This window comes from Mus musculus, chromosome 6 (genome assembly GCF_000001635.26).
Source record: "Mus musculus strain C57BL/6J chromosome 6, GRCm38.p6 C57BL/6J".
In the NCBI taxonomy this organism is placed as follows: Eukaryota; Metazoa; Chordata; class Mammalia; order Rodentia; family Muridae; genus Mus; species Mus musculus.
This window is the reverse complement of record NC_000072.6, coordinates 22,276,659-22,420,837: the sequence shown is the minus strand read 5'-3', so window position 1 is coordinate 22,420,837 and position 144,179 is coordinate 22,276,659. Positions and strand designations below refer to the sequence as shown.

Sequence of the window (144,179 nt, the reverse complement as noted above, 5' to 3'; positions counted from 1 at the left end):
GGTAGATTGGAGGAAGTTGCTTCTCAACCTCTGTGTCTGCTGCTCTCAGCAAATGATACACATCCATTTTCTGAGCCTGGGCATGGAGGAATACATAACTAAAAATTACAGCTATGAGTTAGTTTAGGTTGTAAAAGCTGATTACATGAGAAATCTCTGAGAGTACATAGTACAATCTCTGGAGTACACAGTAGGACAGCTGTTACAGTGTTCCCTTACAGGCAGAGTAAACAGTTGGAGTACACAATAGGACAGCAGTCTTAAGTCCTAAATGACCTCAAGGTATACTATTACCTGTGGCTCTGGGCTCCAGCACAAGTTGATACTCTTGGAATAAGATATTTTCAGAATATTGAATCCACACAATTTCCCACTATCTTCTTTTTTTTGTTTCATGGATTTAATTGTTCTCCACTTCTTGTCATTTTAGAAAATATTTAGTGAGGAGAAATGGTGGAGAAACACTAGCAGGCGAGAAGCTGACTGGAAACTATTTATCTGATACCTTTCCTTACTGGTTTGACTTCTACATTACTTAGAAATGTGTGCTAAGATGGGGGAGAGAAGGATGATGGAGAGGGAGAGAGACAGGGACAGAGAGACAGAGAGAGATTTCTTTTCTCACAGCTTGTGGCTGTGAGATCATTTTCCACTGCACAATAAAGCCACTCTAATATTTTTCTGACCTTTCAAGCATGAGCACGTGTGCCTGGGAGTAATAATTAAAGTGTGTCATACTGAAAACTAAGAGCATGTCAAAATTTCCTGGTCAAAGGATTTTGTATCTATAAAGGAAAAATAAAATTATAAATTCGACAAATGCCAATTTGGTAACTGCTTCCCAATTCAGCTTTTGGGAAAAATCCCTGAGAAAGGTTTTATGGTGTTACCATGTCTGCTTTTCTAGATGAGGGAACGCAAAAATCAGAGGATAAAAGACAGCCACAGCCAAAAACAAAATGATGAAGTCTAGATCCACAAAGGATTGGCTTCAAAGTTCCTATTTTCTTAGGTTTAATCCCCTCTCGTGATCCCCTGTCCCTGCCAATGCAAGAAAGAGTATGAACACTGTGCCAAACCCATTGGTTTTGTCAGCTTTAGGTGAGCGTCACCACTTTTACACTCTGAACACTGCCTTTTAACTGTGGCTTAGAATTATTTTCCACGCACACCTCTTTTTAGAACCATTTACTGACTCTGAAAAGTCAAAACCATATTCCAGAAGCACACTTGAGTGATAAATTAATTTTTCTTATGGAAATATTTTTACAAGATTTTTACAAGAAGCTTTGCCACGCAGCCCAGTCTGGCCTCCAGCTGGCTATGAGACTCAGACTTTTGCCTCAAACTTGAGATTTTGCTCTTTCAGTCTCAAATGTGCCACCACGCTGGCTTGAAGTGTCTACTTTCAAAGATCAGTCGAAAGGCAACGCCTTAAAAAAAAAAACTACAAACCTGAGACCATAGCTACTAAAAGTCCACTTTAATGTAGAACCTACAGCTATTTAAACGCAACAGTACTTATGATTTTAAGCAAAAGAAGGCTTAAAGGGAATTTTGGCTTATTACGTAACTTATTTTTAAAAATTAGGTGGTGTAGATGATATACTTTAAAACACACACACACACACACACACACACACATACACACACACACATACACACACACACACAAACACACACACACATACACACACACACACACACACACACACACACACCCAGAAGCCCAGTGTTTCAAAGGCTGAGGCAGGAGCCTCTTCAGCTCCCCCACCAGCTGAACAACATAAAATTGAAAATAAAAATGACAAGCTTTAGTTTTGTGGAGCCAGACAGCTCTGGATTTGACTCTTCACCCCCACCCCTATCCGCAGTAGCTGGGTGAATCTGAACAAATGTTTTTTTTTTTTTTTTTTATACTTTCCTTCTTTGGTAGAAATAACAAGGACCTTGAGATGTACCGTGGGTGTCAAGGTCCGAAAAGGCCTAGGGCTACCTCGAGGGATTCACCAGGCTGGGTCTATTCATGGCAGAGTCTCACTTGCTAGTTTAAGAACTGGAAGTTAATGTGAAAGTTTGTGGGGATGGAAAGTTGACTGAAAAGACACCTTGGTGTTGCTAGATGGCCTTTCCTCTGCAGAGCCTGGGCTCTGCTAACTTCTGATCTCTGCCAACCTGCTTCTTCTCTGTTCCTCAGAGCTACAACATGTGTTGTCAGGTCATCTGGTTTTTTTGTTTGTTTGTTTTGTTTTGTTTCGTTCTGTTTTTACCGAAATAGAAGCCCTTGCCTTGTTCAGTTTGTTTGCTTCTGCCTGAGACAATTTGCTGATTACTTCCTGTGTCATAGTTCAGATTCTTAGGGGACATCTTCTGATTAGTCCATCTATCCATTCGGTTATTGACCAACACTGTTAAGTCAGCAGTTGTTAGTTCACTATTAAGAAATGAGGGGACTTTAGAAAAAAGCCACTGGGGGGTGGGGATTTAGCTCAGTGGTAGAGCACTTGCCTAGCACGCACAAGGCCCTAGGTTAGGTCCTCAGCTCTGGGGGAAAAAAGAAAAAAAGAAAGAAAGAAAAAGAAAAAGAAAAAAAGCCACTGATCTGTTTGTCTGTCTGCCCTGTCTGTCAAAAGCTTCATGAGTTGAGCAGATACTTCGCCACCTGCCTCTCCCCTTTAGTTATTTGTTTGTTTGTTTGTTTGTTTGTTTGTTTGTTTGTTTTAGAGACAGGGTTTCTTTGTGTAGCCTTGGCTGGCCTAGAACTCACTCTGTTGGCCTCAAACTCAGAGATTCACCTACTTCTGCCTCCAGAGTGTTGGGTCTAAAGGCATACACCACCGCACCGGGTTTAGATAACCCCTTAAAATAGTGTTCCTTAAGGCCTAACCCCTCTCTGTTGGATTTCATATGCTCTAAATGGGTTATATAGGCGTCTCCTCTGTCCTCTATTTCTAATCTACTTTCTTTAGTTTTAGAAGACTGAATGATATTGTCAGGGATAAGACTCAGTAGGATCTATTGATCAGAGTTAGTACAAATCTAAAAATCAACTCACTTAACAGTAGCCAGTGTCCTGGACCTCAAAGTCAGACCTCAAGACCCAAGTTTCAGAATAAAGATTTATGTGCCCCAGAGGGACAGAGGGACAGAGGGTGGAGATATGGGACAGAGACAGAAGATAGATGAAGGAGAGGAGAGGGAACAAAGGAGAGAGAAGAAAAGGGGCAAGGGGGAGGGGGAGGGGTACTTGTCCCAGGTTAATAAAACACTGCCTCTGTATAGAGGAGACAGACATGGCCCATAAAATGACAGTTTATAAGGTACAAGGGGAACCCGTGTTAGGATGAGGTGTTCAATTTAATTTTAATTGGGCATGTTATTAGGTGAGTCAAAGGGGGCTTTTGACTGCTGGACTTCAAATACTTTGACAGCTCAGACCTTGGTAGTCAGCCTCAGGAGGAGGAAGTGGCCAAATAAGGGAATAGACCTTGGGGGCTAACTTCAGGAATGTGATCTAGCAGGTTTTAGCAGAGCACAGGGAATGGGAGAGAAGGGCAAGGCCAGACAGAGCCACCAGGCTTGAGCTGGCTAGAGTCCCTTTTCGGCCAAGATTCTTAGAAAATGTATTCTCTGTACCACCTCTGAAGTCCACTGGCTGGATGTCAGCCATTCTCTTTCATGGTTTAAATGGCATTATTGTGTATTTCAACTAGGTTCCTTCATCATGAAAAGCTTTTGTGATGGTAAATCAGGCATTCAAAGAAGTAATTTTCAGTAACTCTCCATAAAGAGTGAACTGTCTTGGAGGTGTGAGATTATACCTCACAGAAACCAAGTTACATTTTGGACTTTGGCAAAACGAGAGAAACTTTCTGTCATCTGTTTATTACATCAACTCGTGTACGGGTAGTTTATCTTTCACAGAATCCTGGGACTTAAAGGGAGAAATCAAGACATCCTAAAAACAGTTTCTTGTGTAATTTATAAGTAAAGAAGAGTTCTTTAGCGGTAAGCCCCGACTCTTACACACTTTATGAACTATACCTACTTTAAGTTGCAGTTTAGATTTGACACCATTTTTTTGTTGTTGTTGGGTTTCAGACCCAATATAAGGGGCTGAAGTACAAATTTTACATACCAAAGCAGACCTGGCCTCCAGGTTCTCCCAGCATCCCTCAGTCCCTACCTGGAATACCATGTCCCAAACTTTGAAATTTCCAGCCCAGGGCCTGGACTGCCCTCCCCCCCCCCCCCCCCAGGCTCCTCGCTGTATTATCTAGACATTTTTGTCTCCCTGCCTCTTTCTTCCTCTCTTCTTTCCCTTTCTCTCTGTGTGATTTTTCTTTCTCTTCTCCATCCCCTCTGTCTACCTTCCAAGGTGACTTCCCTGGCCTCAGCCCTTGGGACCAGTGAACTTGCCTGCCAGAAGGCAGTCTCCCAATGAACCTGCATTTATATATTTTTAATCTGTCTTGAATTGGCTCATTTCACAGGCAGAGAAATAATTTATCATTTTTGAACACCCTCCCCTCCCCACTTTCTCCCCATCTATACTTTTTAACTCATTTTCTTACCTGGATAACAACCCAAGGTCTTTTATCTCTCCCATGTTGATCATGGATATAAATCTAGAATTCTGGACTTGTTTGTCTCACTTCCTATCTTCCCTTTCTACTCATCAGCAAGTACTTCCATTTCCACCGCCCAACTGTATGTGGATGCCATGTGTTCCTCTTACAATCACCATCTGCTTGTCCATGGTTCTCCTTCATATCCTGCCTGGAAAGGGATGAGAGCCTCCTAAAAGGTCTATCTCCCCAATCCTAGACTCTGCCTCACTCTTCAGCATTGTGGTTTTCTTTCTGGTATACACCGATATGATCTTAATGATTGTAAGTTCATGGGACAGTTCCACACATCTGAGAAATTGTTTTCCAATAACTGAGGCAGGCATAGCAGACCACTGGATTCTGACTGTGTCTTTTCAACACTGTCTCTGTGACAATCACAGCATCTGACCTAATATGCCCATCCCTTGCATCTGTTGTTCTCTGCATCCTGGACTGTTTCTTCATTGTCTGCCTTGAAACAATGTAGATTTCAATGTTGTGATGGTTTGCATATGCTAGGTCCAGGGAATGGCACTGTTAGAAGGTGTAGCCCTGTTGGAGTAGGTGTGTCACTATGGGTGTGGGATTTAAGACACCTCATCCTAGCTGCCTGGAAGTCAGTATTCTGTTAGCAGCCTTCAGATAAAGATGTAGAACTCTAAGCTCCACCTGCACCATGCCTGCCTGGATGCTGCCATGTTCCTGCTTTGATGATAATGGACTGAACCTCTGAACCTGTGATCCATCCCCAGTTAAATGCTGTCCTTCTGAGAGTTGTCTTGGTCATGGTGTCTGTTCACAGCAGTAAAACCCTAACTAAGACAAAGGTAAATACTATACATTCCTACCCTTACTAACAAATTTTACTCCTGTGGTCCCACTTGTTTTTTGTTTTGTTTTTTGTTTGTTTGGTTGGTTTTTTTATAACCTCTATTTTTCTCATCTTCAATAGTATCATTGTATGTTTAGCATCAAGGTCACAGTGATGTGTTTATAAAAAGATAAAGAGATAGGAAATATGTTCTATGGGGGTGTGGTGAGGTGTGGGGGAAAGGGGGTGTCTAGGCATGCCCATGCCAAGGCATCCCTTCCCGCTGAGGGACCAGCCACACGAATAGTATAGAAAAGAGTTTATTCAGGGCAAGAGGAGGGGTGTTAAGAGGATAGTAGATACAGAGAAAGGCAGAGAGAGAGAGAGGTAGAGGAGAAGAATAGAGGCTGAAGAATAGAAGCCAGTCATGAGCACGTTGGGGGGTGGGGAGGAGGTAATGGGGAAGAAGAGCCCAAGAGGACAAGGGAGAAGGAAGAGTGCAAGAGAATGAGAGAGGGAGGATGGTGCAAACAGCCCTTTTTACAATGGGTCCGCCTACCTGGTTGTCTCCAGGTAACTGTGGGTAGGAGCATATCTGACTGTTGCCAGGAAACTGTGGGGTAGAGTTTAGACAGAATGCTAACACACAGAGTAGCATAGATTATGTGCCCAATTAATATCTGTTAAATTCATACTTTAAAAAATTTTTATTCTATGGGCCCTTTGGACAGAAAGCTAAATTTACTTTCTATGGCACAGGAAATACCTCAAAGAGAAGGTTCACGTTGTTGCAAATCAGTAGATCTGTCTTTAGTCTAGATCTGAGGTCTGAGGACAGAACCCCCATTCATATCCTAAAGAAGCAGTTTAACAGCCAAGCATACATTTAATGAGTATGCAACTACGTTACCCAAAGGTAGTCAATTATGACATCATAGGATCCACAGGCCTATGAGTTGCAATATAATTCTTATAGATTGATGTGGGTCTCCAAAGGAATATGTTGAAGTTTTATGTCTCAGGGCTTATGAATGACCTAATCAGAAATAGTTTTCACAGACACGATAAGAGCCCATCCCGAGGCAGGGTAGGAACTGATCCAATAAGAACTATACTCCCGAAAGAGATCACATACACAGGGAGAACGCCATCAATAAATGACAGGGACAAAGATGATGAGCTGCAAGACAAAGAGTGACATGGGGAACAGCAATAGCCACCAGGTAAGAAGTGAAGAAGGATTCTACCCAGAGTGTCCAGAGAGGACGCATGTCCCTGCTGATCACTTGATTTCAGTCTCCTGGATGTCAGACTAACCCTTGTAAATTTCTGTTGTTAAGTCACTGGGATTCTGGTGCTGGAGTCCAGGCAAGTAACATAACGACGACGGCCCCATCGGGTCCTCATCTGACACTGTGCTAAAATTACTGGTAAAGTCAGGGGAAACTTCCTGCTTCCAACGTGTGTGCTTTCTCTAACAGTAAAACAGGGTCCTGGAATGCCTCGAGATGGTTTCCAGCTTCTTAGACTTTTTGCTTATTATCTTCACACTGGAAACCATGATGTCATGCAAAATTCTGTTTTAGCAGCTTCTGATGGGCATTGCCATAAGTGTGTTGCTACATGAAATGGCTTGAGAGCTGAGGTGTGTAAAACCTGGAAGATGCTTTTCCTGCATGAAGTAGAGGCTCCAGTCTTACCTCAGTACCCCCTTGTATGTTACTGGCTGATGGGGACATTGTCATCGCATTTTTTCCGGGAAGCAGGGGAATTACTGAGCTGTCTTCCTTACACCCAAGTCTAATTATGTGAGATGTGTTACTTTTTCTGTTCTCCTCTTTGTTTGGACACCAAATCTAACTGAAGACACGAACAGGAGATTAAAAGAATTCAAAGTTAAACCCATTAGAATCCAGGGAATATTATTGGATTGTGGGAAAGACTAGGTTCCCTGTAAAGTGATTAAGTTTCCCCTGGCTTTAAAATAAAATAAGGTAACGTCACTCACACTTAGGGTTGCCATCCCTCAAGGACTTGTAACAAAAGAGCTGTGTTTTTACTTTCAAATGGCCCGTGAAGTTGAGGTAAGCTGTAATTGGAAGATCACTTTTTCAGTGAGCCCTGAGCATCAGGACAAACCAAAAGCCATTTCCAGGAAGGCAAATGAATACTTCAGACAGCTGCCAACAGACAAAAAATTAATGTAATTGCAAAATAAAGAATGAAAAGTGTTTACAAAAGCAGCCGGAGCATGTGGGGTGCTTGGGGCACCACATAAGGCGTTAATTAAAGAGAACCCCACAAATGTCCATGAGTAAAAAGGCTGCAGGAAGTTATTGCTTTCTTTTCTCCTCTGCATCTGCAGTGACAGTCATCTCTCCCACTTCCACCGAAAAACAAATGATGTCTTGTAATGTAATCCTGGGAGCTGAAGGAGGCAGAAGTGTAGCTACCACATATTACCACACTACACACTAGCTAAAGGAAAGTAGGAGAGCTTATTCGATTTGATAAGGTGTCTACCTAAAACACTATGCCTTTAAAAGTGGACAGACTGTATGCTCTGCCTTAGTAATTCTATTTCAGGACACAGTCATGGACTCTATGGAAGTGTTGGCTTATTTGTTTGTTTTGGGACCAGGGTATCTAGCTTACTCTGCAGCTGAGATGACCTTGAATTCCTGATCCTCTGGGTTCTGCCTCCAGAGAGCTGGGTTAGCACCACCATGCATGATTTTACATAGTGCTGATAAGGCCTTGCATACTCCCCGTTCCCTAGTCTCCCACCATGGGTGTTTTCACTGGACAGCACAGTTGTTCTCCCCTGGAAAGGGTGGCTGAGTATCTATCAAAGACCTGTGTGTTAAAGGCTTTGTGACTAGCAAGTGGTGTTTGGGAAGTGGTAAGTCCTTTAAGAGATAGGAGCTATTATGAGGCTGTCAAATTACTTGGAGACCCTCTTTTGTCTTACTTCTTGCCTGTCTTAATGCAAGCAGCTTGCTTTATTGCTCACTTCCCTCACCATATTCTGTGCGAGTCACTACAGTCACAAGCATAATACTGCCTGAAAAACACCAGAGCGAGATGTGAAAAGGAGCCTGTCTTCCGCATGAGTTGATTTTCTCTTGTATTTGTGACGCTGATGGAATGCTGACTGATGCACCTCTGAAAGAACTCCCAGTTACAGAAGTAAGATACCTCATCTCATCTGCTAGGTAGGCCTTCTGTATTGAAATCAATTTGGTGCCTTGAACAACATGCCTTCATCCTAATTTCCAATAAGCTCACCTGAATTAAAGTAGAAAAGACAACTTAGGAGTTCTTAGTTCAAAGAATGGGTACATCTCTAGAGTTACCCAAGGTCACACATCAAGGCCCAGGAAAGTACCTAGAGATGTGTCAAACATCACCAAGACTGGCTCAGAGCACAGGAAGCAGGATGTTGCAGGCTTTGACTCTGCATGCCGAGAGCTAAGAGAGAATGACCCATGCCAGCTCTATTGTGGGGAAAACAGGGACTTACGAAGAGGTTGGTATTTCCTTCTGTTCTTTCCTTGACCATGGCCTCTCTCACTGAGTCTTCCTGGTGTCTTTCTCTAGAGAGTCTCTCCCCCACCCCCATCTACCTACTTTCACTAGTCTTCCTACCAGAAATGACACTGGAGTTTACAAAGCTTGAGTGAAAGCACAAATTATTCAGCTTGGACCTCCACACAGATCCCTTCCAAGTCACCTTTGCTTTTTAGTTGACCTTTTCAGACATGAGCATTGGAGATGGCTCATCCTGCTCTTCCACAGTGACTCTAAGTACTCTGTAGGCATATGTAGCAAATGCAGTGGGGGTAGCCCTCTGCCTAGAGGTCAACTGTATCTAAGATATTTTAAAGAAGTGGAAAAAGGCATTATCAGCGTATGTCATACAGTGGCAGGGAAGGATGATGGGATGCCTCTGTAGCTCCTGCTTTCATAAGCATTCCCTTTGCATCCCTGTTCTGACACTATGTACTGATGCCTGAGAGAGGAACATCATCTCCTTCTGATCCCTATAAGCTACTTTTCTGGGTCCAGCTATGGCACTGACCTAACAGGCTCTCTGCTAATGTGTTTGGAGGTTTCTATGACTCTGGCTTTGGGGCTTTCTGCCTTATGGACAGGTACATTTTTCTCTGTCCTATTAATCTCCTTGAAAGCAGAGGTTCAAGTTGGCTCAACCCTTAGATGAATTTGGGTCTTGATCATCCATCAGCAATTCTCTTCATAAGTGCATTCTGGTGGAGGATGGTGAGATGCCCCTTTAAACTCAGTACTTGGGAAGCAGAGATAGGTGGATGGACCTCTGTGAGTCTGAGGACAGCCTGATCTACATAGTGAGTGCTAGGCTAGCTATGGATACTTAGTGAAAAGCTGTCTCAAGCAAACAAAAAAGACTCCAGGACTTTTCCTGCTTGGTTTGTTGCAAGTAGTCTAATGTCCTGTAGATTCAACCACATTGCAACTAACAGCCTTATTCAATTAAAATCTCTCACTAAAGTCCTATTTTTTTAAAAAAAAAAATCTATTAATCCTACTGGTAAGAATAAGACCTCTGTCATAATTTTTGAACCAAATTTGAAGCAAGCTTTATTAAACACTGGCCCAGGATTCCCAAGGTGATGTTAGTCGTTAGTCAGGGACTTATACAGGTAAAATCCACAAGGCTACATGCTTCCTGCCGTCATCCAAACACTGCTAAGCATACATCCTGACACACCCCCTGCCTATGTGAGCAAGCACATGCTGTGCGTTTGGAACAACCAAGCTTACAGAAGCAAAGAACACATGGCTTGTTGCTTGTATGAACAGGCCCCAGCTGTCCAAGAAGTTATCTTATCTGTCCTTGGGCAAGTGAGGCTTGCAAGTTTGAGGAATTTTTGTTTTATAGATCTCTTACCCATAGTAATTTAAACTTAAAACACAATGTTAGCCCTCATACTTCCTTATGAAAATCATCTTCCATTATCTAATACAACCATATGTCAACATTTTCAGACTAAATAATCTACATCCCACCTGCACAATTTATCTTTTTATCATTATAATTTAAATAATTATATATTTAATAACTGTCAAAATCATGACATATCCTATCAACAACACACATATGACAAGAAAAACTAACTTTCAAAATATAGTAGGACGAGACATCTTTCCACAAAGAAAGGTTTATCCTATACAGTACAACGTTATTTTGCATATGAGTTAGTCAGAGATCGGCCTGCTTCTACCTTCTGAGTACTGAAATTAAAGGTATGCACCACCATGCCCAGTTTCACTATGCTTTTGTTAATACATACTGTTCACACTCAGTAAAGCCTCAGCAACATTGATAGTGAGGTTGGGGAAGTAAGGAAATTATTAAAGAAAAGGAGACTGACATGTAACCATTCCTGATTCATGGACCTTTTGAGTTTTTCTCCCTTTCCTCTATGTAAACTTTCTAGGAAATTTAGACCTTTGAAAAGCCTAAATTATTAACCAAATTCTTTGCATGAAAAAATTTTTAGTGTACAGTGACACTTTGCTAGGATAGTTTGGGTTAAACTTCCAATATGATAAATACAAAGTTAAGTGGTACATGAGTGCTCTGTGGAAACCATGACAGACAGACGCCTCCTCACTGTCACATACACATCTGTGGATTTCACAAAACCTTCATGAGCTAAAAAAACTATGAATATTCCTCTATCACCGGCTTCCCTCTTTCCCTCTCTCGTTACTCCTTCCTTCCTTCCTTCCTTCCTTCCTCCCTCCCTCCCTCCCTCCCTTCCTTTCTTCCTTCTTTCCTTCCTCCCTCTCTTCCCCTCTCTTTTCTTGCTTTCTTTCTTTCCTTCTTTCTTTTAATGTGTAAACTTTGTGTCTCAAGAATAACATGAAGATGTCTTAGAAAGCAGGTGTTTCCCCACCACTATTGAAAACACTAGGCTATTGAGTTTCCAGGTGTTCAGTAGAGGAAGTGATGATCAAAGACTTAAATATTCCATTCTAGTTCTTTTGTTTTTCAAAGCCTAAAATATGTCTGTCAAAGACTCTGGGAAGCGGGGCAGCAAATGCATCAAACTGAGCAGAGTCCTCTGCCTGTGTTAGGCTCATCACTGTCCTCAGGAAAAGGGCAATGTGTGCCTGAACCTAAACTGAAGAGGGTGTGAGTGTTCCCAGCGTCTCTTCATATTGCTGGAAAGATAGCACACAGGAACCCCTGGGTTATCGTGGGCTTTGTGGACCACCACTGGACAGAGGCAAAGTTCACTCTCCCGATTGTTTGCTTGCTTGTGCCTTTGTTATCTCATTATAACAACTGGGAGGATCATTTGCAGCTACTGAGCAAAACTGTCACATGCTAAGCATTAAATCATAGACGTTAAAAACGAAAGTGGTGCTTTAAGAAGACAGAACTAAAAACAGAATCATGTGACCTTCAGTGAATTCTTGGTTCTAACAAAAGAAAATGTGCATCATCTGAGCATGAAATGCTTTAGTCCCGTTAGGTGAGCTGAAAATACTGCAATCAATGATGTGATGTATTTTGTTTTTGTATCCTGATAAGAATTTTAGAATTGTGATGTGATGCCAGCAGAAAGATCTGGAATGAAAAGGGCTTCAGGGATACAGTTTCTGAAGATTCAAAGCAGTATTCTAATAAAATAAAAGGCTTTACAGAAGGTGGGGGTGCAGAAATGGAAGGCATTCTCTGGTAGGATACTGTGTCCACATATCAGGGCTATAGAGAAACATTAGCCTCAGTGTGTTATCTGCTAATTCTAACTGTTTTATTTTATTTAGGCAATGGAATGATGGGAAGAAACTTTGTGAGCTGAGAAATCATTCCCTGGAGAGATAGATCTCAGTCAGTTTTCAGACTTGATTGGCAAAGGTACTCACAACACAAAACCCAGAGCACACGAGATCCCGTACATGCACAACTGATGGATTGGAAATGTAAAGTCTCCAAAAAATTTTAACAGGTGCTACAAAAGTTGGAGATGGACAGGCATGGTCGAACATTTAATTCCAGCACCTGAGGGTCAGAGGCAGATGAATTTCTGTGAGTTCGAGGCCAGGCTGGTCTATACAGTGAGTCCCAGAACAGCCAGAGCTACACAGAGAAACCCTGTTTCAAAACAAAACATCAAAGAAGAGAGGACTTTATAGAGAGGTAACAAATGAATAGGATATTTCTTGGCTATTATTACATATGTAACTATCACAGACTTAGCAACTTAGAGCACTTTCAACATCTCAAATTTTCTGCAAGTTATGAACCAGGGCTTTTCCTTTTTCTTTATCAGCTCACAGGGCTATAATGAGAGGTTTTCTTTGCAGAAAGTCAGTCCTCAAGCTCACACAGGTAGGACTAGGCAGTAACTGATTCTGAGGGCTGTGGACTGAGAGCCATGCTTCCTAGCAAACGGCTGCCTGGAATTCATTCTCTCTTTGCTCCTCCCAACATAGCTACATACTTCATCCAAGAAGTCAAGGGAAAGTCTTCCAGCAAGAAAAGACACTACTCTATGAAGCCTGGTCATGACAGTAACATTGGTCCACCTTTAGTCTGTAGACTAGAAGCAGATTAATAATTCAGTTCAAACAAAAAGAGGTTATTTGACCCAGAAAAATACACGTACATATACATACACATACACACACACACAAACGCATGCATGTGCACAGGCACACACACACACACACACAGAGGGGGGGAGGGGGAGAGACAAAGACAGAGAATTGTAAAACAAGCTTTGGTTTAGAACTGAAGATATTGCAATTAAGGTTTGCTGTAATTGCTGTGGTCTGAACGTGAGTGACACTAAGGCAAATATAAAATAGGAGAAAGTCATCTGACAAACGGACAATAGATGGATAATGAGAACAAGATAAATTGAGAAGGAAATCTTTCAACAGCTAAGGAGAGATGAACTCTTGTAAACATGGAAGGACTTGTAGAGCACAGGTGAAGGAGGCACTGCCATCGTTAGCTTCAGCTATCAATATGACACCAACTAGAATCACCTGGGAAGAGAGGAACTTCCTCCATCAGATTGGCCTGTGGCATGGCTTTAAGGTATTTTCTTGGTTTGTTATTGATATGGGAAGGCCCAGCTGCTGTGGCAGTGGCATTCCAGGTAGATTGCCTTGGGTTGTTTAAGGAAGAAGGCTGAGCATGAGCAAGAGTGAGTTAGCAGTATTCTTCCATGGTCTCTGTTTCGGTTCCTGCCTCTACATTGTAACATGGTCCCAGATCTTCATAGGCCCCCAGACCTTAGCACAACTGACTCCATGATAGAAGTACCATTCAGGCCATAAAACAACAATAGACAGCACCACCAGCCAAAAATGAAAACAAAGGCCATATCCATCAAAGTCTATAGTTCTGGGAAAGTCCCTAAATGTACTGACCTTGCTGTTTGGCTTCTGTGGTTGCACTTTTGGCTAACTGTTCTTGTTAACTGAAGTATATCAACCCAGAACATGGCTTTTGTGCTTGAAAGCTCACCCCAAGAAAGGCTCAGTGCTATACACTGAGATCCTAAACACCCATTTAGTCGCCAGCTGGCTAGTAAGGACTTTTTATTGGCTTATATCCATATCTGAGCAGTTGTCTCTGGTGGCTACCCAACAGCAAGGCTCCTGCCTGGAGTATTCCCCCCACGATGGACTGTAACCTGGAAGCCAAATGAACCTGATCCACATCCAAGTTGCTTTGGTCAGTGTTTTACCACAGTAACAGAAACCAAACTAGAAAAATCACTTATGCCAAAGGGAGAAAACGCAGAATATACCGGGTATAAACACAAGTAATTCAGTCAGTTTGAAGAGAAGCACTTTTTGAACAGCTTCTATTTTATCAGGGGGAAAAAAAAGCAGGCAAGGTCACTAGCTTGAAGCAGGTGTTGTAAGTTTAATGTCACATCAAAGAAAGAAATAAGAAATGTAAGAAAGAAAAGGTCAGAGCAAGAAAACAATAATGAAGTCAACAGCTATATATTTACAAAGAGCCATAAAACTGTATTGCTTTTAAGAAATATCTATATCTACATATTTCCCATAAGCCGGGAAGACTCATAAGGAAAAGACTCTTTATAGACTTATCTGGAGACTGTATACACATGAGAAAGCAAGGGTGCTTCTTGACTTCTCTCCTTGCCCATCTGTTCACTGTCCCTGGGGGTTTTGTTTGTTTGGTTGGTTGGTTTGGTTTGTTTTTTCCAGACAGGGTTTCTCTGTGTAGCCCTGGCTGTCCTGGAACTCACTTTGTAGACCAGGCTGGCCTCGAACTCAAAAATCCGCCTGCCTCTGCCTCTTGAGTGCTGGGATTAAAGCCGTGTGCCACCACGCCCAGCAGTTCCTGGGTTTGAAGATCCTTTAAAAACTCAACTAAGCAAAATATGTCCCAAATATACAGATACACAGAAGACTTTAAATTGAATCAGTTATAAATATATATGTATATACATACATATATATACACACACATACATACATGTATGTGTACATATGTATACATACATATTTGTATATATATAATGTATCTATGTACAAAAACATGCATATGTATTATATGTGTGTATATACATGTATATGTATATATGTATATGTGTGTATGTTTATATATTTGATTCAACTTAAAGTCTGCTGTATATCTGTGTTTTGGTGATATATTTTGCTTACATATATAGATAGATAGGTGTACAAATATATACATATATATATATTTGTTCATATATATGAACAAGATAAATTTATATTTATAAATTTTGTAATATTATATATGTATATCCTTTGATATAACCTCCTTATGCCAGTATGTGTTGTCATGCGTTAGTGAAAACTGCCCTGTTGTATGGCTTAGCAAGACTGGTCTGAGTCTAAGGTGAGCCTTTTCTTTACCAAACCATGTTTGCTCACCATCTCATCACCTGGTGTTTTTATTTTTGTGCTCATTTCCATGTACTTGAGAACCAATTTACTGTACTATGTGAAAAGCTGAGTATGTATTTCTGAAGAAAACCTCAAAGATTACTCACATAAAACCAACATTACTGAAAAAAAATGTTTACAGGGAGCCAACACTTGGATTCCATTAAGATGCTTCTCATCATATTTGCCCTAAAATACGGCTTATTGACGTGCCTTGTGATGGGCCCTACTGGTGCAGGCCTGTAATCTGCCACTTGGGACAGGATGAAGCAAGAGGGTTTCAAAATTCAAGACCGACTTTGGCAACTGTGATGATTTGTATATGCTTGGCCTAGGGAGTGGCACTATTAGAAGGTGTGGCCCTGTTGAAGTAGGTGGGTCACTGTAGGGGTGGGCTTTAAGACCCTCCTCCTGGCTGCCTGGAAGTCAATATTCTACTAACAGACTTCAGATGAAGATGTTGAACTCGCAGCTCCATCTGCACCATGCCTGTCTGGACGTTGCCATGCGCCCACCTCGACAATAATGGACTGAACATCTGAACCTGTAAGCCAGCCCCAATTAAATGGTGTCCTTATAAGAAGTGCCTTGATCATGGTGTCTGTTCACAGCAGTAAAACCCTAAGACAGCAACTTAGCACAATCTTGTCTCAAAAATACAAGAGTTGAAACTAAAAGAAGAGAGGAGGTGATGCTGAAGATCGAGCTTCCTAGTGCTTGCTCAGCATGCACGATGCCCTAGGTTCCATCCTTGGATCATCACCAGTTAATGAGAACGAAACAAAACAGCATGACTTCTGCTGCACTCTTCAGCTTAAGTGTCTGACCTAAGGATGGTTCAAAGATCATGCGGCTAGCTACATACAACTATTTATAGGTAACGTTAAGTCAAAGTTCTGGGCCAGCTGAGACAGGATTTCATGATGAAGACAATCTTTAGCACATTTTTAAGATAGCCTTTCAGAAATAAATTACAGAGGACCAGAATCACAGTTCAGTGGTAGAGCTGCTTCGCTCTCCAGTGCGACCAGAAGGTGGGAGTGGAGCTCGCCTCCAGTTCCTTGCCCTGCCCACATTTTCACAGGCCATGTACCCATGCACCGCAGCATACTGTCACACACCGATACAGAACATTTCAACGTCTCCTAAAGTCTGGACTATAGACGCCGCTATAATCTGTCCCATTCCTAGACTATTTCTGCTCCAAGGGAAACAAAGAACTATGAATTTCTGATACATCTTCAGGACCTGGTGGACTTTAAACAGATGCAAATGAGTGCTTGGCTACCTCTGTCTCAACCCTGCTTAATATAGACAGACCCACACAACAATCCGAGTTTGGAAGGAAGATGATACAGTGTGTACCTCAAGTGACAAAACAGGGCAAGGAAAGGTGCTTTAAAATCTACATAAAAATAAAATACACCTCAGCACTTGCCTTCTCTTTGCTGCAGGGATCTCTCAGGAGTGCTGCATTTTCAGTATTCTGCTCTATGGCTTGGCATGATAAATGCGGGAAATTTGGAAGCAGATCAGAGGGGACACACAAGGGTGATAAAGGGTTTGGAAAATAAATGGCTGTGCCGAAAGACATAGAAGTCATTCGTCTTGAGAGAACATTTTATAATTATCTTCAAGCATAAGCATGCGTGTTATGGAGAGAATTATGCCCCAGCTTCTTTGAAAGATAGTGTGTACAGGATGGAATAATTAAACTAGCTAATAGTATAAAGCAAATTTCCTGACAAGTGTAGTTATGCTGAAACAGGCCCTAAAGGAAGTTTAAGAAATCTGTGGAAGTATTTGAAAGCAGAAAAAAAAAAAAAAACTCCATTAAAACACTTGACAGTCTGGCCTCCTGCGGAGGGCACGCAGATAATAGTTGAGGGTGAATATACTTGTGCACGCATTTCGTACTGGTCCCCAGGGGCTCGACCCACTCACTTTAAACTGCCCTGGGCTTCTGTCGCCCTCCTGCACAAAGGAGCACTTTTGGCCTCCTAAACGATTCCCTCTGCCCCTTAATTCAGTTACCGTTCCATGCTTTCCCACTGACAAACACTGACTGGAAAATTTCACCCACTTGGGCCCTTTCTATTTGCCATTGTGTTCTTTATTACCATTCCAATGTGGTCTCGGGAGAGAGACAAGTGTGCTTTGTCAATCCACCATCTTTCAACAGCTTTTCATGGTAAGGATTCAAAATACTACGAAGATAGAACAATAAAGGATGAAGAGAAAGAATTAAAGCAAAGTGAATGTCTGCTAGCTGCAATCATGAAGAAATGACAAGGGCTCTAGAACCCCAGGATCCACCCATCTTAGTTACTGTTCTGTAGCTGTGGTAGAGCACCATGACCGTGACGTTTGGCTTATGGTGTCAAAGGCTACGAAAGCAAAGCACAGGCATTGTGGTAGAGATGGATGAGAGCCCTCAAGTTGATCTACAACCACCAGGCAGAAAGAGACACTGGGGATAGCAGAAGGCCTTTCAAACCCCAAGCAGTCCTCCAGAGACACGCCTCCTCCGACAAGGCCACGCCTCCTCCGACAAGGCCACGCCCCCTCCAACCAGGCCATGCCCCATAATTCTACCCTGGCAATTCTAGCAACTAGGGACCAAGTTGTCAAATATATGAGCCTATGAGGCCATTCTCCTTAAATCCACCATAACCCGCATGTCCCTAAGTACCAGAGCGACAGTGACCGCATCTTTGCAGACTAATCCTGCCTACTTCTGGCAGAGATCCAAGCTGTACAGATTTGCAACGGTGACTTTCTTGTAGCTGGAGAAAAAAAGAGAAATAAGTTCATTTGGGTTTTGTTTGTTTTGCTTTGTTTTCTGCTCTTGGATTGATTTCAGACCTTTGTCGTTTAATTAACAAATATTTAGTAATATACATTGATGAAAACCCAAATGTGGATTTAATTCACTTTTTTTCCTGTCTTGTAGAAAAGTAATCTATATGTTTAAAAATGTAACGGGAGCATGGTGGCAACGCCTTTAATCCCAGCCCTTAGGAGGCAGAGGAAGACACATCGCTAGGACAGCCAGGCCTATAAAGAAAGGCCCTGTCTCAAAATTTCAAAAAGAGGTTTAAAAAAAAATTCAAATGAAAACGCAAGTGGAGAAGTATTCACAGAGGAGAAAGGCGAGGCAGGAAGTGAAGGGAAGACTAGAGATGGTGGCTGTGGGTAAGGTAGTGGTCACAGGCAACAAGAGATAATGCCTGGGTGTGGCTAGCCATCTGGTGCCCAATTGGAATCTTGCCGTTTCCAGATGTCTCTTAAAACCCCATCTCAGGAGCAATCACAACCCTGGATGGATTTATCTAAATTGAAAAACAGAAGAATTGGCTTGGTAAACGGTATTGGTAAAACAGACAATTTAGCTCTATTCCTGAGCTGAAATCCATAATCTCTGGCCCCTAGTTTTTCATTTGGACTTCCTAGTGCTTCCTGGTCTAAAATTTTAGTACTTGAGCCTGAGATCTGGTTTCTGGGCCATCTCCTCAGGGTTTTCCTATTTGGACCACATCCTACCTTAAACCATTGAATCTGGTTTTTAGCCCTGATTCGGAATTTTGCATTCCTTATTGCAGACTCCACCCTAGACATATTTTCTTTTCTTCCCAATCCATGCTTAAGGTTGAAGTAAAGTTCATGTTAAACCTAGCAACACATAAATCTAGAAAGGAAAAAGAAAGCCACAGGTCAATGTTGGAAAGGAGAAGAAATTATCTGCAGTTAGAAAATATACCAATTCCTCTCTGACCCGTGGGGAAGACTAGTTAGAAATATACCAATTCCTCTCTGACCCGTGGGGAAGACTAGTTAGAAATATATCAATTCCTCTCTGACCCGTGGGGAAGACTAGTTAGGTTTTTCAAGGATTCCCCAAAGTGAAGTTAGTGTTTTGGTTTTTGTTGCTTTGAGGTTTTTTTTTTTTTTTTTTTTTAAAGATTTATTTATTTTTTTATTTATCTGAGTACACTGCAGCTGTCTTCAGACACGCACTAGAAGAGGGCATCGGATCCCATTACAGATGGCTGTGAGCCACCATGTGGTTGCTGGGAATTGAACTCAGAACCTCTCGCAGAGCAGTCAGTGCGCTTAACCACTGAGCCATCTCTCCAGCTCTTGTTTGTTTCTTGATTGAAGATAATCATCTAGCTGTCGTGGTAATCATAGCCTACCAAACTGGGAAAACCCAGGTTTTCTGATACTATAATATTTGGCAGAGTCATCTCTTTATCATAATTTTGATGACAAACTAATTTTGTTTTTCCTCATAATTGGAAAGAACATTTTAAAATTGTATGGCTTTTTTGAAATCATCAAGAGTTCTTAGATTTCTCTCTTTAAATATTAGAATTATCAAAATCTTTACCAAAGCAAAGATGATTGGGGTGATGTGAAGTAGGTACCTCCCATCCTTTCACATTTTTGACATACTTTCAAGCTGAGAATATATTGCCAGAAGTGGCATACCTTTAATCCCATACTCAGGAGACAGAGGCAGGATTTCTTGAGTTCAGGGGCACATTTGGTCTATAGAGAGAATTCCAGGAGATCTAAGGCTACATAGAGAAACCCTGTCTCAAAACAAAACTAACAAAACCAGAGTATTTACACAGCAGGCTTGAAAAATGTATGATGAGCCTGAAGCAGTATGTCTAGGAGTTAGAATACCCCACTGTTTGTGACTGTATCGCTTCAACAACCTAGGTACCCCAGTAGAATACTCTGGGGATACAAGAAGATGTATTATTAAAATTGCCAAAAAGTCCTTCCAGTCATCTTCCTCATCAACCCACCTAGCTCTTACTCCTACTTATCCTCCCACACACCCAAGAAAATACTTCCTTTCAGACTATGCTAAGCAGGTGTGTATTGAGATTTTATCTTTTAACCCAGTTATGTTATGGGATTATGTTTTTGGTTTTAATTCCAGGTGTGGAATATGGGGCTGCTCTAGATTGTCCACAGCTGCTAAGTATGATTTGTCTCAGGCTGTAGGAGGGGCATGATTTTTGCCAGCTGAAGATAGTTTACATTTGGAATTCTGGGGACTCTTAAGAGAGTATAAAAGTGAGAGCCTGGGAAAGCCTGGGATGGTTGTTTCCATGGTTGCCATGTTGGTGGTGAGTCCTGCTCCTGAATTTGCTGCTTTTACTACTGACCAATAGCGGATTGTTGGTTGGAGATATTCTAACAACTGCCCCAAGGAACCCTATAGGCCTAATCAACAAGAAGTAGTCTAAAGAGGTCTATGTCCCTTTCCTCTCTAACCTTCTTTCTCTCCTACCTGATGTTGGAGGTGGTGATGGAAGGGATTAAGATGGAATAAGGGTGGAGAAAGGTGGTAGATATACAAAACCAATGAAGCCAAAATTAATTAATTAATTAATAAAATACAGCTACACATGTGTACTTACATTTTTTACATTAAATTAATACATTTTAAAAGAAAAAGAAAAAATAATTTTTTTATTTTACATCATGATAACATTATACCTTATGACTTTAAATGCACCACCACTATGAGGTATTGGCAATAAAAATTGCTGACCACTGCATCTGTATTTACGTGACTTGGCAAACATAGGTTTCTCACAGTGTAAAGTAATATTTATTAAACTAATCCTCATTTAACTTTAAGTAAATGAGACTCAAACTATTATATGTATTTAATAGGCTCTGTGTAATTACTAGGGGATTACCCCTAATCAAAATCTCTTCATGCCAGTCTAGCTACTGGTTCATCTATGCTCCCCAAATACTTGCTGTTTGAAATTCCCCAAGTTACTTCTGCTCCAGCAATGTGGTGTCCTGGGGAGACTTGTCACTCTGGCGTGTGCTGTTAGTTCATCAACACTCATGGAGACCTACTGTTCTCCAGTCTTCTCCTCCTCTGTCCTCCTTCTCTCCCTCCTCCTTCATGGTGCCTACCTGTGACCCCTGGCCTGGAAACTCAAACTCCATCTGTCTCTATTCTCCCTAGTAATTGGCTGTCACCAGTTTTATTTAACCAACAGTTTTAAATTGGGGAGCAAGATCTGTTGGTATTTTGTCTGGACTCCACCCCCACAGTTATCTGGCAACAGCCAGGTATGCTCCTCCCCATAGTTACCTGGCAACAGCCAGGTAAGCCTGGCCCACTATAAAAGGGGATGCGTGGCCCTTCCTCCCTCTTATTCTTACTCTCTTACTCTTGTCTCTCTCTTGCCTTTTGCTCCCTTTTTCCCCCTCTCCCTCTCTCCATGTGGTCATGGCCGGCCTCTAGTTCTCTTCTCTCTCTCTCTCTCTCTCTCTCTCTCTCTCTCTCTCTCTCTCTCTCTCTCTCTCTCTCTGCCTCTACTACCCTCTTAACTCCCCTCCCCATGCATGCCCTGAATAAACTCTATTCTATTCTATTCTATATTATCATGTCATCATGTACCTGGTCCCTCAGGGGGAAGGTATGCCTTGACATGGACCTGCCAAGACCTCCCCTTGCCCCACACCTCACCACACCCCCTTAGAACATATCTTAATATTTCTTTATCTTTTTATAATCACAAAAAGGCATACATAGCATCACTTAGTTGTATGTAAGAAACTGCTTGTAGTGGGCAACCAGATCTTGGGAGCCAGTATTTAGCATTTAAGTACAAGCAGTGTCAAACCAACCCCCTATATCACAGCATTGTCCTTCATGTGGCTTGAGTAGCAGATCTGGTCAAAAGCCAACCAAGACGTTGCAAAGTTACAAAAAAATGTTCAGAATATTGTTTAGATATCATTAAGATTCCCTAGCTTTTCTATTCATGACTTCCTGCTGACTTGGGATTTCAAGAGGCGAAGAAAGTCACTAGTGTATGACTATGTTGAACAATGCTGTCGCAATCATTTCAGCTCATAGAACAAAAGAGGAAGAGGAAGAAGGGCAAATTGAGGACAAGTAGGAGAGCTGTAGATGCTTTTTCTTTTGTACAGAATTAATTTTATATTAAAAAAATATACAATCATGAGATCTCTAGAAAATAAATGCTGTAAATCCCATGGTAATTTAATTGTGTGGTTTATTGTAAAACTTTTTTTTCTTACAAACATGAAACATGGGTTTGAAATTCTAAGGAAGCATACACGGCAGGAATGTATTGAGTTCTGGGGACAGGGAGTCAGGTATGGGGCCAAGCACCTTCCCTAATCTTCCAAACTCCCCAAAGTTCAGAGAACAATCCTATGAAGGGAACAGGTTCCTCTTTATCACTCTGTAGGGTTGAGTGCTTGATATGAAAATACAAGGAAAGGGGCTGGTGAGATGGCTCAGTGGGTAAGAGCACCCGACTGCTCTTCCGAAGGTCCGGAGTTCAAATCCCAGCAACCACATGGTGGCTCACAACCATCTGTAACAAGATCTGACGCCCTCTTCTGGAGTGTCTGAAGACAGCTACAGTGTACTTACATATAATAAATAAATAAATCTAAAAAAAAAAAAAAAAAAAAGAAAATACAAGGAAAGATAAGAAGCTTGGCTATCTTGGCTATCCATTGCAAGCATCATACTCTTCATCCTGTTGCTTTTAAGCTCATCATGTACAAAAAGGCGGTGGGGGCAGACTCTAAGGTGTACATAAGAACACAAACAGATTTTGAGTGGCATTGAATGGTTCAGGGCAGGAACTAACAAGGAAGGGGCCTGGAGGCCATGATTGGGCCTCGGGGTGGGAAAACACTGCCAAGAAACTGCAGTGTAGCCAGGCAGTGGTGGCACACACCTTTCATCCCAGGACGTGGGAGGCAGAGGCAGGCGAATTTCTGAGTTCGAGGCCAGCCTGGTCTACAAAGTGAGTTTCAGGACAGCCGGGGCTATACAGAGAAACCTGTCTTGAAAAACCATGAAAGAAAGAAAGAAGGAAGGAAGGAAGGAGGGAGGGAGGGAGGGAGGGAGGGAGGGAGGGAGGGAGGAAGGAAGGAAGGAAGGAAGGAAGGAAGAAGAAAGAGCAGTGTATTTAAATCTGCAACAGAGCCTCAAAGGAAAGAGAGACTTCTGCTCAAAGCCCAGGGTAGAGCTCCAGGAGACGGACTGCTTAAAGTTAGAGTAACAAAAATAACGAGAAAGCTGCCCTGAGAGGAATGGCAGGCAAGACCCAGAGAATGGCACCTTCAGAGAAATTCCAGAAACAAAGGAAACCATCTGGGCTTTTATAAGTTTGTGAGCTGGTAGGAGTTTTTACACCTCAGAGTTTAGTTTGGGAGAACTTCTGTTGCAAAGGCATGGCAGATCCAGGTACTGGTTAGGACCATAAGTTAGGAGTCCACCCACATTCCAGAGAGCTGCAAGGGATTGTGGTCCAACTCCATAAGGCTGTGAGATCAGCCCTCTTAATGTCTTAAAGGAGCAGTTATAATTTCACCTTCAGTGTGGTGGGGCAAGGCAGTGCCAAGGTTCCCTCAGCTTGTATTCTTGCTGAGGCCATTTCCATGTTTATCTAGAATTGAATCTTCTTCACAGAGACTCCACTGGAAAACAACCCAACTCTATTCTGGGAACCGCAGGTCAGGTTGTCCTAGCTAATTGTTTTAGCCTTTGTTAAAACTGCCTGTTTGTGCAGAAGCCCCTCTGGCTAATCGCTTATCTTTTGATAGAACTGTTTGATTCAAGCTGTTTACTGTGCAGAACCCAGACTCTGCAAGCAGCAAGTAAGATTCCAAGATGTCATTCTGTCTTAAAATACCCCATATTCTGGACACTTGGGGCCACACCTAGGTCCTGGGACATGGTCCCAGAAGGACTGAAGACTTCAACTGGGTATATACTGTCTCTGGGTGGTTTTCCTTGGTGGGTTTTCCATTACACAGATCTTAAATAAACTCATGTTATCAGCTCAGCAGGATACCAACCAGACTCAAAGGGTTCCCAGCCGTTGTTCTACATCAGAGTCCCTGGGATGCTTGTAAGAGTTCTAGCCTCGTCATACTCCAATTAAACTATAATGTCTAGTGAAGGCAATAAGAACCAAGAATCTGTATGTGTGGTGTGTGTGTGTGAGTGTGAGTGTATGTGTGTGTTTGACAGAGACAGAGAAAGACAGAGAAACAGAGACTGAGATAGGGTCTCATGTAGCCCAGGCTAACTTCAAACTTGTTATGTGGCTGAGTATGACCTTGGACTTCTGACCTTGCCGTCTTTTCCTCCTAAGTGCTGATGCAAGTGTTTCTGCAAGTGCAAGCCACCAGTGTGGCAAATGTGGTGCTTGGGTGCTAGGGATGGAACTGAGAACCTCGGGCACAGCAAGCTAGGCAAGCACTCGACCAACACAACTACAACCCCCAGCCCAAGAGTTTGCATTTTAAAGGCTCTTTAGGTGTTTATAGTTGCAGCAAAGTTTGTGAGGCACTAGGGAATGCTGACTTGGGCTGCTGTCCTCAAATTTGCTCTGGGGTCAGAAATTTCCCCAGGACAGCTCACTGTAGTTCTGGGGCAGAATATTCACCTACAGACTCTGACTACTCCCAGTTTTAAAACATTTTCTCCTTCTACTGTGAGGGCTACTACAGTTTTGTTTTAGGTTTAAAATTACTGTGCTTAAAAGCTCTGTAAAACAAAAATGCCTCTAATCTATAAGCCACACTTGCCCAGGGACAGATCACATACGTTTACTTCTGTAAAAGAGGTTGTTTGCTCCAACTGCACAGGCTGTGCTTGATCACATGGAGACAGAAAATATGACAGGATGTATGGTTTCCCCCAATTGGACAAAGGTGGGAAGTATGCAGCCTTGTGGATTTTGTCTTTATAAGCACTTTACTAACAATTCTCTGCCATTCTCTGGGAATCTTGGGTATGGACCCGGCTGGTGTCCGTCATCCTGCCCAGTATTTAATAAAGCTTGCTTCAATTTGTCTCTGTGAAGTCTCTTGGTCAAATTTCAAATATTGTGGCAGTGATCTTATTCTTGCCCAATGAAATTAACATTTTCCTCCCCTATAAATACGACTACCCTCACTGCTAGTCATCAAGATAAGCACGTGTAAACAGAATGATGGAGCAATCCAAGCTAAGCAGAAGAAAGTGAGAGACGTGGCAGTTAGCAGATACTCTCATGCTGCTAGACAGTCAAATAGAAAATGTATGCAAAAAAAAAATCCATCAGCTTTGAATCCTAATTATCCCATTTGACTATCATGATTAAACCAGTCATACTCCTGTCTCTGCATTTTCTCTGACTTATTCCAGTGCATTGTAAGTAAAAGCCCCTTAGAAACCAACCCTTTTCTTTTTTAAAATCTATTTCTTACAAGGTAAGGTTTGAAAAGGACTTTATCAATTATCTGGGCCAAATCCTTCACTTTACAACTGAGAAGAGGAGGCCCTGTTTACCAACAAAACAACTGAAGTCCCTTAAGCCTCACACTGTTGTAGCCTAGTGGTTCAGCAAAGAAGGGTAAGCAGTGGTGTGGACTTGACCAAAGTAGTAGCTAAGCTAAGAGTTGACAGTTTTGCTGTGCCAAGGAATGAATTGTAGGCATGATTATTTGGATACAAATAATATTTCCTGCATATTTAACAATTTAATTAAATATATAATATTACTATTAATGTTAATATTAATATTCCCTGTGTATTTAATATTTAATAATTTTCCATAGCATATTTCCTACGATGGTCAAAGCTATTTGACTTGAGTGATTGTCATCATTCTCCGCCCACAGGGAACAGGTTACATTCATTTAAGAAATGGTGTGTGTATTAAGATGGTCTCTCCATGAAGTCATTCATCAACCGTTTCAATGAACAATGGTTCTGCTTGGAGGGTGGCACAAACTTTAGGTGCGGGTAAGATTTTGTTTCATTCGCTGTGATGATTTTAAAAAGCATTCATCTCAGAAAAAGAACAACTTATACGGTCCTCTTTTTCAAAATTGATACAATAATTATAGATATCAAACAAAACATTCAATCTCACTCTTTGTTGTTTTCTTACAAGCCACCTCCCAAATTAATTGTTAGCATTTCTTTTGGCTGTATAAATAATTTTGAAGTATGTAAGTTGTTATGAAAACCATAGATAGTATAGTGTAAAAACATCAAATAAACAAACCTACTAATAGAGAGGCTGAGATAGGAGAAGCATGATTTAAAGACCATTATGCGGTACACAACAAGGCACTGTCATGTACAAACAAGCAGAAAGTGTATATGGGTTGTACAATATTGGACCTATTTCTCGAATTACCAAATTAGAGAGACCACTGGATGACAGCCAACAAATGTCTAATTCCTCATATTTTTGAATTTCAATCGATTAGGATATGTTGGTAATATTAATTTTCATATTAAGAGATATTAAGGAAAAGTGATTGTTACTTTCTGTATATTTTTGTTGTTAGAGGTGGAATTATGTTTGTGTGGGTTTGTTGAAAGATTACTTTCTTGCTTTTTCTAGGGTGTAGTTTCACTCCTTGTGTTGGTGTTTTCCATCTATTATCCTTTGAAGGGCTGGATTTTTGGAAAGATATTGTGTAAATTTGGTTTTGTCATAGAATATCTTGTTTTCTCCATCTATGGTAATTGAGAGTTTTGCTGGGTATAGCAGCCTGGGCTGGCATTTGTGTTCTCTTACGGTCTGTATGACATCTACTCAGGACTTCTAGCTTTCATGGTCTCTGATGAGAAGTCTGGTGTAATTCTGATAGGCCTGCCTTTATATGTTACTTGACCATTTTCCCTTACTGCTTTTAATATTCTGTTTTTGTTTTGTGCATTTGGTGTTTTGATTATTATGTGTTGGGAGGAATTTCATTTCTGGTTCAATCTATTTGGAGTTCTGTATGCTTCTTGTATATTTATGGGCATATCTTTCTTTAGGCTAGGGAAGTTTTCTTCTATTATTTTTTTGAATATACTTACTGGCCCTTTAAGGTGGGAATCTTCACTCTCTTCTATACCTATTAACCTTACGTTTGGTCTTCTCATTGTGTCCTGGATTTCCTGGATGTTTTCAGTTAGGAGCTTTTTGATTTTTTATTTTCTTTGACTGTTGGGTCAATGTTTTCTATGGTATCTTCTGCACCTGAGATTCTCTCTTCTATCTCCTGTATTCTGTTGGTGATGCTTGCATCTATGACTTCTGATCTCTTTCCTAGGGTTTCTAACTCCAGGGTAGTCTCCCTTTGTGATTTCTTTATTGTTTCTATTTCCACTTTTAGGTTCTGGATGGTTTTGTTTGTTTCCTTCACCTGTTTGGTTGTGCTTTCCTGTAATTCTTTAAACGATGTTGATGTTTGTGTTTTCTCTTTAAGGGCCTCTAGCTGTTTACCTATGTTTTCCTGAATGTCTTTACGGGAGTTATTTATGTCCATTTTAAAGTCCTCTATCATCATCATGAGAAATGATTTTAGATCTGAATCTTGCTTTTCCAGTGTGATGGTGTATCCAAGACTTGCTATGTTGGGAGGATTGGGTTCTGATGATGCCAAGTAACCTTGGTTTCTGTTGCTTATGTTCTTATGCGTGCTTCCCACCATCTGGTTCTCGATAGTGCTACCTGTCCTGGCTATATCTGATTGGCTCCTGTCCTTCCTGTAATCCTGATTGTGTCAGAACTCCTCAGAGTCAAGCTGTTTCTGTGATCCTGTGATTCCGGGATCCTGTGATCCTGAGATCCTGGGTGTGTCAGAGCTCCTGGCAGTCAAGCTGCCTCTGGGACCCTGAGATCCTGGTGTGACTAAGCTTCTGGGATCCTGGGATCCTTGGCCTGGTTGAGTGCCTTAGAGTGGAGCTTCTTCTGGGTGTTGTGGGACTGGCTTCAGAATTTGTGTCTAAGGTCTGCTTAGGGAACTGGCCCAGACAGACTGGAAGGAACTTATGCCACTGGTCTGTTGGAGTTCCTATGTGCCTGGATCCTGGTGGTCCTGGTAACTCTCTTTTAGATACTTGATGGATTGTGCTTAGTATGACCTGGATATTTTAAAAAATCTAAAACACCAGTTGCTGTCTGCCTCAACCAGAAAAAAGCAATGTGGTTGTAGCCCTGAAGAAACTATATTGTGGTGGCTGCAGAAGAAAACAGAGATGGGCTCACGGACGAGCAAAGAAGGTGGGGCTTGGCAGAGCTGATCACTAAGAGCCTCCTCGAGCTCTGAGCAACTGCTGTGTACCCCAAGGAACAACACCCTACTCAGACCTCAGATCCTCAGTCCTAGAAATCTGTAATCCTATTATTGCTCAGGCAGGTTTAGGTGACAGGCACAAAGCATCAGAACAGAACTCAGAAATCATACTTAGTGAAGCCAATGGGGTGAGTTGCCGTAAAAACATAACCCTGTTTGTCCAACCATACACGAACTTTACAAGAACCAGGAAGTGTGATGTTAAGAGATGTGAGCACTGTGGAGCCAAGCATGATGCACCAGCCCTGCTTTTGTGTTGAAAGACAAGTTTCTCCTCTGACCAGGTTAGAAAACTCTTCTTAAGCAGCTGTCTCCGATACAGGTTGTCTGTCCATTCTGACTGAGGAGATTTGCCTGGGTGAGCCAGTCCTCTTCACAATCTGACCCCATGAGCCCAGCTCCCGATAGCAGAGATGCTTGGAGTTGTTCACCTAACCATTCTGCGGTAAAGATGCTGTAAATAGACAGTTGTGCTCCTCCCTTAGGCCAACAGATTCCTGAGATGACGGAAGTCCAAGAAATTGGAATTTCCCCAGCAGTCTTATGCTGGGAAAGAAGGGGCTGGCAGCCGTGTGCCTGCCAGAGTTTGTCTCCAGGAAAAAGATTCTGCACAGAGTTTGCCGACGAGTCAGACGGACCACCTTGAAGGAGAGACTGGAGCCAAGACAAGGATGACGGGTAGGAGCCGGTCTTGATCAGGATGGCTTACTAGGCACACTTCTTTTCCTTACCTAAACATAACACCCCCGTCCCAGGTTTGAATCCCTTAAACAGCTGGAAGCAGGAGACGGCCATTTGGCTGCTTTGCTCCTTTTGCCAATGTGTTTCCCAATGAATGTGATCTTTCATTCTTGTTTTCTTTATTCCTTTCTATTCATTATTACTTGCTTTGAAGTGGCCTACTGAGGACCAGGGTGACAAGCACAGTCTGTCAGGGCTGCCAGGTGCAGGTTCAGACGAGAACAACCTTAGGAACAAAAACTTTAAAAAAAAAAAAATGTCTAAATAAGAACCTGAATGGCGTTATGCTCTTGTTCTGAGGCTGTAATGCTTGGGGGGAAAGTGGCACCACAGGCCGCAGGCTGATATGGTGGAAACTTTCTTTTTTTTTTTCTAAAGCCAATGAACTGTTGAAAAAAAAAAAAAAAAAAAAGGCACAAGCCATGGGCTGGAAGGAGAAGTGCCTGCCCTGGGGAGTCAGTGGCTGTTGGCTCTTTCAGGAGGTGTGCGGTGGGTGTTTGTTGGTTATAAAATCATTAAATGTTTTTTTTTTTTCTTAAGTGTGCCAGCTGGCTGTCATGTGATTTTAACATAAGCTAGGTTCATCTGGAAAAAAAAATCTATCTTAATTGAGAAAATACCTCCTTAGCGCTGGCATTTTGGCTTCAAGGGCTTCTATGTCTGTTGTTGAGAAGTTCCGTCTGTCTGCCCTCCAGAAGGAAGTTCCGTCTGTCCGCCCTCCAGAAGGAAGTTCCGTCTGTCCGCCCCACCTCCAGAAAGAAAACTGAGGATGTTTTTATAAGTTCCTGAACATCTGTCCCAGAAACAGGGGATCTGCGCCTTGATTGTAGTAGGGACCTGGCGCGAGCCTTCTCTGGCTGCCAAGGGAAGCAGCTGGCTTTCTTCCTGTGCCTAAGGCTGGATCATCTATGGGACTTAAGGAAGGAGAGAGAAAGAAGGTTTTTTTTTGTTGTTGTTTTGTTGGTGATGGTAGAATATTTTTTTCTTTTGTTCACTTGTTTTCTAAATGTGGGGATGGGGGTGGGAGGATGCCTTATTCAATATGAGTGTTTACCATCGCTCTTGCAGAGCACCAGATTCTGTTTCCAGCACCCGCGCAGCAAGACGTTCACAACTGCCTACTAACTCCAGGACATTCAATACCCTCCAGTCTCTGAGGGGACCTGCATGCACAAGGTGCACACAAGCTTACACAAGCACATATATACATACACATCTAAATAAAAACAAACAAACAAATAAACAAACAAAAAAAAGAATCTTCAAATGAGGGTGGTGGTGTTCTTATAGGACCCTGCACATTTGGGTCTTTTATGACATCACGGATGGCTAAATGCTGCCTCTGTTGTTGGTGTTATGTTTTTCTGGGGCAGGGTATCTCACCCAAGGCTCTAGGCTGGTTTCTAGGCTTGTTTTGATTTTATTTAGAAGGTTGGTTTTGAGATAAGGCCTCAAGGTGTAGTCTAGGGGCTGGCTTCTAATTTAGCTTTTCTACCTCAGCCTCCCAAGGGCAGGGTAACAGATGTGCATGTTGTACCTTATACAGGTTATACTTTACCTGTGTGCCTGGCTCACAGGGTGCTGTTTTCACTGGGCTGAAATCACTTGGGATTATTTTCTCTTTCTCTGACACTGGAAAAAATGTTTGCTTTGATGAAATACTTATATAAATGTATAAAGTTTTGTTTGTTTTTCTCTGTACAGTCCCTGAAGTCCTGCTCTGTAGACATGGCTGGCCTCAAACTCAAGAGATCTGCCTGCCTCTTTCCCGAGGGCTGGGATTTTAAAAGTGTGTGTAATTCTTTCAAAAGAACTATGTGCTTCTCCGACATGGCTCTCTGTAGAGATGCTATTTTTGCTGTTGGCAGGGTCAAAGAATTAACATTGCATGACTTTGGTAATGAAAGAGTCTTTATTTCTTTTCGTGATAATAAAAAAAAATGTTTTTGAAGTTAAAAAAGAAAAACATTTTCTATGGGCACTTGCTATGAATTGGCTTTTCTACCACTATTGAGCGACCTTCCTATACTAGGGGTTTCTAATGGGAAACCTGTATTAATGAGAGCAGAGAGAAAGCTCATCTCCAGAAATTGCTAAAATAATTAAATAAATTATTTTAAAATAATTAAAGGAACAGACACATTAACCAAAAGTTTCAATCACCAGTTAGGAAGGAAGAATTTTACAGAAAAAGAGCTGTCATGGAACGAGATCAAACTATCCAACAAAGTGGAAGTCACATGGTAGCAAGTGCTTCCTATAGTCTGAGGAAAGGCTCCCTACCTACCCAGAGGGAAGTTCTAGCCAGTACTGAAGGTACTGAGGGTCCTGATAATGGAAACGTCATAGGTCAGACCACACCAATTTCGGGAAATTAAAAACCTGTGACAAAGTGACTTCAGAGCTTTGAGGTGTGTTGGGATGGGGGTTATTGTGTCTTAAAGCAATAAAGAGAAGGAATATGTTTTGGTGGATTGTAGTCAGATGTGGGGGAAGGGGACACCTCAGGGGCCCACACTGAGCCATCCCTTCCCCCTGAGGGACCAGCCACAGGACAGGACAGGATAGTATAGAATAGAGTTTATTCAGGGTATGGGCAGGGTAGTTGAGAGGGTAGAAGAGACAGAAGTGACAGAAGAGAGAGAGAGGAGAGGAGCAGAGGCCGGTCATGAGCACCTGGAATGGGAAGAGAAGGGGTAAGGACCCAGAAGTACAGAGCTACAGCAAGAAGGCAAGAGAGAAGGGGGCAGGCAGCACCTTTTATTGTGAGTCAGGCACACCTGGGTGTTGCCAGGTAACTGTGGGGCAGAGCCTAGACAAAATGCCAACAGGGGCGCTGTCATATTTAGCACGCTTGGAGTTATCCTGAACAATATCTCAATCATAAGACCTTTTTCTGAGAAACCAGGGGCAGGGTTGTGATAAAAGCAAGAATCCAAGGAAAGCCTATGCCCTGATACTTCTTGTTCTAGATTCTTCCCCCTCCCCTCCCCTCCCCTGAAATATATGGGATTAAACATCAGGCCCTGAATGACTGGGGTAACTGCCCTACCATTTTTCTACATGTTTAAGTACTGTCAGCACTTCTCTAACCCCGAATGTGAATTGCAACCTCAGTTTGACTTTTTAAAATTACATACAATCCGGGTCTCAAGTAAAATGTAGCAATGTGGGCTGGAGAGATGGCTCAGCGGTTAAGAGCACTGACTGCTCTTCCGGAGGTCCAGAGTTCAAATCCCAGTAACCACATGGTGGCTCACAACCATCTGTAATGAGATTGGGTGCTCTCTTCTGGTGTGTCTGAAGACAACTACAGTGTACTTAGATATAATAAATAAATCTTTAAAAAAAATGTAGCAATGTGAAATCGAGAATTTTGTTTTTGTTGTTCTACGTCTCATTCTCAGTCCCCCAAAGAAGCCATGGTGTTGGGACGGAAGGATGCCACGCAGCCCTGTTACTATTAGTCCCTGGGCAGATGTGACTAGAAGAGGACGGGAAGGGGCCATGTGTGCCATCATACAAGGCAAGGGTCGGAGCATCGTGAGGACTGGGAACTCAGAGCAGTATGGCTATGGAAGGTCACTTTGCTTCCCACAGCGCGCAGGGCTGGGGTAAAGATCAAAGGGAAAGGCAAGTGAAGCAGGAAGGGATTTTAAAGCTGACTGAATGAGTACATCATGAAACCATTTTCCTTTGTAGTCCATGTTCTTATCTCAACCTGAGACTTAGAAATGGAGGCCTAAACACTCATCCCTGCTCATCCATCAAAGGCTCCAAGCCAAACTTCATTGGGGTCTCATCGCGCATCCTGTCTTTCAATGTAACTTTTTTCTTTTATTTATGTGAGCATTCGGCCTGCATGCATGGTGCTCTCAGAAGCGCTGGACCCTCAAAATATGCTGCTGAGACAAGTTTCTTCTCTGGCTGGTACCAGGTGTCAGCCTATTTCTTCCCTAGTGTGATCGGGAAGAAAAGTACCATTTCCTTGGGGACTACTCTGATAGCAAAGGACGGATACAAGTGTCTCTTTATATATCTTCTCTTGCCAGGAAGGTAACATTATCACGAACCTGTTGGTTTGTTCTGACAATGTTATCCTCTCCTGTTTTTCCTGGGTCACAGAGAGCTATAGTGATTTTTCTATTTTCTCTCCCTATTCCACTAACTAGGGTTGCTTGTTGATTCTTTACCCCTGCCCCCCATGATACAGTTTCTACTGGCTCTCACTCTTTTAATTCTCCTATCTCTGTCTCTTGCCCTTCCTTCCTCTCTTTCTCTCTTCCCCTTTCTTCTTTCCCTCTTTCTGTATCCTAACCAGTCTTTCACTTATAAACACTCCCAAACACACACACATGCACCTATATGTGTGTGCACACATGCACACACCCATGGTGAAGCAATCTTCATCTGTGCAACTTCCAAACTCCCTCTTCAGGTTCCTCACAATTACACTGAACATTATAATCTGTTTCTCTCTTACAAGCAAGGCGTAACACTTGATCTCTGAGGATTCTTAGTGGAAGACACAGAGCACTTTAGACTTTTGTTATCTCTTTATCTCTCTCTCTCTCTCTCTTTTTTTTTTTTTTTTTTTTTGGTTTTTCGAGACAGGGTTTCTCTGTATAGCCCTGGCTGTCCTGGAACTCACTTTGTAGACCAGGCTGGCCTCAAACTCAGAAATCCACCTGCCTCTGCCTCCCGAGTTCTGGGATTAAAGGCGTGCACCACCATGCCCAGCTCTTTTGTTTTCTCTTAATGGAACTTAAATCTTTGTTGTAGTCACTGTTGTGTTGCTGTAAAGAGACACCATGACCACAACAACTCTTATAAAAGGAAAGCATTTAATTGGGGCTGTTTTACAGTTTCACGGTTTAGTCTATTGTCATTATGGCAGGAAGCATGGCATTATGTAACAGATAGAGTTCAGGAGAAGTAGCTCAAGAGTTCTGCGGGTAGCAGGAAAAGAGAGACACAGTACCTAGTTTGATTATTTGAAACCCAAAAGCCCACCCCCAGTGACACACTTCTCAACAAGGCCATACCAACTCCAGCATGGACACCCTCAAGTAGCTCCATTCCCTACTGACCAACCATTCAAATTTGGGAACTATTCCTATTCAAACCACCATAATGCTGCTGCTTGACCCTGTTCATATTTTCTCATTGACTCACATTAAGAGACTCCTTGGAGGCTCAGTGATTAAGAGCATTGACTGCTCTTCCAGAGGTCCTGGGTTCAATTCCCAGCAACCGCATGGTGGCTCACAACCATCTGTAGTGAGATCCCATGCCCTCTTCTAGTCTGTCTGAAGGCAGCAACAGTGTACTCACATACATGAAATAAATAAATAAATAAGTCAAAGAAAGAGAGAAAGAAAGAAAGAAAGAAAGAAAGAAAGAAAGAAAGAAAGAAAGAAAGAAAGAGAGAGAGGGAGGGAGGGAGGGAGGGAGGGAGGGAGAGAGAGAGAAAGAAAGAAAGAAAGAAAGAAAGAAAGAAAGAAAGAAAGAAAGAAAGAAAGAAAGGGAGAGAGAGAAAGAGAGGAGAAAGAAAGAAAGAAAGAAAGAAAGAAAGAAAGAAAGAAAGAAAGAAAGAAAGAAAGAAAGAAAGGAAGGAAGGAAGGAAGGAAGGAAGGAAGGAAGGAAGGAAGACTTCTTGGTAGACAGAGAGAGGTGATGAAGGCCATGAATTTCTGAGATGGCTGGCTTTTTCCTTACCTTCCAGACTTGAAACAAATTGTAAGCTTTTGTCTCCCACCATCAGGGACCCTGCTGGTGGATTGGCTCAACAAATTCAAGGCCTAATCAGAATATATTACACAACAGCTGTGGGCCAATCAAGAGAGATCTAGGCTTCAATGAGGAGACTGAAACAGGCTGACTCCATGACAGGCTTCAAATTGGCAGTTCAGGAGACTAGACCTAGATCTCTGTTCCCAAAAACTGGTCTAGTCCAGGCAAGTCAGTTACTGGAAAAACCCCAGGCCTTGAGCAGCCAATCAGAAACTGCCCCGCCATCAGAAGCTGCCCAGCCACCCAGCCTAAGGCAAAGGCAGTGGTTTAACAACAGTTTCCAGGCTTCACCAGCAACAGTTTCCAGTGCCCCGTCCCCCAGCAATGGTTCTAGTATGTCCGTAGATTGAGAGTCAAGCAATTAAGATAAAGGTCACCTACCCCTCCCTGGAATTCCCCTAAGGTGCTTTAAACCGGGCCTGTGAGCTCACTTGGGTATCTCCATCTTGGTAAGTGGAAGACCCCAGCTTGCTGGACTTGTGAAGAATAAACCGCTCTTTGGTTTTGTTTCCATTTGAGTCTAAGGTATCATTCTTTGGTGAATCATGGACCCTTGTACAACCGTGGAATTGATCTGATCCTATTTGTGGTGTTTGAGATTTCTCTGCTGCTACCTGCTGTGCTAGAGATTTTTACTGCCTTTCTAACTCTTTAACTAGCAAGGAAAGCAAGCCTGATTGAGACCCCTATGCTGTATCAGTGCGACAATTTCCTTACAGATCACATTCCAACTCCTGGTCAGAGATGCCAATGAGTGTTAGAAGCATTCGAGATCCCTTCACATCACGGTTGTGGAATATGAGACCCAATGGGTTTGCATGAGACTAGACCGATAAATTTAGATTTCCTGGCCTCAACCTATTATGGTGCAGACAGACTCCTTATTTTCCTCTTATGCTTATATTTTGATTTCCATCTGATCTTTTACTAGATATTTTTTATTTCTACCTTCTTTTGTTTGCTATCATACAAGATTTAACTGGTCTGCCACCTTCCTTATAATCTACTGTTACTGTAACCCCCAATTTGGAAGAAATGAAGACATTCTGAGGAGATACTTGTGTCTCTCGATCTATCAGACTATTGAAAAAAATGGGACTCCCCCCCCCCCAAAGAAACAAATCTCATATCCAGGGATCCATCCCATAATCAGCTTCCAAACGCTGACACCATTGCATACACTAGCAAGATTTTGCTGAAAGGACCCAGATATAGCTGTCTTTTGTGAGACTATGCAAACACAGAAGTGGATGCTCACAGTCAGCTAATGGATGGATCACAGGGCTCCCAATGGAGGAGCTAGAGAAAGTACCCAAGGAGCTAAAGGGATCTGCAACCCTATAGGTGGAACAACATTATGAACTAACCAGTACCCCGGAGCTCTTGACTCTAGCTGCATATGTATCAAAAGATGGCCTAGTCGGCCATCACTGGAAAGAGAGGCCCATTGGACACGCAAACTTTATATGCCCCAGTACAGGGGAATGCCAGGGCCAAAAAGTGGGAGTGGGTGGGTAGGGGAGTGGGTGGGAGGGTATGGGGGACTTTTGGGATAGCAGTGGAAATGCAAATGAAGAAAATACCTAATAAAAAATATTAAAAAAGAAAAAAAGAAAAGAAACGAATCTCAGAAATCTCCTGCTGGGAGAAGGAAAGTGTGGCAGCCTGAGTGGGAACGTGTGTCAAGTCAACTCAGACCACCTGATGGGACAATCAGAACCCAGACAACCTCTTGACCAGGATGGCTATTCCTGACAATCATAGGTCTCTTTTGTTTTAGGTTTGCTTTTTCCTTGCTGTGGCCTGTGTAAAAAGGATATGTCAGTTCTAAGAGGAAAGACTGTTCAAGAACAACACTGTCTTAAAGAGATAGGCTCATAATCTAACAATAATGTCACTTGTCAGCCAGGCCTTGTCAATTTGGAAGCGCTTTTGAACATATGTAAATTTTTGTTGAGCTATTTGGGGCATCCATCATGTGACAGGGAAGATCAGACGGCTCTCTCCTCAGCCGCTGAGATTCTGTGGACCCTCTTAGAATAGAGACAAGAGGGTCGACAAGTTCTGCCATGATTTATGTAATTATGAAGCTATTTGAGCCTTACTAGTTTGGGTCCCTTAAGGAGACTTGCAGATGACCCGTCTTTTATAAACTTAGAGTGATTTCTAAGACAATAATGGGCAGAAACCAGTCCCCCCTCCCACCAGGTTCCTGAAGGAAAAACTCTGACCACTCTAGTTCAGCATTTAAAAAAAAAAAAACTCAGGCCGGGCGTGGTGGCTTACGCCTTTAACCCCAGCACTCAGGAGGCAGAGGCAGGCGGATTTCTGAGTTCGAGGCCAGCCTGGTCTACAAAGTGAGTTCCAGGACAGCCAGGGCTATACAGAGGAACCCTGTCTCAAAAAACCAAAAAAAAAAAACCAAAAAAAAAACCCCAAAAACCCTTATTGCATACTAATAATCATTGGCATGCCTTAAAAAAAATGTTTAGTGTCTGTGTGTCTAAATGAGTTTTGGGTCATTTTGGGATACATAAGAAAAATTGCTTCTCTATCAGAAAATTTAAATTTAAGAAAAAATGTTGGTTTTAGACTTTATCTCTGGCAGGCTTTTCTAAAATTAATTAAAATGTTAATTTGAAGCTTCTTCCTTAAAATGATATGGGTCTCATGCTTTCAAAAGTTAATTATGGGAGGAGAGAAAAATCAGATCAGAAAATTAGGAGAGCTAACCTAAAGGTACCTAGAAGGGTATTTTTTTTAAGTAGTCAAAAAAAAAAAAAGTCTAAACTGCTTTTGCTAGACAAACTATAAAATCAAAGGATTAAATTAATTCCAGGACTCCAGAGGTAGAGGCAGGCTGATCTCTGTTGTTGAGTTTGAGTTATAAGCAAAGCTACTTGCCATCTGATGAGATGTCTCCTTTAAGAAGTTACTTTTGTCCTTTATAAATTTTAGTCTGCTATGTTATAATAAAAACAATACCATTCAGAAAGGGTAATGCTAGAGCTAGAGTCTATGTTCGCTGGATATGAAGCTTCATATCCAGATTCATATAGATAAGTTGTTCTCATGACATGATGTAATGAGAATTTTATTGTCAAGTTCTTTGAGAGCTTGGTTTTTATTTTTTGCCTTTTTTTTGATAAAAAGACATTGAGCACTCTCTCCACCTTCCCCTGAGCCTTTCTTCAATTTAAATACTCTATTACTTGCTAATACAATTCACTGTGCTTAATGCTAGTTATTTGAATATTTGAAACCATGATGCTGTCTGTGTCTTTTCCTTGCTTTTCTTACTCTGCTTTTAAAATGTTAGTTGTGATGAAATATAAATTGTGATATAAAGCAACAGGAGTACGGAGTTACTTGGCAGGCTCTGTCCAGTGCTGAGGTGTCCTCCTGAGGAATCACCCTGCCGTAGGCCTACTATTAAAGGAGGTTTATTTTGGGAAGGGAGGGGAGGGGGGCCTGTATAAGAGATAGAGGCAGGCAGAACCAAGAGAGCAGAGAAAGCAGGAATAGAGAAAGAGCGGAGGAGAAGAAGAGAGGCTAGCCAGGGTCAGAGAGAGAGAGTCAGACAGACAGACAAACAGAGACAGACAGAGATAGAGAGGGAGAAGAAGGAAAAGGAAGAAGAGGAAGAAGAAGAAGAAGAAGAAGAAGAAGAAGAAGAAGAAGAAGAAGAAGAAGAAGAAGAAGAAGAAGAAGAAGAAGAAGAAGAAGAAAAAGAAGGGGAGGGAGAAGGGGAGGGAGAGAGGGGGAGAGGGGGAGAGGGGGAGAGGGGGAGAGGGAGAGGGAAAGAGAAAAGGAGAAAGAGCGGAGGAGAAGAAGAGAGGCTAGCCAGGGTCAGAGAGAGAGAGTCAGACAGACAGACAAACAGAGACAGACAGAGATAGAGAGGGAGAAGAAGGAAAAGGAAGAAGAGGAAGAAGAAGAAGAAGAAGAAGAAGAAGAAGAAGAAGAAGAAGAAGAAGAAGAAGAAGAAGAAGAAGAAGAAGAAGAAGAAGAAAAAGAAGGGGAGGGAGAAGGGGAGGGGGAAGTGGAAGCAGAAGAGGAGGAAGGTTGGAGTAGCAAGAAATCCTCTTATATGCTGTTGCATCTGGTTCATACCTTGGCTGCATCACAGGTAGTAATGGTGGCAGGTGATGAGGAAAGCTATTGCTAGGTAGGTGTTGGGCAGAGCCTGGTGGAATTGTCCATAAAGCAATATATATATATATATATATATATATATATATTAAGATGAGGAGACTAAAGTTTAATCAATGTGTATCTATAATATCACATGTGCCCCTGATTTCTTAAGGTTTCTGGATGCTGCTTTTGGATAATAAAATTCAGAACCTCCCTGCCTGACTCTCAGTAGAATACCTGCTATTTTCTTTTACAAAACTTATGAGGGAGTGAGAGAGAAAGAAGCCCATAGGTGAGAAAAAGTGAATGTGAGGCCTACATGGCTGAGTTCTAATTAATCATAAGCTTGCTTGTAAAATCCACTTTCAGTAAATGCCTTGTCTGGGGGTCATACTACCTAGTTTTGAAGGCTCTTCCCTAAGACTAGCTAACATGTCTGTTCTGACAAGAGTCCTTTTTAAAACATGACTTTGCTGGTGTATCTTGACATTTCCTCCTCTCTCTCTCTCTCTCTCTCTCTCTCTCTCTCTCTCTCTCTCTCTCTCTCCCTCCTTCTCCCTCTCCCTCTCCCTCTCCCTCTCCCTCTCCCTCTCCCTCTCTCCTTCCCTCCCTCCCTCCCTCCCTGCCTCCCTCTCTCCTCTCCTTCCTTCTCTCCTACTTGTGGATCAATATATACACTCTCACTGTTCTTGCCTTTTCTCTGCCATCATGGACTCCAACCCTATTAAACAGTAAGTCCAAATTAAACGCCTTCATTTATAAATTGCTTTGGTCATAATATTTTATTACAATAACATAAAAGTAACTAAGACAAAGACCATGTATCAGCTGTCAGCCTGAGGCTCTGTTAGGAGATAATAGAACCCTGAAGAAGTAGGGCATAGTGGGAAGACATCAGGTCATGGGCGGTCTGACATTTAAGAGGATATTGGAATGCTGATGTCCCTCTGACAACCCTGGCCCCTTCACACTCTTCTCTTCTCCCCACCTCCTTCATCCTCTCCCTCTCTCCCTTCAAGTGTCCAAACAACAGTGACATATAACTATGGGCTGGAAGTCACAGAAACTCTGAGCCAAAAGAACTCTTTCCTCCTCATACACAGGGAGAGGGGAGCCCTGCGCGAGTGAAGTTCTGAGTATGCACGGGCAGTCTGTCAAGGACTGAAAGGCAAAGCCAGTACCCATACAGGTCAGGGACAGCAAAGCTTTCCTTGGAAGTCTGAGTGTTATGAATGATTGATCAATGTGTGCAATGGCTAGCAACTGCACCCTCCTCCCCCTCCTCCCAGATGTTACAGCAGGAGACTGCTTACTTGCAGAGGCATCTGGCTGAGACTACCCTACCCATCCCCCTGGGCTCTACCTGAGAAATGGGTTTGAGGATCCTGGTTGCGCCTCTGGAGGACCCCACCTGATCCCAGTTTCATTGTTTGTGTGTCTGCATATCTGTTCTCTCTTCATTTCCTTCAGGCTGCTAGCCAGAGTTGTGAGAGCTAAGCTGTGCCAGATGCAATAATTTCACTATTTTGGGTACTTTATTATGACCAAAAACTAACTCCCTAGCAATGTTTAGATTGTCTTAGAGCCAAATGACTTGGTAAGATTGCTCAAGGATACTATGTACATAAAGAAAATTGTTCAGACCAAAATTCCAAAGCAATTAAACCTTCAGATAGATAAGAAGCTTGGAGCAAGGCAGGGAAGAACTATATTAATCTGGTTCCTGTTGTGGTGATAAGAAAAAGCAAAAAAAAAAAAAAAAAAAAAAAAAAAAAAAAAAAATCCTTAAAAAAGCCGGGCGTGGTGGCACACGGGAGGCAGAGGCAGGTGGATTTCTGAGTTCGAGGCCAGCCTGGTCTACAAAGTGAGTTCCAGGACAGCCAGGGCTAAACAGAGAAACCCTGTCTCAAAAAAAAAAAAAAAAAGAAAGAAAGAAAGAAAAAGAAAAAGCAACTAGATCAATGCAACTAGAGGAAGAAGGCTTACCCATCTTAATTGCAGTCAATTATTGGGGGAAGCCAAAGCAGGAACTGAAGCAGAGCAGGGACCTGGAGGCAGGAACTAAAGCAGAGGCCAAGGTTGAGTGCTGCTGACTGCATTGCGTTCCATGGCTTGCTCAGGCTCCTTTCTCATCCAAACACAGTACCACCCACCTACCTAACCAGAGGTGGCATTGGCCACAGTGGGCTGGGCCACCCACATCAATCTAGGAAATTCCCCACAGTTTTGACTACAGGCCAAACTGATGAAGCTGTTTTCTATAGCTTGTGTCATGGTGAGAAAAAAACAAAAAACAAAAAAAACCAAAACTTCATCAGCACAAGGACCATCCATAAATTGAGAGAAAATGAAGTATCCTGGAAGCTCAAGCCCAAACTCTGAATTAAATATTTACAACTTGTAGAAAAAACAAAACAAAACAAAACAAAACAAAAAAATAAAAAACAAACAAACAAACCAAACCATCCTGGAAGCCAGAGAAGAGAATACAAAACAGAACACGATCAACTCAAGGCAAGCACAGGTCAACACAACAGAGGATAGACAGAGTGGCCAGCACTGAAGGACCACACTGAATAAAGTGTGGCCGCAGAAGCTAGCCTGGAAACCAAACCTCATGCATGGTGAGGAAAGGGAGAGAGGACCAGAGGGTAACGCTTTTGAAGGGAAAGATAGTTCTTAAATAGAGGATACTGGAGAAGATGTGTGTGCCGGTAAACATATCCAGAGGGAAAGAGATGAGTGAGCCAGCATGGCTGAGTAAGTGAATGACCAAGGTTCCTGAGAAGCAAAAACAGAAAGCCACATACAAACCCAGGGCTGAGAAAGACAGCCTTAACAGCAAGGCACAGGCCCTTGAGAAAACGTTAGCATCACTTCTCATTGCAAGACAGGGTTAGGTTCAGAGGTCTGATTCAGTTACTGGAGCGAGGTAGATTATGTGGTATGGAGACTAGAGGAATGACTCACTGCCGGTTTCTGTTTGTGTTGAGTAAAACAATGACCTCATCTCAAATAAAAGTGGAGGATCAGTGGAAAGATAGAGAGAGGAGAGATGGGGGCGGGGGGAGACAGAGACAGAGACAGAGAAAGAGGTTAAGTACAGCAAAGAAGGAAGACAGAAGTGTATACTTGCTGGGTGGCAGAGATAACCCACACAAGACGCAGTTAAGTATATATACTTAACATGATGCCAGCTTCTCCCCATGGTTTTCTGTAGCAAAATAGAGGGGGGATAGAGAAATAGCTCAGCAGTTAAGAGCACTTGCTGCTCCTGCAAAGCACCTTTAGTTTTCAATACTGACTCAGCAATTCACAACTGGCTCTAACCGTAACTCCAGGGGATCTGGTGCCTTCTTCTGGCTTCTGTGGGCACCAGGCATACATGTGATGCACATACATGCATATATATATATATATATATATACATATATATATATATATACATGTGATGCACATACATGCATATATATATATGTGTGTATATATATATATATATAGTATATGATGCATGTGTGTGTACTCATATACACACACAAACACATGCAGGCAAACACTCATATGCTTAAAACCAAAATAAATACATCTCTGAAAAAAAAATGAGATATTCAGACAGAAAGGGATGGAACAGGAACCAGTACACAGGAGTTTAGGGGAGGCGTTTTAGATGATTTGAACAGAAGTATAAGAAGTGAGGGTAGTTTCCCAGCATTCTACCTAAAGAAGACAGTAGAGCAAAGTTCTTAAGTGTGAGCCTAATTTCTCTGCTCAGTGTAGCTAGCGTGATTCTGAGAAACCAATAGAACCCATATTTATTGTCCTGAAGGTGAGGATAAATGAAAATAATGTTACATATACAGAAACTTGATTTAGAGCTAGAGTAGTGCTCAGAACCAATTCAGGAGCAACATACATTCTTATACACGAACAACAACTTAGAGGAGCCAGATGAGTCTGCAACATCATGAGATGGAGAGCAGAAGAGCCGACCCTTGAACTCCTGTCATGGAGTCCTCAGCTACACTATACTAGCTTTCTTTCTACTTTCCTTCCTTTTTTTTTTTCTTTTTGGTTTTTCAAGTCAGGGTTTCTCTCTGTAGTTTTGGCTGTCCTCTGTAGACCAGGTTGGCCTTGAACTCATAGAAATCTGCCTGCCAATGCCTCTCGAGTGCTGGGATTAAAGGGTGCACGCCATTGCTGCCAGCTTCTTTTATTTTCTTCTTCATCTTTCCTCTTCATTCTTCTCATTCTCTCCACCCCCCTACACTCCTCCTCCTTCTCTTCTTCCAGGCAGGGTTGCTGCCTGTATGTCCTATGTAGGCATAAACTTTTTGCAACCTACTTTTAATAACGGGTTAACCTCTCCTCTAGCCCACTACCCAGCAAAGGTGGTGGATGAGAAAAGTTATTAGGATATGGAAGAAGTGGACCTGTGGAGCAGAAATGGCGGGGCTGCCTCTATGTAAATGCTGGGGCCCACACGGCCACAAAAGCATCTCCTTCAGGAGGACCTAATGGAGGACTCACTGAGAGACCAAGGATTGCTGGTGCAAATGATGCTAGCCAATCAGGAACTGCTGTTTAAAAGAGATGCTTTCTTGGACCAATGGGAGCGTGGGTGGAGGGTATTAAAGACAGTTTCAGCAGTGCTCAGATGAGCTTGCTGCAGCGTTTCTCACCTGATCCTGAAGTCTGTGTCATTGACTCTGCACTAAATCACCTCCAATCCCCCAAAGGCAGGTAGGGTTTGTGTGTGTGTGGAAGCGGGTAGGGAGGACCTGTCCACGGTACAGGCAACAGACCTGCTCAGCCATAGTTCTTTGGGGTTGAGCTCCATCTTCTTTCTCAGCAGTTCAGTGCAGTAGCAAAACACCAAATAGGACTTAGCAGCTGCAGACCAGTTCTCTAGGCAGGCAGACAACAGGCACGAACCAGCAGCTACAGTCCAGTCCTTTCAGGCATAAATGGGCAAATGTAGTTCAATCTGAAGAAACAGCAGCCAACCAGCCTTAGGTAAGGCTGTAGAAATGGCAAGCTACCACAGGGACCTCAGAAGAAGTTCTTGGGTGAGTTTCTTTCTTTCTTCTTTCTTTCTTTCTTTCTTTCTTTCTTTCTTTCTTTCTTTTTTATTTCTTTTTTTATTTTTTGTGTAGCCCTGGCTGTCCTGGAACTCACTCTGTAGACCAGGCTGTCCTCGAACTCAGAAATCCACCTGCCTCTGCCTCCCAAGTGCTGGGATTAAAGGCATGCGCCACCACACCCCGCCTTGGGTGAGTTTCTTCTCTCAATGTCGCCATTATCAGAGTTATCACAAGTTAAGCGCAACAACACTATGTAAGGTGAACCAATAAATGCACGTCTTTAGCAAGGAATAGCAAATCGGAGCAAACCAAACTAAGGCTCAGTGCTCATCTCCCACTGTCTGTGCGGTCATATTTATACTCCTTCATCGAGTGTCCTTTCATGTGTTTGCTATATCCAAACATCCTTTCACCTGTGTCTGCCTCAGGAAAACAGTGTGTCATGTGTTTGTCTCACCTGTGTGGCCCAGCAAAACATGATTTGATATAACTAAATTTCCAAAGATCTAGAAGTTTCCACTACGGTCCTAGAACTCACTTTGTAGACCAGGCTGGCCTTAAACTCACAGAAATCAGCTTGTTTCTCTGCAGTCTGAGTGCTGACATTAACCAACCGTGTGTTCGGCCATGCCCAGGTACTATACTATTTTTCTCAGAGGAAAGTTCACAGCATCCCATAACAGAAGTGGGCAAGTTGCCATGTTAAGACAATATTCTGCAATTAAAATGACTCAGCTCATTAGTTTCCCCACACTGAACACCAAAAATATTCTGTTCTCATAATAAAGAGAATGTTAAGTGTTAACTATCTAACCGTTCTGCTGGTCAGTTGATTTTCTACACTGTGGGCTCATCAGTCAGAAGCAATGAACAGTGGACAAGAAGCTTGCCTAGGAAAGCTGTGTTAGTAACAGACTCTGAAGGGAAACTGAACAACCAAGTCTAAAAAAAAAAGGACATCAATCCAGATGGTTCCCTGGATCTCAATAACAGCAACTCTCAAAGGATGTACCCAGGTTGATGAGTTCCTGTTGGAGACTTGAATTTCTGGTAAGAAGCTTTGGTTATCTTAGCCTCTGTAAGTGTCCTACCATTGAGATCATATGGTAGGGTTCTATGATTGACACTCTTCTTACATCATCTGGAGTAATAGAAGAGTTGACCTTGACAGGAAGAGATCTTACATGACCAAAGTCCAAATAGCCCCACTGTAAGTACGTATTTTATTCAGTCCTTAGAACACAATGTGACAGTTTATATTATCTACATTTTACTTAAGGGCCAGAGAGGTTAATTACATTTCCAAGTTCACGGAACTAAAAATTGCCACTCATAGGTCTAGGTTCAGACCTGAGGCTATATATTTTTTTAAATGAATGTTTTCTCTATCCCCTCTTTGCTTCTCTTCTGACTGTTATTCTTGCCCCTGCTGCTAGGTTAGGGCAAGTCTTACAATAGGCTCACATGTGATGGAAGAGACCTAGATGAAGCGTGGGTTTGAAAATTGAATGCGCAACCACCACACTCCCTTTCTACAGCATTGCAAGCACCACACTGGCAGAGGATGTTTGATCTCACCACATCTGCTCCTTTGTACTTCTTGAAGCAATTTTCTACAAGTGTTTACACGTGTTTAATGCATTTTGAAGATTTATTCCATTGTTATTTATAGCTTTGTGTATATGTGTCAGAGTCTATATCAGAGTATGTGAGTGTGAATGCCAAGAGTCTCAATAGCAAGAGGCATCACATATAGAATTACAGGTGCTTGTGAACTATCTAATGTTGGTGAAGGAGTTGCATTTTGGCCCTCTGCAAGAGAAGAACACACCCTTAACTTCTGAACCATGGCTCCAGGCCAGTTTTTAATCTTCCTTAATCAATTTTTCTCTTGTGTTTTAGTTAGTTTTCTGCTACAATAAACACTCGACACAATCAACTAACAAAGAAAAATATCTACTTTGGTTCACAGCTGTAGAACTTTCAGGTCCGTGATGCGTTGCACTGCTTTGGGCTTGTAGCACATAATAACCCACCAGGGTATATTGTATTGCATTTGCTCACCTCTAACCAGAACAATGAGAACAGAGAGGAAGAAGTAAGGACTGAGTCCCATCAAGGACATGAATGCATTGCAATGACCTAAAGACCTACTAGGCTCTGAAATGTCCCATCATTCCCAAAAGCACAAGCCAGGACCATGTCTCTAACTCATGGATCTTTGTGGCCATAAGAAATATCACTGAGTGGGTGTGTTAAACTCGGGGGTTTATTTCTCATAGCTTGAGCATCCATGATTGAAATGTCAGAGAATTTGATTTCCTGGTGAGGGCTCCCTTCCTGGCTGGTAGGTAGTTGTTGCCGACACCAATTTCTCTCTCCTCTTCTTCCTTTTCCTTCGTTATGAAGGTTTATTTGGGGGGCTGGGTGGATGGCTCAGTGGTTAAGAACACTGGCTATTCTTCATTGACTCTCAGCACCCACCGCCAGCTTACAACTGTCTACAGTAGTAGCTCTAGACAATCTGGGCTCTCTTCTGGGCTCTGTGGGCACTAGGAAGGCATGTGGTACACAGACGTATATGCAAGCAAAACACCCATACACATAAATAAAATAGTAAAACACTTAAAGGAAAGATTTACTTATTTTTGTTTTATACGTATGAGCATTTGCCTGCGTGTATGTGTGTTTATATAGCACATGTGTGCCTGCTGATGGCAGAGGCCAGAAGAGAGCATCAGATATTGCCTGGATTTGGGGATACAGATAGCTTGTGAGTGCTAGAACCAAGCCTGCTTCCTCTGCAAGATCAGCAAATGCTCTTAACCACTGAGTCATCTCTCCAGCCCGAGAGCCAGCATCTATCTCCCTGTGTTCTCCAAAGGCAGAGAAAGTGTGAGTTCTCATTCTCTTACTGAGTCACCAATCCTTTGATGGAACTTCCCTCACCATCACCCCTTCCTGCATCAGGACCTCAACCAAATCTGGGCAAGTCTCAAAGCTCTACACTCAAATACATCAGAAGATAGAGCTTCCCCATATGAATGCTATGTTATGGGTAACAGGAACATTCCATCTATAACAATGCTTATCACTTCAACAGAAGGTGAACATTTGACAGATACAGAATTCCGTAGCTTTATAAATGCAGAGCGATTGTTAACAGCTCCTACAGGACAAAAATAAAAAGAGGTAGGCTGGGGAAAATATAGGTCTACCCACAGTTTGGCAAGAATTTTGCTTGCTGCTTTCTAAGTGGCGATAATTGCTGTTCAGAATTAATTTGATTTAATAGATAAAAGAATTTTGTCTAGCAAAAGTTCAGCTCTACGTTTTGAGGGCATAATATTTAGATTAAATAAAAAAACAATACCACCAACGACTGAAGAAGTCTTTAAGATCCTTAAAATGTAGAGTGAGTTCTTGGGTTTTTTTTAAGCTTCTAGTTTGTTTAATTAATCACTTTTACTTTATAACACCATGAATAATAAGTATGAGAAAATATCCCTTTCCTCCCACTTTCAAATTATTTATTCTGTAAATTAATACACAGAATTGAGTGACTCTGACATTTATGTATTTAAGCTGGTGTGTTATTTTTATTTTTTGCCTTGTGAAATGTCTTTTTCCCTGTTGAAACATTTTCCTGAGACATAAAAACACACTGAAAATTAAATCAAGTCTATTTATACAGTATTCATTGATTTCAAGATCCTAGATTCAACTATTAGTTAAGAGCTGCCAACACCCACTCCTTCTACTTTATGAGAGTTCAGTTTCGTTTGCACATCCCAACCCAACTTGAGACTATCAAATTCCTTAGCATGTCCAGGTGGCAAGGTTCTCCATCCATCCTGCGAACAGAAGCTATGTGTTCCACCTGCTTAAAGGGTGGTACCCTCCCTCCATGCCTTTTGTTTCCTTAACCTGTGATCTGGACTATGAAAACAGGAAATCCAGAGTCTATAAAGAGACCAAATCTCCAAGTGATGGATGCCATGGGTCCCTTCTCACTAAATTAACATTTTTCCCTCTAATCTGTACAGTCACTGTTGAAGAAATGAATGACTCAATTAATTTTTATGTCTAATTTTTGTGTGTGGCAGAGTTTTATACAACTCAGGCTAGCCTTGAATTTGCTAGGTAGCTGGATATACCCTGGACTCTTGAGCATCCTGCTTCTGCCTCCCAAGTGCTGGGCTTATAGGTTTGTACCACCAGACCCAGCTTTTGTCTAATTTCTTAGAGATTATGTAGGCATATATGATGTTACCTCTCTTTCCAAGTTATAATATAGCCAAAGGGGTAGGAATGTATACAGATAATGTGGATGGTTACATTTTTTATTTAGAAAGACTAAAACTTTCAGGAAAAGGACGACATACATAAAAGTACTAGGAATGTTAGTTTTAAAAAGTGCAAAGAAAAGTCAGTCAAAGTCAGCCAGCCTTCATAGTTTGTCAGAATGAATATTCCAGGCAAGAACGAACCTGTCCTGTGAAAGAAAGAACAAGGTGGCTTAGGATAATTAAAGTTGAGTTCAGGAATGAGGTAAGGACTAGGAGACATGAGCAGTGTATGCAGACATCTGAGTCCTCATCAATGTAATGACATAAATGTGGCATTAAGATGGACAAATAAGTATGAGAAGAGATTCTTCTGGAGGACCTATGACCCTTGAACAATGACAAACAAGCCAAAGCTTCCTCAACGCAAGCCCACGGTGTCAGGTGTTTCTTATGACAGCTGACTGACACAAGAGGTTTGGCCAAGTTACCCGAGACACCTGAGATCACAGGGCCTTGAACTCTGAGCTCTGCCTGCCTCTGCCTCCCGAGTGCTGGGATTAAAGGCGTGTGTCAATACACCCAAGTTTTAGATTATGTTTTACAATCATAATAAACTTGACTGCAAATGCAATACATGCTACATAGAAAGTGCACATACTTTTGCTGAAATCAAAACCTCACAGCATTTTTAAAGTTTTGAAATATTTTACACACACATACAGTCGAGGATGTGCCTCTATGAGATCCAGCTGTGGGGCATTTTCTCAATTAGTGATCAAGTGGGGAGGGCCCAGGGTGGTGCCATCCCTGGGCTGGTAATCTTGGGTTCTATAAGAAAGCAAGCTGAGCAAGCCAGGGGAAACAACCCAGGGGAAACAAGACAGGAAGTATCATCCTTCATGGCCTCTGCAGCAGCTCCTGCTTCCTGACCTGCTTGAGTTCCAGTCCTGACTTCCTTGGTGATGAACACAGTGTGGAAATGTAAGCTGAATAAACCCTTTCCTCCCCAACTTGCTTCTTGGTCATGATATTTATGCAGAAATAGAAACCCTGACTAAGGTGTATATATATTGTTATTTGATATATATATATGTGTGTGCTATGTATATGTATATATGTGTGTGTGTATATATATATGTATATATATATATTTTAAATGTTATATATATATTATATGTATATATTAATGATGCTGTGGGTTAAAAACAGAGATTCATGCATGCTAAGCAAGCAGTCTACCACAGAATTATACCTCACTCTAATATATTATATAATATATACAATATATTTTATATATTTATACATTATATACATTTTATAATATAATATTTTGATAGTAAAACACATATGGTATATATGGTAATGTAAATATCCCTTTATGTTAGAACAGTACTCTATTAAGAACTTAATTTCAGGCCAGATATGGTGGTGCCCACTTTTAATCTCAGCACTTGGGAGGCAAAGGCAGGTGGTTTTCTGTGTGTGTGAGGCCCCCCAAGTATTCAAAGTGAGTTCCAAGACAGCCAAGGCTGTTACTCAGAGAAACCCTGTCTTGAAAAAAAAAAACAAATAAACAACCCACACACAAAGCAAACAAACAAAAAAAACAAAACAACTTAATTTCTTAATTATAATTTCTTTGCTTCAGTGTCGTCCCCCCTCCTTCCCCCCCCTCTCCCCCCCCCCCCCCCGCTGCCACACACACACACAAGGACACACTGTGTTAATCACAGGAGTCTTTCCTTATTTATCCTTACAGGTGTTTGTCAGGTACTACACTAAAAGAGTCTGTGAAGCATGTGTCTAGGAATAGCAAGAAGGCCACCAACATGATTGGAGAAGAAATAACAGGAAAGAGAAAGGATGACGATAGGGAGGTAAAAGAGTGTTAGGCTATATATATCCTTGGCAGGAGTTTGGGTAGAGTAGAAATAAACTATATATACACAACAGGAAACAAAAATCTCTGCGGTTGATAATCACAATATAAGGCAATTCTAAGACATAAAGGGGTCCCATGAGATGCTAGAGCACTAAAACTGCTGTGCTTTACAGTGCAAGTTACAGTGCTGGTTACACAGCATCAGAGGAAACCCTTTGATAAAAAATTGGTGACCAAAGCAGGCATGCGTGAAAGAGAGGGGGCAATGATGTTAAAAAATAATAAATCTCTCCCTGATGTTATATCTTGGTGATAAAGTCCACTAGTAAAATTGTGCAGAAGCTGAAGGAGAAGGCTAGAGAGTTGGGTCTAACAGAGATTCCAGTGACAAACTGGGTCAACAAATCCAAAGACTAGCTATGAAAACAGTAAAATCAATAAACACCTAGCCAGCAAACTAAGAAAATAGAGAAAATACAAAGCACTAATATCATAACTGAAATGTAGGCCATCTCTGCAGACACTAGAGACACTCAAAGGATAACAGTTGGCCTCTATGAGCAACTCTGTAACCATAAGTTGGATGACCTAGATGAAATGGATTAGTTTCTCGAAAGCCAGAACCTGCCAGGTTATACATCTATAACTTGTCAGTTCAGGGGCTGACACTGGATGATTGCAGGTTTGAGGACAGTCTGGGTTACACTGTTGTGAACCTGTCCACAAAACAATGAATCATTAAAACTTACAACTAACATAAGATGCTTGAAAATTTCTTGGTAGATCAGGATCAAAGCAAGAGTGTCAAATCGAGACAGGGTTTCTCTGTGTAGTTCTGGCTGTCCTGGAACTCATTCTGTAGACCAGGCTGGCCTCGAACTCAGAAATCTGCCTGCCTCTGCCTCCCAAGTGCTGGGATTAAAGGCGTGTGCCACCACCGCCCGGCTCAAGAATGTCCCTTAATTCTACCATATCTACTGTGCAAGTTCTAGCTGATACAACAAAACAAAAAGAGAAAAGAAAGCATATAGAGATTCAAAAAGAAGAAATAAAATTGACTTTGTTTGAAGATGACATGATAATCAATACAAAAGCTCAAAACAAAACAAAGCAAAACAAACCCTACAACCTCTAGAACTACAAATGTTAGGATCTAAGACTGATCTACAAGATGCAATTGCTTTCCTATATACCAATAATGAACAAATAGAACTTGAAGCTAAAACCACATCACTCTAGTTGAACCTCCTAAGCTAAACCATTTGGTTACAAATGAGCAAATTTTAAGAGAGCTCTATGAGGGAAACCACAAATTGTTGAAAGAACCCAAAAGAAGAAATAAATGGAATTTCTTCAAGATTAGAAAAGCTTTTTACAACTTGACCTACAGATTCCACACACTCACAATTTTAGCAAAAGTCATTGTATGAATAATGACAACATGATTTTAACTTTAATATGGGGAGACAAAGACAAAGTAGGCAACACAGTATTAAAGGAGAAGAATTAGATAGGAGGCAACTACTGAACATCAAGACTTACTCAATTTCTGCACTAACCAAGGTGACGGGCTGGTTACAGAGGATTTAATGTGCCCACACCCCACTTATATGTTGATGGCTTGATGTGATGTTAGGAGACTGGGCCTACTGATCGTGTGAAGCCTTCGTGAATGGATTGATGTGATTGTTGTGGGGAAGAGTTAGGGTTATTGGGGGTAGTTTGAGTTAGAATGGCCTCTGTAGGCTTATATGTTACTTAGTCTACAGTTGGTGGAACTCTCTAAGGAGGATTAGTTGGAGAAGATACATCATGCGGGTAGACTTTGAAGTTTTAAATCCTCCCACTATCCCTTGTGTATTCTCTCTGTGTCCTGCTTGTGGGTTGCCATGTGACCTCTCAGTTGCAGCTACAAACATCTGCATCCCTTCCTCATGCCTTTACTCCACCATCCTAGAATCTAACCCTCTAGAAACATAAGCCCAATTAAAGTCTTCCTTTTATAAGTTGTTGTGGTCATGATTTTTTTTTTTAATAACAGCAATATAGAAGTACCTATTACAGTTATGGAGAGAGATAAATTAAAATTGGAGGGGTATATGAATATATTAAAATCATATCAAGACAACCAGGCCCTAGAACACCAGATCATGGAAAGGGTGCTACACTTGGACTCCATAAAGTGGTGGGTATTTTGAGAAGGCTAGGCTGACTCCAGGACAGGCTTCAAATTGGCAGTTAAAGGAGACTAGGCCTAAACTCTCTGTTTCCAAGAACTGAGCAATTCCAGGCAAGCCTAGGCCTCAAAAGCTGCCCTGTCACCTGGCCTGAGGCAAGGACAATGGGTCAGCAGCAGTTCCCAGACCTCCCTCAGCAAGTTTCCAGCTCCCACACCCTGGTAATGGAATGTCCTTAGAGATGGACCTAACAGATTAACATAGAGGTCTCCTACCCTGGAATTTCCTAATGTGCTTTAAATCAGATCTGCAAGCTCACTTGGGTATCTCTCTATCTTGGTAATGGGGAGACCACAGCATGCTGGACTTCTGCAGAATAAAAAAACCACTCTTACTTGGGAGGCAAAGGCAAGTGGATTTCTGAGTTCGAGGCCAGCCTGGTCTACAGAGTGAGTTCCAGGACAGCCAGGGCTACATAGAGAAACCCTGTCTCAAAAAACCAAAAACCAACCAAACAAACAAACAAACAAAAAACAACAAAACAAAACAACCAAAGACGACAACAACACTCTTTGTGTTCGCACACTATTTGAGACCAGGGCATCATTCCTCAATGAATCATGGGAAGGGTATTACTCTATCACCTGGACCCCATAAAGTAATGGGTACCTAACACTGTGATGGCTGATACTTGGTGTGTGTACTCAGGATCAATAATCATGGAACTCAGAACTGTCTGGCTCTTTGGCTTCCCGCTGCTGATGTAGTCAGTTGAATACTATCTGCTGGCCTGTCTATTTTCCCATCTGGACCCAAACCTAGCATTTCCTGCTCTTGGACCTACATCCTGCCTTTCCCCTCAGAGCTGGACTGTACTCTGCAGCTTTGCTCTTAAACCTGACTCTCCCAAATCTGACTTTCCCACAGCCTCAGCAGCAGCACCTTATGCCCTGCAGGTAGTTATAGGTTCCTTATCTTATCAATGCAAACTCTGCTTGCTTTTCCGTCAGTCCACTGCTGCAATCATTCAAACTCTGCCTGAGCCTCTCTATCTCATATTCATTCTGAAACCACACACATGTACAGACAGATAGACACAGGTGTTTACCTTGCGGTGTGTGGTATGAGAGTTAATATTAGCATTTAAGATTAGAATACAGGAACCTACATTTGTCAGACTAGCAAGGGAGGAAGGATTATTTGATAAACTGCTGCCATGGAAACCACCACACCTTGTGAATTCTTTGTTATTTGATAAATTCTGGCATTGTGGAAGGATGCAAACCTGTTCCAGGTTTCTGGCACAGTGCCTTATTAAAGACAATAGTCAACAGGGCTGTTTTTCTTTCTTTTTTTTCTCTGCAGTGAAAAAATATTGAGTCTTGATAGACTATCTTGCATTATGGCTTGAATCTGAAATGTCCCTATAGTCTCATGTTTTGAATCTCCATCTAATGATGTATTTTAAATTGCCATGGGTCTTTTAATGGGTATGGGCCTACCTTGTAGTAGAAAGTCCTGTGGAGTAAGTCTTTGAAGGTTACATCCAGGCTCCTAGTTCCAGTTGCTCTATGCCTCCTGGTCTAGTACTGGTGGACACACCTCTTCTAAGTGACCCCGTCCACCAGGGCTGAGTTTCTTTACCATCATGGGATGAAGTCTCTCTGAAACTATGAGCCTTAAATAAATCTTTCTATAAGATTTTCCCTCTGTTCCATCTTTGATCGCATTAACACAAATATAACCAACATACCACAGATTACGTAAGTAAAACCTACACAACGATGTGTATTTGAAAAATCAAAAGCAGAAGAAACAGAGCAAGAGATCATGGGATGCTAGGGGCGGCACCTAGAGTAAAATCACCACAAGCTGTAGTCCCCAGGGGCTGGAGAAGGTAAAGCAGGAGTTCTCTCTGAAGCTGCAAGGGAAGCTGCTCTGAGAGTGGAAAATTGGCCTGGCCAAGAGAATGGAATCGCTGGCCTCTGAGGAGACCTACCCTTCCAGTTGGGCTGGTCCAATCACTTTCACTGAGAAGACCTCTAAGAGATGTTAAAGAGATGGGATGATGATTAGTCTTTTAATGAGATAGTTTATTCTTTCTTGACAGAATCCAGACCTCTCCTGGACCTCAGCTGTGTAGAGCTGTGAGGCTACCTGCTTTTCTGAATTATTTAGAAACGTGTGACTTTACTTCTCTTCTATTGTTTTTCTTAGTGTTATTTCCTTAAGAGAGTTTTTCCCCTAACATTTTGAGCTTTCTTACTCGCTTTCTAAATCCTTCCCATCTACCACGTATCTTTTTGTCCACCAGATCTGATATCCAAGCTGGCTTAAATGGCATGGTTTTCCCCCTTTCTCCTCTGTTCTGAACCACAGAGCTCTGGAGGTTTGTTGTTGTTGTTGTTGTTTTTTAAGCTAATGAAATTCTTCTTGAGCTTCTTTTTGAGTCCAGGCTTAAGTTCTGTTATTGAACTGGCTAAGAACTTCAGAAGGAGATTCTAATTTTCCCTGTCTCACTGCTAAGATGTCATTTTCATTTCAGACTACCATCTCGAAGGTCTGTGAGAAAATACATTTCTGTCCTTTAAAACACAAGTCCAAGATTTGTCATGGCAGCCCAGTGGTAACCTCTGTCATTTTTGAAGATTGTTTGAAGACATTGTTTTCCATTAGTTCATTGTGTAATGGGAGACCTGCTCTTATACTAAAGGCTAACAGAATAGCCCCAGACTTCTTGAATAATTTGTAGATTGAATTCCTTTTGGAAGAATTCCACGTGTTGATTCCTGCGTCTGCCACAAGAGTGAAGCTACAAAATTACTTTATTGCCACAAACAAACTTCTCAAGTTCTTTTATAACAAAATGCACCTCCTTTTCCAACTCTTGTTTTTGGAATAAGAGTTTGGAATTATTTGCCGACATTTTGACAGATACCAAAATCCATTAAACAACATAAAATGATTCTTCAAGAATTCTCTTTTCTCTAGCTAGTCATAAATTCCTCTAGGATGTTCCTAATTTAGCCTTTTGTTTTGTAGTCAGTGTAGATTTATATGCAGTTCTTGGAAGCAATGGACAGATCTCATAAGTCTTCTACCCAGTTTTGTCAAAACCCCAGCAGGTTCAGGTCCAGGTGGGTGAGGAGGCAGACCTGCTGTCAGACAGTTGAATTGGCCACACCAGCCACAGGGGACTGGGAAGAGCTGAAGTTCCCTTCCTGTTGGTCCTAGATGCACACACTAGGTATCACCATCACAGAACAGTGCTAGTTAGATGTAAACATTGTTTACAGAACTAAAGCAGTTCTACAGCTAGTATTTTTTAACAAGGGCACAATGCCCTGATTTCCGGTTTTCCAGTAGCTATTTCTCTAGGTGATTTTGTTCTATGCAATTTGATCACATGTGGAGTCCTGAGTCCATCGTAAGAGTGAACCTACAGGATTACTTTATTGCCACAAACTTCTCAAGTCCTTTTACAACCACGGCCATCTCCTTTCCAACTCTCTTTCTCTTTAAAGATTTATTTATGTAATTATTTTATGTATATGGGTACACTGTGGCTGTACTGATGGTTGTGAGCCACCCTGTGTTGTGTGGTTGTTGGGAATAAGGGTTGATCACTCTGGTCGGCCCTGCTCGCTCAGGCCTAAAGATTTATTTATTTATTATTATATGTAAGTACATTGTAGCTGTCTTCAGACGAATCAGAAGAGGGTGTCAGATCTCATTATGGATGGTTGTGAGCCACCATGTAGTTGCTGGAAATTGAACTCAGGACTTTCGGAAGAGCAATCAGTGCTCTTACCCACTGAGCCATCTCACCAGCACCCCCTTTCTAACTCTTATTTTGGGGGATAACAAATTGACAAATGGTAAGGAAATTGCACTTCCAGCGCAGGAGGGGGGGTTCATTTCTAAGTTCCATTTGGGCAACAACAGAAGTGACAGAATTGCAGCAATATATAACAGGCTTCTATTTGCCACGGAGAGCAGATCCTGAAAATGAGAAATATTAAAACATCTTAGGGTCCATACACTGTTCAAAATAGTCCTGCACTGAGCTGATGAGCTCAATAGACACAGGGGTGGAGATGATGTTGTGTGCTTAACACTATTTTGATGCTGGAAATTCACAACTAGTGTTTCAGAATTCCTTAGGGGGAGCAGCTGGGCAGCTCTAAAATGAAATTACACCATAAATGCTTAGTGGAAAATGAGAGGCTCTGGTACAGTTGTCAAAGGGCATCTCCCTCTAGGAGCTATGAGGGGATTTGGGACAGGAGTTAAGGATGTGACAGGGCGAACCTCTTAGATGCTGTTACAGGCATGGATAGTAAATGTGTGACCTCCAGTGTCCTGCAGAGGGCCTGTGAATGAGCATGTGAATGAACAGCAGTGGGTGTGTCCTGGTGATGGAGAGGTGACCCTTATGCTGATTGCTGGAGGTAAGGAAATGAGGAAGTTCTTACCAATCACATACTGTGACGCAGGGCAAACTGGGTGAAGGGTACTGGAGACTATATGGATAAAAAAGGAAAGTGCTAGAATGAATCTCTGGAGTCCTGAAGACTTAGAAAGAAAGGTCATGCGAAAGAGTACAATGGCTGGCCAAACAGATAAGCAGTTACCTCAGCATTTGTATGCAAATCCCTCTCCTAGGCATCATTTGACAACATAGAGACTTAAGTTGAATTCCATCTCATATACTGAAAGCTATATTAAAAACAGTGAGAGAATTGTTATTGTTCTCATTTACAGTTACAAAACTGCCACGGATAGACTAAGCAATTTGCTTCAAGTCACTTACTAACTATTAATGGGTAGAACTACGATGCAAACTCTTCTACCTCCAAACGTAGCCCTGTTATCTCACATCTGTCAATATTACCACAGGATGGGGCAGGGCGGTGGCCTGGAGGAATGGGAGAGGAGAGGGATTTGAGATGACTTTGAAATACATAGAGCCTGATGAAGCAAGCAATCTCTTTGGATTTGGCTTCATGAATAGAGATGGAAAATTTGACTATCGGATGGAACGCTACCAAACACCAGATGCTGTATTTGAGCAAACCTTCTCTGGGTAAATAAATTACGCATTAAAATACAAACTAAGTCTCAAAGAGACCTCAGCAGTTTTAAAGAAAATATCTCAAAATAAATATATAGAGAAAATAACAAAGGATTCATAATTAAGCTTTCATGTTCAATCAGGATACCGTCAGAATAGCTCAGATGTGGTACCTGGTTGGTCTCCACGTAAATAAACCTCCACTTCACCACAATAAGCCACTCTACCATGGCTGCCCTGCCATAGAAGAATGAAATTCTTTTGAAATTGTGGGCCAATATGCATCTTTTCTTCCATTTTATTATTTTATTTTATTATATTTTTTTGCCTGTCAGGTATTTTGGTTACAGTAACACAAAGATAATTAACAGGCTCTGGCTTACAACATTGTGGAAGATGCAAATTTGGGGAGCATGGATATGACTTCTCTTGCCATGGAGTGGAAACAATGAAGATGCTGTAATCGGCATTAAGCTAGAATTTGTGAAGCAATTTAAAAAGCTACCAGAAAAGGATAATGAGGCGATTCCTGCTCCATATTTATGTCATAAGTATACATCAAGGAAAGAGATGCTGCACACAAAATAATGCCAGCATTTGAAAGTCAATCCATCCAGGATTTCTATCGAATTCCTTGGGGCAGGCTGTAATTGACCTGAGGATGATTAGAAAAAGGTTCTACAAACTTAAAAGAGCGTCCAATGGAAGCCTGGACCAGAGGAGCCCAACAATGTATCAGAAAGCTCTGTTTTGTTTTATCTCTTTTGTTACTTGTGCATTTCCTGGCCCAGTTGTGAACACTTGGGATTTTGGCCCCCACATTGTTGCTAACCTGTCTGCAATGGCCTGGTAGGTAATTTTAGAAGAGAACAATCTTAAGGGGATACTAACAATTGGGTGGTATTTTGTTACACATATTTCTGCCAGCTTGCCTTGCAAAGCAAACAGCGCATTGCAATGTAATGTAACTAGAGAAGTTAATGTTTAATAAAAAGAGCACAGTCAGCCGGAGACCTATTGTGCTCAAAGGGTTTCCACACTACCTTCTTCAGAAAGGAAGTGTTTTTTGTCTTAGGATAACACGACTTTATCCAGTATTTGTTCAGTTGCTTTTTCTGTGAAGCTTTTTCTAGCTGAATCTTTTTTTTTTTTTTTTAATGGAATGTGGACTGACTTGAGGCTTACTTAATTTTATTTACTGAGAGTTAGAGGAACGTCAAAGGTGTAGTCACATTTTTTCCATTTGCTTCATGGCTGTTAAAATTCTTAAGGTATATATCTTAAAAGTCTGACAAATAAAAAATATTTTTAGATGGATTTATTTTTATGTGGTTTGCATATATGTATGTGTACCACGTGCATGCCTTGTACTCTCAGAGGTTGAAAGCAAAGTCTTGGTCCCTGAATCTAGAATTATAGGTGGTTGTGAGCTGCCTCGTAGGCACTGGGAATTGAATCCAGGCCCTCCACAATAGCATCGAGCCTTCCTAACCATCTCTCCAGCCCCAGGCAAATATACGTTGTAAAATACCTTGTAGACCCCGAATAATATTATACATTTAAAAGTGCCTATTTTTCTGTGTATTGCATTTGTGTTTGCCTATATCTCAGAGTGTGCACATATGTATATCTGTGCGGGAGCAGTGGGCGTGGAGGAATAAAAGGAATGGGAGAAAACCCGCGTTCGGCCAGAGTTTCGGTGCTCTAGGAAGGCAGATGCGGAGGACTGCGGCACACTTTCTACTCAGCCCCTGGTTTGGTGTCTGGCTGTGCGAAGCTACTGGACCCCAGCTCAGCATGGGGCAGTCCAAGGTCTCTCGGCCTCACTGAGGCCAGAGATAACAGGTTCTCAGTCTCAGGCATCCCAGACACCGCTGGACACTGCGGAAGAGCTGAGAACAAAATGCCACCCCCCACGGCTTGGTCAGCCCCAGGACTGAAGGGCAGGGAGAGAGGGGTGCTGGGTGGTTCTCACTCAGGTGAGAGTCCTTGGTCGGTCCCTGGCTGGAGCGCAGGAAGGCCTTCGGTGGGAGGTTAGATGCAGCTCTTTAGGGCACGGAGGGCTTTAATGAGTAGAGACAGACTATGGTTTTAGAGCTCTATTGTAGAAAGGCAGGGAGAGAGAGAGAGAGAGAGAGAGAGAGAGAGAGAGAGAGAGAGAGAGAGAGAGAGAGAGAGAGAGAGAGAGAGAGAGAGAGAGAGAGAGAGAGGTCGGCCATGGCCATGTGGAAATGGGGGGGGGAGAGAGAAGGAGGGCTAGAGAATAGAGTAAGAAAGGTGAGAGCTTAAAGAGAGAGAGGAGGGGCCAAGCAGCTCCTTTCATAGTGGGCTGGGCTATCAGGTAACTGTGGGGAGGAGCATACCTGGCTATAGTCAGGTAACTGTGGGGGTGGAGTCTAGCCAGAATGCCAGAAGCTTGGGACATTGTGTGTATTATAGTCACAGAATTATGGAGTTGGGGGCTCTATGGTGTCAGGCACTTGTCTCTGGGAACATGGCCCACTGTTCCGTCCCTTGTAGAGTTTGCTACTGGGTCTCTACTGGGTCACTGGAGCAAGCCTCATTCAACCAAAACAGGCTGCCTTTCACTATCCCACATATCTGCATCTCTTTTTCTGTGTGTATAATCTGTTCCATGGTTTCTGCATCTTTTTTCATTACACACTTAACATTATCATATAATCCTTTTATAAGGCATTATAAAGCCATGACATTAAATGAGAAAATTCCTTAGGGGGTAATATTTTACAAATTACATTTACAGAATTACAAAATATCCTTTTGGGGGGATCTACTAATAACCTTAATAATTTTTGTAATATTCATTTGCAAATAATTTCAAGAGCAGGGAATTTACTCTGTAGTCACTATTTAAATACATTTTCAGATGTAGGTCACCATTATACACTGTACCACCTAATTTAATTTATAATGTGGACACAAATGCTGTTTTCACACACTGAAAGACACCCTAGAAGTAGAATGAAAATGGTATCATTGTATCATTTAAATAACCAAAGTTTTATAGTATTTAGAATTTCTTCTATGTTAATAATAATGGTAATAGATTGAAAACTTAAGTATGCTTTTTATGCAAAGATATATATAGTATTGGATATATACCAAAATATAGTGCTGTGAAACATTCTAACTTCTTTATAATTATTGTGTTCTTATGAACAAGGACAAAGCTAGAAATTCTGAATGTACCTTGTTATAAAAATTCTAAATCATAGTTCTAAACTACACTTGTGTTTTATGTTTTACCCAGTATATATGCCTACTTTTACTCTGTATTTCTCATTAAATGGTCATGTCTCTCCTTTTTCTGATGAGTTGAGATTCTGACTTCCCAAGAAAGTCAAGTTTGAGCTTATAATTCAATTATGTATATATAAAATTTTAGAGTAATTATACTCCTAGCATTGGCCAGCTTCTACTCCTTGTAAAACCTTTGGTTATATACATTATTGACTACTATCTTAAAAACTACCTCAGAAATTAACAAAACAAATGTGTGTTATGTCAGGATGTTGCGGATTGTTTCACCTGGGCAGGTCTATTGGCATGGTTTGGAGTCACTTTGGGGATTCATTAAGCTGTGTTAGCTCTCTGTCAATGGATGCATTTCCTGAGGTTATCAACACAAAGTAGGCATGATCTCTTTCAGCTCTGCATGTTGTAGGTTTGTGGCCATGTTGGTTAGATTGATGCTTTTTGTGCCTGTGGCAAGGCAGGACCTCATAGCAGGAGCTGGCTAGTAGGGTTATTTTAACATATAAAAATGTTTACATTGAATTATAAACTCAAATACTATGCAGGAGGCTACTCGTGTCACAGTGACAGAGAAGCAAAAGAGAGAGAGGAAGTGGTTGGGTTTCCAATGACCCTTAGTAACCTAACTTCCTCACAGGGTCCTTTCTTCTTACAGGGCCCAACATCCTCCAGCAACACCACAGGCTGGCAACCAAGACTTTAACACATGGTGTTAGGGACACTAGCCCAAGCCATAAGGGGTTGGCATGCACAGTGCAGCACACCTACACAGTGCCTTGTTGTGGGTTACTGGGTGATTTGGAGGTACTTATCCCCCTCCCCCTCTCACATGGTACTCTCTCACCAGTTAATATCCTGGTCTGAGTTACTTTCCATGGTGACTGGAATCATTGGTGTCCATGTTTATATATGATCTGCTCTTCTAAATACAGAACAATGATTTCAAATCGATTATTCCAGTTAACTAATATCCTGGGGCTTTTTAATAATTTTTACCTTTAACATGATGGGATGGACTCATTATAATTACAGATTGTAGTTTTATCTCAAACCCCACGTGCACTGAATAAAGGATAAATCTTCTTCTTTCCTCCTCCTCCTCCTTTGTATTTTTGAGACAGAGTCTCTCTTTGTAGTCCTGGGTGTCCTACACCTTACTATGTAAACCAGGCTGGCCTTGAATTCACAGAAATCCACCTCTCTCTGCCTCTCAAGTGCTAGGATTAAAGGTATGTGCCCCCAGGCCTGAACAATGAATATGCTTTTTAAGCAAGCAAAAGAGAGGGACTATGAAGTTACTCATATGGGGTGCAGCTTGTCTCTGTGAGGTCTTAGCACTTTGACTCTGGGCATAGCTTCCTTCTCCTCCTTCCCTTCCTCCTCTGTATTTATAGGATTACACGAATAAGCAGATGTAACAATCTTAGACATGTGCTGTCACATAGTAAGTATACAAGCAACGTTAGCTTTAGAATATAAGTGATCATTGCCTGTCATTATAAGACACAGTAATATCAGGTTGGTTAGTACCTCCCAAAGCTGTAACGTTCCCTACATTCTCCTTACCTGTGAAATCTTCCAAGAGCTTTCACTAATCCTGAGCACTTCCCCTGTCTACTTACCCTAGACAAATAAAACCCAGGAAGTTGGCCCAACTCTTCCACAAAACAGGCTAACTCACAACCATTCTAAACAAGTGACTCATTGACTGAAAACAAAAGCAAAACAAAACCACAACCCGTGTACTGAGTAGGAAATATATATAGTCTACATTATAACACAAAACATATACATAGACACAGATTCCCACACACCGTGCGGCACGTGTTTTAGGAATGGTTTAGCTCTAGTCTGTTCAATGAATCAAAGGGAAACAATGTTGGTTGTAACTCATTTATTAATTTTATTGTTGACCAAAAAATGGATTCTGAGCTTTCTCTTATTGTGTGTTGGAAATTGGAAATCAAACTGACTTTCGGAATAAGCATTGCTTATTTTATCAGAATAAAATAATTCAGGTTTTATCAGAAGGTAGCAAATATAGTTTCCTTCCTAGTCTGTTAAGTTACCGAGGAAACGCTCATTCCCAAACGGGAATTTATTTTCCCACTCGAGAGATTTCATCAATTCTTTTAGTGGGATACAGGAACTAGAGGGGAGGCGCATGTATATTAACTGTTATGGCTTTTTAATACTGTAAAATCCAAATACCCCTCTCCCCTATGGGTTTATATATTTGAATGCTTAGCTACCAGTTAGTGAAACTGTTTAAGAAGGATTAGGAGGTGTGGCCTTGGAGGAGGCGTGTCACTAGGGGCGGGCTTTGAGGTTTCAAAAGCCCAACAATGTCTATTCTGTCTGTTGTCTGTGGATCATGATCTGAAGCTTTCAGCTACTGCTTAGGTGCCATGCCTGTTGGCTTCCCACCTTGATGACCATGGACTAATCCTCAGAAACTGTAAGAAAGCCCTGAATTAACTTTTTTTGTTTGTTTGTTTGTTTTTTGTTTTGACAAGAGTTGCCTTGGTCATAATGTTTCTTCATAGCAACTAAGTAACAAGGCAAAGGACTAGACAAGTGTTTGAAATTTAGCTCAGATGTTTACTGTCTCTTTCCCTTTCCTGGGGCCTAAGCAACAGAATTCATAGTTTTTATTTTATTTATTTATTTAATAATTTTGCTATACATTAACTTTCTTTAAAAGATTTATTTATTTATTACATGTAAGTACACATTAGCTATCTTCAGACACTCCAGAAGAGTGCTCCAGATCTCGTTACAGATGGTTGTGAGCCAACGTATGGTTGCTGGGATTTGAACTCAGGACCTTCGGAAGAACAGTCAGTGCTCTTAACTGCTGAGCCATCTCTCCAGCCCCCATAGTTCTTTTTAGGTTGTGTGTTTTATGTTTTGGAGGGAATGTTGAAATTTGATGACATAATTGTTATGATTAAACCCTATTACTTCATTAAGTTTAATTTTTGCTACCATAAATTATCCTGATTTCCAAAAAAAGAAGTTAGCAGTTGCAAATTATACAGATATGGATTTGAAACTAAAAATATTGTATTCTTAGATTGTGCATAGTAAAATTTGTGTTAATTTCCCAGTTACTCATAAAATCTTGATAAAAGGTAAACTTCCTAACAGATGAGAAAAACATTCCTCATACTGCTAATAATTTGAAAGAAGAAATTGACATGCAGCATGCAAACAATATTCTTCCCCTTGGATAGATTATTCGGGGTTGCAGAATTCGTTCTGAATCCCCTGTCTAGAGGATTTTTATGATCAGTTTCCTAGCTTGCAGGAGTCAAGTGAAGATTCCCCATGGTCCTAGTCTGAATCAGCTCTAGACTAGGACTGGTCATTTCAAATTGCCTCCTGAAGTACGTTAGGGTCAGGATTGTGTGTGTGTGTGTGTGTGTGTGTGTGTGTGTGTGTGTGTGTGTGACTGAAGGGCGGAGGCGCTGACACATTTTCCTTCCTCCCCGGGTGCCTCTCAGGTCCTGGCTGCGGACGCGGCAGCTCCCACGTGGCAAGTTCACATTGAGTCGCAGACGCGACCCGGGATCTTGGCGGCTGTGGTCCTTCCTCCAGGGACCTCAGCGTCGGCTCGGTCCTCCACCGCCAGGGGGCGTGCGCGGCTCCGCGGTTGCCGGGCTCATTGGCCGCGTCGGGAAGCGTGGGAGGAGGCCTGGGGCGAGCTGGCTTCCTCCTCGGCGCGGGCGGGCGCGCGGCGAAGCCGGAGGAGCCGGGGAAAGCCGAGGCGCGATCGGCGCGCTCGGGAGGAGGCGGCGGCGGTGGCACCTCCCGTCGGCCTCCGACAGGACTGACGGCGGCGCGACCGCAGACGGGTGAGGCTCGGGCTGGCGGCTGGGCTGGGCGCGGCTGGGCGCGTGGAGGCAGGAGCGGACGGAGCACCTCGCCGGCTGCCGGTTGCCTCCTGCCTCGCAGCGCGATGCGGGTCTTGGCTGCAGCGGGGCCCGGCCGTCCGGAGCATCGCGGCCCGCTCAGCGGCGTCTGCCCCGGGCGTTGGGTCGCGAGTGCCACCGGGCTCCGGCTGCACCTGGAAGCGGGTGTTTGCCCCTCGTGGTCGGTATCCTGCAGGTTGAGCGTTCCCAGAGAACTGGATGGGATGGACGGGCGTGCTGGATTCGAACTCTGTGCTGGACCGCCTAGACCCACTCGTAAAGTTTGCATTTCTGCCCAACTGGAGCTGCTTTCTCCTTTTGCAAGTGAACACATAGGTGTTCTATGTCTTTGATGAGTGCTGTTCATTTTATTTTTAGTTTTATTTTCTGCTGCGTTCACAGATGTAGTATGCATGATGGTCAGCGCTCTTATACTTAGTAATGAGTCCCAGATGGACGATTTGAGATCGACACATCTAGCTGTAACTTGCGGGGAGTCATCAGCTTCAATTTACATAGTTAATTCCTATAATATAGAACTACTATCTGATAGAACTTTTGCTTCGTTTCTTCATAGGAAGAAATACATGTATACAAAGTCCCTAATTTGCATCTTTACCGTCTTAGATAGAGTTACCCAGTATTTCCTAGCGCATATTTAGTTTTCACAACTCCTCACACGGGTCCTATTATTACTGCTCAGATTTTACAGATTAGGACACCTATTTCCTGAGAAAGTTTTAAAGTTGGATGGTAATGGCGGATCCCATGGCCTGAGCTTTCCTGGAAGGACCAGTGATAGACTTAAAATTTCCAAGTCTTTGGAAACATTGTTTCTCATACAGTGCCTTAGGGAGCACAGAGAAACCTCCATTACTGAAGAAGTAAAGTTAATAACTTCCCAGATGCCACTCACTAAGAAAAGTAAGTTACTCTCCCTTGCCCTGCTGTCTTACATCCCTGCTGTCTTACATCCTGTTTCTTTCTGGAGGTTGCTCATCTGATGATTTCTCTCCGGCAGTTTGCTAGGTTTTTAGTTTTATGCTAGTGATTAGGTTTGTTTCATAGAATCTTAAGACATGTACTCATTAAAACAACCAGCTGATGACTTCCAGCACGTTACGGCTCGACGCATCAAATTCAAGTCGTTCATCTGTCGTTGCTCATTACTCAGGTATAAGAGCATCATGCAAACTACAGCTGTGAACACAGCAGGAAAAAAAAAAATAGAAAAAAAATATTTCTTCTTTGTAGGAAGAAATTGTAACATAAAAAGGGCGAGATAGAATTCCTCTAGTCGGTGACATTCTGCGACCCTATGGTTGTGGAGACGCGAAGCTACAGAATGATGGAATTATGTAGACCAGAGAGGCAGGCACAGACTCTCAATGGCACATTTCTCCCTTTTGGTCCCTCCCTCGGTAAGACTGTTGAGCGTCTTGTGTGATAGTTTGATTGCTGCGTGAGCATCCTCAGCAGTGAGTTTCTGGTGATTTTCATCACGGCTCCTCCAGGCTTGTTAAGGCAGTTCTGTGGGATCAGCTGTGTAAACTAATGGCACCCTGCATTACCTGCAATTAGTGGGCTTGGAGTGAGTTTTGAAGGGCATTGCATAGGATCAAAATAGGAGCTTGTAAAATTGTCTTAGCTGATACAACTTCTCCCTCAGTGCCTTCTTTTTATTCTGTGCCCCTGGCTGCTGAGCTGCCTGCCTTTCTGTGTGGGCAGATAGAAGCACCCTGTTCCAGCACTTTCCCTCAGGGGAGCTTTTGGCTGCTGCAATCTGTGAACCTTGATATACTTCAGTTCTACACTTGACCTAGGTATGAATGAAGTGCAGGGAAACCCGGAAACATGAGATCCTGTGAATCCATATCAAGTGGAATGTGAAGTAGTTACAGGAAATGAAGATCCCACCATGATGGGTGGAAATTTATTCCCTCCTGCTCTTGTTTTCTTTCTTAAAAATAAAACAAAACCCCAACACAGTGAAAGCTGAAATACTGATGTTCTATTTTGATCCTCCTATAGTGAACACTTATTTTTTCATTTTTCTCAAAGGAAATTTACTTATTTTTACCTTGCATTCTTTTCATATGTAAGGGGTGGGGCCAAGGCCCATGCTGTGGCGCATGTGTGGCGATCAGGGACCATTTGTAGGAGTTGGTTTTCTTTCTGGAACTCGAAGTCAGGATGTCAGACTTGTCAGCATACTTACCTTCTGAGCCCTTTGTCATTGTACTCGATAATATTTGTCTGTCTGCCCATCTTTCCCGTAGTAGGATAGGGTAGGATTAAGGTATTGAAACAGCTGTAGAATTCTAAAGGAGCAAGCAAAACTAAATGTTATTTTTAAGGTCTCTGCACTGGGTTCCAGAAATCCAATGACCATTTTAGTTTGTCAAGTGGCTATTGGATTTTAAAACAAAATGCTGCTTTGTGGAAGAGAAGATCTGTAAGAAAACATGGGGACAGTTTGAGCTAGAGTCTGTTTTGAGCATTTCAAACAGGAGTTCTTTCTTCTTTTCTTCATGTCAGTCTCCAGATTTCCTGCCTGCCTCTCCCTCTTCCACCTGGCAGACCTGGCCCTGGGACTGCCGGCTCTGTTTCCATTCAGAAAATAATGAAAAGTCCTATCATAGGAATTGGACTCGGGGATTTGATTCGGTGTTAGATCTGCCTTGGCTTTCATTTTGGTTTTTTTCCCCCTTCTTAACGTTTTCTGTGTGGGTTGGCGCCCTGTAATCCTGAAGCTCTCTTTCAGCCTGAGAGAATCACCCCAAAGAGCTTGTTAGTTCTTATACCTACTCTGGGAGTCTGGTCCTGTAGGTCTGCAGTAGCAGAGACATTGCTTGTTAAAAGGCACACCTCCCTGGTGTGGGTAACACTTTACTGAGGCCTTCGAAGAACTTGATAGGATGTATTTTACTAACAACAACAAAAACAAAACAAAAATAAAACAAAACAACCCCCCACCCCCAAGCCAAACATGTTTGGAAGCCTCTGTATTTAGACTGTTAAGTGTGTTTCTTAAAATTGATAATATACCTTTTTAGGTGTCTAAGGTTTTAGGGCTTCTCTTGTAGTGTTATTATGAGGGTTAGGATATAATGTAAAGGATATTATATTGAAGTCTGGGAGATCAGTCAGTATGCTTGCCAGGGGATCTCTGGGGCTCTCTGCTTGGTCAGTCTACCCTAATGAGTAGTCTCCAGTTTCAATGAGAGACCACCTAGGGAGTAACCAAAAAGACACCCGACAATGCTGTCTGGTTTCATACACACGCGCGCACGCGCACACACACACTCTCCTATACAACATATGCACATACCCACAGACATGTACACACACAAACACCACACTCACACACACACAAATTCTATTAATATTTCTTCAGATGTTCAACCATGCAAACTGTAAGAGTTTATGAAAGGTGGCCCTGCCTGACATCTGTTTGTAGTGAAGATTGTATTGGTGGCTGAGTTCTAAGGAGTGCCTCAGACATATCTTGAGGTGTCATGCAATCTAATCTGGCTACTCATTTCCATTTATTTATCCATTAGTGGCTTAATAGTCTTGTTCACTGAAATATTTACTTCATGCAGTGTTTGCGTAGGTGTGGCAGTTCCATTTGACCTACAGCTTTTTATTGGTCCTTTTTAGTAAGCAGCCCACATTTACTCCCACTTACTGACTCTCCACCTAAACACACCACTTACCCTCCTGGGTTGAATGGTTTTTAGATGTGATGGTAATAAGGTTAACAGCAATCTCTCAAAAGAGACCTGAACTCTGGCTGTGAGTTAAAAAATTTAAGAGCTAGTGGGACCCTGATGGAGTGTCTGCAGGTTAGAATCCATCTTTCTGTACTACTGAGAAGTCAGTGGAGACTAGCCCAGCCTGTGTACAAGCATCCTTTATAGATGGAAAAACTTGCTTATCTGTACTATTAGGCTGAAGGACGAACACAAGGCCATTTTCTTTTTAATCCCTTAAATGTTTTGTTGGAAAACATTGTCAAGTGCATGCGGATCAACTGGCACATTTCTGTAATGGGCTAGCTCAGGTTCCTGGAGAGGAAAGAAAGAACTCTAGGTGTCTCTGTGGTTTCTACAGTTTCCAGAGTTCTGCTAGGAAGCGGCCGACTCAAAAGTGAGCTGTCTGTTGCAACACTGCTCTCAGAATGTCTGTCAGGTTCCAGCACCTGTTGTTGCATTAAGTCTTTGGGGCAAAGTTGGCCTACGCCGCCGGGCACTTTTCGTAACCTGTGTTAGGTATTAGAGCTGCGTTTGCCAGTGTAGGAGAAGGGAGCTTTATTCAGGCTGCTGTAGATCAGATAACAGGTTTCTGAATTCTTCCTGGTTGCCAGCAAGGAAGAGCAATTTCGAAGTAAGGTAGAAGGACTTGGAGGACACTAAAGTCTCACCAGTGGGGTTCTGTTTTGCCTCATCTCCTTCCTGAATTTCCTTGGGTAACAGTCTGGGGGAACTAAGGAGCACCCTGGACTTGAGTGTTTCCACTTACCCACATTTAGATGTTAATCCTCTTTTAAATCAATTTGCATCTTGTGCTGCTGAAGGCAAAAGAAGAAAAGCCCTAAGATGTTGATTCAGATAGGAAAATTCAGAGATGGGGCATGGTAGCACATGCTAGTATTGCCAGCATTCTGGAGATGGGAAACTGAGGTGGCAGGAGCTAGCTGTGGAAATTCTGTATCAGACAAACCAACCAAAGCAGCCAGGAGTAGGCCATCAGTATGCACTCTTCCCAAGATTTTTCAGTAGAACAGTATTCTGAAAGAGTTGTTCTACTGACTCCTTATTTCAAGTTTTCAGTCTGTGGCTTTGTATTCTCCCATTTGGAAGAACTCTGTACCACTTTGTGGGAGTGAGTTTTTGTTGTTGTTGTTATTGTGCTTAATTTTTTTTTCCTCCAATCAAAATACGAGATTAGTTTGTTTCTTTAAAAACGAATTTTTTTCCTTTTTAATAACTTTCATATTCCTTTTGTAGGGTTTTGTCTTGGTGTTTTGGAAGAGTCTCATGTAGCCCCTTCTGTCATTGAACTCCCTGTCTGGGCAAGGATGACTTTAGACTCCTATGTCCCTTCCTTTTTACCTTTTTACCTTTTTACCTTTGAAGATTTAGAGGTGTGTGCATCGTACTTAATTTTTTTTTAACTAACTCTCTCCCTTTCCCCCTGTCTGTCTGTCTGTCTGTCTGCCTCTGCCTCTCTCCTTCCCACATTCGCTTGCTCCCTCTCACTTTGTGTAGATTATATTTTTTAAAAATCTGCGTCTTCTACTATTCAATACCAAAGTGTGTTGCCAATATTCAATCCTTTTTCAAGTTAGTATTTCTAGTAAGCATTTAGTGTTAAGGTCTTGAAAATCACTTGATGTTAAAGTCCATCTATCACATTCCACAGTGGCACAAGGGTAGCAGCTTCTGTTGCAGACTGAGTTATTGTTTGTTCTTGCTTTGCCGTGCTAGGGAGCCAACTCCAGGCTTCTGATAAACCACTGAGCTAAAGCCCCGTCCTTGTTCTGCTGTTTCCTGTTTTTGTTTTGGACAGGGTTTGACTTAGCGTAGGCTGGGCCCCTACTCATTTTCTAGTGAGGATAATCTTGATCTTCTCATCTGTCTTAGTCACTGTCTATAGCTGCGAAGAGACACCATGACCAAGACAACCCTTATATTATAAAGCATTTAGTTGGGGGCTTGCTTACAGTTTCAGAGGTCTGGTCTGCTATCTTCATGGCAGGGAGCGTACCGGCATCCCTGGCACTGGAACAGTAGCCAAGACTACATCCTGATGCATCGGCTGAGAAAGAGTCAGAGCCTAGCAGGCGGCCACTCTGCTGACGGTGCTGATGAGCCCCTGTCCTTGAACTGGGTTTTTAAATGTTAATATCTCTTTCCAATGGATACAGTCTTTTTACCTGTCTTTTTTTGTTTCTAAAGTTTGTCTGGCTTGTAGAACTCCATCTGCCTTTCCATCCAGATACATGTACATCAAGTGCTTTATCAATTGGTCTGTCTCCCCAGCCTAGGAAATGTGTTTAAGAGCTAGATGATAATAGTTGGCCAAGCATCAGATACACAGTTACCAGCTCCTTCTTAAAGCGAGTCACAACAATGATGCCAGCACCCACATAAAGAAGAGCGCTGTTACCTTGTTCCCACGGCCATGATCTTATCAGCAGTGAAGCAGAACTTAGTAACCATTTCTGTCTGTGTCTTTTTGTCTTTAGCTGTGGGTTTGGAAACAGTCCAGACTCACTCCGGTCTTTGCTGTTAGCAAGCAGCTCCAGCTATAGGAAGGTAAAGGTGTTTCCATTTGAATTAAGTTCTTTCTGCTTCTCATGCAATACAGGCTTCCTCCATGGAGGACACACGCTGGCGAAATGGCTGATTAAGCACAGAACTTGTGCCTTTGGTCAACACTCTTTACATAGAAGCCATCTGTGTTCTCCAAATAACCTAGCAAAAATGTTCAACTACTAAAGTACCTGCTATTAGGGAAGTTTTTTCAGTCTTCTATTTTATTTTTATTTTTCTAATTAAACAAATTACTCCTCCTTGAGGCTCAGCTAACCATACACGCAAGCCTGTGTAGTCTTTAAGGCAGAATCATTTTTCAGAGTAGGTTGAGAAATAAAATTTGAATTCATGAAACATGAAGATGGTATGAAACCCAGAGTTTGTTGTCCATATAAATAAAACCTTATGAAAACACAGTTGAGCCAGACCTGTTGGGAAACACTTGGAAGGCAGAGCTAGTCAGATCTCTTGAATTCCAGGCCAGCCTGGTCTACTTAGTGAGTTTCGAGCCAGCCAGGGCTACGTAATAAGACCCTATCTCAACAAGAACAACAACAAATCCAAAAGCTGCCATGTAGTTACCCTCCATCTTTGTTCCATCTAGCTGGGGATGTACAGCTGGAGTAGGGACTGTGGGACCTGATGTCAAAGCACTTTTTATACAGAAGTTTTCTGGACTTTTGCTGGCAGGAGTCACATGCATAGAGCTGTATGATATTGCAACTTTTTTTTTCTTTTGGAACATTATCTCTTTATTTAGCTTGAACAGTTCTAGCTGTCCTGGAACTCACTGTGTAGACCAGGCTAGCCTTCAACTCACAGCGATCTGCTTTCCCAGTGTTGGACCCACTGTACCTGCTGTTTGAATCTTGTTTCCAGTAGTGCACTTTTGTATGTAGATTTAGCAGAGTAGCTTACCCCAGTGACTCTTTCAGTACCAACCATTTTCCTCTTGGACATTAAATGCTCAGAGGATGAAAATTTACTTTACCTTCTAGTCTTGACAGTGCCTTAAACAGTCCAAGTTTGCTTGAAAAAAATAAATGATGTATAGGTGATAGATATGTATATATGCATATATATGTATATATTTGTGTGTGTTTGTGTGCATATGTATACAGCTAGATAAAGGTACTATGTAATAAGCTGTATACATTTCTGTAGCCATTTATTACATATATTGCAATTTATTTGGGGAAAAAAAATGGGCTCATACAGTTCCAGAGGCCGAGAGCTTCAGGCTTTGCAGTTGGCATGTTGCCACTTAGCAGACCTGATGGTACTGTGTGCCTGTGCAGCTTAGCCCTTATGCAGCCTCAATGCAGGCAGAGAGCAGAGCCTCCCTATTAGAAAAGCCAGTGTTTCCTCCTCTACTCCAACACCGTAAATGCAAAAGATGTGTCCTCCAAGGCGGATGGGAATTCTCCCAACCAGAACAGAGGACCTTTGCGGCAGATCCCAGGTGGGTGTCCTCTGATCTATTTGGAGACAGTGTCCATGGGTTAAAGCTCTGTCTCTCCACTGCCTCTCCCTGTTTAGATGCCAATTACAAGTCCTGGCTGCTTTTTTTACATATGGATCTGCTGGACCCGGACCAGCTATGAGCTGGGGGCCCCACAACCACTTCTTGAGGCTCAAGTAATTTGAGAGGTTTATACTTACCGTTCACCGCATTCAGGCTATTAGAAATGACACTGGCGAGCACATGCAGAGGTTGTGGTATGGGAAGGGGAACAGAGTTCCCTTGCCCTCTCTAGGTGTACCATTCCCCAGGAACTGTAGCGTTCTCTGTGGAAGCCTTCCAGGCTCTGGGCTCTGTCCTGTGGCGTTTTGTGAGACTTCATTCCGTAGGCATGACTGCAGCATGGGCAGCTGTGTTGAAATGTGGTTGGACAGAAAGGAAATGAACTAATGCTAGCGGATTGAATGGGGAACCCCAGCAATCCATCTGGCCTCTTCAGCAGGCCTCTGGGCTGAGGAGAGGCTTGTGACCTGTCAGACAGAGCTGCACGGAAGGTTATTTGTGGCTAGCATTAACACAGGTTAGGTTAGGTTTCTATCTCTTGCAAGGGGAAAGAAAAATTAGAGTCTAGAATAACAGACAATTAGGTAATTCTTACATCCTGCCTTGTGGGAAGGAGTTTAGAGCCAGGAGCTATGGATGGAAACTCCTACTATGTCTGAGGAACTACACTTGGGTGAACAACCTACTTGGTGCCCCGCTGGAGGAAGGCACTTCACCTGCCCAGTCTAGATTCTGATGCTAATCATCCAGGAAGGTCCTTTCCTGCACCCCCGGAATGGTGTTGACTTACAGGCAGCATCTGGCCCTATCTGGGTGGCCCCAGAATCCACCTTCCTAGACTGGGCTTAAGTATAGTCTATGGGCTATTGTTTTGTAGTTTTACCTGTTTTTGTGTAGTCTCTTGAAAAGCTCCAGCTCTCTTTGGGCTGGAAAGGTAGCTGGGGGGCGTTGGGGTTGGGGGTTCAGGTGTTAAGAGCACTTGTTCTTGCAGAGGAATTGGGTTCAAACCCAGTCACTCCAGTTCCAGGGCATCTGATACCTAGCCTCTTCTGAACTCGGTGGGCCACAAAATGGTCAGACATACCCATAGAACATTCATACACATAAAATAAAAATTAAATTAACAAAAGAAAAGCTCTAGCCCACTTGACTATTAGAATCATCTGAATTTAATTGGTTCGGTTAAGATTGTTCTTTGGCCAGGACTGAATTAAAGTTGGATTAACGTGAATGGTGGCAATTTTGTGAAATATAATCCATAATATTTTCTTTTTGTCTGAATTCATTTTGTTTTTAGCATTATGCTATGGTATATATGTGTGTGCATATTTTTCTTTCATCATAGTTGTCTTGAGGTGGTAGTAAGGATTTCTCACACTCAAACTTAAGTCAGTCTGACAAACTGTCAAATCTCTGGAGTGGCTAGTGGGATCAGCAATTCCCAGAGCAATTTGCAAGAGCCAAATTGATTGACGTGGTATTTTGTCAACAAGGTCTTGAGTACATCAGTGTGCATCGGGAGAAATGGAACAGGGTTTGTGAGTGTCCTTCCTCTCTGGGACCCCCTTGTAAGGCCTAGGGCAGCTAGACTAGCCAACTGGTGGTGGTGGGGGGACTGCCTGGCCAGACGGTAATTGTTTTTATGGTAATTGTTTTTATGGCTTGTTTCTTTGATACAGAACCATGCTGTATTGAAGGAGTGGGAAGTGCGGTTGGACCTGTGACCTGTTGGTCCTTATCTTAATGAGTTCTAGACAGGTCTTTCTTATATAACAGCCCAATTTTGAGTTAGAAAATTGTATTAAATTGGACCAATCTAGGGAGTTGGGCTAAAAGAATTGTTTAAATGAAAACATCCAGAAAATTGGGCCTGGTTCCCAGGAGTCTTACCTTGAGAATCTCTTCTTTACTCTCAGACCCTGATTGTGCACACACTTTGGGGCAGTGTGGCCTTCCCTGCTTTTATTTTCAGGCGACCTTTGCACCTCTCAGTTAGCATTCTTATCTATCTAAAACCACCAAAAGCGGTTTTGGACTATCCCTTCACTTTTGGAGCCATGAATTCCTTAAGTATCCTGTCTTGAATATTTTAATATTTACACTTTTGTTTGTTTGTTTGTTTGTTTTGAGAGACAGTGTTTCTCTGCATAGTCTTGGCTATCCTGGAACTCGCTTTGTAGACCAGGCTGGCCTCAAATTCAGAGATCTGCCTGCCTCCACTTCTCAGGCACGTGCTGCAGAATATTTGCATTTTTATCTATATTCTAAGACTACTCTCTTCATTACTAATATTCTGGTTTTGGAAACTAGCTCAAATTCTTGTATCTCTTTCACTGAGTACACAGCTCATTTATGTTCCTTTGACTTGTAGCCTGGAGACTAGCCTTCTGAACTATTAGCCGAGGCCTTCTTATTCCCTCACCATTGTGTTTATTATCTCTGGGCCTATCTCTTCTTGATTGCCTGAAGGCTTCTTGAGCTGTTTCACCCACCACCTCAGATTGTTGTGTCTTCAAATGCTCTTTAAAGAGCCAGGCATGGTTTGAAATTAGCGCATCATAAATGCTTGCCGTGCTTTGCCCTTAAATATATTTCGGTACTTCGATTCTTCGGATTTACACTTTTGCATCATTAAAGATGCAAAAAAAGTTAATTAAGGAAATTAATTAAAATGTGTGAATGACGAGGCATTAATTCCCTAAAGATTTTTTTTTTAAGATTTATTTTATGTATATGAGTACACTGTAGCTGTCTTCAGGCACACCAGAAGAGGGCGTCAGACCTCATTACAGATTGTGGTGAGCCACCATGTGGTTGCTGGGAATTGAACTCAGGACCTTTGGAAGAGCAGTCTGTGCTCTTAACTGCTGAGCCATCTCTTCAGCCCTCCCTAAGATATTTGAAGGGAAAACAATTGTATTCACAAATGTAGTTGCTTACAGAGTTAGGAGTTTAGAAACAGAATTGATGGGAAGAGCAAGCCGGAGGCTGGTGGCTAATTATGCAGGTGTGGTCTCCCCTGGCAGTGGAAGCTGAAATAGAACATCAGGTGTCTGGTACCCAGATGTTTAATCTCTTGTTCAAAGACATTTTCCTAGGCTACCCTTAGATAGGAGCGAAATTATTTGGCATATGAGAGGGGAGGAAAGGCCAAGTGTGTGTTGTGAATACAGAGTTCAGTTTTACTGGAAACCAAAAGAGGGTTTATGGAGTTTTCTTTTGAGGGGATGAGTTGTGTCAACCCCCCCCCTTTGCCCCCCATCCCTTTATGTGAAGTTTTGTGAATTACTTCAGTATCTCTTGTTTCCTTTTAGAATTCTGGCTGGTGCCTAAGGACTTTAACTAGATAGTATTGACTTTGGCGATTATATAGACATTGTTCACAAAGATAACAAAGCAGGGAAATGCCAGTAGTGAACAGCTCAGTTAAAGTGTTGATGTGTTTTGCTTCAGCTTAGCTTTTGCAGAAGAATGGGAGCCAGCTGAAGACATGGGCTGAGGGGCACGCAGGCACGCAGGCACGCAGGCACGCAGGCTTTCCTCTCTATTGCTTTCTCCAGTGAATAGGAAAACTGATATTCTTTTCCGTGCCCTTCAGGCAAAGGTCATTTGGAGGAAGAGGGACTATCTGTGAATTATTAAATCAGTATGTGTGGGTACTAGTGTGTGTACATGCCTGTTTGTGAACTTGTGTGCCACAGTGTGTGCGCAAGAGATCAGAGAAATAAGAATTCTGTTCCTTTACAAAATGTTGACTGAAGTAGTTGTCTGGCTGAATGTGGGTGTGGCTTTGTTTATGGTTCCGGTTCCATTTTAGGTAAACGTTTTCATGTATTTTGAATTTGGTAGGAAGCAAAAGCACACACACACATGGCTTTTCTTTATTGTTTTTCCTAGCATATGTTGCCAGTTGGTGAAATAATATCAAAGAATAGTATCTATCTAGAGTTTGCTGTGAATGCTTACAACAGTGATATCCAAATTACATTATAAAAAGTGACATACATAATTTGTTAATCTTACCAGCAAGAGTAAGACCACTACTACAGTTGTGAGCCAAATTTGAAGCTTAAAAAAGGCAAAACTTGAAGTCCATCATATTTCCTATTCGGTCCAATCAGGGACAAGCATCCATCCTGACATATTTCCTTCCGGTGTACCTCCCACTCACCTCCAGTCAAACAGATAGTGCAAACAAACTTGTTTACGGGCACAGAAACTTGTGGCTTGTTATTTCCCAAGAACCGTAGCCCCCATCATTCTAAGTATTGTCTGTCCTTGGGCAAGTGGGGCTTACAGGTTAACTTTGGCTCTTATGTATCTTGTACCGGCATCGACTGGTCTATCTAAACTCCATGTCTACAGATGGTTTCTGTCACTTGGTAAAGAGCTTACTGATCTGATGTACTAGCCAGTGTTTGAATGTAAGTGTTTTGACTTCCTAATGGATGTATGATCGCTGAGGGTCATAGTCCCTCTGTAGACACAGGTGCGATGTATCCAAGGGAGCAAAGGATAGCCAGCAGCAGACACAAGCAAGGCAAGTTCCTTTGCCTTTTTTTAATGGCCCAGGGGGAGTGGCCAGTGATAAGAGGGTTTTGTCTTTTTTTTTTTTTTTTTTTTTTTTTTAATTAACCATTGCTATTCATAGAATACTTAGAAATGACATGGTATTTACTTAACTTGTTTCACATACCCTAAGTTAACCTCAATCTAAGGAGGAATATGCATTGCATAATTCATGGTGTTTGCCTTCCCTTTTGATTTTAGGACCTTCTTTTGGAGACGTGCTAGAGAGTGAGAAGGCAAAAATGAGGGTAGCAGGTAAGAGATTTATTTAATCTGGTGAAAATAATTTTTTATTTCATGATCTATTTTATACCCTGTTTGCTCAATTAATGGCTAAAGGAGAGGATGCATGATTCATTAATTCTTTTGCATCTTTCATCTTTCTCCTTTAACTTCCTTCCCTGGTGTGTGTGTGTGGGGGGGGGGGGGGGTGGTGGGGGGGGTAGGTTCTTGCTTTCTAATCCAATCTGGTTTTAAGAAATCTTCTGGCCTCAGGTCCCATCATAGCTGTAATTTTGGAAAGTTAAGTGCCTGGCTGAAATAAACTAAATCATATTTAGCCTTTTCATTTTAAGTAGTCAACAAGTCACTACTTGCACATTTAGTAGGTATAATATACATTTTTGTAGATTTGGCATATTGAAATCATGCCAAATATTAATACTTATTTTTAATGAGATAAGCGTATTTCCCTACTAGTCCATATAAAATACTCAAAGAATAGCTTTGAAAATTTGAGAATGACTTTTTCTTGCTAAGTTAAAAAAAAAAAAGAAGAAAAGAAAAGGAATTCTAAAATAGAACTTTCTCCTGTGTGAGGTTAAGTATAATATACAGGAAGAATTTAATTTACTAAAATGTGGTTTTGCTTTGTTTGTTTGTTTTTTTGTTTTTGTTTTGTTTTGTTTTTTGTCGAGTGTGAAGCCAGGGCATTAAAGCAATATGAAGTAGTGTGTTGTTTACATTGACAGTCATTGGTAGATGTCCATAGTATTAATGTAGGTATTGGTAAGCATCTTTAAAGGGTAGACCCCTAAATTCTCAGTTGACCTTTCCCTACCTACAAGGGAAAACCTGTTTCTCCTATGCTGCCTCCAGCCACAGCCCCCTATCAAAGCACCTTGCTCTGAGGAATTCTGCACAGCTACAGGAGAAAACAGGTTGTTTTTCCAACCTCAAGATAGTCTTATCCTTAATTGTCATTTTCTTACAAGCAAACCCAGTATTCGCCTAGAGTTGTTTATCAAAGGTGCCCAAAGTTGAGGCGGGTGGACAAACAGCAATTTTTAATTTCTTAGAGTTGTAGAGAATCAAGCAGGCAGAGTTGGTCAAATACCATGATTACTTAACCAAGTTAACTGAAGGTCGCTGCACATGATTTTGCACAACTTTGCTGTGAAGTTACGGAGTATCAATTCTAAGTAGTTATCCACTTGTGGGGTAGGGAGACTCCAGAAACAAGAGCTTGTTTGTGTTCTAAAAAACAATGCCACACTCTTGCTGTGTTTGCTCCGCATTTTGTTTCTGTTTGTTTTTAGGTTCCTTTTAAATACCCTGTTCAAGTGTGATGTCCAGAGCCACTTCTTGTTTTGCACATAGTTCTAAATGCACTCAGTTAAGCTAACTTCATCAGCTAGTTCTTGTGTTTGTACTTTTTTTGGCCTAGGTCTGGGGGCCTTTGATAGGCTATCAGGACAGTTAGTTAGGAGTTCACTGCTGTGAACTAATTAATATCTTCTAAGTGAAAATTCTTTCTGGTTGCGTTGAGATGCTCATATAGCCTGAGATGTAATGATCTTTGGTTTATAAATGTGGGGACAGACTCAAAGCAGTGCTATCAGTGGCTGGAAGGAAGACAGAACGACACACTGAGTCAGGAATGGGAGTTATGGTTGTGATATCTTAAGCCCAATCTAAGGCCAGCATTGAATGTTGGGACCAACCCTAGAGACTATTTTGTAGCATGCTCCTGGAGTCTACCACTGTAGAAACTGTGGGTGTCTCTGCTTACTTTTCTATGTCTTGAAGCATCTCTTTCTTGTTCCAGACCAGTGTGAGGGAACCGGTCCTGCCCTACTCAGTGCTGGGGCTGGAGAGATGGCTAGGAGCATTTGATGCTCTTGCTGCAGAGGAACAAGGTTCCGTTCCCAGCACCCACACAGTGACTCTGAACCGTCTGTAACTAGTTCAGGGAATCTGACGCCTTCTTCTGACTTCCACTGGCACCAGGAATACACATTCACATGTGTACATGCAGGCAGAAACACTGATGTGTAAAGTAAGATAGGGAAATCTTAAAAATGAAACCACCCCCATTAATGTGACCCTGAGCAAGTTCGTCCTTGAACAGTGCAAGTTTCACCCATCTGCTGAAGAGAGACAGTGAGGGCTTCTCCTCTGTTATAAATGCCCGTGACTGCTAGAAAATAAGGTACAAGCCTAGCATGCTCTATTCATAGCTAGACGGGAGGGGATGCTAGAAAACTCTCTGTACCTTCCTCCCAGTTTGGTTGTGAATCTAAAACTGCTCTAAAAGAACACGTGACCTAGCATGTGCTCACCTTCACCTAGCATCTGTCAACTCCACGCCCGCCTTACTTGGCAAAAACTGTGTGTGCCGCCTGCCGTAGTCATTCGTCTGCCGTAGTCATTCGTCTGCCGTAGTCATTCGTCTGCCGTAGTCATTCGTCTGTTGAGCATATATGTGTTGAGAGCATGCTTTTGATGAGAAGGCAGGCCAAACCAAATGGAGTTTTGCTTGCTCATATATGAAACTATAGGCAGCTAGTAGGTGCTCTAAAAGGCAGGAAGCAGACTTTGGAGGGAGAATTGAGGTGGAGGAGAGAAGGATTAAGCAGGTGGTGAACCTACTCAGTGCCTCGTTATTCCTGAATTCATAGATTTTTTTTAAGGCCTTGGGTTTTTTTTTTTCTAATTTATTTATTTATTTATTTATTTATTTATTTATTTATTTAGAGCAGTTTTAGATTCACAACCAAATTAGGAGGCAGGTACTGAGATTTTTTTTCTAGTATCGCCTCACGTAGCTATGAATAGAGCATCTCTAAATAGTCCTGAGGAGGCTCTGGATGGGTGGCCTTTCCAAACGTCTTCGGTTCCTTCCTGCTCCTCCCCTCCTAGAATACAGACCATTCTTTTGGGTAGTCTTAGGGGATTTCTTCATCTCTGGGATTTTTTTTTTTCTCTTTAAGGTTAGATAACTGCAGACTTCATCTACCTCTTTCGCATCAATAGAGGTTAAACCTGAAAGATCAATATGAGCAACCGATTGGGATTGGTTAAGACACGAATAAATTGAAACTGTTTCTGAATAAACAGGCCCTGTCTCTGAAGTCCAGAGGTTGAGAGGGAAGCCCCACCCTTTTTACTTTGCACTTTGTGATTTGCTCCATCGTGGTTCCTAGGAGTAAGAGATGATTCATAGTAAGCAGACGTGGCAGGGGTGGTTATTATAAGGTAGTCTGACGCCCTAAAGATACAAAGTCAAAAGCTAGGAGCAGGCGCTCCTAGAGCTTATCACACAGCCAATGACTGTGATATCCAAGCCTGTCCTCCAGGCCACAAGTCCTGTGTTGACCTAAGTATTAAGCAAGAGGGGGAAGGTAGTGTTTGCGGTTTCTCGTGGGGTTAGGTAGCTCTCTGGTTGGTGATAGGACAGTAAGCTTGCTACATGTCACGTCCAACTCTTTACTTCCTGTGTGTCCTGGCCGTGGTATCTCCAGAAAGGTTTTGTATCATCCCTGGAGAGCATTGCTCTTTAGGGATTGGAAGGGATTAGTAGTCCTGTAGACTTGGCAGTGTTCTATTCACCAGGACTCCTGTAGTAAGCCAGCTGCTGCTGATGGTAGATAACTCCCTATCCCCCACGCCCCTCGCGCACCGCCCCAAATCCCCCTAGACAGGCGTCTCAGGTCTTCCATCTGGGAGTTGATTGGGAAAAAATCCCTTGACTTGGTGGGTATCAGTAGAGTCGTTGTAACCCCAGTATCATTAAGATCTAGGGGATGACAATATAGAAGTGTATTCGCCTTCATGCTTTTGCCAGAATGGAGTATCTGTGTAGCAGAAGTGATGTTCGTTGGCTTATAAAACCATGCTGAGTTGCTTCTGCCTTTTTTCCAGGAGCTGCAAAGTTGGTAGTGGCCGTGGCAGTATTCTTACTGACCTTCTATGTTATTTCTCAAGTATTTGAAATTAAAATGGATGCAAGTTTAGGAAATCTATTTGGTAAGTTTCACACCCTTCAGTACTTTATTCCTTTTATTGTTTGCTATTTTATTTTAGTACAGACTTTATGCTTTTTGTAAAAATAAAAGTTCTTTGACAATTTCATACATGTGTAAAATGTTTGGATTGTGAATGCCCGCATTGCGTTGTTATTCCCTTCCTACGCCTGGTCCCCATCCAGTCCACACCCTCCTAGTTTCATGTCCTAGTTTTTTGCAGCCTCTTCTGTTTAGCGTTGCTCATGCGAGCATGACTTTGGCTTGTTTACTGGAGCACGGGCACCTAGCCCATGGCTACACCACTGAAGACAATGGTTCTCCCTCCTACGATAGCAGTGATGATGTTCCAGTGACTTCTCAGGGACGAGTAGGGTAGTATCTCACAGTTTCCGCCCCACCCGTGACTGAATGTTGTATGTCTGGTCTTCTGTAGGCAAACACGGCTGATGTGATTTCCTGAGTGCTGCAGCCATGCTATGTCTCGGACACAGCACTTTTCAGCTTCCCACCCCTTTAAATTCTCTCTGCCTTCTCTTCTCCAAGGTTGCCTGAGCTTTCAGGGAGGACGGTACAGGTGTCCTGTATAGGGTTGGGTCTCAACAGTCATAATCTTGTAGCATGTTGACTAGTTATGAGTTTCTTAAGTTAGCTGTCACCTACTGTAGAACAACTTCATTCTTTAAAAACAATTTATTTTATTATTTTATGTGTGTGGGCAAGTTTTTTTTTTTTTTTGGCCTGCATGCATGTCTGTGCACCATATACATGCCTGGTGCCATAAGAGGCCAGAAGACGGCATCAAATCCCCTAGAACTTGAGTTAGAGGCAGTTGTGAGCTGATGTGTGGGTGCTGGGAATAGAACTTGGGTAATCTGGAATTGCAGTTAGTTCTTTTAAGTGCTGACCTACCTTCCAGCCCCAGAATCTTATTTTTTAAATTACTTAACTAACTAACTACTTTATATCTTGATCAACTTTCTCTTCTCTCAGTTCTTTCCCTCCCTCCCCCATCCACTCCTCCACTTTTTCTTTTCAAAAAAGAAGGGGAGACCTTCCACAGACATCAAACAGCCTTTGCAGATCAAGTCTCAGTGAGACCAGGAGCAACTTCTTCTATTGAGGCTAGATGAGGCAGCCCAATACGGGGAAAGGGTCCCAAAGGCAGGGTACAGCCCCTGCTTCAGCTGTCAGGGGTCCCAGATGAAGACTAAGTTACCCAACAATTACATAGGTGTAGAGGGCCTAGGTCAGTCCTGTGCATGCTCGTTGGTTGGCTGTTCAGTCCCTGTGAGCCTCTACAAGCTGAGGTTAATTGATTCTGTAAGTTTTCATGTGGCATCTGATCCCTCTGGCTCCTCCATGCCTTCCTCCCCCTCTTCTGCAGGATTCCTAAGCTCTACCTAATGTTTGGCAGTGGCTCTGCATCTGTTTCTATCAGCTGCTAGGAGAAGCCTCTCTGCTGATGGTTCTGCTGGGCTCCTGTCTGAAAGTCTAGCAGAGTATCATTAGCAGTGTCGGGGTGTGCTTTCTCTCAAGGCTCAAGGCTCAAGGCTCAAGGTGGACTAGTCATTGGTTGGCCATTCGGTCAATTTCAGCTCCGTCTTTACCCCAGCATATCTTGTAGGCAGGACAAATTGTAGGGGTAGAAGGCTTTATGCTTGGGTTGATGTCCAGATTCCTCCATTAGAAATCTTACCTGGCCGGGCGTGGTAACGCACACCTTTAATCCCAGCACTCAGGAGGCAGAGGCAGGCGGATTTCTGAGTTCGAGGCCAGCCTGGTCTACAAAGTGAGTTCCAGGACAGCCAGGGCTATACAGAGAAACCCTGTCTCGAAAAACCAAAAAAAAAAAAAAAAAAAAAAAAAAATCTTACCTGGTTACTGTAGTTGGCTGGTTAAGGCTCCAAATCCCCCATTGCTAGGAGTCTTAGCTAGGGTCACCCTCATAGATTCCTGAGAGTTTCCATTGATAGGTTTTTAGCTCATCCTAGAGATGCCCCACCCCCACCCCGAATTGTCTCTCCCTCCATCCTCCTTTACCCAACTTGATCCCTCCTGTTCCCATCCCCACCCCTCACCCACCCCCGGTGTCTTTTCTATTTCTCACACTCAATGGTATTAATGCGTTTTACTGTGTCCAAGTCCATACTCCCTCCCCCACCTTGTTGCTGAACTTCTTTGGGTCTGTGAATTGTAGCATGCTTATCCTTTACGTTATAGCTAATACCCACTTATAAGTGAGTACATGCTATGCATATCTTTCTGGGTCTGGGTTAACTCTCTCAGGATGATCTTTTCTAGTGTCATCCATTTGCCTGCAAATTTCACAATGTCTTGTTTTTAATAGCTGAGTAATACTCCATTGTGTAAATGCATCACATTTTTCTTTATCCATTCTTCAGTTGAGGGACGTCTGGGTTGTTTGCAGCTTCTGGCTATTGTGAATAAAGCTGCTGTGAACGTAGTTGAACACATGTCCTTGTGGGATGGTGGGGCATCCCCGAGTGGTATAGCTGGGTCTTGAGGTAGAACTATTCTCAATTTTCTAAGAAACTGTCAAATTGATTTCCACAGTGACTGTACAAGTTTGCACTTCCACCAGCAATGGAGGAATATTCCCTTTGCTCCACATCCTCGCCAGCGGGTGAGGCCACTTGAGTTTTTGATCTATTAACCATTCTGACCAGGCTGTGATGGAATTTCAAAGTCATTTTGAGTTGTATTCCCTCATGGCTAAGGATGTTGACAATTTCTTTAAGGCTTCTCAGTCATTAGAGATTCCTGTCAAGAATTCTCTGTTTAGATTTGTACTCCATTTTTTATTTGGTTTGTTGATAATCTAGCTTCTTGAGTTCTTTATATATTTAGGATATCAGTCCTCTGTCAAGTGTGAGGTTAGTAAAGATCTGTTTCCATTCTGTAGGTTGTCATTTTGTCCTATGATGGTATCCTTTGTCTTATAGAAGCTTTTCAGCTTCTATATAGGTCCCATATATTAATTGTTGATCTTAGTACCTAAGCTATTGCTGTTCTGTTCAGGAAGTTGTCTGCTGTGCCCGTGCATTCCAGGCTATTCCCCACTTTCCCTTCTATCAGGTTTAGCATATCTGGTTTTATTATGTTAAGGACTTTGATCCACTTGAACTTGAGTTTTGTGCAGGGTAGTAAATATGGGTCTGTTTTCATTCTTCCACATGCACACATCCCGCAGCATTTGCTGAAGGTGCTTTCTCTGTTTTGACTGTATGATTTTGGCTTCTTCCTCAAAAATCAAGTGTGCATAGGTGTGTGGATTTACTTTTAGGTCTTCAGTTAGATTCCATTGATGAACTTGTCTGTTTTTATGTCAGTGCTATCTAGATTGTATTATTATTTCTTGGAATGACTGATTGTAATCAGGGATGGTGATAGCTCCAGAAGTTCTTTTATTGTACAGCATTGTTTTTAGCCATCCTGGATGTTTTTGTTTTTCCAGATGAAGTTGAGTATTTTTCTTTTAGTGTTTAAAGAATTGTCTTGGAATTTTGATGGAGGTTGCATTGAATTGGAAGATTTTGGAATATGGCTATTTTCACTATGTTAATCCTACCTATCTATGAGCATGGGAGGGCTTTCTATCTTGTGATATCTTCTTCAGTTTCTTTCTTCAAAGACTTGAATTGAAGTTCTGGTCATATAGGTCTTTCACTTGCTTGGTTAGAGTTAACAGCAAAGTCTTTTATATTACTTATGGCTATTGTGAAGGGTGCTGTTTTGCTAATTTCTTTCACAACTGTTGATCACTTGTATTGAGTGGGGCTACTGATCTTTTTGAATTAATTTCCTATCCAGTCACTTCACTGAGTGTTTTTATCAGTTGTTGGAGTTTCCTCATAGAATTTTTGGGGTCACTTATGTATACTGTCATATCATTTGCAACTAGCAATACTTTGACTTCTTTCTTCCTTTTCCGATCTGTATTCCCTGATCTCCTTTAGCTGTCTTACTGCTCTAGCTCACACTTCAGCTACTGTACTGAAGAGACACGGAGAGAATGGACAGCCTCGTCTTGTCCCTGTTTGTAGTGGAATTGCTTCAAGTTTGTCTCCATTTAATTTGATGTTGGCTAGGTATGTGCCTTGTGTCCCTGTTTTATTCTTACCATGACTGCCCAAAGTGTAAGTTCCCAGCATGGGTTTACTAATGCTTTGTCTGTCTAGAAAAGAATTATTATCTGGGCGAATGTCATTCAGTCCAGTAGTCTAAAAACCAAAAACTATCTAAGAATAAAAACATAAATGTCTAAGCAATCGATTTTTGTTTTTGTTTGATATTTTAAACATATTTAAAGACTATTTTCTACATGATGAGAAACTTTAATCATGGCTCTGGAGTGTTCACTGTAGAAAAGACAACGCTGCTATGTTGAAATTCTTTCTTCATTTGAGTTAACTGCTTGAAAATGAACCCAAATCTAGTTGGTATAAGGGTTAGAGAAATGGATCGTAAGGGTTGGTCCTTAATATTATTCTTTCTTTTCTCCAGTGATTTTCATTTCTTGCCCACATATTTAGTGTTTTTATGTTGCAAATGTACCCATACGAGGTCCTTTAACTCAGATTACAGTTTCAGTGCTAAGGGTCCATCCCAGGGCCTTGCACATGCTAGGCAAGTTTTCTGCTAGTGGTGTACATCCTTAACTCAGGAGTTTACAAATCCTCAACAACATGGAAACCAGGTGTATTTAGTGCTATTTTATACAGTTCTATATATTCTTGGTTTTCAGATTTTCCTATTCTAGAAGTGTACTCTGGTTTTCCTATGGCACTGCAGGCCGTTTCAGAATTTACTGTGTAGCCTTGCCCACTGTACAGTTCTCTCTTCTGAGTCATTGCAAGTCCAATCCAGGGCTTTGTATATACCAGACAAGTGCTGTGTTACAGACCCACATCCACTCTTAACACTTAATTCACTTCCTCTTGCATCTAAAGATTCTGCTACACACCAGCACTTAGCCTCTTGTGTCAATACTCTTCAGAGCATCATGGTATCTGGGATGTGGCTTCCAGTTAGAATGAGCCCATGTCTAGTACTTTAACTAGAACACTTGTCTCCCCTAATTTCCATTCTGGTGTTTCATATTGCTAGGGACCTTCTTATCGTGTTGTTTTACCTGTTTGATTTTGGCACTGTATAGAGCAGGCATTTGCTTTACTCTTGTAACTGTAGTGCCTTTTATCTATATTGGATGTCAGTCTACATTGAACTGGTGCAAATATTAATTGTGGGGTTTGCTTTACTTCTTGTTTAGAATATATTAGCGCTCATAACCATTTATTTAGCATCCAACTTAATTTAGCAAATGTCATTGGGTTGAATCTGTGTTGGTTGGTTTCTGGAACCTGGTGTCTAGTTACCCATAGTGGTCACTACAGTTTACTCATCGGTGAGTTCCCTTTCTGCTGTCCTTTGTGATAACTTAATAGCTTGAACAGGTCACCTTTTTCTTTTTATTGGAAGTAGAGTATTTTCTCGTACAATATACATCCTGATTACAGTTTCCCCTCCCTCTACTCCTTCCACTTCCTTCTTTCCACTCTTCCCATCTGGATCCACCCACCCCATTTCTGTCTTGCATTTGAAAAGAACAGGCTTCTAAAAGGTAGCAACCAAACCTGACAAAATAAAATATAGTAAGATAAAACAAAAGTCATCATATTGAAGTTGAACAAGACAAATGAAGAAAAGGAAAAGAACCCAAACTTTATTTGTTTGTTCCTTTTCTTGAGACAGGATTTCCTCTATGTAGCCTGGGCTGTCCTGGAACTCACTCTGTAGACCAGGCTGGCCCTGAACTCAGATCTGCCTCCCTCTGCCTCCCAAGTGCTGGGCTTAAAGACATGCACTCACTAAACCTAGCTCGTTGTCTCAAGCTCTTTATATCATAGTGTTTCAGAAAAATAAAACAGACATTTCCAGACAGGAAGAATGAAAAATGTGCCCACAGTTAATAATTGAAACTACCAAGGTAGATTGTGATGTAAAAGAATAAAATAAAAATTAAAAGGCAAAGAACCACAACAACTAAAAACTATAATCTCCTAAATGAAGTGTTTTGGCATGGGGGTGTAGCTCAGTGGTAAGTGAGGACTACCTTGCTTAGCATATCTAGATTTAGTCCCCAGCATGTCCCACTCCCAAATACACAAACACTAGTTTTTTTAAATAAGACTTAATCTTGAAGGAATTATCAAGTCACGCTCCATTTGTAAAAATAATACGCAGAGACCCTGGATACCCTTGCTTTAGAATTCCACCCATTCACAGGCTGGACAGGGACTTGTACAGTCTGTTAGTCATGTTCCTGGCCCTGATTTAATGCGGGGTTAGTTTTCAGCATGGGCCTTTAACTAGTACAGAGCTGAACAAAGTCCAGGTTACCACTGCAGATATTGCTGCAGTGAATTTGTGGATGTAATTATTTTTAGACTTCTATGTCTAAGCCATTGGTAAGTACAACATATATGGGGTAGTTAAGACAGTATTAAAAGCTTAGGTACAACTTAGTTCTAATCCTATAGTCTGACTTAATTGAAGGACATTCATGGAAGTCTGATGAAATCAGGCAGGGTGTGTCCATCTCTTGATGTATTATCTAAAAGAAATGAAAGATCGGGGTTATCACCTAGAGTCAGAAGTAAACCATGCAGGTGAAGAGAGGCTCTTGTCTTCCAGGCTGGGCTTGCACCTGACACTTTAGCAATCACCCGTATTCATGAAAATTAGGTCATCTGCTACCTGCAGGTTTACATTCTCCTAATTGCAGCCCTGGGGACAAATCTTTCGGTTTTGATGGGTTTTGGATACAAGTAAACTAACCGTGTCTAGAAGTGCTTCTTGAGAATGGCTTTCCCTTCAAGCCTCTCATCAGCTAACACATGTTCCACGGAGGGCGATTTACCCTGAAGCCCGATGACTCACAAACAGATTTCCAGGCCGTTGTCTTTAACTAAGTAGCAATTACAGATCTGGCATCTGAAATGTAACCAGCAAAATGATCTGATTGTTTTCAAATTTTTAGACATTTATTTCTACTGTTTCATGTATGTGGGTGTTTGGCCCACATGTTACGTCTTTGCAGTACTCTTATACATGGTGCCTGAGGGTGTGGTGAGCCTCCAGGTGGGTGCTGGGAGTGGAACCCAGGTCCTTTGCAACAAAAGTGCTCATAACCACGAAGCCAGCTCCCCGGTCCTAGAGTTACTCTGCCCTTCCTTCTCTGAGACTACTTAAAAAAAAAAAAGTCACCACATCTCATTTTCTGGAAGAGTTAACTGTAAAGGTCCCTACCCTGCCACTGTGCTCTGGGACTGACTGGTGATCTGTCTGCTCATAGTCACCCTTTAGAAGTGAGTGGTGCAGCCAGCCTGAGTGCTATATGAGATGATTCTGTTTGGGACCAGCAGGATTGCTCAGCAGGGAAACAATGCTTGTCGTCAAGCCTGACTTCTTGAGTTCAATTCCTAGGACCCACATGGTAGAAGGAGAGAACTGGCTCTTGTAAGTTGTCCTCTGGGATTTCCACGTGTGTCCCTTGGCACGCCCGTATCCATACATATACAACATATGCATACACATTACATTGTATGCATACACCTCAATAAGTAAATGTAATGAGAAATTAAACATACACTAAAAAATAGAAGCTAGCTCCACCAATCACAATTATGACCTAAAACACACACGAGTTAACTGCTCTGTCTTCCGTTTCCTTATATCTGAAACGCGATGACCATGTCAGTAATCACCAAGAAGTACTTGACAGAGCTAACACATAGGAAAGAGTGGAATTATTTAGTTCTGTTCTGATCTTCCTCTCCCATTCCCTATTACCATAATAGATCAGATGACCTGCCGTCTAATTAGCCCAGCACGGGTCAGGGAGAGTGGAATTCCTGATTTTAACAGTACTCCTTTCTAGAAATTTAAACACCTGAGTCTGGTGATATATTCTTTTCTTTAACTAATTAATTAGTTAATTAATAATGTTTGGTTTGTGCTTTTTTGAGACAAGGTTTCTCTGTGTAGCTCTGGCTATCCAGTCTGTAGACCCGGCTGGCCTCAAACTCAGGTCTACCTGTCTCTTCCTCCTGAGGGCTGAGATTAAAGGCGTGTGCCACCTTCAGCCAGCTAATTGCTTTTTTTGTTAACTGTGCTTATTAGTGTGGTGTGTGTGTGTAAACATATTTGTATATGTGTGTTGGTACATGTGTTCATGGCGCATGAGTGGAGGTCAGAGGACCACCTGGGAGAGTCAGGTCTCTCCTTCCAGCGTCTGGATGCTGGGAACACCCGGCTTGGTGTCAAGCCTGCCGCTACCCATTGCACCTTCACATCGTTTTTCTTCTTAAAGACAGACTGAGGTTGAGCGTGTCTAGCCTGCACATTGCTGACTTAGTTCTGGGGGTTAGTTTTCTCATTCGAAAGAGCGAAAGCATCGGATCTGATCTCTGTAATTATACCAGGAAATGGAAAGAGTGAGCTAGGGAAACCGCAGCACCTGCGTGTGTGCTTGCTCCACTCCTTTTACCCCTCCCCCTTTCTGCTTGTTATTTGCTTGTTCGTGGCTGTCTTTCCTTGGGAATCATTTCTGTGCCTGGGTTATGGAGTTGGGGAGGCTGTTGTGCTGTGTCCAGGGCATTACTCTTTCCCTGCATTCCAGCTGTGTGACTTTAGTGGTGTATAATATTCTCCTAAGTGTTCTGAGAGTTGAAGCCTCTGACTTGGTTTCTTCTCTTAAAATACCTCGCCACTCCCTTTCAGCTTTAACTTTCTGTTCTATCATTTGAATAGTAGACTTGCAGGAAACTCACAGTTATCAAAAATAGTACAGAAGTAAAAACTTAAGTGTCTATTTATAGTCAGACAGCTGGCCAGCTTCTTTCACTGTGTACTAATTTGCCAAAGCAGGAGCCAGCTGCCCACAGTACTTTGATGGTCCCTGTCCACATTTCTTGGACTGGGATCAGACACTGGAGTGTTACAGAGCGCCAAGCGTAACTGTGAAGGAGGACAGTTGAGACCCACTGTGGGGGCTAAGAGCTGACCTTTGCCCTTCCTTGAACTGATGAAGTAAACTCTTAGTAACAGCATTAATATCATTATGCCAACCAGTACACTTTTGTTCTGAGAAATTCAGGTTCCCCAACTTTTACCTCTTTGGACTTCCAAAGCCTTGCAACCCTCCCCGCCCCCCAAGATGGGTTTATGAACGTTCTCCAGGGCTGTGTGGGTACCCAGCACTGGCCAGCAGCAGCAGCCGTGGCAGCAGAAGCAGCATCATTTAAATATTATCATGTTCATCAACACACACTGTAGTCTTTTAAAGATATATTTTCAGGCTGACTTTTTGAGTAGGATCCAAATTTGCAGTAAATAATCAAATAGAATGTTTAAAATGACATTTCACTAATAAAACACAGCTTCTCCAGGATTTCAGCACACACTTGCCCATAATGAATTACATAGTGGGCAGGTAACTGCTTCTCTGAAGTGATATTGTGATGTAGATGCGCAGTCATTCACACACACATTGCTTAGGCTTATTAGAAGCTTTAATATGTTGAAAGTAGGTCATTGCCAATGGGCCTGTGCTTTCTAATAGTCTTAACTGTTTCTCTCCTTAGCTCGATCCGCGCTGGACTCAGCCATTCGTTGTAAGTCTCTCATCTTGGTGTTTTATAAGTACTTTATCCTGTGTGTTCATTGGAAAGCTTTTATCCAACGAGTGTGGGCAGGTTGTGAACAAACCCTGAAGGAGACAAGTTGTGTTGGATGTCCTACTGTCATAGGCTCTTCATTCCCACTGGGCGTTTGCTCTTCACTTGGGTTCTGACCCATGGCGTAAGCACAGACGATGTTTATCGAATAGAGGAGTCTGCTGCCGCTGATACCTGGATGGATGGAAGGACTGAGCTTTCACTGATCCTGGCTTTGGACTAGACAATGCAAAGGAGCCAATTAAAAAGCCTCAGGCACCCTGAAATTTAACTTCCAGAATGATTAAGTAAAATCTGCCTTGCTGAGCAAGATCATATGGCACGATCCATTTCTGTCAGGTTAGCTCATTCCTCACGAGGGTCTGAATAAGGGAGCCTTTTTATATTGGAAGCTTTGCCTTTCTTCTTGTTCTTTTGATACTCTTAGAGAAAAACATTCTGACAGATTTTGAAAGTTTTTATTTATTTATAGTTTATTAAAGAATGTGTGTCTCGCCTTTTTAATTAATTTTTAAAGTATGTGTGGTGTACAGCCTGCATGGATGTATGCTCACCACGTGTGTTCCTGATATTCAACGATGCTGGGAGGGCATCTGATTCTTTGGAACTAGAGTTATAGATGGTTGATTATGTGGCTGCTGGGAGTTTAACCTGTGTCCTCTGGAAAAGCAGCCAGTACTCCTAATCGCTGAACCCCCACCTCTAGCCCCTAACTAGGTATACCTTAATGTCTTATATATGTGATTTCGTGTATATAGTTTGAGATCTAAAATTATCTGAAATCTTAATTAATTTGTTTTCTAAAGAATCTCAAACGTATTTCTCTTCTCCCCAAAGCTACGAAACCTCCGAGGTACAAGTGTGGGATCTCAAAGGCGTGCCCAGAGAAGCATTTTGCTTTTAAGATGGCTAGTGGAGCAGCCAATGTCGTGGGACCCAAGATCTGCCTGGAGGACAATGTGTGAGTATCGGATGGCTCAGAGCTCGAAGGTCGTGGATTGAGTGACAGACCGTGGACTGTCATGGCGTTCTGAAATGCTTTTGCTAACAGCCAGTAATTCTGGTTATCACTGTATGATTTTTTTTCTCCCCTGTGACAAAGAGACCTGCATTTATCTGACTTTGTGTAGGATGCAGGTGGCTGTTTCATTTGATTCTTAAGTATGAGAAAAAAAATTAACTCATTTAAAATCATTAAAATAAAAACATTTCTCTAGTTGGTATAGTTCAACTGTTCAGTGTCTCCACCACACGGCTGTTGACCACACATCTCATACAGAAAACATTTGTGCCAGAGCAAAGTCCCATTGACAGCTCTACCCAGAGCAATGCATGCCTTACATCCTAGGCCAGATGCTTGGGTGGCGCTGCTTGCTGAGGTGTGACATGACCTGGAGGTCAAGCCCCTTGCGCTCACACGGCTCTGGGATGAGCTGAGTGACTCCCGAGTTGCAGTGCTCTCTACACCAATGCTCGTTGGCTTGTCATCATGCCTTGTCAGCTGTCACAAGTTCCTGCCTCTGACATTGCAAAGCCTGCTTTTAGCTGCTCTTCATCCGATCGCCCAGAAAACTTAGGGACCTGACCTCACTTGACATTAGTGTAAAATAATAGATAGATATGACATCAGGCTAGGTAGGCTAAAGATGGCGTACAGTTAAACAGGACAGTGCGGCATTTTTCTCCCAGCTCTTTATGAATTTTAGGTAGAGCTTTTAAATTAAAATTTCAGTGAACTATGAAAGGATTGGCCTCATGCAAAACACTTTCTTGGAAAATTGATGCTTGTAAGCTCTGCTCATTTTCCCCGAGTGCTAATGGGCAGCAACTGTCAGTTACACTCTGACTTTTCAGTACCCCAGATCTGTTTAATGACACAGCAGAGTGTGCAAGTTTTGGACGTTTCTGGGTCTTTAGACACACTCCCCTTTGTCGCACTAAAGAGTCCAAGTTTGAATCTAAATAAGAGGAGGAAAGTTCTCTTGGAATACCTCGCCCACAGTCACCTCTTTGAAGCCCAGAGTTTAGTGCAAGGAGAACATTAAACCCTTTCCCAAAGCCAGTTTTCCAACCGCAGTTACATAGGTCAGAAGATAAATGTTTATTGACAGTAGGGCTTAGTATAAGTGTACCGGGCTGGCAGCCAGATCTTTTGGTTCTAGCCTGGTGGGCATGTCATGTAGGGTTTGTACTCTGTTGTAGTTTGCCCAACCAAAAAATTGAGGCTGCCCACTAATCAGCTGCATTTCAAGAATCATTCTGCCATTCCCACGAGAGATTAATAATTGATGGAATTTTATAGCTAGAGCTCAGGTCATGAAGGGCTTTGTAATTGGCCAAGGATCTCTAGTGCGGAGACTGCAGGGACCAGTTCTTAGCCTAGTCCTTTTTCTTGTAGAATTATTTCTATATTGAAAACTTACAAGGTTTTTAAACAATGCTAACGTAAAGAGGCTGCTTGCCTAGACGGCCATTCATTCACCAGGTGTTGATTGAGTGTGTTTTCCCCTGTCGTGGAATGTACAGTCTAGCAGTGGTGACAGATACCTAAAAAGTAATTGCAACTAAGTGGTTGTCAGCCAGGACCCCAGCTGTGTAGGCAGTGAGACCCTTACTTGTGAGAGTGAGTAAGGTAGAGTCTAATTTGAGATCGTCATTGAGGGGAAAGGGCCCAACTTTAGATCAACCGGTGAGCATAGATTCTAAGACACTGAGTGTGGTCGGAGAAACTTGGGATCAGGAGACAACCAGAGGGAGGACAGACATTTCTGAACACCCCAGACGGGAGGCACATGTTCACAGGCCATAAGGAAGGAAAGTTCTAGAAGTGAGTGGGTCAGGCCACACACAAATGAACCTCTGATGGGTACAGGTCAAGGGTTGAGATAATTTTATAAGAGTGTTACATTAAAAAAAAATGAATTTTATAGCTATATAAGATGAGTCAGCTGGTGGAACAAAGAGCAATGGAAAGCCACGGTTAGTGGAGCCAGCTGTTTGACAGGGCATCCCTAATCATAACAGGTGTTTTTTTTTTTTTTTTTTTTTTTTGCCTGTTTCTCTACAAATACATAATATAATATGTATGTCCCTGCAGCTGTTCTGAGTACAGGAATTCACTGTAGAGACGAGTACTCCAGATTGCTGTCTGGACAGAGGTAATCACTATGTTTGTTATTTATCATAGCTATGGAGGTGCGAACGAACTGCAGACCCTGCCTGGGCTCTGCTCATTTCTAGTGCTCAGGGAAGCTGCCCCCCAAGATGCTTAAAGTAGCCATAGCTGGTGGCAGGTATATGAGGTAAAACTGTTCAAACTATGATTTGAAAGTGTATAGTGTTTATGCCTTTCCCTTAAGGGTCATTCTTTCTTTCTTTTTGTTTTTTTGTTTTTTGTTTTGTTTGTTTGTTTGTTTTAAGGCATTTATTGTAGAAAAGCAGAGAGAGGGAGAGAGTAGAGAAGTAGAGGTGTGGAGGGGGGAAGGGAATGCAGAGAGGGGAGCAAGGGGCAAGAGAGAAGCAAGGGGCAAGCAGGTTCTCTTTCTAAAGGTGTGTGTAGTGGTCCAGAGGGCCCTTCACAGTCATCAAGAATAAAGTAAATGTATTAATTGCTGTGACTACTCCTAACGTGTTGGTTTCTTGGGTGGTTTTTCCTTGACTGCAGGTTTTCCCTGCTTTAATCTGTTTAACTTGATAGTGCTGCCCCCTCGTGGGAAGCCTGCGGCACTGCGTCTTGCTGCCTGCCTTCGTTCTGTGTTGGACTTGTTTGATGGAATATAGAGCATGTTCTGAGACGATGGAGACAGTCCATTTGGGAAGTTGCTGGGGTTTGATTATTAGCCAACACATCAGTTGTAACCAGCACCTTTTGGAACCATCCAGTGTCCTTCTCCAGGGTCTGGAGCACGTGTTTTGAGGAGCTCCCCTTCTGATGCAGCCCAGCCAGTTTTCCAGTGGTGAAGCTTATGGCCGTCCTATGAGTGTGCTCAGCACACATATTCTTTTGTTTAAAAAGCTTGGAGATGTAGCTTATATATGTCCACACTTTACTCATTCGTAGTGTGATTCATTATCGAGTTTGTCGTATAATTCATCGTGTACAAACTCTGTGTGGTGGTCCGGGGAATGACACTGTTAGGAGGGGGTCACTGATGGAGTAGGTGTGGTCTTGTTGGAGGAAGTGTGTCACTGTTGGGGTGGGCTTTAAGAGTTTCCTTATCTTCCTGGGGATGTCAGTCTTCTCCTAGTGGCCTTCAGATGAAGATGTCGTATCTCAGCTCCTTCTCCAGCACCATGTCTGCCTGGATGCTGTCATGCTTCCTGCCATGATGAGAATGGACTGAACCTCAGAACCTGTAAGCTAGCTTCAATTAAATGCTGGCCTTATAAGAGTTGCCTTGGTCATGGTGTCTCTTCACAGCAGCAAAACCCTAACTAAGACCTCTGCCATAGTCATGTTAGGCTTATTCTTCCTTTTTATCTTGTTCATTTTTCTTCCCTCCCGACCTCCCTCCAGACCTCTCTCCTTCCTCCCCTCCCTCCCTCCCTTCAGCCTCTGCCTCTAGAATGCTGGGATTGCTGCCCCAGCTTAGAACATTTTCATACCACCAAAAGGAACCGCACTTGTAACTCTGGCCCTTCCCCATTTTCATTCATTCCGCACCTTACACCCGTGTCCTAAATAACCTTGTTTGCTTCTGTCCCTGTAGATAAGCTTGGTTTTGATGTTTTCCATAGCCGTGTCATCTTCGGTAACTGGCTTCTTCACTTGCTATAATGCTTTCAAGGTTCATCCACCTTGTAGCTCGAACTAGTTAATTCTTTTCACAGCTGAATGTTTTTCCATTATAGATATGGCTCATTTGTATAGCCGTTTATCAGGTTGATAGGCGTATGAATTGTTTCCCCGTTCTGACTAGTAAGAACCGTGTTCCTGAACCATTTTCTACGCAGGTTTTCTGTGGCTGTGTTTCCACTCTCTGTGCTTGTATGGCAGTGACTTTCAGATAGCTGTCGGGCTTATAAAGGAACTGTCAGATTGTTTTCCAAAGTGACCCCATTTGACCTTTGTACCAGCCGAGTGTGAAGTCCTGGGTCCTCCATAAGCCCAGACACTACAGCATCTAGTAGGAGTGAAGTTGTATCTCATGGAGGCCTTGATGTGCATCGCTCTAATTGTTGATAATGTCTTGCATTTGTAAAATTCACCACAGGGAAATGTCCATTTTGTTCGCTTTGAAAATTGATGGATGGTTATTTTTCCTTGCTTGGTTGTTTGTGTGTGTCCTTCTCACCCCTTTATGTTCCGTTACCTGTATCTTTGTTTCAGATGAACTTACTGTCGGCGTCATTGCTGTTAAATAGAGTGGTTCTGTAATAGCTGATGGTTCGCATTCCGTCTTCATTTGGTGTGTTTGAACTACTCACATTCACTGTACTTGCTATCACTTTAGCATTTTTTTTTTCTGTTTTCAGATAGCTTTACTTTGAGTTTCATGATCATTTTTTTTAAAGTTCTATTTGAGGGGATTAGTTGGGAAGAGGAAGTGAGGTCAGCAGGTGTGGCTGGGGGAGGCATGACATGGCGACACGGGATGAGGGAGGGTTATGGGCTATATGATTTAAAAAAATACTTTCTAAACACACGCAGAATTGTTTAAATTAGTGAAACCCATGGATATTGTATATGATAATAAAAACATTTTAAGAAGTTTCTTTAGATTTACTCACTGTTTTTGAGTGTATCTTTTTTGGAGAGACTTATAGTGATACTGTCTGTCCCTTAGCAGGAAGGTTTTGGAATTAAGGTCTAGTGTTTCTTCGGTAAATGACACCTAGATGTATATCACGGCACTATGCCTGCATGTTTGCAGTTTGCAACTAGCAGAAAGAGGAAGGCACTGGCTGGCACGGAGCCCTTCTCAGCATCAGATGCACGAAGCTTAACATTAGTTTTCTTTTTCCATACTTTGTCGTACTCATTTACATAAACGAACATGCCACTCACGTATTAGAATTAATTCCCTGCAACTGTAGTTCAGTTCCAGATATGAGTTCTGTGGAAGGCACTGACACCTTCTGTGGAAACCAGTTGACTATATGGAATGCATAATAAAGCATTAGAGACTTCATTTGCAAAATTATGTGCTACACATTCTATCTAATATTCACATACGTGAGTGTATGCATGCTCACATGCCTGCACAGCGCCTCCTCTTGCAATACACTGCTGAGGAAATCGCTAATACCTGGAATTCTTTTAACATGACCTACAAACTTTGGTTTTGTATTCCATAAAATAAACTGTTAGCAAGCCAATATGCCACTGTGCCGTGCGTCTCACGGGGTCACCTGCCATTGTTGACAGCCCGTAAGCTGCAGAGCATTACGCTGGTTATCTCAGGCAGCCCACGTGTAGCCGTGGCGAGGTATAATTCGTAGGTACAGCATTCCTTCTGAGTGCAGAGAAGGTTTGCGTTGATAATGACTAGGAAAATGTTCACGGTGGGGTGGCCTGGGTACAACAGTGCTTCACTACTCCTTGCTTTGGCTTTTAAAGAGCTTGTATAGCATAGGACTCCATTTCATGTCACCGTGTCACAGTCACAGTGAGCCTACAGAAGGTACACAAGAAAGGGTCTGTCCTTTGGCGTTTTGAGAATGGTTGAGAGATCGTGTCCTGTGGCGGGCTTGAAGAATGCCTCAGATGGCACTGCACGGTATTACACAGAGCGGCAACAGTGTGGCATTTCAATCATAATTATTTTAAAATTACTTTGTTTTCCTTTGTGTGTGTCTGGGTGTGTGCACAAAAGCACAGGTGTCAGCAGAGGCCAGAGGCCTACAATCCCCCTGGAGGTGGAGTTACTGGAGGTTGTGGGCCTCCTGACTGTATAAGTCATACATGTTTGCAACCACTGAACCAACTCTGGCACCATTGTACCTTTATGCGTAGTTTTAATTTTATGAAGTATTAATTGAGTTGACACTACAGTCGACTCAGCAGGCTGTCTTTGATGTTAAATGTTTGTTTGTTTTTTTTTTTTGTCCATTTGTCGAGTTGAGTATGCGGTATGTGTATAATAATACCTTTTTGCGTTTTATTTCTCTGACATGTTTACATATGCTGTCTGACCCTAATGTTTGTTTTGTCTTCTCTCCCTTTAGTTTGATGAGTGGTGTGAAGAATAATGTCGGAAGAGGAATCAATATTGCCTTGGTAAATGGTAAGAATAATTATTGTACTTTGTCAGTATAATGAAGGGATATATATATATATATATCCCACACTAAAATTTATCCTTGGGATCAGAATAATAGGCACCACTCAACCCTGAAACCTCACCGACAAGGGTGCCCTCTTGTGCAAACCATTGCAGATAGACACTTGGAATCTACTGATCGGTAGCGTGCCTTTTTGGGCACGTTGCAGCGGTTTGCATTGTGAGCAAGCTTCTTATGAAATCGCAAACTACTAATCTAGTACTAAATTGGTGCCACGTGGCTGTGCCTTTCAGAACGCTTATTTAGTATGAAAATCATAAGGGCTTGTAAAATGACAAAGGATGGTGGATTGAATAAGTATCGGGAGCAATAAAGGCGTAATGATTTGTAAGTTTTCATCCTGTCCGTGTTCTCCTCAGAGGTTCATTGGTGTAGACAGGTCCGCTGAATCCTGAACATAGCGAATGTTACCAACAGCAGTTCATCCAACCCACCGCAGAGAAAAGCTGTTTGCTTTATTCATAAAGGCAACTATAGGACTTTGTACTAAGCTAACACCTTAATGTCTCTTCATCCGTTTCATTGATCTTAAATGTAAAATAAGTGTAAATTTTGTTTTAAAATAACTTTAATATAGATTGTTGGTTTTGGTAGCTAACTTCTTTGCTGTAGATCGAGCTTGTATGTTGGAGGTGATTAGCACAGGATGATGGCCCCACATGAAACTGAAGTGTAGCATAGAATTGATCTGAAACCAATGATACACATCTACGTGTATAGTTCAGATTATAATTTCTATGAGCAGTTCCTTCTGTCAGTGAGTTCATGCCATTTGTTGGGTAACACTACTTTTTAAAATTTCTACACTTATATTTGAGTTGTGTGCTTTAATATGTGTTCTGTCTCTTTCAGGGAAAACAGGGGAAGTAATAGACACCAAATTTTTTGACATGTGGGGAGGAGGTACGTGTGCAGCTTACACTGTGTTCCTGCGGCTCACACTGAGCCATCTGAGAGAGAACTGTTTGCATTTCCCTCCCTCGGGCCTCACTGTGTGTCTACTCATATTTAATACATTGCATGCAGATTGGTTATTGCAGGAACGTTGTATGTGAATGAGATTTGGAGGACATCAGCCCTTGTTGGACAGGACACCTGACTCAAAGCTCTGAGTTTGTTTAGATTGCTCCCTGAAGTTAGACATATCGGAAGACCAGTATAACCAGTTCACACAGTTTGGCTTGTGTATGGTTTTTGAATCTCAAAAATTAGTCAAAAGTGGGAGCCTTCAGTAGATAAGGTAAACTCAGGTTCTAGAAAAGCAATGCTCCCATTAATTCATCCTATTAACTATTATTTATACACAACACACACACAGACACACACACACACACACACATACATATTCAGGTTCTAGAAAAGCAATACTCCCATTAATTCATCCTGTTAACTATTATTTATACACATACACACACACACACGCGCGCACACACACACACACTCACACACACACACACACACACACATATAACTGGACTCTGCGATTACATAGTAAATATTTGAGAGAGGGCATGAACTTTTCTTTGCAGTTTACAGGACTCAGAACAAACCACAGATATTTACTCCTTCAGTGTTTGGGAGTCCTAGGGACAGAGCAAGGTCACTGTCATGCATAGCAAGCACTGACTCCCCAAAGCATGTTACCACAAAGGGAAGGATTTCTTTAGAAAATGCATTATTTTTATTATTGTAGTTATGTGTAGGTGTGCGTCTGCATGTAGATATATACGTATAAGGATGCAGGTACATGAGGAGGCTCTTACAGCATGAGTTACAGGCGTTGTGAGCTGCCTGATGTAGGAGCTGAGGACCAAATTCAAGTCCTCTGGAAGAGCAGCGAGCACTCCTAAGCTTTGAGCCATCATTCAAGCCCACAGGGCTCCTTTATCTTTAAGGAAGGCGGGCTTACCTTTTGGTTCCCTGGCCCCATAAGCCGGTAGCTCTCAGGCTGTCGCTGTTGATGCTCAGTTTCAAGGCCAGCTGATGTGTCTGATATTTCTTCAGCTCTTAATAAGCTGCTGTGTGTTATTTATTTAAGCTTTAGAGAATGTTTCATAGCTGTCAGAGCTATATTAAATTACACTGTTCCCATCAGTTTTAAGTTCTGAGGGCATAGTTGCTCTTAGTATAATTTATAACACAGAAACTCTTCCGTGAAGCTGTTGAAACCAGGCATGTAAACAGAGATCCGGTACTGCTCTCTCAGCCCATCACTGAAGCCCATTTGCTGCCAAAAACTCTTCCTGGTTCAGAAATAATAGCAGTTTAGTGTCATCTTTTCATGTCAATGGGAATGACTCGTTGGCATTTATGTTTCTGCATTAAAAATGCTCTTATTATAAAATGCAATCAATTAGAGAAAAATGTTTGGAATCCTTGCTGTTGGAAAAGAGAGAGAGAGAGAGAAGGCTTGAAGTAATAGAGCTCTGGAGTCCTTTTAGACTTGTGGCCTATAAGGAAAGCTAACACTGCAAAGAGCTCACAAGAGAAAATGCTTTAGTACCTGACCAGTCTGTCTGGCAACACCAGTTTGCCCTCACCAAGCTGGATTACTGTGAAGTTCCTGTGGCCTTGATACATAAGAGACCAACGTTGGCCATAATTAGTGGGGCTTTTAGTTACTGTCTACATTCCTTCCCTCAGTTTGTTACAGAATGGTAGACCTAGAAACTTTTAAAATATGCCTTTTTCCATATTACAAAAAAGTTTTACAGATGTCTCTGAGTAAGCAGGGCTTACTTTTCCTAGACAAGCACCTATGTTAACATGACCCCCTGTGGTCCCCAAAACCTCACATGGACCTCAGAGTCAGGCTTCCTATGGACGGTGGACCCTGTTACACTTCTGAGAGGCCTCTGAGGGCCTCACTATACGAATGATGCTCTTACATGCATTCACCGTGGATTTTTAGTGGCCCCTGTTTTATGAATGGGAAAAACGCAAGATGATTCAGGGCTGGAAAATAAACCTCACAGCAAAGAGGCTTAAGGAATTATTTGGTAGTGGATTATTTTGTTTAGTGTTTTTTTTTTTCCTTGAAAATTTTGAATTTTTAGGCCTTTCCTAAGATTCTTACTTGACATCACTTTTCATTAGAAACAATTAGTCATTTTATGGATACTTCATATAACGCTAATTCTTAGAGATTATTGTGATAGTAATTCCATTATTTACAAATAAAATCCCCAACCACTCTCCATTCTTTTTCTTCAGATGTGGCACCATTCATTGAGTTTTTGAAGACCATACAAGACGGAACAGTAGTGCTAATGGCTACATACGATGATGGAGCAACCAAGTACGTAAACTCAGAGCCTAACACAACTTTTGGACTCATAATTCATACTTTAAAAAGCAATATATTTTCACTGAAAAACAAATCTATTAAGTAGATAAGGTAATTGTAGAAAGTACTATCAGCTCTCAAAAGTCTGTTGTCCTGTCTTTACATAAAGTCCATCGTTCATATGTTACGATGAACTTTGAATCCCATTGCACATACGTATTTTATACATTCTTTTGTGTTATAGCAGGATTAGATGGTTTTCTCTAACATTCTCCTTTTGGTTTTTGGATTGACATTCTTCAGTAGCATTTTTAGGGCTCAGAGAAGTTCGTCCTCTGGGCCCACATTTGTTAAAGCTCCTCCTTACCTGCCAAGTTTTTCTTCTAATTCATAACATGGTGATAACTTTCTTTTGCATATTTTTTTTCCTCTTTTGGACCTTTGTTTATAACATAAGGGTTAATTTCTGAAAATGGAATTAACGGTCAAGGGTGCAGATGTGAGGAGTGTGTGTGTGTGTGTGTGTGTGTGTGTGTGTGTGTGTGTGTGTGCATGCGCACACGCGTGTGCACACTTGTGTGCTTTTACACCTGTACATGTGAGTGCTGGTGTCTGTGAGGGTTCTGAAGCTGGAGTCACAGGTAATCGTGAGTCACCTGACATGCAGGAATGCTGTGAATCTAGGTTGGGTCCCTTGTAAAAAGAGTTAACTGTCTTACCCACTGAGCCGTCATCTTCTGCAGCCCAGGAAATGATATATTTCTTACAGAGTTTAGCAGCTGATGACGGTTTTGTAGCTTGTTTTCTTGTATTGTGCGTCCTGGGAAATTTGGAAAGCGTAGAAAAGCACAAAGAGGAAACAAGTTCCCACATCCCATCGCCCAGGGAAAGCGAGTGTAAACACTGTAGTTTCTTGATGACTTAATGCACATTTTCCTCATTTTGGTATATATTTTCCCATGTTAAGTATTCCTTTTGGTTGTTCATATGCGTTTTAAAATGTACGTTATGATTTTATAATCTTAAAAGCTCAATAACCTGTTTTTCCTTAAAAATTGAGATTATTGAGTTAAAGAATGTGTGCATCTTTTTAGAGTTTCAAATTCTAGATGGATTTTTTGTTTTTGTTTTTTTTTAATGACTTATTTCATTATTTGTGAGACTAGACTTATGTGTGTGCTCACTAGATAGATTTTTTTCTTTTTGTTTTTGCATTTTCTTTTATAAAATATGACCATTTAAGCTGACCCATATTAATTAGTAAAAGTTCTTTATATATTAAGGTATTAACCAGTTCTCTTGTTAAAAATACAATTTTTGTAGACAATCAGCTTTTAATTTTGTCAACTTAAGGTGCCTTTGACAGAGTAGGAGCTTGTACCTAGTGGTGCCTGTAGGCTTTTCCTTTTAGTTTCTCTGACTCTTAAACTGAAGAAGTATGTTTCCATTCCCAAATTAGATAATTTAGTATATTCTGTCTTGCAGAGATTTTATTCTTTTCCTGTATTTTCAAAACCCATTTGTAATTTCCAGAGCTTTACAGAGCTCTGTGTGTTCTAAGATGGTGTAGGCTCGTTTCTGGTTCTCTTCAGTTAGCCTCTTTCTTTCTGTTTGTCTCAAAGACACCGTTTCAGCTGCTTTATGACTGTTTTGTAAAAATGAATGTGCTTTATTCCTCTCTGATATAATCTTTTAAAACACTCTATGGACAACACTGACATTGTATATTTTTAAACTGGTTCAACTGATGATTAATGTTAAATCTATGAAGTGAGGCTTGATGCAACCGGCAGGTTCAGCTGACTTTACACAGTAAAGCCTCATTAAGCCTTCTTCATTAGAAAAAGTGACTTGTGTGTTGGTTTGGCTAGAGTCTAGACTATTATGTGTATAGTGTCATTTTTTTTTTTAGCATAAAGGCTCCCTTTTTTGTCTAGACACACACAGTCTTCCTTTTTTCATGCTTTTATTATTAAGCCTAATGAGAATCAGAGCTCTGATGAGATACTGATGTAGTCTTGAGATGGTTGCATTGTGGGTGTCCTGAAGTCCTCCAGAAGCAGTTAGCCAGCCTGAGCAAGTCCTATCAGCCCTGGTCCTCCCCACCTGCTGGAGGCCAGCACTCATGTCCCTAAGAAGCTGTGGAGACTGTAAAGAGATGCTGTCTTCTCAGGGTGGGCTCTATATTCTGTTCAGCATTCCTTATTTTGGATAAGTAGAACGGCAAGACAATAGACGTGTTCCCTTGCGACCCAATACCGAAGCATTTGAAACTAATTGATGTTTCCTTTTAGGTTTCTAAGCTCAGTACACATAGCTCTTTTAACCTCTTATCATATTGTGTTTCTCCTTCATTTCCTTTCCTGGCTGTGTTTCCTGGGCATCCTTTGGTTCATTATTGTCTCTCTTCAAATGAGTGTCTCAAATTAAGCACAGTGTTCCAGATGTGGTCTGGCCAGAACTGGCTATAACGGAGACGCTAACTTGCCCTGTTTCAGGAGATTACATTTCTTTGCATATTCATGCAGACTAGAATTATATTAGTTTTCTCTAAGCAATCAAATCACATTTTTGGCTCATGAATTTTTGGTCAAGTTAGATTGTTAAGTCGTCAGATCTTTTCCTTTGATGTCAGATTTTTCCCTCCATTCAGAACTTGATTTTGTTTTATGTAAATGAAGAACTTTATATTCATTTATTCCTGTTCAATTTGATTGTACTGATTGGGCCTGCTTGGTCTTGGGTCTGACGTGTATCCTAAGAGGGTTCCACGATCCAGGCTTTGTACTGGCTCCAAAGTCATTCGTGTGTCTAAATTTAAGCCCTTGATAAAAATGTTTACCAAGGGCAGTATGCCGCCAAACTAGAGACCTGGTTCCTCACAGAATTCTTCGGTTAATCCATTTCAGGGATGACTTTGCAGACCGCTGCTAGTGTCCCCCAGTAGGCGTGCTGTCCCGCTGCACCTTAGTTATTTTACTCTCAGCAGCTATTTTCTGGGGCTATCAGATGCTAACTTGAAATTCATAGAGGAAACTCATTTCAGTACCCTGATCTGCTGCCATGTAGCTCAAGTTTCAGAGATGTCATTTAACTTGGCTTGACTCATGCCTGCGCCCTTCCAGCTGCTCCCCCTTGCTTGTCTCCCTTCATTGTTATTCTTACAGGGGCTGTTGTGGTCTTCCAGTCTAGATTTTTGTTAGGAACTGGAATTTGTTCTATTGGAAGCAGAGTTATAGGTGAACACTGTCACGTCTGGCTTTTAAGTGTGCTGTTAGAATCAAACTCGAGTCCTCTTGTTTGCCCAGCAAGCATGCTACTACTGAGCCTTCCTCTCCTTGGCCCTGTTTGCCTTAAAACCAAAGCAAAACCTAGGTAATCAATTGGTGTACCCTTCCCTAGGGAAGACTTTCTCAGCATTTCCTAGTTACCTGTAGTGGTTGGTCATGGTGGAGGCCTCCTGACAGCCCCCTCCCCGCCACGTTAGCATGCTCATTGGTATGACCCTTGTTTAGGACATGTTTAGGCATGCTTGGAGAGACTTTCTGCCTGCAGCTACTGACATTTCTGGAGATAAAGAAAAAGATCTCATGGCAAACTTCTTTTTCCTCTGGCACTTGTAATCTTTCTGCCTTATCTTCTGCAATAAACCTGAGCCATAGACGCCATGTTATATTTATTTAGGAACACATACATACACACACACACACACACACACACACACAAACACACACACCACCACCAGCAGCAACAATTAAAGAATAACAAAAGTTATTTTTTAAAAATAAAATACATTATCTATAGAAAAAGAAACCCCTAGAGTACTAAACTTGTAAGAGCTTAGCATATCCATTTTTAGTTTCTAAAACAATTGACTCTTCCTTAAGAGTGTATCAGTGGTTTGTAACAATTGGCTACAACAATGGTTATAACAATGTAACAAGTTGTGTTTGGGATGCGTCTGTATCCAGAAGCTGTAACAAATTGCGTTTGGGGTGTGTCTATATCCAGAAGCTTACATTGACTTTAAATTACATACCAGGACTTTGTTGAGTTACTGCTTCCTTTCTGTGCTTGCCTCCTCGGAGGATGCCTTGATCACACTTGATCCTGGTACTCATTTTGTAAATCAGGGTTCCTTCATTATACTTTATTACTCTTTCTGTCTTTATAGCAGAAATTCTTTAGTGGTTTTGAGTTCTGTTTCATTCTGACATGGAAGGTTTTCATATAATATTGCTAAAAGCTTTGTCCTCAGTAATGTGGTTTGCCTTATACTTCAAAAGCTTTCCTGTTTTCAGTTAAGTACCTTGCTATGACAGCAGTAATTTAGAAACCAATCCTCTCCCTGATTATTATAGAGTGAAAATTATTAGTTTTAGTTGTTTGCTTGCTTGTTTTTCCATTTATTTGTTTATTTATTTTATTTGTTTGTTTGTGGGGGTGTGGTGGTATATGTCACATGTGTGGAGGTCAGAAGTCAGCTTTTAGGACCTGTTCTCCACCACCATGTGTACCCAGGGATCAAAGCCAAGTCACTAAGTTTGCTGGCAAGTGTCTTGACCAACTGAGCCATCTCCTAGGCCCACATTTGCTTGCTTTTAAAGAACTACAGTCTCAGAAGAATTTCTGGGGAGCAACTGTCTTTTATCTCTGGTTTTGATGCTCCCCTCTCCCCATCTTCTATTTTTTGGCCTTCAGACTCTACAGGAATGTGACTGTTTTCTTCCATAATTCCTGATATTTATATTTCTTAGTTTATTCTTCCCTACGAATCAGAATTGATTCCAGAAAATGAGCTCTCTCTTTTCTTTTCGTGTTTTGGAGGCATGATTTAGCTGGATGGTGTAGGCCTGCTGGATGTACCTCCTCTCCCAGTCAGAGTGGGTCCTGATGCAGACTCTCATCTCTGGTCTGGGCTCTCAGTGTTCAGGATCCCAGTGTAGCTTTGAGCCTTACTCAGGGTGAGTTTCTTGCCCCCCTGGCCCCGCTCACTCTGCCCCAGCTTGCTCTGGCCATATTTATTTCATATATGTGGGTACACTGTCACTGTCTTTAGACGTATCAGGAGACGACATCAGATGCCCATTACAGATGGTTGTGAGCCACCATGTGGTTGCTGGGAATTGAATTCAGGACCTCTGGAAGAGCAGTCAGTGCTCTTAACTGCTGTGCCATCTCTCTAATCCAAGGAACACACACACACACACACACACACACACACACACACACACACACACACACACACAGACAAAATGCATTTTAGGTTAACATACTTCAGTTAATAAGAACAATCATCCAGAAGGGGGGCTACAGAAACCAGAAAGCAAGGTTTATACATTTAGAGGCTTTCTCAGAACTATGGGCTTTGACAAATTAGGTTTCTGTTTTATTTTTGGCAAGTAGCACTGTCTGTGTGCTGAGTGTTGCAACTTGGATGGTGCTTCCATTATGGAGTCAGTTGAGCCTATTCAGATCTGGGGCCCTGCTACATCAGTTCCCATTCCAAGTAGACCCTATGGGTGATCAAAGGAGACCCTGTGGATGCTCCAAGGAGACCCTATGCAACATTAGGATGTCTTTAGGCCCCCTTGCTTTGTTTGCTTCAGTCCTGCTGTAGCATTGGAAAGTTTTCTATTTATCTTAAAAGAAGTCTTCTCTAAAATAATTGATTCAGGATAAACCTTTGAAAATGGATTATACTTTAGTTATGGTGGATGTGTGAATAAGCACACACATTCTATGGTGTGCATATGGAGGTCAGAGAACAGCTTGCTAGAGTTGGTTTCTTTACTTCCACCATGTCTGTTCTGGGGACCGAACTCAGATCTTCATGTTGGTGTCAAGAGCTTTTATCTTCTTGAGAAATCCTGCTGACCCCCAAAATAAAATTTTAAAAGTGTGTGTGTGTGTGTGTGTGTGTGTGTGTGTGTGTTTGTGTGTATTACACAGGTTGTATAGGTGTGTGTGCTCCTGAGGGCATCAGGTGTCTTTGCCTTGTTCTCTGCTTATTCCCTGCTTATTGCCGTGCGTCTGGAACTCATCGTTCTCTGCTGGGCTACCAAGCAGCAAGCTTCAGCAGAATCTTGCAGCCTCTGCTCTCCCGATCACCAGGGATACAGATGTCTGTGGCCTCACTGGCTTTTCTGACACCTGTATATATTAGTGTTCTCACTCGGGCTGTTTTGCATTGATTTAAACTTCCTCCTGAAATAGGAAATTACCCTTTGCTTAAAATAGAATAGAACACAAAAGGAACATGGAAACAGCTCACAGACTTTACATAGGAAGATCAGAAAGCATTACAAGTCACTGGGAAGTGATTCTTAGAGTTGGACATAGACACGGGTACTAGGGTTTTGAGGCTCATGGCCATTTGTTTCAGGAAAAGCGAGACCACAGTTACCAGCAAGGGTGTGAATCCAGGATGAAAGGTTGGAGGGAACCAGGGCCAGGTTTCCTATAGTCCTTTTAGATTTAATTTTTAAAATCTCTATGTGCGTGCATGCCTGGATTTGTGTGGTGTCTGCACAGAAGTACCTGCCTTCATGTGGAGATTAGAGCAGTATTTTGGGTCTTTTTGTACTGTTTTCTGACTTGCTGCCTTGAGACAGGGTTTCCTACTGCGCTGAAAGTTAACTAGTTGAGCTAGGTTGGCTGCCTGATGAGCTCTTGGCATCAGTCTGTCTGCCATCTTAGTGCTGGTTTTACAGGGACATGCATGCCCTTTCAGGAGGGAGGCGTGCTGGTATCACAGGGCCATGCAGCCGTGCATGCCCTTTCAGGAGGGAGGCATGCTGGTATTACAGGGCCATGCAGCCGTGCATGCCCTTTCAGGAGGTTGCTGGGGATTTCAAATGAGGTCCTGTGCTGGCAGAGCAGGTTCAGAGAGAGACCCACTCAGCCATCTCTCCACACCATAAGAATCTCTCCCAGCAGGGTCACACTAGGCATGCTCAAATGATCCAGCCGTAAATGAAGACAACCCATTTAAGTGCTGTCACCTGACCACCCTCTATGTTACCTATCGCCAAGTTGCAGACACCCACACAATAGGTGTTCAGTGTAAATGATGTCATCTGTGCACCACAGGCACAGTTCTGCAAAGGGTAGGTGCTCGCCTCAGATCCAGGTGTCTGGGTGCCAACAATGTCAGCCTTACTGACAGGCCTTTCTAAGGGGGCTGGGGTCTTTTATGCTAATTGCTTTCTGCACAAGAATTGTAATGTTCCATGGAATATGCAGGAGTTAGTGGATGCAAGTTGATTCTAGCTCTCTGGCGAAGTTGGCTTGGTTTCTCCATATGGATCATAATGTTCAGTAGTAAAATTCAAATGGCAGAAAGATGATTGAGTGTCTCTTCAATGTTTGTGTGTGTGTATGCATGCCCTTGTATAAACTCTTTGGTAGAAGAGATTTTACTTTTTTAGTGTTTTGAATAGGGGAACATACTTGCATTTGGATCATCAATCGTTTGGGGAGCCAATGTTACTGTTGTTTGTGAATTCAACATTCATTATTTTAATTTGTCAAGATTGCAAACTGAACTTTTCCCGAGGAAGAAATACAAATGGAGCCCCGTGGCCCTCTGCGGAGGTAGCCATGCTGGCGCACTGTGAGCCTATGGCCTGCCCTCCCCTCCACATTGCAATACATTTTATCCTTCCAGCATCACAGCTCATCTGGTTGTGCTGACAGAGGCAAAGGAGTCTTTAAATGTAGCCAGAAAATAGCTAACCTGAAGGGCTTCACAGAGGCTCAGGTGGCAAGCTGCAGACACCCACACAATAGGTGTTGTGTGGGCTTTTTTTCTTAAAGTAATGTGTGCATGTATGCATGTGTGTACATGTATGCATGTGTGCGTGTCAATGTGTGTGCATGTGTATATGCATGCAGGTGCCCTCAGAGTAACCCCTAGTTACTTGTAAGTGCTTCAGAATTCTCTAGAGCTGAGGTTATAGGTAGTTGTGAGCCCCCATTGTGGGAGCTGGGAACTGAGGTTGAGTCCTTTGCAAGAGCTGCACAAGCTCTTAACCACTGCTCTGTTTTTTCAGCCCCTTTAAACATGTATGTATGTATGTATGTATGTATGTATGTATGTATGTATGTATGAATGTATTTATTTATTATTTTCATGGGCTCTTTTTGAACACAGACATTACACTCCATTTCTGTTCATTTGTTCACACTGCATCGTTCAGAAGTGGCTCTGACAGGCTGCAGATTTCCTGGGTTTTTGTTTATTTTCACACCGATTCTAGTGAACTTGCTCCAGGCTAGGAACAACCATACTCAAGCTGCCCTACCATCCCCATCCCGTGGATGTGATTTTTTTGTATCATTTGTGACACTGAGTGATCCATGTATGTTTCATATTTCATAAAGCTCCTCTTTAAATGCAGAGTACCTCATTTAAAGTTAGTTTAAGACTGTGGGGGTTTTGTTTTTTGGAGTTTTTTTGTTTTTGATTTTTCCACTAAGGCAGAATGAGCCCCTTCCTCTCCAATAGTCCTGTTTTCAGATGGAACACTTTGCCTTGGTGTTAGCAGGGCAGATCTATCTAATCTATAGAAGTTGGGTTGGGTGGTGGTAGCGATTTTGTTTGCATGCTATAGGACTTCACATCAAATAACCAAGGTACTTGACCCTAGTTTTCTGTTTCTAGCTATGCAGCTAGTGTTCATCTGTTTCCGTTCTGCTCTCTGTGAGACAGGAGAGGGAATCACTGATCCACATGGATGTTTCTTTTTTAAAAATTATTTATCGTATATATGTGAGTACACTGTCTTCAGAAACACCAGTAGAGGGCATCAGATCCCATTACAGATGGTTGTGAGCCACCATGTGGTTGCTGGGAATTGAACTCAGGACAGCTGATAGAATAGTCAGTGCTCTTAACCACTGAGCCATCATTACCACTGCCCCACATGGATGTTCCTAATGGCGTCTATCAGTTGAGGGCTTCACTAGGGGCTAACGTGTCACTGCCTTCCGGGCAAATGTTTAGCTTTCCCGTGGGTTCTAATGGCCATTCTGACTAAATAACCAAAGTGCAGCTTATAGACCTCTTCTCAAGATTTGTTTTAGATAAAAGATAGTGACGAACAACCTTTAGCATCTGTCAGCGTTCACTTTTGCTCCGTTTGCGTGGACACTGGTTGCTTAAGACCTGGATGTAGTTTGGGTAGGCGTCCATTAGCAGAGCCGGGCTCTCTCTTTCTGATGAATGCACTTAGAAATAACGAAGGGAAGAGCAGTCGTTAGGCAATGCTGATGTTCAACTGATGCTCTCTCATTAACTTCTGACTTTGCCTTTCATCACTAAAGAGCTCAAGTAGGAATGTTGTAGAAATTTTTTCTGTATCCATTTTTTTTTAAATATTCTTTGATGTAGTTTGAAATGTTTTCACCATCATATTCAGTGGCTCTATTGCTTGGTAAGTGTTTAGAAAGTGCAATACCCCACATCTTTTGCTCCGTCTTCTCTTGCAGACTCACGGATGAGGCACGGCGGCTCATTGCTGAACTGGGCAGCACTTCGATCACCAGTCTTGGTTTCCGAGATAACTGGGTCTTCTGTGGTGGGAAGGGCATTAAGACAAAGAGTCCCTTTGAACAGGTTAGTGTCTGGGGCGTTCATAACTGTGGGACTAGAGTAGGTAGTGAGACTTTCTCATACAGTATTCTCATGCTAGTTATTTGAAAATTAGACTAAGCTGTTACTGAATATGTCCAGATAGTTTTTTTTTATAAGTTCTCTGTAAGTAATTAAAATGATGATGACTTAAAAAAAAGCTTCACAATAACTTTAAAAATGATTTCCTTCTTATAGACCAATGCATTATCATGCTTGGGCCTTTAAAGAACTCAGGTTATTAAGGATTCCAGTTCTACTTTGATACTAGAATCAACTGAATCTGCAAATGTCTCAAATAGAATATAGTTTTTGACAATTCTTTTTTGTTTGTTTGTTTTGGTTTTTTGAGACAGAGTTTCTCTGTGTAGCCCTGGCTGTCTTGGAACTCACTCTGTAGCACTCTGTAGACCAGGCTGGCCTTGAACTCAGAAATCCGTCTGTCTCTGCCTCCCAAGTGCTGGGATTAAAGGCGTGTGCCACCACTGCCCGTGACAATTCTTTAAAAGTAGGGTTTTGGGGGGGGGGTTGGTTTTTTTTTGTGTGTGTTTTTTGTTTGTTTGTTTTGTTTTGTTTTTTGTTTTTGATGGTTTGCCACATAGCTCCTTGTCCCTAAGGGTCATCCATTTAACATCTTGAGTCTTAAGTGTTGCGTGACCTTATTGTTGACATGTGTGTCACTGAAGCGAGGGCAGGTGTGCTGTGTTCCTCTACATTAGCAGATCACACTCATTTTTGTTTTAATGCTGTGAATCATCCTTGTGTTCCCTTAGCACATAAAGAACAATAAGGAAACGAACAAGTACGAGGGATGGCCTGAGGTGGTGGAGATGGAAGGATGTATCCCCCAGAAGCAAGACTGACGGGAAGGAGCGAGAGGCGAGGAGGAACGCACTTTGACTCTGCAGGAGAGTGGTCAGGCAGCCGCTCTGTGTACATATTTCAGTAGCATGTGGCCGTCCAGGGTGTGCATGAGCAAGACCGTCTCTGTCGATTCCAGGATTATTTATTGCTAACAGAAATGGCTACCTTTTTGTAAATAGTCTTCATTGAGCCAATCACTGAACTATTTGTAAGCACATTTCCCTGAAAGTACAACGTGTAGACGACAATGGCAATAATGTATTTTAATTCTAAAAGCATATTCAGGGGGTAACCACGCAGGTTGTACAGGACGCCGATATTTATCCTGGTTGCTGGGAAACCCTATCATGGAATAATGTGGCTTTTAGGGAGGAGATTTTGTTCGTATACGTGTCTCTGTATAAAAATCTGGCATGTTATGGCAGTACCCTTCAAATGAAAGAGATTTTTGGCTAGTTGTCTGTGTACTGTCACCTTACAGTCCAACTCCTGTTGTATCTTTTCACAGTCTTTATTTTTGACCTTCCAAAGAAATCCAGAAATAAAATGTTTCACACAAAAATTTACATCAGATTTGTGAAAAGCACAACAGTTTTTTTGTTGTTGTTATTTTTTTTAATAACAGTGAAGAGGAATATTAATGTAGGTGTCATTCAGAGCTCATTTTCTCAATTCTGTGTTAGCGGTGTGAATTCTGTGATGCTGTGTAAGCTGTGTAGAGTGAGCCTAGGGGTAGGATTCCACAGAACTGGGGGCCCAGGCCGAGTCCCTTCCTCGACCTAATCAGGTCATTCAAGACAACTGGGTCAGTACATTTAGGGTAATACAGGCATTTTTCTGCTTTCATCGACCACATGATTTTAGGACAGGAATACTTGACTCTCATAGCCTTGATTTGTAAACCAAGAAATTCTGTTATTTATTTCTAACTTTGTGATAGCAGCTGTTGCCTAAACGTGTAGCAGAAGCCTTGAAAAGTCCCGATTATTGTTTTTTTTAGGGCATTTGATGTCTATTATATAGGTGACATACATCCACTTCAAATGCAACATAAACAAGTGAAATGTTCATGCTGCCCTTTGTGGGATGAGGCCACACGTAAAATCTGAACCTAAAATTTAGGTGGTTTGTATAAAAATCTAAGAGCAGTATTTGCTATTTTGTTAAAAGCTAGAAGCAGCCCAGGTGTCCCCTTCTTGACTGTTACTGACCTGCGCTACTGTTTCTCTCCTCAAATTGAATGTAGTTCATGAGGAGATAAATAATCGTCTGTGCTCAGAGAGGTTTTGTAGACTTTAAATGTAGAGTTCTGCTGCTCCTGTACTAATACATCCAGCATGGATGGTTTAGCTTTTCTTTGTTTGTTTGTTTTTTGTTTGATTTTTTTTTTTTTTTTTTACAGTTCTAGGGATGGGAAAATAAACATTGCAGGGTTATTTTGTTTTTTAATACTGAATATAAGTACTCTTGGTTTGACATTGTGAATTTTTTATTTTTCATTTTTGTATTTGACAAAGCACTATACCTGCAGAACATCCCCTGAAATCCTTCCTTTTTTTTTTTTTTTTTTTTTTTTGGATACATCTTAACATATAAAAATTAAGTTTTTGCCATTCAACATAGTAGTATCATATGGCCTGGATATATTTGAATGTGTATGAAGTAAAGTTGCTTGAGAACAGGCTAACCCTTTGAGAGATGGGCTTTCCATTTGCATAAGCTGCTGGGAGGGAGAAGACTGGTTCTGTAACTGCTGTGGCCCAGTGGGGTCTTTTGGCCTGGATTCTGTCTTGTACTGGTTACACCGGCTCAACTCGGGAAGCAATAATCGACTGTTTTATGTTCACATCAGCCTTAGAAGTGGAACAGTGCTCACTTACTGTTGACAACAAGTTTTCTTTATTAAAATCAAAAATCTTTAACACTGACGTGTAGTAGTTGCAGTGATGTGGGGGGCGGGGGTCTACAAATGCACTTCTGCTTTGTTAAAACAACAGAAGGAAGGAGACATAAGCAGATACCTGGGAAATGAGACAAAGAGAACCTTTCTAGTCTTCATTTTCATTTGGTTAATGGTAAATTCATTGTTCCGTATGTTCTGTTAGCCCTCTACCTTCCCCTGTCCATTTTAAGAGAAAAGAGAAATGTACTGTGCTCAAAGAACAAAGCAGTCTACACTGGAAATACATTTGGTATCATTTCCAGCCAATATGAGAAAGGGGAAATGCTTGTTGAGCGGGTAAAAGATTGGCCACTCAGCCAATTCCTTCCACCTCTTTAAATATATACGAATGTGGCTCAGTAGAAGCCACAAATGGATTTTCCCACTTCTAAAGCATTTCTAAGATTTCTTTTCCTGTCTTTACGAGGATGGTTTTTGTCACAAGCCAGTGATCAACCCTCACCTCCGAAATCACTTATTTCTCCTCCTATTACTCCTTCATTCTTGAAACTCTTGGCATCAAATCAAATCAAGGGTTAAATGGGATGAAAACCAGGCAGCTACATTTGTAACTTGCCAGTTCTAAGCCAGAAGGAGCCAGTCAGTGAGCTGGACAGTAACCTCCTTAACCAGTGAAACAGCAACTCCTGAGGTCATCCATGATCTCCAGTGCCCTGACTTTCACAGTCTGTCCCATTCATTACTTGGAACATCGTAGGCCTTGTCACATGCAGAATTGGGTCTGCAACCCTATAGGTGGAACAACAATATGAACTAACCAGTACCCCCAGAGCTCGTATCTCTACCTGCATATGTAGCAGAAGATGGCCTAGTCGGCCATCATTGGTCTTGCAAACTTTATATGCCCCAGTACAGGGGAATGCCAGGGTCAAGAAGTGGGAGTGGGTGGGTAAGGGAGCAGGGCGGGGGGAGGGTATAGGGGACTTTTGGGATAGCATTTGAAATGTAAATGAAGAAAATATTTAAAAAAATTTTTTTTAATTTGTTTATTTATTTATTATATGTAAGTACACTGTAGCTGTCTTCAGACACCCCAGAAGAGGGCGTCAGACCTTGTTACAGATGGTTGTGAGCCACCATGTGGTTGCTGGGATTTGAACTTCAGACCTTCGGAAGAGCAGTCAGGTGCTCTTACCCACTGAGCCATCTCACCAGCCCCCAAAAAAATTTTTTTAAAAGAAAGAAAATCATGCAATCATCAGAACTGATGCACAAAAATGTATTTTAAGAAAATAAAACTCATGTAAGAACTAGGGAAAAAAAAGAATTGAAGATTTAATGGTAGTCACCACTTGAAATCTAATAAAAGGACTCCACTTGCCTAGGAGTGTCTTTGCAAAGGCGGAATTTTCAGTGAGAATTTTGAAACTATTATTATTGCTGTTATTGTTTGCTTTGGAGGTAGTTCTAAGCACATTTCCCATGATCTGTTAACCACCATTCAAATGCATTTCAGCTTACCCAGGACACGGGTACCACTGTGTGGATATGGCCTGATATGAACAAACTCAGCCTAGGGACAAGTGAATTTTCTGCCAAGTCTTGCTTTTCTGTATCCCCAGTGGAACGCGATGGCCCATTGCATGCCTACTGCTAAACAGAAATGTTACCTTCTGTAGAGATGTCCCTCCAAGCAGGGGACACTTAATACCCCTGAGACTCAGGTTTTCACTAAGAGTTCAGTGTGGGTCTCAGTGTCTTAAACCTATCAAGTTTTGCATTTTATGTTTTTATGCATGTTAACATTAATATGGAAATATGAATACCTTTCAATTTTGGCTACAAAATTACTGTTCTTATGTTTGGTTCTGTTTACTGGGTACTTGGGTAAAGACCTGCATGCTTTGACAAGAATAGAAATGGACAAGAATTTCTTGAGAGTTCAGTGCTGAGCATTGGAACAATTTAATCATGTTAGACGCTGTCATCTGAACATACATGTTCAGTTACTGGGCAAGCCAGGAGTCACTAGTGCCTATAGGTTGGGACCTCCAAGAATACAGAATAGGAGGTTCAGTTGATAAGTTTTCTTAGGTGTGAGGGATGGGATCTACCGAAGGTGCCCTGCCCCCAGAGCTTCCTGCTCTTTAGCAGGGAGCTGTGTGTTACTAAGTAAGTGAATGAGCCTGTTCCTAGACTCCAGGCCAGAATAAGACTGAAAGCTAACAGAGCTGTCCATTGTATATTTTGCAAAATGCTATTAAACCCCTTTATGGATATATTCTGGAGTAGGTTCGCTGTGGTTCTAGATCCCAAAGCATGTTGGATATGGATCCAGTGACAGGTATTGCCACAGCTACAATTTTGAGATTGTTTCTACTTTTTGTCAGTAAAGTTTAAACTTGAAATAATAAGCTTGGTCATTTTAAGAGAGAAAAAGTCTTCAAGTTGGCAAATGGAAGGATTTCTCAAGATAATGAAATTTATCTTTGTGAAATTATCCTGTACTCATTAAATAGAAGTTAGGTCAGAGAGCATGTATCTACTCCATTGACTTCGGTTTTCTCACTCTGCTGTCTTACTGTATGCAATTTTTATAGCAAAGAGCTTGAGAGGAGGAAATATTACTATCCTGGGAGCTTAAGATATGGGGATGGTAGTGCACAGGACTAGGGGAGAGTGGAGGTTATGTATGGGGCCGGGGGAGGAAGGAGATTATTGATTTAATTTCTGTGTCCCCTTTGCTTGCCTGAGAGTTTAAGTTGTATTGAAATATGCAGCAAAATAAAAGACTCAGTGAGGACACAGGTTTACTTTAGCTCATTTTTTGGATACCCAGAACTAGGTAGATATAGGTTATAACAACAGCTGTTAGGCTGTTACTAAGATGTTTCTTGCCAGCTGTGGAGGTCAGTCAACCCCTGGGCTAGACCGGCCATTTAACAGGAAATAGGCGGTCTTTGCCTTACTACATTTGCTTCCAGTTCTTACACGTCAGATGAAGGCTTCCCCATATTTTGCTCATTAAACACACACATAAGAACCCTTAGTTTGTGTCGACTTCATCCACATTTACTCTTATTCTCTCATTTCTTTTCAAAGCTTTAACCTGGTGCAAACCCCTACCTCTGGTAGTTTTTCTGTATGTGAAGTTAAGTCATTACAAATGACAACTGTTATCTATCTTTGTAAAAGAACACCTTGTGTAGCAATTGGCTATAAGGACATCAGTAAAGGTGTATTTATTTTATTCTGACTTAGATGATTTTATTTACTAAGATCATTTCTTCTTGGTAAATAAAATTTCAAAGTAGAGGCTAATTTCAATCACTTTGAGTTCCTTAAACAACTTTGTTTAACCAAACGATGAAACATCTGTAATTTTATTTCCCTTACAGATCCCTCAAAGTTTACCTGGTTGTAAACCTGGTCCTGAGGAATTTGATACTATGAGATGCACAGTAAGCGTAGTGTGGCTGTGGAGGGCACAGATGTTCCAGCTGGTCCATCCTGTGTGAGCTTAGCTGGGTACTTGATAGCAAGTTACTATGCTTACTTACCTCATCTGGGAAATGGAGCCACAGTAACGGTGCCTAATTTATGGAATTGTTATGAAGATTATTTGCATATATATTTATACATATATTCATACACGTGTGTGTATGAATGAAATTTATTCTGCCAGCTATACATCAAATGCTTTCAAGGTGTTTGCTAAAGTTATGTTTGCCTTCAAAGGAAACGAGTCTCCCATCTCTGTGGCGTCCCACTATGGCGTCCCCCTTTCATGATGTGACACACACAGCCCTGCTCGTCATGCAAAGCATGTTACACTTGTTGCAGAGTGAAATTGAAATGAAAGCAAGGATCAGTACAACTTAGCTCTTCTTAGAAAGGCTTGTCTTGGGGTCTGTTTGTGGTTCTTGGGGGAAAGAGAACTTTTTTCTCAAATCAGCTTTGAAGACAGCAGTGCTCCCAGTAAGGGACTAATGAACTAGTGGCTTGCTTTCCAGTCAGTGAGGCCTTTCAGGAGGTGATTCAGAAACTATCAGTAACTCCTGAAGGCCTGGCACCTCTGCTTCTCCAGTGGCCAGCTCCACGTCTCTCCTTCAGTCAATAATAACTTTGTTGAATTTTAAGGGTCACAGTTAAATGTTCAGTACTGATTTTGACATTAAATCTGTTCATATCAGTACTAACAATGCTTCAGAAGAAGGAAGTTTCTAAATATGTACCGTGAATTTCACATAATTCTAAAGTTTCAAGGACATGCAAAGTCAGGGCATGTAAATATGTATAATGACATGTCTTTGTTCTTGCGCACGCTCGACTGGCCAGGAAGAACGACGCTGCAACAGGATCCTTCTGCACACGTTTATTGGGAGAGCTTGATTGTAGAGGCGAAAAGACCCCGAGCCCAGAACTGGTGCTGCTTATATAGGCCTAGGAGAGGCGTGTCTCACATCTGATTGGTTAACTTGTCTCTCATCTTGGCAAAAGAACCTTCACTGCCTATGTATGTGTGGTGGCCAGCAGTAGCCAACTGCCACTCTGCAACTTCCACTCTGCAACGGCTTCCCACACTTTGTTATCGCTATAATGTGTGTTCCTTAAACATTAGAACAAACCAGATACCATCCAATTTGGGGGTAGGGAATACTGTGGTCGTTTATGTTCAAAAGAACGAATAGGTTGTAGTGTGCTGTTGCCAGAGAAATGCTTTCCAGATTCCTCATCTAGAGGATGCAGATAATGCTTTGTTTACTACACTTTTCCTTAATTAAAAAAAAAAAAAAAAAAGATAAGAGTCTCACTAAGTAGCCTTGGCTAGATTTGAACTCACTCTATAGACCAGCGTGGCCTGGAACTCACAGGGACCTGCGTGCCTCCACCTTCCTGAGTGCAGGCATTAATGGTGTGTGTCGCCATACCTGGCTTAATTTCCTTAATTTCATTTTATGATGATCCATTCTTTCCTATTAGTTCCAAATCAGGAAAACAAAGAAAGAAACACCCCAAAACCTTAAACAAACAGTACATTACTTACTGGCACTGTTCCTTTTTATATAATCCACAAGGTCTGGGTTTGATTTTATTTTGGCAGTGAGTTCTGCGTGATGCCAGACACCACAAACATCATTAGAAGGAACTAGATGTAAAGCTCTGTTGGCTGTGGGCATTTAAATACCTTTTCCTGGCAAACTAATGTCCCGGTTTTCCTCTACACATAATCCCCTCCTCCCATGTCTCAAACTGTCTAGATTAGTTGGACTTAAAACCTACCACCCAGCAAGGGCCCAGACTGCTATTAGACAAATATGAATATATGTTGATCACCCCCTCCCCCCATCCCAATTGTCATTGTGATTGCCTCAGATACGTGCACATTTAAACCAGTCAGTGCTAACATCAACCCAGAAGATCTTAGCCAGAGCTTTTGGGAAGGAAACTTCCCTGTCTTGGAAATATCCAACTAGATAATGAACTAGTTTTCTTTAGAAGGCAAGCTCTGAAAGTGTCATCATGTGACCAAGAGAAGCAGAGATGGAGTTGCTAGGGGCTGGGGGCAGGGCAAGAATCTGAGGCACACCGCAACAGAGCCTTACATTCAAGACAATACCAGAAGCCAGATGAAAGTCCTGGTGAGAGCCAAGTCAAAGGACTAGGGTGGCCATTTACTGATAATGCTTCCTCCGGTCTGCGTCACTATGTTTTCCTTGATGTCCATGTCAGTCTAGTCTGGGTTTATTGTTTTTTGCAACATAAAGATAGATGATGACTCAAGGATGACTGCAGGGGTGGGGCCAAAGATACGAAGGAAAAGACCCCAGATACAGCTTGGGAGTGAGAAATTCTTCTTTGGCATTCTAGAATGCACAACCAACTAGGCTTTGGGCTTTTAATGCAAAGACTGAAGGGTTAGCAGCTATCACAGAAACAGAGACTCACCCAGTTCTCAGTTGATAGAGTAATGGGAAGTTTTCTAATTCGTTCACTACGGTCTTCCTCTTTTAAAGTAAAAGGGTGATTATGTTCAAGGTGGATCAAGTAGAGTTACTTTGTAAAAAAGAGCATGAGAGCGCCCTACCTCCACATCACTCTAGTCAGAGAATAACAAGAAATGGGAAGCAAGTCTTTCAAATTAGCTCTGTATTTGTTCATTGGCCATGCCCACATTTGTCACTTAGCAAATAGCAACTGTTAGACTTTAAGGGTCACGAGTAAACATTCAAGTCGCAATTTATAACATCAGAATTGAGAAATCCTCTAGAGGTTTGCGTTTCAAATTATTGCTTAATGTTGGTTTAAAAAATTAATAGTAAATAGATCAAAATCTTTGATAAACATTGATCTTATCAATAAGAAAAAGTTTCTTTTTGTGTCTATTCTGAACTTAGAAAAACTATTTTCCACATAATCTAAAATATTTAACAAAGTATAAAAGCATACGCCTTTACGGTAAAATACAATCTAGACACAGCTCTGTAACACTTTGCTGGGTATTTTTGTCGAATATGAACATAGACATGTGGATTAAAGTAAGAAATGGGTTGAGGGTTTAGCTCAGCAGCAGAGCACTTGTCTAGCAAGCACAGGACCCTAGTTCTGACCTTAGATCCACCCATAACTCCCCCCACCCCAATAATGCAAAGAAAAGAAAAAAAGAAAAAGGAAAAGGAAAAAAAGAAAAACCAGCACTCAGCATTCAAACGGCAACATTACATAAAATATAATAAATACCCAGGGTATCAAATTCAACATTATTCTGGCTTAGATTCCTTTTCCCAGCTAAAACCTCTACTGTAAAATTTAGAGTAAGAAAGCAGAGCTAAGGTTGAAAAAAGAATTCGATTACTCTGCCTTCTGAAATAATACGATCTTCAGTGTTTTGTAATATACTTCAATCTATAGCACAGAAAACTGTCATTTTCAAGACAGCCATGGCTATGCAGAGAAATCCTGTCTCAAACTTTTTTTCTCTTTAAAGAAAACTGTCATTTTGACAAGAAATATACATCCAGGTAAGTGCCTCCATTTCCCCCTTTCCAACGTTCTAAAAAGGAATTAGTAGTATGAAAAAATTCAAAAGTTATTCTCATTTCTTGATGTAGTCTTATTATTCTAGTACTTTCAGACTTTAGTGATAAATGTCTTTATGTCTTTATGTTACATAAGTTAAATACTGTATTTACAAAATATAAAACATTTGAAGTAAAACACTATACAAAATACTGTCTTTATATAATTAAGGGTGCTTTCTTTATTTCCTTCCATTTTCCTCAGTTCCTCTTAAGGATTCTCCCAGTATATCACGGCAGAGTGTTTAAGAATAGAAACTGGTCTACAATAAGAAAGACAAATTCGAAGATTTAAAGTCATTTAAACTTTGTATGTCTTCCACTTACCCCAGACAAATCTTCTTGGTTAAAGACACTTAAAAATCCAGTTCATGTTTTACTTTTTACGTTTTGAGTATATTTATTACTTAACATCTTTAAAAAGACTTTAAAAAAGATGTTGCATCTCTGAGTGGGGATTCTTTTCAGTGGCCCTTCTTCTGAAGTATGGAAGCGTAAAGGAAGCACCCACCCCTTAGTTAATTTTCAGCATCTTTTGTCTACGCACAAACAATATCATTTATCCTATTAAAATACTAGGGAAAAATGCAATTCATGTGTACTGCTCCTTGCTCCTATAAGAGGTGTCTTTTAAAAATGATCAATGTTCACCAACCATGACTGATTACTGTAACTGTGTCCCCAGTCTAAGATCTTATCCTGAGCCTGGACCAGTTCTCTGGGATAACGACTCTACTCTTCTCTTCTCTTCTCTTCTCTTCTCTTCTCTTCTCTTCTCTTCTCTTCTCTTCTCTTCTCTTCTCCTTTCTTTCTCTCTGTCTTTCTGTCTTCCTTCCTTTCTTCCTCTTTTTCTCCCTCCCTCCCTCCCTCCCTCCTTTCCTTCCTTCCTACCTTCCCTCTTTCCTTCCTTCCTTCCCCCCTCTCTCTTTCTTTCCTTCTTTCTCCACATTGCTTCAGAAACAGATTTGATGTTTCCTGTATATCAATGTATATTTCCCAAATCATCCAAAGGCGACTGCCAACCTTTTCAACTTCAGAATCCCAAGCAATCCTCTGGATCAGCTTGTGATTTGAAGCCTGCCAGAAAGAAAGAAATCGTAGACTAGCCCAGGGGTCTGGGAACACTCTTACAGGCAGCGACTTCCCCATCAGTGCACAGTAGGGGCGCCCTCCAGATGCCAACACCACACCTTGGTTACTACAGAGGCGTCTCATGCTAGGCTGGACGGAGAGGTTACTTACACGTGTGGACATCGGTCATACTTTCACACCTCCTGCAGCGGACGTAGCAGCACCAGATAAACTTACACTCACACCTCTCCACGTGCCTGACTACATGGGTGTTGTAGCCTCGGCCACAGCAGAGGAGGTTACAGCCATCTGCGCCTCCTGATGTCCGGTTGCACTCTCTGCCCTGGGTCCCAGGAATCCCCAGTTTCTTGTTCTCCACGCAGTAGTTGGGAGACTTATGAACGTACAGCAAGTCATCCTTGAGAATGGGGGTCTGCCTCTGGTCTTTTTCTCTCCTGCGCATTTTCCTCTTGGTTTTGTCTGAGATCTGGATGCTGTTTTCATATTTATCCTTTAAAAAATGCCCAATCTTTTCAAAAGAAGACATAGTTTTCCAGCAGGTTTTCACAGCACAGGAGCCGGAAACTCCGTGGCAGCGGCAGTCCACAGACATTAACTTGGCGACAGCCTAAAACCAACAACGATTGTGTTCAAATGTCATTGGTGCAGTGTTTCATTCAATAGCAGAAACAGTTAAAACTAGCCACTCACGTTTCTTATGCTTTCGTCCATAAAAATGATGGTTTGAACATAAACCATCTTTAAGGTTGTTTAGAGTTCAAATATTTTGTCATTTATTTCTGTCTAAATGTTTTGATTCTACACAGAAAACCTTCCCACACTACATTTAAAACAGCGGGGGAATGGGGGTTGGGGGAGTGCAGAGGGTCTACCCTGAAGGTTTGAGATGGATTCCTGGGAAACCATATGGTAGAAGGAAAGAACCAATTCTTTCAAGGTGTTTTCCTGACACCCATATGCTTTGTGCAGCATGGCATGCACATTAACCACCTATACTAAATAAATAAATAGCTATATAAAATCCGTAAAATATATTAGTGTCAGGTCACCTAGTTTTGCTACTCACCAAAGATGGTCTGAAATCTCACACATTTGCAGGGGGAGGGGTGAGAATGGATGATATTACGTGGCTGCCTGCATGTTTCTGATACCATTTAAAGTCTTGCTATTCGGAGTATGGTTCATGGACCACCAACTCAAGCATCCCTTGTAAGGAATGTAGGCAACCCTGGCTCTCAGTCAGGGACAGGATGAGAAGCTACACTTTAAACCGGAGCCTCGGGAGATTATCACACAAAGCATTTACAGGGCGGTTGCCTTCAGCTTTTCCACTGCACACATGGAAACATCAAGAGAACTGTGCGCGTAACTAGTTTCTCACACTCTTGAAATCTGATTGGCTGGGGTGAGCTGTGAACATGACATAGTTGGTACCTTGTTGTGACACATGTTGAATCTAGTGAGTCTTCCTAGGTTTGGTCACTCTAAAGTCAGTTACATGACAGGTTAAAGGGAGAATGAGACCATGCTAAGCCCTGGCTATAGACCACACAAGCAGCCTTGCCTCGAGTTAAAGGAGAAGAAACTAGAGTGTGGTGGCTGCTGACAAATTCCCCCACTTTTCTGGAAAATTAATTGAAAACATAACTCCAGTGCTTTATGGATAAACAGAATTATCTTAACATGAAGAGTAAGAAGAGAAGAATTGCCTGGAATTGCAGTTTTGGGGAGGGTAAGGCAGAAAGGCTATAAACTTGAGGCTAGCCTGGGGAACATAGTGGACCCTAGGCTAGCCTAGGCTGCAGAGGGGGATCTTGTCTGAAGAAAAGGAAAAGATGTCCATGTTAATATAATTTTAAATTCATTTCTAAGGGTGGAATTCAGTTTATACAGCCTGGGGCACTAAATGAAGCCACAAACATTGGTAGTAGCCCCTTGTTTGAGGCTTGCTCAGGTCTAAATGCTCCTGTCTTTGATGAAGTTGGTGTATGAGTTAAGACGAATTTTTCAATGCACGTAAACTAACAATCAAGAGGGTTCTAGTTTTAGGACTCTAAGCTCTTACAGAGGTCAGTATTCAACACTGTTTGCTTCAGTCCGCAGACTATGGCAGAGCAGGTTAATAAATCGTCAGGACTAGTTGTAGAGTTCACATTCTGTCAACATGTTAGGGCAAAATGAAAAATTAATCTACCCAATTCCGTAAGTTAAAAATTAAGCATATTATTTCACAAAAGCAGTTTAAATTCTACTTACAGCTCTTATCAAAACTACAAAATGACCAAGGCTCTATTACTACTGAGATGTCTGCTGAAGGGCATTTTTCTAAAATTCTAACAGTCTAACCACAAAGAATATTTCAAACTATTGTACTGCAGATTTAAACGAGAACATATGATATTGATTTGTACAACGTTTAATACTTCTCGGTAGCATTTAAAACAATCAATTGAACAGTACTCAAACCCTGTCCTTTTTTAGAACATATGATATCATAATTTTTATTCCTAAAGCTTCAAAACTAATAATTACATTTATTTCTTAGTATACAGAGTGGAACCACCCTATTGTGATAAAAGAACAACTTATTGAATAAGATATGGCACATAGATAACCTGATTTATGACATTTGATATTTGCAAAATACTTGCTTCTTTAAGAGATCTATAGATAAAGTTTAAAATTCAGAAAAATGTTTAAAATTAATGCAATCAGTGACCTTTGTTCGTATTTTAAGTGGTAATGGATACGGGGGGGGGGGGGAGAGAACTCAGTTAGTGTAGGTAATAAAATAAATTGTCCGAGAAGCCCAGACCTGAGAGTAAGATAAGTGTATGTTTAAACCAGATCAGCGTTCCTGATAGTCATCACTTGCTGATTTAAAGCTGCCGTCCCTTCAGATCATGACTGAGAGAGAGCCCAACTTCCTTTTACTCTCTACTTTAGACATGGGTGTTGTTGGTTTGCAAAGCACCAAAGACAGAGTGGATGGCACATCAAATAAATGACCTTTGAACTGTTCACTCACACAAAGCAGTTTTAAAACATCCGCAGTGGCTTACCTGACTGAGAAGAGGTGACAGCAAGCAAAGTCACTGCTGGTGGGGTCAGTGCCCCCCCCCTCCCTCCCCAAGCCCAGAAGCTGACGGGCTGGCCTCCAGCTCCCTCATAACTGTCCCAGCCAGTGTGAGTCCACCCAACTGCTTCAGGGTTTGCAAGAATAAGAAAAGAGACTTGCAAATTTGATTTTGTCAGCTACTAAGCTTAAATTAGGATTTTGAGGGATTTTCCTACTCTAGAGAACAACTCTTTTTAAATCTCAGTGTTCCTGAATTTCCACTATTATGTTTTTAAACTTCTAGTTCTATGACTTTTAATCAAAATTGTCCCTAATGTGAGTAGAAGAAATATTCTTATATTTTTGGTTGTGAGCCTAGCATTTAATGGCTGAGCCATATCTCCAGCCCAGAAATAGTATTCTTATCACAGATGTGACACATATTTTTCTCTCCAAGAATTTACATATATAAATGAACTTCGAGGAGAAGAATTCCACACATTTCACATACAATTTGTCCCCATAATATTCCAGAGATAGAACTCGGAATTGAAGTTGAGCAGGACAGTTACTGCTTGGAGAATTTTATGAAACGAGGAGTTTCAGGCTACACACACACACATACACACACACACACACACACACACACACACACACACACACACACACTTCCACTTTGCCCGCATCAGTGTTTCTTGGAACAGATTTTCACAAATCACGTACTTGATCTGGTTTTATAGCAAGAAATTCTTTTTACTTAATATGTAGTTAATGAACAAGTACTTAGTTGTGATTCCAATTTTATGGAAAAATAAACAGCGTGGTTAAGACACTTGTCTTACATAAATTGGTGATATATGATATAAAGTCTTTATAACTCAGCAAGATAATCTTAGAAAAACAGAGGAATGAAAGTGGAAAAATAAGTATATTTAAAGATCTTGCCGAAACTCTCCAAAAGGTGTGCCCTGTATCTTCTCTGCTGCGGTTCTTAATTAACGTTAAGCAGTTAGTGTGGGCTGCAGTGGTTGCTTGATGTTTTCTGGTAACTGGAAAAGAGAATAGCAACCAAATGGATTGTGTGTGGTTATGGGAAAATTCCTTTCTCTCCTCTATTTAAGTTGTCAAGGTTTATAACAATGGTAACAAAGGAAGGTTTTGTTAACTATTGCAAACAGATGTGCCCATTTTGTTGGCCATAGTGTAAACAATGGGAGAGCAATTAGGAAGGTGGCATTTAACCTGCAGGGGTTCCTCATGGAAGCTTTGGGTTGGTAAGATTCTAATGCAGTGAATTAGGAAAGATGTATCCCTGCAACTCCGTGCAAAAACAGACACCACCGAAGAGATGGTTTAAGGACTCATTGCCTCCCAGTTTTAAGTCAAACTTAATGCAGATTGTTTTCTACACACTGCTTTATCCAGACTTTCCTAGGAATGGCCAGAAACTGGCGTGGAACATTTTGTAACCAACAATTCATTGTGCAAGCCGTGAGAGGACCTGTTTGATTTAGGAACACTGCGAGTTAGGATTGGATGGATGATCATGTAGCGGTCCTATTCCTCCGACCCACTTCATCTCTTTCTACCCCCAAATACATTTGAACCTGCTGAAAAACAAGACACGGTTGTGTTGTTCAACTCCTTATAAATATTCTCGAAACAGGTCAATGAAAATTTGGGGTCTGCCCTGCCCACTTCGTTGAGTCACTCAAAATAAAACAAATTACGGGGTAGGAAAACTTAAAAGTTTATGAGGTAGACATGGTAAGAATGGAAATATTTTCAGCACACCAAAAGAAATACCCATAAATATTCCAAGTCACATTATTCCCAGAAGTTCTGCCCCTGGAAGACATCACATCATTCTCTCAGCCAATCACCGCCCGGCAACATTATTCTTGGAGTCATAACTTTAGGAATGGTGTCAGAAACCAATTGGGAATCAGAGTATTTAAGGTCAGCGGTTAGAAAATCATCTATCCTGCTCACAGTGCAACTAAGCGCCAGTACCCACATTTCTCTGAACGCTTTCCTACAGTTTGAGTTTGGGATTTTGAGAGTAGAAAAAAACCAACTCAATTGAATGCAGACCTTAAACTTTGCTCAGAAAAATATGCCTGACAGATCAAAATCATAATGGCCAATATTAAAAACTGAGTCAATGTCTCGTCTACGTTAGAGAAACCTGCTTTTTGTTTATCTAGACTTTTTTTTTTAACGCTACCAGTGGAAAGAAAAATACAAAAATATTTTGAATTATAATATATCTGGAGAAAAGACCAATAAAAACACCCTCAAAATAATGAGGTAAATGTTTTGTAGTATTTTAGGATTTTACCTAGAACAATGTGAGTAAAAAAAAAAAATCAGGAAACGAAACTGAAATTTGCACAAAACATACCCCTCTGAATGTACAGAAAAATGGCAAAAAACCCTATGTAGTATGGAGAAACTGAGTTTTCCCTAGCCAATAGTGTAGTGTATTAAAATTGATGCTACACAAAATTAAAATTTAAATAACCATTTAAGAAAGTATTAACAATGATAGACTCTCATATTGCTATCTAATTTGCAATTGCTAGCATTTAAAATGAAATAAAACTAAATGTTATTAAGAAAACAAATTTTCTTTAATACAAATGTTTTAAGGTCTTCCATAAGCTCAGACCCAACTGTCTTTAAGAGTTAGTCATAAGATGAGCTTCTGAGGTTTTTGTTTTGTTGTTTGTTTGTTTGTTTGTTTGTTTTCTTTTTGGTGAAATATTTAAATCACTATCAAACTGTTTAAATAACAACTAATAATGAATACTTATGTAACTGTTTTCTCATCCTTTAAACATAGTGATTTGATGCGCCCTGGTGATTTTCTTGAGCAGAATGCTAGAGTTTAAAGGAACATAGGTTAATTGCATTTATCTTCTTTCCTATTAATATGTTAGAAATAGCAACTATTCCTTTACTTAAAGTCAGTCAGCATCTCGTTCTTACTTTCACAAGGAGAAACCTTAAGGCATGCAGTGCTGAACTTGAGCAGCTGGGGAAAAGGCATGCAGCTAACAGCGGTGCTGAACAACAGCAACTGTTAGCAACAGAAAGTCCACTTCTGAAGTTCCTACATGAAGCTGCGGGAGACTTTCATAGCCTACTCACGGAGCAGTCTTGTTTTCTACTTTACCTGTTTGAATTGCATGTTCAAATGAAATGGAAATGCAGATGCAAACTTCAGGAGTTGTGGTAATATTTTACTGATACTTCTAGCTTTTTAGTATTTTCAACGAAAGCAAGCAGTTGAATAAAGAAAACTGGCTGAATCTTCTAAGCATTGTGAATGAGCCTCATTATTCACTTGCCAAAAGTGTAAAAAAACAAATATAACATATACTTTAACTGTTCCTAAGAGATACTGCAACTTGTCTGAGTTTACTTCAGGAAGCTGTTGAAGTTTGGCAATTCACTATAACTTTCCCAAAAAGACTAACATGTTTATGAGTACATATTTTCTGTGACATAATAAACTTTTTAAGACAGACACATCGACATATAGTGTATATTATTTTGAATTTCCAATTACCTGTCAATTTTCCATAAACAACATTTGCTGAACAAAAAAAATAGTGGTTGTAGTTTCCCTAAGAACACTTATTGGAGAAAAATATAAACCTGACAACATATTAACACATTTAAGAATTGTTGTCTACTAAACAGTAGATTTAAAACAATAATCAAAATTCATATGAGGGGATAACACATGATTCGGCCCAATAAATGATAGATACAAATCTCATTCTGGAAATGCCAGAAATCAGTCTATCTCACAACCAATAAAACAACAGGAGCGTGTATATCTTTTATTTAATAATGTTTTGATATACAAAGTGCACCAACATTAATACACGCTGCTGCGGAATTCAACTCGTATTAGTGGTGTTTGTCTAAATGAAACCAACATAGTCCATGCACACTCAGGAAGGAACAGCTGCCTATTTTATTTCTTATAAACTGTCAGCGTTTGACTCTTAAATCATTGGCATTGATTCACCCGGAAGCATTAATCTCAGTATTATTTACCCAGTGACACTAACGTTTTATTCAATTTCCCAATACATACCTGCCGCCCCGCTTCGTTGTTGTGTAGATTCATGGCTAGCAGGACTCTGCTTTCTTTTCCTGTGGTGTTTCTGATGGGAAGATCTAGAAACTTTCTGCTGAACCACATGCCGTACTGGACATCATCCGAGCATCCTCCCCAGTGCCAGCCTTCACTTGGTGAGCCACCATTCTGCAAGGTGGTGTCACAGGAACATTCGGTCATGTTGCCTGCACTGCATGACCTGGTGACAGAGTGCACCAGGCCCGCTGCCATGATGGCATAAATGAATGCTGTCTCCTTGGTGCCTAGGAAGAAAACATTGATAAATGACAGAGCCGGCACTTTCTGTCGATATTCAGCCCTAACCTAAACCTCTCACTTGTTGTCTTAGGAGGCAATCGATTTTTTCAAGCGTTTACAGAGAATGCTATAATGTGTGAATATTTGGAAAGGAAATCTACTATCCTAGACTTTTTTCTTTTTTCTTTTTTTCTTTTTAAAAAGCAGCATTATTGTTCTGTATTCCACATAGGGATGACACATGTCATATTGTCACCCACTCTCCTCATATATTACAATTCATGTTTTTAAAAAATGTGTAACCTTCACGAGTACCTGCCTTAGTGGTTCATAGCCAGAAGTAGCTTATTAGTACATGTTGAATGTAAATCCTTTATATGGACAATGTAAATGGGCAATTAAAAAGGAAACAGATTCCGTATCTTTTTTTTTTTTTTTTGAGTATGCTGCTTTCACAAAATACAATCAGAAAATTTTGGTGTGACCTTTCTTTAAATAGATACTATGCAAACTAAAATTAGCAAAAATCAAGACAACTGGTAGATACATATTCGTTTTCTTTCACATCAAAGATAAGGTTTTAAAGGGGGAGAATATGATGAATAACAATCACTGGTATTGAGTTGTAAACATTTTACACAGTGCAGTGCAGCTGGCTTTATGGTCATATAACTAATGAGAACAAGATCATTGAAAACTTGTAAAAATGCATTGTTGTGGAAAAGTATACTATTTTGAAACAGTTGCACTTTGTACTCCATCAGTAAAGTTGGAGTTAAAATCTTTGAAATCAAATTTCCATTAAGACATTCATAAAACAGACTCGGAAGGACTCAGCAGGCAACTTTTTTCTTTCCAGATGTTTAGATTGGAATAGAAACTGCTTCACGCCGGTTGTCCAATAAACCTTTTCGGTAACGAATGCTTCTGCATCTCAGCAACTGTTTAGGACACATTCTCTCTCTTTCTTACTTTTTCTTTCTCCTCCTGGTTCTTAGCCCTTACCCCACCCCCACCCCCAGGCCAGGGATCCTTCAGCATCACTTGCCAGACAAAACTCAGAGCTGGGACGCACAGCTCTGTGGAGGCGCGTGCAGAAACTGACTGGAGAAGGGTCAAAGTGCAGTACGAACGGAAATGAACTTTAAAAAAACGACAGCGCATCTTTCAGTGCCTCAGGCCTAAAACTCCTACTTTGCTAATATCTCAGGAAGCATCCTAGCACCACTAGCCCCGCTAAGTCACCACGTCTGTAGGAAGAACTTTTTCTTTTTCCACCGCACTTTCCCCGTACCGCAGAGAGAGCTCCCGCCCGGTCAAGGAGAGATGGAAGAAACAGAAAAGTGGGGGACACAGAAGTCGCGCTCAGGTGACAGTCCCTTAAAAAAAAAATCACCATCGTGCACTAAACCTGGTGTTCCCAGGAGTCAGTAAAACGTGCGGCTGTGCTTCAATTGCCACTTGTCCGCAGCTCTGGGCGCCACAGAGCTGCTTAAATCAAAGCAGATGCGGCTGCATCATTCTCGGCTGTAGACCTCATGTTTGTCCAGCTGGTCACCCACGGAGCGGGGCGCCATGGGGTCCTTGGGGTCGACGGGATAGGAACTCAGTTTTTCTGAAACTTTGGCAGGGGCCAGGGGAAGCAAGGAGAATTTCAGCCCTTCTAAGAGTCCTTCTGTAGATCTCGGACGTCCCTCCCCAGGGCCGCACCTGCACACTGGGGGCTGGCCCTTGTTGCCCCAGTTTTCCCCCACCCCCACCTCGCACCAAATGTTCCATATTGAAGACCTTGCCAGCACCGAATTGTGCAGGCGCTATACACTCTATCGAAGGAACGCGCAGAAAAGCTGTCGCCTTGTATGTCCTACCATCCCCGAGGGTCCTGGTGACTCACCGCTACTCAGCTCATAGCCAAAGAGGGGGGCTGTGGCGAGCTGGGTGGAAGTGGTAGTGGCGACCATACAGTTCCACCTCTCGTGTCGGAACTGGCTTCTGCACTCCTGAATGCCCAGCCTGGCGCCCTCGCGGATGCTAGGCAGCAGGTACGGTTTCCTCTTGCACAGCTCCTTCTGGCGGCTGTTCAGCGGCAAGTCGGCGCAGCCCAGCTTCTCCGGTACCCCGAAAGAGGCGATGCCCAACCACCTGTAAGACGCGGCACCCCTGAGGTAAGCCTCTCCCCTTTCCCTCCCCCACCCCAAAAGCATTAGGTCAGCGTTCCTAGGGTCTCCACCCCTTCTCTCCCAGCCTCAAGTTGAAAGCCCACTAGTTGGGTCATTCCTTTGACCAGCCACCCTATATGCCTCCACAGAGCCCATACTCACATCCAGTTGCCCTGGGTTCCGCAGGGGAGCAGCGACAGCACGGCTGCCCACAGCGCACACAAGCTGGGCAGGGCCAGGAGCGCCGCTCTGTCCATGGCCCACGCATGGAGACCCCCAGCCCCAGCCACTCCTCCTCTGTCTCCTCTCTCCAGAGGCCCGCAGGGCCTGGGGTCAGTTTCTTAGCACCCAGTTGTTCCTTGCTCTCTTTCCCCTGGAAGGTAACATTAAACAGGGCAGCAAGGACAGAGACTATCAGCAGTCCCCTAGGCAAGATAAGGCGGAGAAAGTAGCCTAAGGTCCTCTGGCGCAGAGGTGAGGATGAGCTGGAGATGCGGGAGCTTCCCTCACTTTCCAAGGTGAGAAACTTCTGCTGATGTCTCTGTGTCTCCATCGCCCCAGGCTTCTCCTCGCATCTCCTCCCCCCCTGACCGCGCCTGGAGTCTGATTGGCTCAGCAGCAACCCTGTACCTCACCATCTGGAAACTTCAGTGTCTCATTGGCTAACAGTGGGCTCTGCGGGGGGCGCTCCTGGGCTGAGCCTCCGTGACTGTCTAACTAGACCTGGGAGTGTCACGACCTTTCCTCCTCTCACAATGTCCTTAGAGGAGGTCACTGCGAGACTGAGTCAAGCGGAGAGCAAAGAAACGATGAGCACTTCTTAGCATCCTTGAGAGAAAATCTAGCCACATCTAGATTTACCCTTTGAGTAAAAAGGGTAAAGGTGTGGGGGGGCCCGAAGGGAGGGGGGCGGAGCACTCTGCTCTTCTTTCTTGTATTTCTCACTGGTGAATTATCTTTATAAGGTCAGAATTGATACCACAAAAAGCTGATCTTTCCACCCTTGGAAGCGGAGAGGATAGGCGAGAAGGGTTCTTTTCGTGTCATTGTATACACATTTATTTCCAGCTTTCCATCAAATTTCCCCGTATTTTACTTAGGTTCTGTGATGGCTTTTCTCATTTGTCTTATTTCTGTAGCTTTTGGGAGCACAGGCTTTTCTAAGGGGGAAAATGGCAGGCAGACAAATGGGTGAGAGCTGACTAGAGCATTCCAAATAGATGAACGCTGTCCCTACCCTCTTCTGACCCACACTGACCCCACCCCCCACCCAAGGATACCTTCCACAGGGCTACCGAGTGGAAACAACGACAACAGAAATCCTGCACCCACACCAACTGCATGCCCAGACCTATGGAAGTTTGTGGAAATAAGACCCCTTTCCACCAGTGTAAAACCCAGCCAGGCAGACAAATCTAAGGCCAGATGAATTCTGATCATCAGTAACAGAGATTATAGGTAAATGGAATTGGCAGCTTAGGCTTTCACCAAATGTACTTTAGAAGCAGGAAGGGTTCTGAGAAGCAGTCAGAGTTTTGTCTTCAAGAACCCTTTGAAGGTGCCAGGAATATGCTTTGTTGTGGTATCAGAGAGCCCCGCCTCCTCTACTTACAGGCACAGGGTTTTCACCTGCTCCCAAGAGGACATCTGGAATGTTAGTAAACTCTCCAGGTGCTATCATCTCGGTGGGTGACCACACTTAGCCTCAGCGCTGAAAGGCTTGGACAGCTTTTGCTTGCTTTTAATACTCAGCCTCACTTAAGGTCAATCAAAGCTCACTCACACACCCATCCTGTCCCATTCACTCCTTTATCCAGCAAGCACTGCGCGCACACTACGTACCAGGTCCTAAAACCACACTGTAATTTTTAGAAAGTCAAGTTGATGATAGGGTATGGTTACTGATCCAGAAATATTTTGGCTAATAGCTAGTGGCCTCTCTGAAAGTCGGAGCCTTTATCCAAGCCCACTTTATCCTCTAAGCCTCTCCAAGAAGGGACCAGAGTACACCCATAGCTGTTCCACGGCCATTGGTCCCGGAGAAGCAGATAGTCTTTTGAAGCGCAGCTCACAGAGTGGATTAACATGATGAGGAACATCCCGAACAGATGCCTAAGTGGCCTAAAGGCTGAAAATAGAGACATTTCTTCCTTGTAAGGGAAACTGGAGAGGGTGCAATCTTGGGTTTGGGTAGAGGGTGTGGAGAACATCAATTGCTTAAGCTGATTTTTAAAGGCCAACTGTGTTTGATTTTTTTTTTTAATTCAGAAATATATATTGAGACTGCTTTGGGTTAAAATGTGAGACTGGCACTGAACCACACAGCTGTAGAGATCATAATTTACTTGACAAAACAGACAAGTAAACTCACAATTACATTCTGATACAGTCAGTGTGGGAAGTAAAGTGTGCCGTGAACACACAGCGAGGATAATCCAGAGTTGTGGGCCAAATGGACGAGCCTGCTGAATCCTGCCTTCATGTTTCCTCTAGGGATCCAGTGCTGCACAGGCATTCTGCTAAAGCCTTGGGAGAGACATCAGAACATGCCATTTAGGGAATCAGCCCACCAGCACAACATTTTCAGGTCCAAGACAGTCCTATAGTGTCTCTTTCATGTGGTCTAGGGCTTTTATAACAAAGTAGACGTGTCCATTAGTTCACCCAGCTGGAGGGGTACACTTGACATTCAGTGAGCAGACAGGTGAGTGCCAGGCTCTGTGAACTTTCACAAGTGAGAGCCTGTTATATGCCCGCAGATTTCCTTTTACTCTGTCTCTTTCTTCTTTTCATTTTTTTTTTAAAAAAAGATTTATTTATTGTTATATGTAAGTACACTGTAGCTGTCTTCACACACACCAGAAGAGGGCATCAGATCTCATGACAGATGGTTGTGAGCCACCATGTGGCTGCTGGGATTTGAATTCAGAACCTTCAGAAGAGCAGTCAGTGCTCTTAACCACTGAGCCATCTCTTCGGCCCCTTTTCTCTTCTCTTCTCTTCTCTTCTCTTCTCTTCTCTTCTCTTCTCTTCTCTTCTCTTCTCTTCTCTTCTTTTCTTTCTTCCTTCCTTTCTCTCTCTCTCTCTCTCTCTCTCTCTCTCTCTCTCTCTCTTTCTTTCTTTCTTTCTTTCTTTCTTTCTTTCTTTCTTTCTTTCTTTCCTGTCCGCTACTTATGCCTGCACAGGTAGACCTTTGGCTGCTGGAGGATGATAATCAACAGGGTTCAGTTCTCTCTTTCCACCATGAGGGGATTAAACTCAAGTCATTAGGTTTGACAGCAAGCACCTTTTACCACTGAGTCAGTTCAGAGGCCTCATCTCTCTCTCTCTCTCTCTCTCTCTCTCTCTCATTTCCTTCCTTCCTTCCTTCCTTCCTTCCTTCCTTCCTTCCTTCCTTCTTATCTTCCTTCCTTCCTTCTTATCTTCCTTCCTTCCTTCTTATCTTCCTTCCTTCCTTCTTATCTTCCTTCCTTCCTTCTTATCTTCCTTCCTTCCTTCCTTCCTTCCTTCCTTCCTTCCTTCCTTCCTTCCTTCCTCTTTCAATGATTACAGAATGCTACTCTCCATAGTTAATGTGTACAGATTTTGTATATAAGGCAATACATTTGGGGAGATAGGAAATTTGCTAGAGATATCTCTTCTAGTAGCACAAAGCCAGTGGCCAAGTTTACTTTAGGCAGCCCAGCCCGTTGACTACACATGTTGGTGTATATCCTCATTCAAAGCTACCATTTGCTTTTCTTCCGAAAAAAATCTCAGATTGTTAAATATTAGGGCCTAAATTTTTTAATTGTATTTTTAACACAAAGCACGCAGCAGCTACTGTTTTGTTTGTTTCCAGGAATGAACAAAACCTATAAAACTGGAAGGTCTCCCAAAGATCTCTGTGAGAAGCCAATGTCTCTGAGCCAGGTGGCAGTTTGCTGGGACAGGCTTCCATTTTCCTGTCCTTGCTGAATTGGACTTGAGTGGGGCAGTGGACACAACAGTGGAAGGAGCACTATCCTGGGACGCTGTCCCGGGATGGCCCCTTGGCAGAGGCAGTGATCTACATAACACACCTGAACTCTAAGTCTGAGTCATCTCAGAATGCTTAGAAGCTATGTGTCGGTCATATGTGAATCTCTTACTGAGGCTCTCCTACCAACAGTAGGACAGCTGCAGGCTCGACAGGCGCATGTCTCCTTGAGACATGGTGGGGCACGAGCATCTTATATCTTCACAGCGTGCTTCCTTCTGAATTTCAATGAAATACATTTTTAGAATAGGAAATATTTTTTTAAATGGTCAGATTGTAACTCACCACATTCTAATCAGATCAAATGAAAATTTATTGTCAGAATTAAATATGTTATAAGTACTTCATCATCCTGGAGGATGAAATCAAGAACTCATTTAGGAGCTATTTTAGTCTATTAAATCAAGGGGGCTCATCTCTACTCTTGCTAATAGACATTAATGCTTTCTATTAAGATTAGAGGAATAACAGAAAAGATACGTTAAATCTAGCCATACATATACAGATTTCAACTACTTTGTTTCTTTAGCCAAATGTTATTTAATATTTTTAATTCTGTAATTTGGAGCGGGGGTGGGGGTGGGGACAAAAATCTCACCTGACCAATGGGCCTTATGCTCGGTATACTATGCCTCTCACGGATGCGGGTGCCACCTCTGTGAGTGGTCATTGGCTGAAGAGGGCCTTCCTAGGGTTCAAACTGAGGCTTTCATAAATGCTAGGCAAGTGCTTTGTCATGGAACCATACCTGTGTCCCAAAATATTTTAAGATCCACACTATTGCTTGTTCCAGAAGTGAGAAATAATATATTTATTTGGTTGGTTTTTTTGTTTTGTTTTGTTTTGTTTTGTTTTGTTTTGTTTTGTTTTTAAGGAAGGATTTCTCTCTGTAACCACAGCTGTCCTGGACCTCACTTTGTAGACCAGGCTGGCCTCAAACACAGAGATGTGCCTGCCTCTGCCTCCTGAGTGCTGGAGGGCAAAGCATGAATGAGCCACCACACCCCGAAAGGCGTGAGAACTAAGATTAATCCCACCTCGTGCCCTGAGCTTACTATCCCAAATTTGATCAATCTATTAATATGTCTTCGGATTTTCACAGGCGACTGAACTATCTGTAATTTCTTGGCTCCATAAGAAGAGCATGGCTTTGAACTTATTCCCTCCGCAAGAAGGGGGTGTTCTGAGCTGTGCCTCTGAGAAAGAAGTTTGGGAGAAAACACAAGGCTTTTAAGGGCTTTCGCCCAGGAGCTTCTTCCCTCTGCTCCCCCCCCCCCCCAGCATTTTCCCTCCCATCTGTGTGGTCATCTCTGTCCAGATTACTAAGAGAACCAGAAGAATATTCAGTTGCCAATAAATCCCACCTCTAACCTGAGACAGTTGTAGGTTACTAGATGTAGAAGCCAGCAGAGCCTGTTCCCTCTGGGAGTTTTCTCCCAGTCCCTGGGAACTCAGTAAAAAAGTCTGCTTGCATAGATATGCCTTGGACTCTGCCTCTGGCAGCCCATCAGAGGGCGAGACTTCTAAGGGCCCTGTTGTAAGAATTTCTGCTGCAGATCACAGAGACTTAGGCACCGGAAACTGATACCAACAGCAACCCAGCTGGCCTTCCCTCCCACGACAGAACAGAAGACCAGACGTGGCTTTTCACATAACTGGGTTTCCATCCATTCTATTTTAAAGTTCACCTGGATTCTGCAAGTGTGGAACAGAGCATGGGCTTGTGGCCACTGGCTCCCGGGAGGGGGTGGAGAATTGTGTTCCGGGCATCCCGCTGTCCTTTGGTGGCCAGAAAAGCTTGTAGGAATGGCAGCCTTAGGGTAGGGGGAAACACCAGTGGTCACCTTGGAAGAAAGAGCAGGGTCTGGAAAGAGATGGGAGTGTTCTCTTTAAGTTTCCACAGCTACAAAAGGTAGGTATTTATTGACTTGTCCTGTAGTTCAAGGTTGAAAAAGTCTCACATGCTGTTCATAGAAAGCGGGCATCTCCTTCCATCTTGCCTAAAATACCATATGGGTCTTTGTGTGTGTGAGTGCGAATGTATGTGTTTAAATGTGGTCTATGGCATGTGCTCATATGGGCAGGTACATGAATGAGGAAGCCAGAGGAGGACATCAGGTTTCCTGCTTTCTCACTGAACTTGGAGCTGGGCTGGAAGCCAGCCAGCTCCATATATCACCCTGTCTCTACCTCTCACAGTGCTGGGGTTACAAACTCATACAGCCATGCCTGGCTTTTACATGGGTACTGGGATCCGAACTCAGTGCCTCATGGTTTGTGAACAGTCGGCACTTTTACCCACAGAGCCATCTCTCCAGCCCTAGAGTTAATAGAGTTCACCTTAAAATCGGCCTCAAGGGTGACTCTTTTCTCTGAGTATGTGTAGCTAGCATGCAGTGGTTTTAGAATGGGGGAGGAAACAGCAAACTGTGCAAACAAGAAGGGTCGTTTTTACCTAGAGTCCAGGTAAGTAGAAGACACAAAACTGAACTATATACAGAGACCATGTATCTAAGTATTCCTTTAAATTTTTTTTTCTGAACTTTATACCAGTGAACACAGTATTCCTTACAAAGGAAAAAAAAAACCTAACAAATTGCTTCGCCTAGAAGCATTTTATTAAAGTAGTACAAGCAGAAATTTTGAGGTAGTTCATTTAGTCTTGACCACATTCATCTTAGTCCAACTGGGAGTCTGTGTAATTACACTTAATGCTGTGATGGCATAAATGTCATTTAGTCAACAAATTGCCGGTCAAGAGCCAGCTAACACTGATGCTGCACACATGTGTGAAGGGCTCCTCCTCACGGTGTTTCACCTCCCATACTAAACCCTCATGTGGTTCTGGCAAGCAAATGAATACAGAGTTTCTTGAACCTGGCCAATAGACTAATGACATTTGGTGTTTACTCAGGCCCCAGTCTTTACAGGAGGCGAATCACCTAGAAACCTGACCTTGATGCTTTTATCTTCTTGACTGGAACCATTCTTATTTTTAAATCTTTCTTAATGTCAGTTTGAAGCCCTCTGATTCATTCAGGGTTTTATCAGTAGCCCTTATTTCTGATTAAAATCACCCCGTCTCTATTCTCTGTATTCATCCTGAATTAATTTTTTTCTTTGGCATAAAAATATGCTTCCATATTTATATTCAATTTCTTGGGACACTCTGCCACTAAAATTAGAATTTTTCCTTCTCATTCAATCACTTTCCCACTCAACCAGTTTCTAGATCATAGCACTTTAGGGGACATCCATCTTTATATCCCTTTCTGAGGTCACAACACTTTAGGAGATGGCCATCTTTATACTCCTTTCTGCCCAATGTTGACATCTCTGGAGATCTCTAGCACAACATTTTTCTCCAAACTTGCTATCCTTTCACAGTGATCCAGTGTGCCCCGATAGATATCAGTCATCAGTTATATTATGTGTCTTTAAGTCATAGACTATGAGGAAGTGTTTGCATCTTCCATTGTCTACCACAGGGCCAAACACACAGTATCACTCAGTAATGGCTGAGTGGTATGGTTTTTAACAGACAAGGAGGCTTTTTATAAGAATGGTAGCTGCAGGAAGCAATAACTTCAGAGTCACCAGCATTGGCAACGATGTACAGGTCCTTCACTTTTCAATAGGAAATTAGCTGTGACCTGCCCAAGTTCCAAGGGGATTTCTACCTGGCTTTAACCAGAGATGTCACATCTTTTGTTTCTTCTAGTGTTAAAATCAGTAAGTAAACTGAGATTGTTAAGTCATTATGGTAAGTCTGCAGCCATGTCATGTGCTTACCTACCAGGAAAACATTTTGAGCTATGCTAATAATTCTTACCAGAGTTTTCCCTGGAGAAAGCTCTGATTCGAGTGGGCAAATGCACAGAGCCAGGAGATTTATGAGGGCTCGGAGACAAAAAAACACAAGTGCTCAGTAGGTGTGAGGTATGTTCCAACTGCAGCCTCCCACCTTCTGTTAATGATTATGGGAAGGGAGGCATCAATACAAAAACAGGCAACTCGAGGCCTCTCAAGTTCACAATCCGATGAAGTCTTCTGGTGCCAGACCAACTGTTTGGGGTTGTCACATGGTTTAGTGGAGCAGCCTCCAAAACGGGCTGCAAAACCACAATTTTGATATCCTGGGCCAGATGCCAGAACAGAATCGGAATCCAGCCGACTGAATCAGAGATTGCAGTTGCTATTTCAGCAAGAGCGCATTGTCCGAACCCCCCGGGGCTCGCTCGTGAAACCAGCAGCAGGCCAATACGGTGGACTCAGTTTTTTTTTAATGCTGTTGTGGGGAGTGAAGCAATATTTGCCTTATAGGCTAACTGAGTTAGGGCAGGCTTTAGTGGAAGGAGTTCCCTTTCAGGAACTGATTTGGCCCTCAGCGTGTCTTAATCTTACAGTAATTGTTGGCAGCACAGGGTGGGGTTCAGTGCTGGAATCTAACGTGTCATGCTCCACTCCCCTAGCCCTAGGGGTTCTGATGAAGAAAGCATGCATGCAGGGCACTGAACTGAGTAAATATCAGTGTTATGGAGAGAAAAAAAAAGCTGCTTAGTAGGGTGAGACCATGCAAAATTCATCCTCTGAAACTGGAGAGAGCATGGCCAATAGATAAAACAGAGCTGATCCAACATTCACACCAAACCTCAGGCTAAAGGACAAGCATAATATAATCTCTGACCAAGCACTTATTCAAGACCTGATACTGGAAAGAGGCATCGGGAAGTGGAGAGCTTGCTCCTTTTGAGGATACAGAGGGCTACGGAGAAGGAGGGTGGAATAGTTTCCTTTGGAGACTCACCAACCATGCTTCAGATGAGAAATCAGGTCAGATTTCTCACCATAGAAGGAAGAAAGGAGAGTCCAGACATTTCAAAGAGGCAGAGAGATGCTAATTGGTTCCGCAGTGTGTCGTAAAATTTATCGCAGGTCCTCAAAATAGCGAGGCAGGCCGGGAAAAGGTGGCTCATACCTTTAATCCTAGCACGTATGGGGCAAAGGCAGACTGATGTCTGTGAGTTCAAGGCCAGCTTGGTCTACAGAGTGAGTTTCAGGAAGCCAGGACTACACAAAGAATCTCTGTCTCGGAAAAAAAACAAAACAAAAACCAAACCAAATCAAACCAAACCAAACCAAACCAAACCAAACCAACTAACCAACCAAACAAAAGAAACTGTAGAGTGTCACCTAAGCTGAAGGTAACACAGCTGCAGTGCGCATGTTCTGGACTGTATTCAGAGAAAAGGGAAATTACACGATCAATCACCTGTAGAACATGTTATCTTGTTTTGTTTTCAGTCTTCTTTCTTAACATTAAAATGAACTCGTCATTCTTCATACCTTGCCATCTTAGGCAAGTGGCCCTGAAACATATGGAATAAGCTAACTTATAGGAGGTTGGAAAGCTGGATGAAATTAAAATTTAAAAATAATAATTAAAGAGAGCCTGTGAGGGCTTAGTGGGTAAAGGTGCTTGCTGTGCAAGCCTGGGGTCCTGAGTTTAATCCCACGGACAGGTAGGAGGAGAACTGACTCCAAAAAAGGGCCAACTGCACAAAGTTGTCCTCTCTACCTACACATATCCACAAACATGTGTGCACCCATGCAGACTCACATACATACAGCAATAGTTTTTTGAAAAATTGTCTTGTAATCTGTTACATTTGAGAAATACCATTGAAGTATGTAGACGAACATCAAAATACTAAAAGCAGTATTCTGACTCATTTACTAGTCACAACTACTTGTTAAGAGGTTATGTATTTTGCAGCTTTCATATAAAGCACATACTACATGTGTGTGATGGCTACATGCAAAGAGATCTGACACAGCTTTCAGGATGATTTAAGGCAGCCAGTAACATTGTGATAGAAGGTTACTTTTGGCAATTGCTTTCTTTAAGGTGTGTCCTCCTTGGAATTCAAAAATGAGCAAATAAAAGCATTTTTCCAGTCATAAATATATTTCACAGCTGGAGAAAGCAGAAGAGGGTAGGAAGGTTGGGCTCACACAGGACTGCTTTTCCTTCGGGTTTAGATGTTCTTAGTAACTTCATCAAGCCGAGGGGTTTTTGTGTGCCTACTTTTTAAATGTTTAAACAATACTATCTGACCAAAGACATATAATAGACTGGAGCCAGGGACACCTTGAATACAGAGATCTTCCTGTAACAATTCTGATAACAACAGGGCTTATAAAAAGTTAGATAGTGGCACAGATGGTCCAGCGAGTCATGTACAAAAGGAGAATCTCCCAGGTTCTCACTTGCTAATTCTTTCCCCAGAAGTAGTAACTTCTATTTCTTCAATTGATTCTTTTAGTATTCTTCTTTGTTACATTATTATTGTTGTTGTTGTTTATTAATTATTAGTGTATGTCAGAGCTTGATGTCAGATGTCTTTCTTGACCACTTTTTTATATCTACCATATGTGTGTGTTATACCTTATACCTTATGTAAGTAGGGTCTCTTGCTTGAATATTGAAATTTCTGATTCTACTTATTCATCTTGCTGTGGTGATCCTGTCTCTTCCCTGCCTGGGACTGTAGGCCTGTTATTGCACCAGCCCAGGATTTACATGGGTGCTTAAGGTCTGAAATCCAGTTGCAACACTCGTATAGCAAGTGCTTTGTGTCAGCACTGAGTCACCTCTCTCGGCCTACTTACTACTTTTGAAATTGTAAAAATCTTAGACATATTCTACAACTTTCAGACCAATTGCTGAACGCAATACTTTTAAAAGTCTTTTGAATCATTAGTGTGACTATTTCAAGATTATAGTTACATTAACACTGAGCCTTATATTATTGTTGTGAAGACAACATGGTATAGTCCTGCATGGCCTAGATCTTGCTATATAGTCCAAGTTGGCTTACAACTCACAGAGATTCACCTATCTCTGCTTTCCAAGTGTTAGGATCAAAAGCATGCAATGCCATACTTGCTAAGCCTTTATCTTATTATCTTTATAATTATTCATGTTAATCCACATGTTACTAATAGTTTTTTTTCTACCTTACATCTTCCATTTGACTAGTTTTCCTTTCAGATTTTATTACAAAATGAATATTTTTAATTATATATTTTATATATGAGTTATATATGAAGTATTGCTATGATCAGCCTCACAGTGTTAGATGAATGATGTTCACTAACCGAGGCATCACCTCAAACACCAATGATTCTTTTCTTTCTTTCTTTTTTTCTTTTGTGATGAGGACAGTTGAAGTTTGTTGAAGTTCTAATGAGGTTCTCTTTCCACCCACCCCCACCCTGTGTGTGCTTCCCAGTTTTGTATAAAAAACAAAAACAAAAACAAAAACAAAAAAAAAAAACAGATATGTGGACTTATTTCCCGGTCTTCAATTCTATTCCATTGATTAGTATGTCTTTGATAGTTACAACCCTACGCAAAGCTCAACTCCAAATGCATCAAACACAATGACACCAGATACACTGATTTTGACGGAAGAGAAAGTGGCGGCTAGCCTTGAACTCATTGGCACAGGAGATGATGTTCTGAAATGAATACTGATAGCACAGGCACTAAGAACAACAATTAATAAATGAGTCCTCACGAAACTGAAAAGCTTCTGTATGGTGAAGGACACTTACCATTTAGAAAAGAATCAGACTACAGACAGGGAAAAGATTTTTTTTTTTTTTTTTTACCAACTACACATCTGAAAGAGACCTAATAACCAAAATATAGTGAACCTGAACATCAAGAAAACACATAACCCAATTAAAAATGGGCTACAGAGATAAACAGAAAATTCTCAAAAGAGGAAACTCAAATGACTAAGAAGCACTTAAAGAAATGTTTGATGTTGTTAGCCATTAGGGAAATGCAAATCAAACGATTTTGAGATTATCTTAAATCAATCAGAATGGTCAAGATCGATAAAACAAATGATGGCTCATGCTTGTGAGGATGTGGAGTGAGAAGAACTCTCATACATCATTGGTGGCAAACTTGTACAGCCACTATGTGAATGAGTGTGACAATTCCTCACAAAGATGGGAGTCAGTCTACCTTAACACCCAGCTACACCACTCTTTCTCGAATACCCAAAGGACAC

At 41.9% G+C, this 144,179-nt stretch overlaps 2 protein-coding genes and 1 long non-coding RNA gene across 6 annotated transcripts; 2 read left to right on the top strand and 1 right to left on the bottom strand.

Annotated features, from left to right (window-relative positions):
• Positions 1–28,739: 28,739 nt before the first annotated feature.
• On the top strand, positions 28,740–31,236 carry Gm38773 (predicted gene, 38773). Its single transcript, NR_168027.1, has 3 exons — positions 28,740–28,820; positions 29,022–29,214; positions 29,973–31,236. It is a non-coding gene; the product is annotated as a predicted gene, 38773 (long non-coding RNA).
• A 33,520-nt stretch (positions 31,237–64,756) lies between these two features.
• On the top strand, positions 64,757–114,318 carry Fam3c (family with sequence similarity 3, member C). Of its 3 annotated transcripts, none has more exons than NM_138587.4 (10): positions 64,757–64,843; positions 77,519–77,572; positions 81,461–81,565; positions 91,230–91,259; positions 92,160–92,283; positions 98,490–98,548; positions 99,459–99,509; positions 101,820–101,904; positions 111,385–111,511; positions 112,300–114,316. In NM_138587.4, the coding sequence occupies exons 2-10, from the start codon at positions 77,560–77,562 to the stop codon at positions 112,387–112,389; spliced, it is 684 nt and encodes a 227-aa protein (NP_613053.3). In that variant the 5' UTR covers positions 64,757–64,843; positions 77,519–77,559; the 3' UTR covers positions 112,390–114,316. The 3 variants fall into 3 exon arrangements, with proteins under 3 accessions (NP_613053.3, XP_006505165.1, XP_006505166.1); XM_006505102.4 differs by lacking the exon at positions 64,757–64,843 and adding an exon at positions 64,867–65,081 and having other exon boundaries at positions 112,300–114,318; XM_006505103.4 differs by lacking the exon at positions 64,757–64,843 and adding an exon at positions 76,842–77,172 and having other exon boundaries at positions 112,300–114,318.
• A 7,997-nt stretch (positions 114,319–122,315) lies between these two features.
• On the bottom strand, positions 122,316–132,660 carry Wnt16 (wingless-type MMTV integration site family, member 16). Of its 2 annotated transcripts, none has more exons than NM_053116.4 (4): positions 132,237–132,611; positions 131,810–132,057; positions 129,634–129,920; positions 122,316–123,071 (listed from the first exon to the last, which is right to left on the bottom strand). In NM_053116.4, exons 1-4 carry the CDS (start codon positions 132,329–132,331, stop codon positions 122,607–122,609), a joined length of 1,095 nt encoding a protein of 364 aa, NP_444346.3. In that variant the 5' UTR covers positions 132,332–132,611; the 3' UTR covers positions 122,316–122,606. The 2 variants fall into 2 exon arrangements, with proteins under 2 accessions (NP_444346.3, XP_006505277.1); XM_006505214.4 differs by lacking the exon at positions 122,316–123,071 and adding an exon at positions 125,198–126,571 and having other exon boundaries at positions 132,237–132,660.
• Between the last annotated feature and the right edge of the window lie 11,519 nt (positions 132,661–144,179).

What these genes read in the sequence shown, in the direction of transcription:
- Fam3c (XM_006505102.4), top strand. An exon ending in GCTGGACTCAGCCATTCGTT is followed by an intron (nt 91,260 to 92,159) that starts GTAAGTCTCTCA and finishes TTCTCCCCAAAG; the next exon opens with CTACGAAACCTCCGAGGTAC. An exon ending in TTTTGACATGTGGGGAGGAG is followed by an intron (nt 99,510 to 101,819) that starts GTACGTGTGCAG and finishes CTTTTTCTTCAG; the next exon opens with ATGTGGCACCATTCATTGAG.
- Wnt16 (NM_053116.4), bottom strand. Translation starts at nt 132,331, where the DNA reads ATGGACAGAGCGGCGCTCCTGGCCCTGCCCAGCTTGTGTGCGCTGTGG. An exon ending in TGGCTATGAGCTGAGTAGCG is followed by an intron (nt 129,921 to 131,809) that starts GTGAGTCACCAG and finishes TTTTCTTCCTAG; the next exon opens with GCACCAAGGAGACAGCATTC. An exon ending in ACAACGAAGCGGGGCGGCAG is followed by an intron (nt 123,072 to 129,633) that starts GTATGTATTGGG and finishes TGTTGGTTTTAG; the next exon opens with GCTGTCGCCAAGTTAATGTC.